The following is a 144,179-nucleotide window of genomic DNA, read 5'->3' on the forward strand; positions in this document are numbered from 1 at the left end:
TTTACCTCATGGCGGCTGTAAAAATGATTTACATCATAATATGTGCAAGTACAGATTCCTATGCTGATATCCTGACTTACTCGACTCCTGAAGCATTCCTGATGCTCGACAAATGCTATTTTCTAGATTACTCAGCACTTACAAAAAACTATATCACTCGACACTTTATGCTACTCGGCACTTGATATCACTCGGCATCTATTCTTCACTCGACATCTAAACTTTACTCGACATCTAAACTTTACTCAGCATCTAAACTTTACTCAGCACCTGATCTTCACTCGGCATCTGAAAGTTGCTCGGCACCTAAAGATCACTCAACACCTGAATACCTTCCTGACTTGGCTTATGTTGTGGCTCGGCTTACATGGTGTAGCATGTGATTAAGTGTGTTGGCACTCAATTGTCAAAAACCATTATGAGGGTAACATTATTTATGTTGTCAAAATTCATTGAATCATTAACCTAAGTGACTGATATAGCCAATTAATCAAAACTAATTAATAACCTTTGGGATTTTCCTACTCACTGTGATGGACACTTAATGGTATGTTCACCTTTTCTTCTATTAGTAGTCTTTCCTCTCACATATAGAAAAACTTTTTTTCTTTTAATAATCAAATATTAACCTATCATTTTGTTTACCAATTGTGTTATTAACTTATCTTCTCTTTACTAATTGGTTATGATTGCTTAATAATTGGTGTAACTTCAAATACTTATGCCAAAAATTCTCACTAGTGTAACCTTTTCTTGAAATGACAACCATATTCTACAAAATCATCATCAATATCATTTACCAACATTCTTCATTCAAGATTTGTAACACCATTGATAAATGTGATAGCCCTCCCCTATAGTAGGGATTTATGTACATTCTCTACCAGTATATCTTTAACCATTCCACTTCTACTAGTAGAAGCCTTACTTACCCCTAGTCTTCTTATAACCTAAAAAGTTTTGTTCATATTGAACTTATTAGCAACAAAATTATTGAGCAACTAAAATTGTTATCCATAATAAAAAGGCTAAATTTGAGAGCACTTTGATCAAAGACAACATGATATTGCTACATAAGAATTATTTGGACACTACCCCACCCAAGAAGAAAAGGAAAAAAATTTCCTCTAAAGCGAGAAAAAACATCTCTAAGTGGAAGTGCTACATTGAGTTCAATAAAGAGAATTCTACTAAGGAAGCAAAATCAAATGAGTATAAAACTAATTCTACAAAGGAAAAAAAGAATCAAAGAATCTTTAGTGAACAAAGATCCTCTAGAATTAAAAGTGAAAATGATAAGGAGAAGATTGGTAAGGAGGAAGTGGTCTCAGAGACAGACCAATTGTATGCCTCTTAAGATGGAGATGATACTCACAACTCAATATTTTAAACAAGGTAGTATCTGATCTTTGTAAGCTATTTGAAAGCTTGATGTAGAACTTAGTAGTTGGCATCACTGCTAATAGAAAAAAACTTAAGAAGCATATGAAAAATAGGGAATGATTGATCTTGATGACTCCAAGAATGAAATAGGGGAGAAGGAGACCTATAGGAATGACCTTAGCCGTCTTACCAAGAATTGGGAGGCTATTTAAAAAACCAAATGATTAGCTATTTTTTTCTGTTCTTTTTGGGTTGTTCCTAGCTTAATATTTTAAATTCTCTTGATATTAACAATACTATTTTATTGTAATTTTGCATTGTTATCATACAAGGGATTTATACTCTAGTTAATACTAATAGGATTTGATTAATAGTAGTAATATTAGTGACAACTTAAAGTGGTTTTATAGTAATGGTTTGCATCGTTGTAATCTTATTTTTGTCATTCTTTATATTTTAATGTATATTGGTTGGTCTTCCAACATTTTGACCTCTTGTCATTGTTAGTTTTTTTTGTGATGAAATGTTGTAATGTGAATCTTAATGTGACATAACAGCCCTTCCCTACCTACTTAATAAAAAATATTCACTAAGCTAAAGAAAACATGTCAAAAAGAAAAAGTATAAGAAATCCTATATCTCCTCCATCCTAGTTTTACTTTACAGATGGTAGTATTTATGCATGTACAAGGGGACTCCTAAAACCTCAAATCAATCTAACTCAAGATTAAAAATTACTTATCAATAATATCTTAACATTATTGTTTGGCTTTTACTATTAGAGCAAGAGGTTAGTTAGCCATTTAATGATGATATAACATTGGAGGAGATCATTAATTTAGAAGAATTTATTTTCACTTGGATTTTTTATATTACAAGTTATAGTTTACAATCTTAAAATAGAAAATTAATAGTAAACCTTAAACATTACACATTAAGTTGAAGAAATTTTATATGGTTGATTGTAATCCTCTTTCAACTCCATTTTTTCATAGAGTTCTGTTGTCTAGAGAAGATGGTGTTGGATTAGTTGATGAGACAGATTAAAAAATGGCCTCAAAAGAATTAAGAATTTATCTACCCTTTACTACCAATAAGAAGGTAATGGAATTATCATTGCAAGTTTTTATGTTGATGATTTATTATATATGGGTAGTTGTTCTAAAATGAAAGATGAATTCAAAGCTTCTATGATGGATAAATTTCAGATGAAAAATCTTGGTCTCATGGAATATTTTCTTAAAGTGGAGGTTTATCAAGGTAAAAATGAAAATTTTATTTATCAAACAAAGTATACAATGGATATGTTGAAGAAATTTGATATGGATGATTTTAAACCTCTTTCAACTCCATTTACTCATGGAGTTTTTTTTTTTTGTAGAGAAGATGGTACATAATTAGTTGATTAGAGATAGATTACATAATGACTTCCAAAGAAGTAAGAGTGAACCTACCCTTTACTACAAACAATTAAGTAATGATATTATCATTGTAAGTTTATATATGTTTATGATTTATTATATATGGGTAGTTTTCAAAAATGAAAGATGAATTCAAAGCTTCTATGATGGATGAATTGAGATAAAAGATCTTGGTCTCATGAAATATTTTTCTTAAAGTGGTAGTTTATCAAGGTAAAGATGAAATTTTTATTTGTCAAAGAAAATATGCAAAGGATATGTTAAAGAAATTTGATATGACTAATTGTAAACCTCTTTCAACTCCATTTGCTCATAGAGTTCTATTGTGTAGAGAAGATGGTGTTGAATTAGTTGATGAGATAGTTTTAAGAATGTCTTCCAAAGAAGTAAGAGTGAACCTACCATTTACTACAAATAGGAATGCAATGATATTATCATTGTAACTTTTCATGTTGATGATCTATTATATATAGGTAGTTGTTTTAAACCAAAAAATGAATACAAAGTTGTTGGAATTACAAATGAGAAATGTATACTTCTGAGGGTGTGACGGGGGGCGGGGGGGGGGGCGCATGGGGGTGAACATGTAAAGTAAATGCATCTATATAAAAATTTAACACTAGATATGATTACCCAACAACCTACCAATAAAAAGGTAAAATTGGGCTGGTGATGACACCCACAATTCTTTACTACTGCAGAAATAAAATTCACCTATTAAGGTTACATGATTTGACCATTCTCATGATCTGCCTTGTGAAGGGCCTACCCTGTTAAAGGCTTACAAAGCATTGTTAGAACCCCCTATTAAAAGATTTTAACACCCTATTAGAAGTATGCCTAGCTAAAAGACTGTTAAATCAACCTTAATACAAAGGATTTCATCCTACTGATATAGTTGTTAGAAAGTACAATAGAATATTTGATCTAATACACTTACAATTTAATATTGCTGATTTTTTATCTCAATTTAGTCCTTCTTAATCCTTTTTGATATGATATGGAATTGATGTATCCTCAATCCTTTGTTCTGCAGATTGATTCTCCAATTCTATCCTTCTTCTAAGCCACCTTGAATGTATACTAATTAATTCACCCCTTTCACTGCTATCATCATCTTTTCGGATGCATTCTCTAATGCTCTCTCTCATATTTGGCTTAGGGTTAGGTATGAATCTATGATTGAGATTCATCCGACTTTCTCGCTCAATTCCTTGAATTTTTCTCATTTTTTGCGTGTTGATTACATAATGAATCAAATAGGTTTGATCTTATCTTCAAAGCTTTGAGATCTATGCATATGTCAGGTAAAAAAAGGTTTACATAGTTGTTTGTGCCATCACAAACAACTAGGTCAATTCTGTGTTACTCGACACTTGTTGATACTGATGCATGGAACATACTATAATTTTGTCTAGCTTGGCACTTGAACTTGCTTGGCATCTATTATTCACTTGGAACATGAAACTTTCTCAGCTCTTTCTATTTTTTTGGCACTTACTATTTACTCGGCACATGAGTGACTTGACACTCATTGCAACTTGACATCTACACATATTATACTTGGCATATGTTACTAGCTTGGCATGGACTTAATAAATTTCTTAAGTGTGTTGACACTCAATTTTCAAAACCAATCTAAGATAAAAAATCTCCCCCTTTGACATGAATGGCAAAAACACTTTACATGATGAATCTAACTTCCTTGAGTATAATATACATTTTGTTCGGAATATATACAAAACTTCAAAATTATTCAAAAGTTTGTAATAGACTATATACCTCAAAATTTTATAACTCCCCCTATGTTAATGTGCCTTTACTATATCCAAAATCTCTCTAAGCAGATTTGTCTCTATTGATACTCAGTGTCTTCATTCTTATAATCTTTATTTGATGTGTTCTGATCTACCCTATTTCTACTTTCCTGCTCTTTGTTCCCCCTTTCTTTTCTCTGTTTATTTTGTAACTCCCCCTTTCACATGTCTCCCCTTGTATAGCTATTTCTCCCACTTTAAATATTTATCCCCTTTTTTTGACACTAATATTAAAGTTTTTATACACTAAGTGTGTATTTCTCCAAGAAGTTCTTGTTAACTTCCATAACAATTTTGAGAGCAGCATCCCAGTTGTCTATTGCAACATATAGTGATTTGATTTGGATGGCTATCTCTATTACAAGGTGAACTAAGCCATCTAGTGTTGAAAGATTAGAATCTTTCTTGAGTACTATCTTAGCATAGGCTAGTTCTCTCTATAGGATTTCCATGTGTGGGGTCAGGGAGGCTTGAATTTGAACTAACTTGGCTCTTATATTAGCCTCTTCTGCTATCAATATAGCTAGTTCCTTTTGTGTGTGAAGCTCAAAATGAAAGTCCTTCTCACTTTTAGCTAGGTTTTGTGGTAACTATATACTATATATTATCAAGTTTCTCTCTAGACTCAAAATCCTTTGGCTTGTTTCTTGTGTGAAGAGTGTGGGGTCACATAATTTGGTGTACAGTGAGAATATATTCTCAAGCACCTTTTTCACATTTTCTATTTTAGTATCTAATTCCTCTTGTGAAAATTCTATTTCAATAGATATTTTCTCATTTTCCTTTCCTTGAAACCTCTTTTCAAACCACTCCATAAGTTGTGCATTTGTTTCCTAGTCTTCATTTGTCACCTATTCAACAATTTGAGACAATTGTTCCAATATTGGCCCGGTTTCATCAGGTGTTTGCAAGATGAATGCATCTAGAAAGATGTCTTTGATTTCATGTGATGCTTCTCTTTTCTTATACTCCTTTCTGAGTATTTATTGGTTTTTCATTCTTTCCAACGCCTCTTGCATTTCAATGATTTGTTCAAGGTTCATGGTTGCATAATCCTACTTTGGTATTATAATTTCTTCATCTAATGTTGGATCTCCATAGTGTAGTACCCTTGCAACCTTTGTAGAGCTCGAGCCTAGTGTTGAAATTTGGAATGGCATTGCATCAGTGCTCGGCTTCTAAAGAACTTTTGTAGGAGTCCTAGTAGTTGGTAAATTAACCAATGTTTGCATGGGTTCTTGCTCCTTTTCCTTTTTGAATCTACTTCTCTTTCTTTGTTCTTCACCTTGAGTTTGTGCAATAGGAATATATGCCTCTATCTATCCTATTTCTTCCTTTGTTGGCTCCTCTATAGTTCTAGTTCATTGTTCAGACATGACAACTTGCACTATGGCATCAACTTTAGCTGATGTATCTTTTGATGTTTTCTCTTGAGGTTGTCCACTGGTAGCTATAGGGATGATAGAAGGTGGTTCTTGTAATGTTGATTGGTCAAGGATCTTCTTTAGATCCTCTATATTTAGTGGATTCGTGTTCTGAATTGAGCTTTCAAGAACATCCTTTACTTTGATTGTCTCTTTAGGTGTGTTGTTGTCATGTGGAGGGCTTCATGATGGCAATTGTGTGTCTTGCACATTTTGATCTGCTTGCTACTCCTTAGCAGTTGCCATCTCATCTTCTTTTTGTGGTGCCTCCTCCACTGTGTTGCCTTCCTTTTCTTTCTCAACTTCTCCTTTATCATCCTCTTCCTCTTCTTCATTATTTCTTCCCTCAAAGGGATCCTCCTCTCCTTCCTTAATAGTAGTTAGCCCATATATTAGCTTCCACATTTGAGTGGACTTCTTTACACCATCTTCAATCTTGTTTTGAAGAATGTTGAATGCCCTGTACTTGGATGCAAACTTGCTTCCATGTTTCTTGTTTGCCTTTTTTATTTTTCTTTTTGATAATTCTGGCATTACTTGTTCCAATGTAGACTCCCTTATTTTCTTCTCCATTTTAAGGAAATAATGTCATTTATTCTCAACGATTGAAGATAAATCCTTAGGCATAGTAGTGCCAAATTCAAGTGGAGTATTCTTGAATTTTTCCATCATGGCATATGTTGATTCTTCAACCTTATTACGATCCTCTCTATTTAACTTATTGAATTCAATAGCTTTCAAACTAGTTAAGTCTGCATTATCCCTAATACTATCACAAATGTTTTCAAGATTAGACTTGGGTGCATGACTTACCACTCTGAACTGGCTATTGTCATCTGACTTAGTCCTTTCTTCATCAAATTCAAGTTGCACAAAATATTTCCTCCTTATTTTCTTTTGCATTGGACTTGGTTTCTTAGTAGCCTTCTTCTTCTCTTTTGGTTGCTCCTTGGCCTTCTAAGTGGTGCCCTTGTAGTTTCTCTAGTGGCTGAAGCAATAGGCTTGGTAGGGCTTGGTCTTTCCTTTGGGCTGAGCTATAGGCTATGCCTTAGCCTTTCTCTTCCTTGGCTCTTGTACTACTGGTGCTTCCTCAGTTTGTTCCTCTTCAACACCTTCTTCTTCATCTTCACCCATACCTTGTGTTAGGGCAAGATGTCCTTGTCCCTGTTCTTGTTCTTGTTCTTGATGTCATCATCTCCTTCAGCACTTTAACAAAAAAATTCTTTCATATTTTCACAAATTTATCTTTCTTCTTTAGAGTTGAGGTAGTTTTCAACTCCATTTCAAATTTTGATTTCACAACATCATATTTTCCAAAGATCTTTTTTGACTTATCAATGTCCTTTGCAAGTAATGTAGTGATGACTGTTGATGCTTCATCTATATTGATTTCATACCCCAATGGACTTAGCCATCTTACTTTGGGTACTACAGCCTAGATAAATATGTAATCAATATCTACTAAGAAATATATGTCATTGTAATACTTCTCCACTAGGGAAACTAGGATTGTCAATCTTTGTTTCATGGCTTTCTTGAAATCCTCAAAATAACTAGTCATTACATATTCAAAATTGTCTCCCATTTTCTCTATGTACTCATTAATTGTTACAGCTATAGACCTATTAGTCTTCCATCCTACCTTACCAAAAGATGGAAACTCCTTTTGAACATAGAAAAATATACATATCAAAACTGAACCAAATTTTCATTGAGAACCTTTGGATCTCCTTATTGCTCCTAAATTCTCCACGATTTGTTGCATTTGTAGCTCTACTAGATCATAAGTGTGGTCTTTCTTCATAATCTTGTACCCTACATGAACTACAATGCATTACACACTATTCAATCAACTTGACTGATAGAATTTGTGAGATATGACCCTCACTACAAATTCAAGAAGTGGATCCTTGATGGTGTCAATAGTCATTCCCATGTATTTTTCTCAATTTCTTCTTTACAATCACTCATTAGGGTTTTGGGTTGTTCTAGGGTTGGAAATCTTGTAACCCTATGTACAATCCTTTTTGACAATTTAATAGGTCCACCTTCCAACCATAAGCATCCATCATGGATTCTACTCAAAACAATTCTTATCCATTCAATCTTAAAGATGGTGGGGAAATCTAGGGCATGAGTTAAGCCCTTCCTTTCAACTATTTTGAATTATTCTTTTAACACTCCTTTCTCACATAGTTTGTCATATGCCTGGTGAATTTCCATGTCTCCTATCCCTCTAACCTTTCAATTACAACACTTTCTTACATCCTGAACCATTATGACCTTGGGTGGAATGATTGACAATGCCCCTATTGAGTCATTCTTATATGTAACTTCAGGAATAGGACTAAAATTAGGTTGCTTAACCACATTACTGACCAACTAAACTTTGAAAGGTTCCTTATCCATAGAATTTCTAGAGCTAGAGGCCATTTTTGCAAGCTAGGGTTTCAATATATATTAAACTACATAACTATGTAACTTAGAACATGAGGAATACCTTTCAAATCAATGAAACAATGCTTGATCTTTGTTGGAATCCATGCAAATGCTTCAATCTCTTCTCACCAATTGCTTCTTATCTTTGCTCACTCTTGCTTTATGTTTTTAATGATGAAAAATGGGAAAAAATTTACCTTATACCCTTTCAAAGTGTAGCATTTAATGCATGGTGCATGTACAACTATAAACTCAACTTTTGTGCAATTTTTGCTTCACTCGATATCCATTGATTTTCCATCACTTGGAAAACACTAGAATTACCTTTACCTAGCTTCAATAGGAATTACCTTCACTTGGTAGATACTATTGACTTAGCTTCAACTGACTTTGGCTGACAACTCGATACACACTGGAATTTACTCGACAATTGAAGAAACTTTTCACACTTAGCAATAAGATGAAAACTTAAAGTTTTGACCATGTTTTTTTTCCTTGTTAACTTGCATGTTTATTCATGCTAGTTTTTTCTTTTCAACACTAACCTTATCTTGGAACTGATGTATGATGAGCCATTTAAAAATTAGTCCCACATACCTCCTTTTGCTAAGTTTGATGAAGTGTGACCACTTAACCCTTCAGCTGAAGTAATCCCTTCATTTGATGTGCTGCATCCATCTTTCTTCTTACATGTCTTGTTCATCTCTCCTCTAATGTGTTCAACATCTACCTTGACTTTTCCTTTGTTGAACTCTAAGTTAGGTGCCTTTGTCCTTGTTGGGTAGTTCTTGTTGATATGACCAATCTTCAAACAACTAAAGCATGTAGTTTGATTCAACCATCTGTTGTAGCTACTTCTGAAATGTGTTCTTATACAATTCTTAGGGATGTGTCCATACTCTTGAAAATAATGATAGCTATGTCTTGTATTGTAGTCCTAATTATAGGAATTTTCATGGCTTCTTCCCTTGTTTGATGACCATGTGGACTAGGATCTGCATTCAAAGGCTTTGTGTCCAAACTTTTGGCAATTGTAGCAGCATCCTTGAAATCTTGGTGCATGCATGGTTCTGGTTCTACATTCACGTGCCTAATGACCTTTTCTGTTAAACTTGTAACAATGTGTCATGTTCTTTGGCTTAGCATTCTAAGTAGCATTCTTTTTCTTGTAAAAATTAGCTATATGTCCTTTCTTTCCACAATGATGACAAGTAGGTTTAGAATTCTTACCTTTATTGTTTCTTTCTTTAGTAGCTTTGGATGATTGTCCTTCTTTAGTGCTTTTGTAGCCCAATCCTAATGTGTCTTTATTGGATCTAGGAGATTTCAGTAATTGTTCAAAGTATTTGATGGCTTCATTTGGCTTGTTGAAGCTTTCAACAAACACCTTCTCTCTTGTCAAGTCATTCTGCAGTTTCTCATTCTGCAACTTCAATACAATTATCTCAATGTCCTTAACATTCAACTCATGATGAGCATTCATCATTTGGATTAGGGTGTCTAATTGCATGTTTGAGATCCTAGATAGCTCTACTAATTTTTCTTCTAATCTATTTGAAAAAATTCTTTTGTCTTCTTCAATCATGGCCTTATCTTCTATAACTTTCTTCTTTTTTTCCATCACCTCACATAACAATATTGCTTGTGATTCTTTCTCCAACTTAAGATTTCTGATTTCCTCAACTTCTGCTTTGTTCTTGCCCATGAGATCTACAATTATTGCATCAAATTCACAATAGTTACCATCTTCAAATAACTTTATGGTTTCAATCTCCTTGTATTTCTGCTATAGCAATCACTTTCCTTCTCTTTAGAAAACTTCTCAAGGCATTTCTAGCTTCATCTAGTTGTTGTAGTAAGAGATGAAACTCAATCTCCTAATTCTCAATAGTCTTTCCCAACTTGTAAATTTCCACCTCAAGATCTTTTCTCAAAGCTATAAGGCTTCTCCTAATGAGAACTTAGCTCTGATACCAATTGTTGGAATTACAAATGGGATATGTATATTTCAGAGGGGGGGTGAATCAAAAGTACTAAACTCTAACTAATAAAACTTTTTATATTTAAAACAATGGATGCATAAACATACTAAAATAACATGTAAAGTAAATGCATCCACATAAAACTATGATGGGGATGACACTCACAATTCTTCACTACTACAACAATAAAGTTCACCTATTAAGGTTACATGATTTGACCATTCTCATGATTTTCCCTAGGAAAGGCCTACCTTGTTAAAGGCTTACTATTGGGTGATGTGACGCGCTCCCCTACCCACAGGTGGTTAATTATGTGGTGTTCCATGTTCACTAAAAGTCATGGCTTTTGGTGCAACGGCAAATGGGCCCTACAATTGGTATCAGAGCTTGGTTTTGGCTTGGTCATGGGTTCACATCTCCCTGGTGCCTTCCCAACCCACGTAAGCACCTGGTATGTGCGTCGAGGGGGAGATTGTTGGGTGATGCGACGCGCTCCCCTACCCACAGGTGGTTAATTATGTGGTGTTCCATGTTCACTAAAAGTCATGGCTTTTGGTGCAACGGCAAATGGGCCCTACACTTACAAGAGATTGTTAGATCCTACCCTGTTAAAGGATTTTAACACCCTGTTAGAAGTGTGCCTGGCTAAAGGACTTTAGAACACTCACTTAAAATGTCACCCTGTTAAAGGATTTCTCAATGACTATTATTCAACCTTAATACAAAGGATTTCATCCAATTGATACAATTGTTAGAAAGTATAGTAGAATGTTTGGTCTGATACACTTACAATTTGATAATTTTGATTTTAGATCTTGATTCATTCCTTCTTAATCCTTTCTAAACTAATATGGAATTGTTGTATCCTCGATCCTCTATTCTACAAACTGATTCTCCAATTCTATCCTTCTAAGTCAGCTTGAATGTATATTGATCAATTCACCCCTGTCACTGCTATCATCACCTTCTCACATGAATTCTCTAGTTCTCTCTCTCATATTCATATTGAATTATGGGGCTTCATCTCCCTTAAAAAGACTTTGGTGGCTTAGGGTTAGGTATGAATCTACGATTGAGATTCATTCAACTTTCCCACTTAATTCCTTCCATTTTTCTCATTGGTTGCATGTTGATCACATAGGAAATCCAATAGATTCAAGCTTATCTCCAAAGCTTCAAGATCTATCCATATGTTAGCTCAAAAATGGTTTACATAGTTATTTGTGCCATCACAAACAAGCAGGTCAATTCTGTGTTACTTAGCACTTATTGATATCAATGCTCAGCACATACTATAATTTTTTCTGGCTTGGCACTTGAACTTACTCAATATCTATTGTTCACTTGGCACTTGAAATTTGCTCAACTCTATCTATTTGCTCGACACTTACTATTTACTCAACACATAAGTGACTTAGCACTCATTGCAACTCAACATCTATATATATTATACTCGGCATATGTTACTAGCTCAACATGAACTTAGTCAATTTCTTAAGTGTGTTGACACTCAATTCTCAAAACTAATTTGAGATCAAAAAATGCTTCTATTATGGATGAATTTGAGATGGAAGATCTTGGTCTCATGAAATATTTTTTTAAGTGGAGGTTTATCAAGCTAAAGATAAAAAATTTACTTATCAAACATAGTATAGATATGACATGTTGAAGAAATTTGATATGGGTAATTGTAAACCTCTTTCAACTCTATTTTTCAATGGAGTCTTTTTGTGTAGAGAATATAATGCAAAATCAGTTGATGAGACAGATTACATAATGGCTTCGAAAGAAGTAAGAGTGAACTTACCCTTTATTACAAACAAGAAGGTAACAATATTATCATTGTATTCTAAAATGAAAAAAATAATTCAAATCTTCTATGATGGATGAATTTGAGATGAAAGATTTTGGTCTCATGAAATATTTTCTTAAAGCAGAGGTTTATCAAGGTAAAGATGAAATTTTATTTGTACAACAAAGTATGAAAATGATATGTTGAAAAAATTTGATATGACTGATTGTTAACCTCTTCCAACTTTATTTGGTTATGGAGTTTTCTTGTGTAGAGAAGATGGTGCTAAATTAGTTGATCAACATATTAAAGAATGGGTTCCAAAAAAGTAAGAGTGAATGTATCCTTTACTACAAACATGAATGGAATGATATTATCATTGTAAATTTTTATGTTGATGACCTATTATATATGGGAAATTATTCTAAAATAAAAGATGATTTGAAAGCTTCTATTATGGATGAATTTGAGATGGAAGATCTTGGTCTCAAATATTTTCTTAAAGTGGTGGTTTATCAAGTTAAAGATGAAAGTTTTATTTATCAAACAAAGTATGCAAATGATATGTTGAAGAAATTTGATATGGCTGATTACGTAGAGAAAATGGTGCTAAATTAGTTGATGGAACAAATTATAGAAATATTGTTGGGAGTGATTTTTATAACTAGAAAAATACCTAATATTTCTTATTCAAATTCTCTTATTTCAAGGTACATGAAAAATTCATAAGAGACTCGTATGAAAGCAGCCAAAAGGATTTCAAGTTATGTGAAATGAATTGCCAATTTTGGTATTCATTACTACTCGTCTAACACATTCAATCTTGTTGGATCTAGTGATTTATATTGGGGAGGTATGTGGATGACCATAAGTCTACATCTGTAAGTTGTTTCTCTTGTTAGGATAAACCACAGACAGAAATAAAAACTACATGCAAATATAACCAATAACAGAAAAATAATAGAACACATAGAAATGAACACAAGGCACCAAGATTTAATGTGGTTCACCTAATTCCTAGGCTACGTCCACCAAACAACAAGTCTGATCTTATTACAATCCAATGATTACAACCTGATTACAATCCGTAATCCCTTACAGCTCAATACCGCCGCAAGAACCGATTTTGTATCACAACATAATGAAAAATACCCAACCCTAAGCCCTTTTTATACAAGTATTAAACCGCTTTAGGGTTATAACATGTCGGCCATATGTCGGCCATAATATGTCGGCTACCATGTCGGCTACTGCCCATATTTATGAAGTTGTTTCTCTTGTTAGGATAAACCACAGATAGAAATAAAAACTACTTGCAAATATAACCAATAACAAAAAAATAATAGAACACATAGAAATGAACACAAGGCACCAAGATTTAATGTGGTTCACCCAATTCTTGGGCTATGTCCACCAAACAACAAGTCTAATCTTATTACAATCCAGTGATTACAACCTGATTACAATCTGTAATCCCTTACAGCTCAATACCGCCACAAGAACCAATTTCGTATCACAACATCATGAAAAATACCCAACCCTAAGCCCTTTTTATACAAGTATTAAACCACTTTAGGGTTATAACATGTCGGCCATATGTCGGCCATAATATGTTAGCTACCATGTTGGCTACTACCCAAAAGTTTTTTTGGGGCGATGCCCCGAACCCCACTATTTATGAAGTATGTACAGTACTTTCCCGATTAGTCACCACATTCTAACAATCTCCTACTTGGGGACTGATCAGGCTCCACACTAAACAACAATCTCCCACTTGGAGACTGATCCTGTAGCAATACAACTACCACAATGGGCTCCCACTAGATCAAACCACCTTGGACTCTGTTGTTCTTTTATTCATGGTTAGTCTAAAAGACCAACTGAAGCTGAAGAGGAGTTCAGCTTCTCCCTTGTTACAACCTTTGTCAACATATCTGTTGGATTGTCATTGGTATGTATCTTCTCCAGCTTTAACTGTCCATCCTCCAAAACTGACCGAATGAAATGGTACCGCAACTGTATGTGTTTGGTCTTAGAATGTAGAGCTGAATTCTTAGCAAGATGAATGGCACTTTGACTATCTGTAAAAAAATAATTATCCTTTTGAGGATGTCCCAATTCTTCCAAGAAGAATTGAAGCCATATCATCTCCTTGGCTGCCTCTGTAGCAGCAACATACTCTACCTTTGTAGTGGATAAAGCATTAATCTTTTGTAACCTAGAAACCCAGCTCACGGTTATCCCACCAACAGTAAAGACATAACCTATAATACTCTGCCTGGTATCAATATCCCCTACCAAATCTGAGTCAACATAGCCCTGTAAATCAGTAGTAGAGCCCCCAAAGTGTAAACACTTATTGGATGTTCCTCTCAAATATCTAAGAATCCACTTGACAGCATTCCAATGCTCAAATCCTGGATGACTCATATACCTGCTAACGACTCCCACTGCATGTGCAATATCTGGCCTAGTGCATACCATAACATACATCAAACTTCCTATAGTTGAAGCATAGGGTACCTTGGAAATCTTATCCTCCTCTTCTTGTGTCTTGGGACACATTTCCTTAGTCAATTTCAAATGACTAGGTAAAGGTGTGCTGACAACTTTAGCATTCTCCATAGAGAAACGTTGCAACACCTTCTCAACATAATCAGCTTGAGATAGCGTCAATGTTCTGTTCTTCCTATCTTTGCAAATATTCATACCAAGGATTTGTTTTTCTGCCCCCAAATCCTTCATAGCAAATGCATGTGCTAATTGGTGTTTAAGCCCCTTAATATGATCCATGTTAGACCCAGCTACAAGCATATCATCAACATATAAACATAAAATAATGTAGCTATCATTATCCAACTTCTTAAAATAAACACAGTAATCTGAATGACACCTATTATATCCATGCTCATGTATAAAACTATCAAATTTTAGATACCATTGCCGAGGTGCTTGCTTCAAGCCATATAAACTTTTCTTCAATTTGCACACTAAGTTCTCCTTACCTTTGACCTCAAAACCCTGTGGCTGAGCCATATATATTTCTTCATCCAAATCACCATGAAGAAAGGTTGTTTTAACATCCATATGCTCTAAATGTAAATCTTCAGTAGCCACAAGACTTAAAACAGTACGAATAGAAGTCATTTTAACAACACGAGAAAATATCTCATCAAAATCAATTCCCTTTTTCTGTGCAAATCCTTTTACAACTAACCTGGCCTTAAATATTTTCTTACCTCCATCCTCTTCTTTCAACCTGTAAACCCATTTATTCTGTAAAGCCTTTTTACCTACAGGCAACTTGCACAAATCCCATGTCTTATTTTTCAGCAAAGAGTCCATTTCATCTTTCATTGTAGACTCCCACTGAATCTTAGTATCCACCTGCACAGCTTCATCATAACTTTCAGGTTCACCAACATCAGTAAGTAAAATAGAATACAAAGAGGGAGAAAACCTTTGTGGAGGTCTAATTTGCCTTGTTGACCATCTAAGATTTACTAGTGTGTGTGGTATTTGTTGTTGCAGTTGTTGCACATCATGAGGAATGGCTGGAACATCAATTTTTGGAGTATCATCCAGCACTACATAATCATCTTCTTTCTTCTCATGTTGCTGCAACAGATCTTTGTACAACACTTTCTCATTGAATATGACATCCTGACTTCTAACAATTTTAAGATTTTCAAAATCCCAAAGCCTATAACCAAATTCATTAATGCCATATCCAACAAAGAAACATTTCTTTCATTTAGCTTCTAGCTTGGTTCTATTTTCAGAGTCTATATGAGCAAAAGCTTCACAACCGAAGGTCTTGAGAAAAGAATAACTCACATTCTTACCAGTCCATGCTTCCTTTGTAATACCATAGCCCAAAGGAGTAGAGGGACCTCTATTAATCAAATATACTGCAGTATTGACAGCCTCCACCCACATGTGTAAGGGCAACCTAGCATGCAACCTCATGCTCCTTGCGCGCTCCATTATAGTCCTGTTCATGCATTCAGCCACTCCATTTTCCTGTGGAGTCCTTGGAACATTTTTTTGTCTACGAATACCATTAGTGGAGCAATAATCTTCAAATTCATGACTGCAATACTCACCACCATTATCAGATCTGAGACATTTTAATTTCTTACCAGTCTCATTTTCAACCAAGCATTTCCATTTCTTAAAAGTTTGAAATACATCATATTTCTGTCTAAGGAAATAAACCCATACTTTTCTAGTTGCATCATCAATAAATGTAACATAATAATGAGAGCCACCAAGGGAAGATACCTGGGCTGCTCCCCATACATCTGTATGCACAAGCTCTAATTTCTCCTTTTTGTTTTCCTTCCCTGTCTTTACAAAACTCACTCTCTATTGTTTTCCATACACACAACTTTCACAGAAATCCATATTCACATATTTCAGACCTGGTAAAACTTTCCTTGAATGAAGTACTTTCATACCTTTCTCACTCATGTGCCCAAGTCTATTGTGCCACAACGTTGTATCAAAATCTACAGCAGCTATTTGTTCTCCCTGTTCAACTGCAGTAATTGTTCCTGAATATTCATTTTTCTTTGAAACAATCAAAGTAGAAGGAACAATATGACCTGTACAAAGATATAAGGTGCCTACTTTCATAGCTTTTGCTACTACAAGGGAACCTTTTGAAACCTTCCAATTTTTATCATTAAAAGTAACTACACAACCCTCATCACTGAGTTGCCCTGCTGAAATTAAATTTCTACTTAGTTTTGGAACATGTCTTACCTCATGTAGTAGCCAATGATTCCCATTCTGCAACTTAATCTTAATTTTTCCCTTTCCAACAATTTGACAAGGTTCATTATCCCCCAAATAAACAAGCCCAAAATCCCCTTGGACATAATCAATTAAATAGCCTCTATGAGGTGTAGCATGAAATGAAGCACCAGAATCTAAAACCCATGAGTCATCAACACTCTCTAAAGATAGAAGCAAAGCATCCTCTTCAGATTTTTTACTTACTACATTTGCCTCCTTGTCTCCATCTAATTTATCTCCTTCATTTTTCTTTCGATTCTAGCAATCTTTCTTTTTGTGCCCTAGTTTCCCATAGTACCAGCAATCATTTGGTCCTCTTGATTGAGACCTCCTCCCCTTTGAATTTCCTCTTGATTTCCCACAATTTCCAGAGTTACTTCCTCTTTCAGTCGTTCTGCCCCTGCTTTGTGCATTTAAAGCACTTCCTGATGTAGATCCATTTGAGGATTTTCTACGAGTTTCCTCACTTAAAATAACACCGATCACATCATCATATTTTAGGGTACTAGATCCAGGAACAGAATTACTCACCACCATTACCAAGCCATTCCAACTTTCAGGCAAAGAACACAAAATCAAGAGAGCCCTAAATTCTTCATCAAAATTGATACCCACAGAAGATAATTGACTAGTAATAGTATTAAACTCATTTGAATGATCTGCAATAGATCCACCTCTTTCCATTTTCATATTAAATAAACACTTCATGAGAAATACCTTGTTTGAAGCGGAGGGCTTTTCATACAATGTCGCTAGGGTTTTCATCAAATCTTCTGTCATCTTTGCTTTTGTAATATTAAATGCCACTGATAGTGCCAAGCATAACTAAATGCTTCTGGGTGGCTTTCTATCCAAAAGATCCCATTCAGCCTCTGACATAGTTCCCTGATTCTTGGCTTTTCCTTCCAACGGCTTTCATAAATCCTTCTGATATAAATAGTCTTCCATTTGCATCTTCCATAACTGGAAGTTCTACCCATTAAACCTATCAACCCTCAACTTACCCTCATCTGCCATCACTCCCACTCAACCATGAGACTCCCACTTAACCGTGAGACTTTCCTGCAGAGGATAATTGAAAGACAACCTCGCTTTGATACCACTTGTTAGGATAACCCATGGACAAAAATAAAAACTACATGCAAATATAACCAATAATAGAAAAATAATAGAACACACAGAAATCAACACAAGGCACCAAGATTTAACGTGGTTCACCCAATTCCTGGGCTACATCCACCAAATAGCAAGTCTGATCTTATTACAATCCAGTGATTACAACCTGATTACAATTCGTAATCCCTTACAGCTCAATACCGCCGCAAGAACCAATTTTGTATCACAACATAATAAAAAATACCCAACCCTAAGCCCTTTTTATACAAGTATTAAACCACTTTAGGGTTATAACATGTTGGCCATATGTCGGCCATAATATGTCGGCTACCATGTCGGCTACTGCCCAAATTTTTTTTATTTATGAAGTATGTACAGTACTTTCCTGATCAATCACCACAATCTAACATCTCTTTTGGTTCTGGTTTTATTATGTGGAGTGCAAAGAAATAAAAATTCTTGCTCTGTCATCCACAAAAGTAGAGTATGTTGAAGTTACTTCTATTGGTACATAAGCTAATGAAGGGTGGTCCCCTTAAAACCATAATCTCATAATAGAAACAAAGAAACAACAACAAATGAAAGAAAAAAATATGGACTTCTTATTTGTGCTACAAATGTGGAATTACAAAATTTAGAAGTCCAAAATGCTAACCAACATGGGTGCCTTCATTACAATAATTTGTAAGACAAACTGCAAACTATCACCCAGAGCTGTTCTAAACAATGTTCATGCCTTTCTTAAATAGGCAATTTTATGTCACCCAAGAAGGTTCTAGACATTGAAACTTAATACCTAGGTCTCAAAGACCCTAATAATACATAATGAGTTGGTCAAATACATCTTTGACAATTATTTTAGATATGTTAGGTAGCCTTAGTTTGGAAGGTCGTAACTCTCAAACCGTTACTCGAATTAGCTATTATAACAACTTTTTAAAAACACCATTTCTTGATCTACAGGCTTGGGACCACACAAGCACCCTTCCATCAAGTTCTTGGACCTCATTTGGGCACTCTAAGGCCTCCCATGGTGAGCCTAAATATTTTTCTCCAATTGTTTCCACTAAAAACCCACAATAACTTCTCTAATACTTAAGTTGGAGCGATGAGATTTTAATGGTAGACTTATATCTCTATAATTAAACTTCCTATAGAAATTGAGAACATTCTAAGCTTATATAAAAAAACTTACTAAAAATAACAAGTTACCATAAATAGTAACCACCCTTTCTACTAGTCTTTATTAAAATAGAAAAGACTGAAAATAAAATATTTTTGGGTGACGCAAGATTACTTTTACACCTAGGATTCTCCTGTATTAGACATTTAGGGTAATTTGAGAAGTTAATTTGTTACATCTCAAGTGTTCAGAGGAAAACCAAGATAGTTAACCTCCTCCCTTGCTAGCCATGGTGAATCCTACATTGGCCTCCCTTTCCATTTGACCAAGTATTCATATGTTCTTTTCCTTATACTTTTTCGAACATGACTATCCAATATCTCATCAATCTCCTTTATAGTTGAACTAGCTACTGGAATACTCCAATGTGCTTCTGCAACTTCATCTCCATCACCTCGTTCAAAATACTATGTCAAATCTAAAGGGTAAAAGTACAAAGTTGTGTCACCTTTTAGGCTGACTTATCAGAACAACTGAATTTGAGTATTTCTACCTAATATTTATTATTTTTAAACATATGATTTAGATAAATTCATTCTAGCTAAGTTATATATGGTCTCACACTTCACCAATTGGAAATATCTATTAAATGCATGTTTTATACTAGTTTGTATCCAATTACTAAAGAAATAAAATTCTTTCAAAAAAGTGGTGTTTCGATAACTCTTACTATTTTTTATGATTTTTTTTAATGACATATAAACATGATTTAATAAATCTCAGAGTCAAGAATATTCTCATGTAGAGTTTATAGTGTTTAATTAGATATAGTATATATTGTAATTAAAAATTTCTACAACTACATATTTTAACAGTAAAAAAGATGCCGATTTCGAGGAAAAAATATTAAATCATATCCAAAAAGTTTTAAAATTATATGATGTTCTAGAGGAGAAGGTCCTCTTCTAGAATGTATTAATTTTCTCCTCGATAGAATAGATTTGTTTTGAAAAATGTGGCGGACGATGAAAACTATTGATTTCAGGTGAGTTGAAATTTCAATCCGTATAAAAGAGAAAATATAGGTCTAAAGTCAATTTTTATTTTTTATTGTTCTAGATATACATGTTATCTATAACATAGCTTGCGATCAAAGGGAAATAAGTTTATTTCCATATAGTTTTTTGGTGGGAACTAGACCCCTAATACTCAACATTTTTCAACACCTAAAAAAAATCTATAAAAATTAGAAAAATATATCGATTCTTATTCCAAATAATTATTAAAAATTTTAATCCTAAAATTCATCCATTTCTACATATTTTATTAGTTTACTTTATTTTCAAATTCAAAATAATAATACCAATTTTATGTCATTGAACTTTTGTTAGCCTTTTCCGTTATACAAGGGTGACATAGGTTTGTGCTTTTACCCTCAAATATTAAATATTGGTGAAATATTTAATTTAGTAGGAAACTCTACTTCATAAGCATCTCCAAAATCATGCCTTTTCATTGTCTTTCGCAGTCCAAACTTCTTCATCTTCAACTTGTTATATGTACCCACTGGAAAATGCTTCTTTCTCAAATGAAGCATGACTTCATGTCCAATGTGAAATTCCTTATACCTCCTTTGTACATCTTCCTTAGCCTTGTATTGTGTATTCATCTTTATAATGTGCTTCCTCACCTCCTCATGGACGTTCATTAAATGTTCAACAATTTTTTTTTGCTTTAGCACTACTTATCTCTCCTTTATCTAATTGCCTCAATTCAGAAGCATTTTTGAGACTACTCCCATATATAATCTGGAATGGTGATTTACCAGTATTGAAAAAATTATTATATAAAAATTCTTCTTGTGGTAAAATCATATCCCGTTCTTTTGGCTTATCTCCAACTAAACATCTCAACAAGTTTCTCAAACTGCGATTCACAACTTCTATCTATCCACTAGTTTGTAGATGATGTGGTGAATTGAACTTCAAATCCATCTTCAATTTCTTCTACAATTTACATTAGAAATACCCAACAAATTTGGTATCTTGATCTAAAACTATACTCGTTAGTAGACCATGTAGTCTAACCACTTCTCTAAAAAAAAACTCTACTACATGAACAACATCACTAGTCTTCTTGCAAGGACTAAAATGTGCCATCTTTGAAAATCTATCAACCACCACAAAAATAGAATCATGCCCACATTGTGTCCTTGATAATCCAAGAACAAAATCCATGTTGACATCCTCCCACAACTTCTTTGGTACAGGTAATGGCTAATACAACCCTATATTATACTTCACTCCTTTTTCCATCTCACATACTTTACAACTCTGTACAAATTTCTACACATCTTGTTGCAATTGTTACTAGTAATAATTCTTAACAACCAAAGAAATGGTTTTATCTCTACCAAAATATCCAACCAATCCTTCACTATGGTTCTCCTTGATGAGATTCTCTATCATTGAACTTCTAGAAATGGACAACTAACTTCCTTTGAATAAAATACTATCCTAGAGCATGAAATCCAACAACTTTTTCATATCAAGTGTAATAGGTTCTATAAAAGCCTTCCATGCTTCACCAAAATTAGGATCATCTAGATACAAACATACTGAGTTCCTTAACCCAACCACCTCTATCTACATTTCTTTTAGTACAAGTTTTCTTCTACTAAGAGCATCTGCAACTTTGTTAGACTTCCCACTTTTGTGTTTCAAAACAAATGTATAACTCTACAAAAAATCAACCCACTTCAAATGTCTTTGGTTCAATTTTCCTTGACTATTTAAATATTGCAAAGCTGGATGATTAGTATAAAAGACAAACTCCTTGGGAAGAAGATAGTGTCTCCACTTCTTTAATGCTTGAACTATAGCATAAAATTCTTGATCATAAACATAATATTTTCTTTTTGCATCATTCAACTTCTCACTAAAATAAGCAATAGGTTTACCTTCTTGGCTCATAACAGCTCCTATTATAGTACCACTAGCATCGTAATCTACTTGAAACATGTCATTAAAATAAGGAAGTGCTAAAATAGGTTGCTCAATAACTTTCTATTTCAACAGATTAAAACTATTATTTTCTCCTATAATCCACTTAAATTATTTCCTATCCCCTCTCATTGTTTTAGTCAGGAGTCCACAAGTAATGCTAAAACCTCTTATGAATTTTCTATAAAAACTAACCAGTCCATGAAAAGATCTTACCTCTGTCACACTCTATCGAGTAGGTCATTCAAGGATAGCCTTCACTTTCTTTAAGTCCATTTTCAAACCTTTTGCTAAGACTACAAATCCTAGGTACACCAACTCCTTCTTTACAAAACTACACTTCTTCAGGTCTATCAACAACTTTTCTTCCCTCAACTTATCAAACACCTTGCGAATATGGATAAAATGCTCCTCTAATGTCTTACTAAAGATCAAAATAACATCCAAGTAAACAATGATAAATCTACCTAGAAACTCCTTTAGTACCTCATTCATGAGCCTCATGAAAGTTCTTGGTGCACTGGTTATCCCAAAAGGCATGACTAACCACTCATACAAATCCTTCTATTTTCTTGAAAGAAATCTTCCATTCATCTCCTTCTCTAATACAAATCTAATGGTACACACTCTTCAGATCTATCTTTGTGAAATACCTAGCTCCACTCAAATAGTCCATAATATCATCCATCCTTGGCAAAGGAAATCTATACTTGATTGTTATCTTGTTGATAGCATGAGAATTTGTGCACATCCTCCATTTTCCATTCTTCTTTGGTGTTAGTATGACTAGTATAACACATGGACTCAAACTCTCTCAAATCAATCCCTTTTGCAGTAACTCATGAACTTGTGTGTTCAACTCTTCAGTTTCTACTGGTGTCATTTTGTGCATTGCCTTGTTTCAAAAATTGGCTCCTGGAACCAAATCCATCAGGTACATTATCTGATATGATATCAAAAAACTCTCCCAACATATCTGCAACTTTTATAGGTACCTCCTCTACCTATTTTTAAAAATCTTTTGGAATTATAGAAAAACAAACATGCTCATGCTTCATACCTTTGAGAAACTCTTTTCCATCAATGAAACATATTCTGGCAATACTACATACCCTTGCTTCTTTATCATTCAATGGTTTCAACTTATGTTTCACTCTATCCTTGGTCAGAGTGTAGGTATTTTCTTGCCCATCGTGTACAACATGCCTATCAAACTACCACGGCCTACCCAAGAACATATGACAAATGTCCATAGGTATGATATCACACAATACCTCATCTTGGTAGCTTCCAATCTTGAACTTCATAGAGCACTACTCATTGACCATGATCTTGTGGTCATCTTACACCCAAGCAATACGGTATTGATGTAAGAGCATCTTGCATCATAAAAAGGGGGTGTGATCGAAATTATATTTTACAAAAACAAAAACAAATAGTAGGAGAGAGAAAGTGACAAAAATTAGAGAAAAAAAGGGGAAAAAGGGACAAAAAGAGGAATTTCTATTTTCAAAGTGCATAGGTGGTGTAAATAGAAAAATAAGAAAATGGTTGTCATTTCATTTATCGAGGTGTGTAGGTGGCATCTTAGAAGTTTGTGGAAAGTTCCTTAAATCATGCATTTAATATTTTTTGTCATCCGCAAATGAAATATAATTTTCTAATTGGCCCACATGGTGATCCTTTGTGGTATTTTGGTGGCAATTTAATATTTATTTTAAGGTAGTTGTATTTACCTTTTATGCCACATTGGTTATGTTTGTAATATCTTGGGTGGTAAGCGCCTATATAAGAAAGGCTTATGATCATTTGTAAACAAGCTCTTCAAGTATAAGCTCTTCAAGTATAAGTTCTTCAAGCATAAGCTCTTCAAGTATAAGCTCTTCAAGTCTAATCTATCAAGGTGTGATTTCTTCTTGTGTAGAAGCTTTGGAGGTGATGGATCTTAATTTGTAAGTCGTAGGTGGGAAGTTCTCCTTTGATAATCCTTTTGGGTTCAAGATCTTTAGTTGTAAGCTCTTCTTGAAGAGTTTGGAGTTCTCTAATTTGAAGAATATCATAATTAATTTCAAGTATTAATGGATGTTTTATGAAGAATTTTATCTTCTCTTTGTCTCCATATTGTTTTTTTTTGGTTGCAAATGTACAAGGGTGGTGTGGCTCTTCATCAAATGATTTCAGAGAGAGAGAGTTCCTGAGTGTGCTAATAGATCACCGACTGTGAGGTAGTTTGCACCATGACCTTGGGTTGGGTGAATTTTGTCAAGAAAGAGTTCTTGAGTCTGTAGACAGATTATCAATTGTAAGGTAGTTTGCATGAGGTTCTTGTGTTGCACGAAGTTTTTCTTATAAAGACTTGATTATGGAGAAGAGAAAGAAGAAGATGACTTTTATGATTGGATGGATTCTAAGGATTCCTAGACTTGAGAAAATTAGAGCAAGAAATCAAGAGGCATTATGAGTTGCATTTTTTGATTTATAGAAGCAAGTGAATGAATTAGAAGCAGAATTGTGGAAAAGAAGAGTGTATAACTAGAAAAGAGATATTAACAATTATTTGGATGTAGAAAATAAAAAAGATCTAGTGGAGTATCACCCATGTGATACCGAAGAAGATCAAGAGAATGAAGATGAAAATATTTGTGAGCCAAAAGTAGATGAAGATGATTTGAAGACTATAGCAGTAGAGGATGCATACAACTCCTTGGTTGGAAGTCAAACAAGTGAAGCAATTACTTGCCTTGTTGAAGACATGGAAGAAAAAAGTGAAGATGAATATGTTAAAGAGGTGAATTCTTACAAACTATGGGATATAAAATATGAATTGAGCTTGAAAGATAATGATGATAGTTTGCATGATGATCTTGTTAGTGATGTGTGGTATGCAAATATTGGCATGGCATTGTTTAATTTAGTACAAGTGTGTTTAATTCAACAAGATTGGAGTAGGATTAGATTTATACTTAGACAAAGTTCATTGAAGAGGAGAATTTTTAGTAGCAGGTACTTATTCTAGCTAGGTGTTAGAAGAAAGAAGGAAACATATCGACAATAAATACTTATTCTAATGAGGTGTTGGAAGAGAAGAAGTAAAAATGTCATTGTCAGTTCCTTCATTTTGTGAATCCATATTTAAAAAAAATTCCTACCATGGGTGTTTGATGTAGGAACATCTTATATCTTTAGCTTCAACTTGGTGACCATTGTTTCTAACACCAGATTGTTAGTGCTTCAACCATCAATGATCAAATCACAACACTTCTCTTCACATTTCAACCTTATGTGAATCAAGCTCCTTCTTTGATCAGGTTCATTCTCACCACTCAATAAGACTGTTCTATTAACTAGGACCTCTCCTTTTTCAGCATCTTCAGAATGTGATGATCTAGCATCTTCATCAACATGTGCAACTTTAATCTAGCCTTCTATTCTTTGATCTGTCCTTCCTTGGCACTAGGTACATTCAAATGTTCTATTCCCTTTTTCTCTACAATGAAAACATTTCCCACAGAAGCATCCTCATCTAGATCCTTGTACTCTACCTCTTCCTCTCTAATCTCTATTGTTCTGATCATGAAAATGATTGAAATTATTTCCCTTTTGGTTCTAACTACAACTTCTAGCCTTATCCTTGTTCTTCTGATCATCATTATGGCCACCATAAGATTGTCTGCTAAAACTTCCACTGTGACCTATGCCTCCTCAATACTATTCATTCAAACTAGACTTAGCCCATCTTGAATTCTCAGCCTTAACCTAGATAAAGATAATGGGCCACTTTCTCCTTATCAGCTTCTGCATGGATGGTTCTAATGAGAATTTGGTAGAACTCTTTGATATACTCTTGAACATATTTTTCCACTTTCTTTAACCCTTACATTTTCTTCAACAAATCAAGCTCATAATCCACAAGAATGAATTGTTGCTCCAGTTTAGCTATCATCCATTCCCATTTGGTGATTTCATTTGTTCTCTTTCTATTTCACTCCAGCTGAACCTTCTGCCACTAGATCTTTGCATGTCCCTTAAGTTTCACCTTCGCAAACTTGAACCTATCAAGATCATCAATATCTTCATATTCAAAGTACTCCTCCAATTCATTGATCCAATCAATCAGCTCCTCTGGGTTAAGATTTCTCAAAAACATGGGAACTTCAAGCTTAGACCTTTTCCCAATCTTGGAGATGGCCCTAAAAATCCTTTCTTCATCTAGGTTTAGAACAACCTCTACTTTGGCATTTTCATCTACTTTGTCCTCATCCTCACTTTCATCTCTTATAGGTAGATTTATTCCTCTATGCATTTTTTCTTCCAATATGTGCATTTATCTTTGGAGGGCTCAAAAAACCTTAGATGTAACACCTACAACTCATCTATCATGCTCTCCTCGTGGAGGCATTTTTGCGCTTCTACTAAAACTCTAGTGCAAACTGCCTCACAATACAAAAATCTATCTACACACTTCGCCCAAACCATGGTCATGGTGTAAACTATCTCACATTTGGTGATTTTTCCACACACTCAAGAACTCTAGCTCTAATACCACTTGATGAAGGGTGCTCCCCTTAAAACCATAAACTCATAACAAAAAAGAGAAACAATAGAAAATGTAAGAAAAAATATAGAATTTTTATTTGCACCACAAATGTAGAATTAAAAAATTCACAAGCACAAAATTCTAACCCACATGGGTGCCTTCATTACAATAATTTGCAAGATAAGCTATGAACTATCACAAAGAGTTGCTCTAGACAATGTTTAGACCTTTCTTAAATAGGAAATTTTATGCCACCAAGAAATTTCTAGAAATTGAAACTTAATACGTAGGGTTGATAGACCTTAACAATACATAAAGAGTTGGCCAAGTACATCTTTGACAATTATTTTAGATATTTCAGGTAGCCCAACTTTGGAAGACCATAACTCTCAAACCGTTGCTCTGATTGGCTATTATAACCACTTTTCAGAAATACCAGCTCCTAATCTATAGGCTTGAAGCAACACAAGTGCCCATTCATCAAGTTTTTGGACCTCATCTAAGTACTCTAATGCCTCCAACTATGAGTCTGAAGATTTTTCTACAAAATTTTCCATTGAAAATCTATAATAACCTCTCTAATACTTGAGTTGGAGTAATGAGATTTTAATGGTAGGCTCATATCTCTAAAATGAACCTTCCTGTAAAAAATGAGAACTTTTCAAGCACATATGAGAAACTTACTAAAAATAATAATTTTTCATAAATAGTAACCACCTTGTCTACTAGTCCTTATTAAAATAGAAAAGAATAATTTTTTTTTGGGTGATGCAAGATTTCTTTTATACCTAGGATTCTCTTGCATCATAAGCTCTTTGGATTATAATGGTTCTTGGAGAAATAAGGGAGAATCAAATTTAGCCTAGAGTAATTTATTTTGACAATGTATGTGCTATTAAGTTAAGAAAAAACCAATGATACACACAAAACTTTTGTGCTACCAATAAAGGCATATTCTAGTTGTCATCACTTATTCCAAGTTGATGTGGACAAAAATATGGTCAATTCTATGATATATCTATTAAAAATCAAACAAATTGGTGTTTCAGTGTCATGTCCCCTTTTCAAATAATTAAAAATAATAATCTTTGCTAAAGCAGGCAGGCTCAAAAAGGTGAAGTTTCGGAAAAAGGGCCTAATCTTTGGAAACCAATGGACTAATAAATAAAAAATATTATTAAAATATGTTTTATTAACCCCTCTTGGTCATGAGTTAGGGTTATGCCCTCTTTTAAAGGGATTTGGAGGCATTTTGGGCTCATTCTAGAATTTGATTTTGCTCATTGATTTGTTGTTCTTCAGAGGCTACCAAACCTGTGGAGAAGGAGACCTAAGGATGGGAGTTTGTAAGTTTCCAAGAAGGCTAATGATGTGAGTTTAAAGCCATTCCATGTGCAAGCTCATGAAGAGTTTGCCCTTGTGATGAATAGTTTCGGGTGTGTTTTTTGTAAGAGTTTGGTGTTTCTAGTTGAGTATTTCATATCAGTTTTGGTTGCTGATATATTTTATATTTTTAGATGTTAAAATATATTTGAATATATTTATTGGGTCATGGTTATACTTATATGATAGATTCTAGTGTTTTTGTGGTGTTTTCGGGCCATTTGGTGTTATTTTCGGGAGCCCGATGAGCATTGTTTTTGTCCTTCGTTTGGGAGCTGTTGTGTATACTCTATATAGATCTGGAAATGTCATTTTGTAGGCTATTATTTTAGTGAAATTTTTGTAAAAATTTTCACTTTCAAATTTATTAATAATATGTGAAGCTGTGAAGTTTTTGGCACTATTTGGGGCACACCCGATTTGGGTTTATTTGAGAAATTGGTGGATCTTTGAAATATTGGTTGTTTTATTTAAAAAATATGATTAGAAACTTTAAATATCATATAAAATCAGAAAGGGGACATTTTAGTGGAATTAGAACTATGATCTTGCCAGCCTAAGGGTTTGTAGAAGTTTGTATGCAATTAAGTGAAAGAGAAAAGAGATATTTGCAGTGAGAAAAGAATACATTTTTTTTGATCAAACCTCCAGTTAAAAGTAAAAGTAAAAAATTCAAGGAAGGAAAAATTATGGCTGACCTAGATGAGATGGCAAAGAAATTCTTTCAAGACATCCAGAATACTCAGAAGCAAACAGTGGATAGTCTGGCAGAAACTAGAGAATCTTTGCGAATATTGGTAGAAAAAATGTAGGGAGTTGCGTTTACTAATGAGAAAGGGAGCACTTCAGAGGAGTCAAGAAATCTGAAACCCACACCCTCTAAATTAGGAAAAACTATTTTCCTACCTACAGATGAGCCACCAGTACCAAATCCATCCCTTAATCTCGTGGAAGAAATTACAAGTAACTTGATTGCATTAAGAGCTACTTACAATGGCTTAGATGATGACTTTCGCAGTTCAGTTCCTTTTAGAGAATATGTGGATATGATGAACACTTTGATTCCCAAGAAAGATTATAGGAGGGAGCATGAAATAAGTAGAAAAAAGCTCAAAAATTAAATAAGCAAGTTAACAGCACCTACTTTTGATGGAACAAATAAAATTTCAGCTAGAGCATGGCTACAAAAATTACAGACCTTCTTCACACTTAACCCCATGAAGGAGAGTGATGTGGTTCAATTTGCACGTCTACACTTGGAAAATGGAGCCTATGATTGGTGGTATCATGGAATGACTACTCAAGGTCTTGATTAGGTAACTACATTTGATGATTTTAGTCAAATAGTGATAGATAGATTTGACCACAAGGATGATGAAGAGTATTTTAAAGAATTGTCAAAGTTGAAGCAAACCAAATCAGTTAATGAGTATATAGAAGAACTTCAAAAAGTGGTTGTTATGGTACCTGATATGAGTGAAAAGAGGATTTTTTTATCTTTTTCTTGATGTTTTGGAAGATTCTGTTAAGGGTTTGGTTAAGGCTTTCTCACCCTCAACCTTATAGGAAGCTATCAAAAGAAGCTTGCAACTTGAAACCTGTGTGCCTATGAAACCAGTCACTAATCAAAAACTCCCAAATCTTTGGCAACATAATGAGAATTTTTAGAAAAAGAATTTTTTAAGACTACCACCAAAAGATGTGATAAATGTGGCAAAAAAGAAGGTAGATAAAAAGACTAGGAGTGAATTACGAAAGAAAAAGTTTTGTTTCACTTGTAGAGAACCATGGGTTCTAGGACATAGATGTTTGGAGAAAGGTCAAGTGCCTTATATTGAAGTTGCTTTAGAATCTAATTCAGATGAGCATGAGGAATTTCATGATAGTAAGGAGGAGGAGGAAGAAGAGAAAGAAAAATAAATCAGCAAGGATGGCACTTTAGCAACATTATCAAGAGTTCCAAGATACCATCCCTTTCAAATTCAAGGGGTACTAGCAGGGCAAAGGTTGACAGTTCTTCTTGATAGTGGGGCAACTCACAATTTTATTGATGAGGGATTTGTCATGAAAAGAGGGCTTAAAGTATTGAGGGATTCAATGTTACTATAGCTGATGGATTCACTATGTCTTGCACACAGGTGGTGAAACAACTCAAAATAACCCTAGGAAATTATGAGTTATGTGATGACTTCTATGTTGTTGGCATTGGGGAGACAGATCTTGTATTGGGTATTCAATGGTTGAACTCTATTGGAGGCTATTATATGAACCATCAAACTATGGAGTTTAAATTTCATTCCAATGGGAAAGAAGTCTTATTGAGAGGCTTATTGAATGGAGCACCTAAGGTGGTCTCTGCAAAGAGGATGGAGAGGACTTTTCAAAGAGGACAAGTAGCATGGGCAGCAGGAGTCATAATCCATCCAACAAACTCTCCAAAGAATGAAGGTAATTTTCATTTTGAAATTCAAAATATTTTTGATAAGCATAGTATAGTTTTCAATGACTTGCCTCCAAGATTACCACCAGATAGAGGTTTTGAACATGTTATAGAGTTAGAATAGGGTGCCAAACTAGTTATAACAACCCCATACTACCATCCAAGAGGTTATAAGGAAGAAATTGAAAAAACTATTAAGAAACTCCTAGACATGGGATTCATAAGGCCTAGCTCTAGTCCATTTGGATCATCTATGGTACTTGTCAAGAAAAAGGATGATACAATGAGAATGTGTATAGACTACAGGGCTCTAAACAAGAAGACCATAAAAAATAGGTATCCCATACCATGCATAGATGAAATCATTGATGAGTTACATGGTGCTGTATACTTCCCAAAAATTGACTTAAGATCAATGTACCATCAAATCCGAATGAGGAGTGAAGATGTGGAAAAGACTACTTTTAGATGTCACTATGGGCATTTTGAATTTTATGTTATGCATTTTGCCTCACTAGTGCACCTAAAAAATTCCAATCTTGTATGAATAAGGTATTTAGCCAGCATCTTCAAAAATTTGTTTTGGTATTTTTTGATGATATCTTGATTTATAGTAAAACATGGGAAGAGCATCTAAAGCACATAGACACTGTTTTGGGAATCTTGGAGTAGCAATCCTTCTATGCTAAGCTATCTAAATGTGAGTTTGGTTTGACAGAGATCTTATATTTGGGACATATTATAAGTTCTAAAGTAGTACAGGTTGATCAACAAAAAAATCTAGGCAATTTTGGATTGGCCTCCACCCACTAATCTTACACAGTTGAGAGGTTTCTTCAGGTTGTGTAGCTACTATAGGAGATTTTCCAAGGGATTTTCTCAGCTCTTTGCCCCCTTGACTAATTTGATAAAGAAAGGAGATTTTTTTTGGACAGAAGAGGCACAAAAAACATTTGATAAGCTTAAGGAGGTAATGAGTTCATGCCCTGTGCTTGCAATTCCAGATTTCTCTTTACCTTTTTATTGTTGAATGTGATGCTTTTGGAGAAGGTATAGGGGATATCCTAACTAAAAGGGGACATCCAATAGCCTTTGAGAGTGAAAAATTAAATCAATCAGAGAAAGGTTACTCCATCTATGATAAGGAAATGTTGGCAATCATGCATGCACTTCATAAGTTTAGACAATATTTGGTATGTGGGAGATTCATTGTAAAGACAGACCATAATAGCCTCAGGTTCTTCTTGAACCAAAGGGATTTGAATGATGGTAAAAAAAAATGGGTAAGCAAATTGCAAGCTTATGATTTTGATATTGAATACATGAAAGGAAATAATAATGTGGTTTTTGATGCTCTCTCAAGAAAGCCTAGTCTGAGTTCCTTAACATCTACCTTTGTTGATTGGAAAGTCTCCATAATTTTAGAGTATGCTAAAGATTACTTTGCCACCAAGATTTTGGATAAGTTAGTGGATGATAACAAGTACAAGGTTTTTGATGAACTGATTTATTACAAGAACAAGATCTTCTTAGTGCAAAGATCAAAAACTAAGGAGAGGATATCGAGGGCCTTTCATGACACACCTTTGGCTGGTCATCAAGGATACTTAAAGACATACAGGAAAATTTGAGAGCAATTTTCATGGAAGGGTATGAAGGAGGATGTCCTTAAACACATTAAGGAATGTATGGTATGCCAACAAAGCAAGAGTGAGCAAAATTTTCCCGCAGGGTTGTTGCAACCACTTCCTATTCCTAAACAAAAATGGAAAAGTATTTCCATGGACCTCATCACTGGGTTGCCCAAGGTTCAAGGTAAGGATTGCATGTATGTGGTGGTAGATAGACTAACTAAGTATGCACATTTCTTTCCTATCACATCTGATTTCAAGGCATCACAAGTGGTTGAATTGTTCTTCAAGGAAATTTTTAGATTACATGGCTTGCCTAAAAACATTGTCAGTAACCGGGACAATAGATTCCTTAACTCTTTTTGGAAGGGGCTATTTCATTTGGTAGGAACTAAACTCACTTCCAATACTAGCTATCACCCTCAAATAGATGGACAAATAGAGATAGTTAATAAATGGATAGAGAGATATTTGAGGAACTATGTTTCAAATCAACAACATGCTTGGGTGAAATGGTTGCACCTAGGGGAGTATTGTTACAATACATCTCATCACATGTCTATTGGTATGCCTCCTTTTCATGCTCTTTATGGTTATGATGCCCTTTCTTTTGTTGATCTAGTACTTTCAGATAGCAGAGTACTTTGTTCAAGTGATTTCATCAAGCAAAGCCAAGACATAATAAGGTCCCTCAAGGATAATCTACAACATGCACAAAACCAAAAAAAGTTGTATGCTGATAGGAAAAGGATTGAAAGATCTTTTAGGGTGGGAGATTTGGTATTTTTTAGGTTGTAGACATATAAGAAAATCACCTTGAAGGGGATTGGGGAAGAGAAGCTCAAGCCAAGGTTCTATGGGCCTTATAAAATCATCAAGAAGGTAGGAGAGGTAGCTTATGAATTGGAGCTCCCACCAAATAGAAAAATACATAATGTTTTCCATGTATCTTGTTTGAGGAAGGTTCTAGGTCAGAAAACCATAGTATCTACAGAATTACCATCTCTTGATGATGAAGGGAAATTAGTTTTGATACCAGAAGAGATTTTGGATACAAGAGAGAAAAGATTGAGAAATAGGAACATCAAAGAGCATTTGGTCAAATGGAAAGGATTACCATTGCAGGATGCAACTTGGGAAGGAGCAAATATTCTTGAGTATTCCAACTTTCATTGCTTGAGGACAAGCAATATCTGAGAGGGGAGGACTTGTCATGTCCCCTTCTCAAATAATTAAAAATAGTAATCTTTGCTAAGGTAGGTAGGCTCAAAAAGGTGAAGTTTCAGAAAAAGGGGCTAATCTTTGGAAACCAATGGACTAATAAATAAAAATTATTATTAAAATATGTTTTATTAACCCCTCTTGGTCGTGAGTTAGGGTTATGCCCTCTTTTAAAGGGATTTGGAGACATTTTGGGCTCATTCTAGAACTTGATTTTGCTCATTGCTTTGTTGTTCTTCAGAGGCTGCCAAGCTTTTGGAGAAGGAGACCAAAGGATGGGAGTTTTTAGGTTTCTAGGAAGGCTAAGGACAATATTTTAAAGCCATTCCATGTGCAAGCTCATGCAGAGTTTGCCCTTGTGCTGAATAGTGCAGATTTGTGAGTTTTCTGGTGTGTTTTTTGTAAGAGTTTGGTGTTTCCAGTTGAGTATTTCATATCAATTTGGGTTGCTGTTGTATTTCATATTTTTAGATGTTAAAATAGATCTGAATATACATATTGGGTCATGGCTATACTTTTGTGATAGATTATTAGTGAGTTTGTGGTGTTTCCGAGCCATTTGGTGTTATTTTCGGGAGCCCAATGAGCATTGTTTTTGTCCTCTATTTGGGAGCTATTGTGTAAACTCTATACAGATTTGCAAATATCATTTTGTAGGCTGTTATGCTGGTGAAATTTCTATAAAAATTCCACCTTCATATTTATTAATAATATTTGAAGCTATGAAGTTTTTGGCACTATTTGGGGCACACCCAATTTGGGTTTATTTGAGAAATTGGTGGATCTTTGAAATATTGGTTGTTTGATTTTAAAAATATAATTAGAGACTTTAAATATCATATAAAATCAGAAAGGGGACATTTCATTTAGAGTAGATAGTGCTATGTTTTATTTTGAGTTATTGTGAAAATCATCGAGAAAGGGTATTGCTTGTGTTAGTGTTAGATTTGCTCCGTAGATGCCATGACCATGTTTGAACATTTCATCCTTGTCTATTTCCTCTTGTTCAAGTTTCCTCTCTACCAAAATTTCATCATGCCTAGCTCAAAGTTTTCAAAAGATATATACAATGCCTCAATGAGTGTAAAAACTTTTTAAAAAATTCCAAACTATAAAGGCTTTTGACTCACTCAAAAAGGTAAGAGCTGAGTGTCAGGCTATATCAATTTGCTTGAAAATTTAGAGTGCCAAGTTGTAGGTAGTGTCAAGTTGCTTGAGATAAATATGGACCAAGTTTCTCGGTCACCAAAAGGTAGCTTGACAATGATGCGCTTGATAGAGGAGACTGAGTTGCTTAGTTAGTACAAGTTGAGTTACTCGATTCAAGTAGAAAATGACTAATGTGGGGAGGAAGAACAATGTTCCAAATAAAAAGAGTTAAGTTCTTTCTCCTCGTCTATGAAAAATCTTACTAATCATGGACAACAAAACATAATAAAGGAGACAAGATCTATAACCATAGTAGATTGGAGATGGGAAATATACTTTCTTGCTTTCTATTAACTTGAAACAAATGATAAAAATTTGGAGAATAAACTATTAACCCTAGATGAATAAAATTATTTAAGAACTTTGAATTTAACTTACAAAAACTAATGGTTGCATACAATAAACCTGGAGCAATCACTACTCATATAGGATAAAAATGTTTCTTTCACAAAATACCTAGAAAGTTATTGACCCTTGGTGCTACTAGATCACGTCAACCTTCCTATCTCTATTGTTATGCTCAACTCAAAAACTATTAGAATATTTGAGTATAATTTATATAAATGAAGGAACATTCCCAACTTTTTTTCTATTGCTGTCAATTCAAAAATCTCCCTCTCATTCAAAATTCAAACTCACCTACCCACATTTATGTTGGAATTATTTAGAATAACTCTGAGGGAGGTGAATCAGTTATCCAAGGTCCATATGTACAAATAAAACTTTTCAATGCTTAGCAGACCCATGTCCATTAAACTTTATCATGCATGCATCCATTAGATCATACAATACTTAAACTTTGTAGGTTACTATCCTAGGTCAAAACAACTTCACAAAAATGTAAACATGAAACAACATAGGAACATTCACACAATTTGACATAAGAATTTTACATGGAAACTCAATTTGGGACAAACCACCAGTAATATTCTACTATTTATCACTCTTATGAGGTGATTCCCTACGAAGGGCGAACCTTATTAAAGGTTACAATACACATTTTTAAATGTGACTTGGTTAAATAATTTCAATCATCCTATTAGGATTGAGCCTTGTAGAGAACTTTAGACCATTCCATTAGAATGTAACCTAGTTAAAGGATTTACAAATGACTGTTAGGTCAACCATAATCTAAAGGATTTACTCTAGACTTATACAATGGTTGGAAAGTAATAAAGGCTTGATCTGATAACAAATTACAACTCACATGTAGATACAGATCTTTGTTTCTATCCTCCATTCTACCTGGCATTCACACACTTTAGCTCTAATTGATTATTCACCCTTCAATAATTTATACTCTTAAGCCTTCTTGCTTTGCATGCCAATAAAAGTCACTTATATTTGCCCATTGAATGAAGAAATACCCTAGACTCCTTGTCTTCCTTAGGTTATCACACATGAAAACCTTTTTTTCTGACTGGATATCTCTATAAATAGAGAGTTCAGATCATTTTCCACTTAACCACAATCATTTTTTTTAGGGTTAGGTAGGACACAATGAATCTACCCACTTTTCCATTTGGTTCCTCTAGAAACTTCTTCTACAATCTTCCTTGAATTCACCTCAAAATGGTTTACCTTGAATTCTGTGCCACCAACTCATGATAGTTATCTTCCACATGCTTCATAGAATTCAAAAAAACAAAATAGTTGGTTCAGATTTGTCAAATCTTTGATTTAACATTGTTTGCTATCACTAAGCATATATACTAATTTTTTTACTATGCCAACACTAGCTCATTCTGCAAACACTAAAATTTACTAATGCTTGACACCAACTAAACTTTACTCAGCATATACTAACAATCATTTGACTTGCACTATTTTTCATCTTTTCTCATCACATCTTGATTTTCTCTCAACTTCCACTAATTTTTGCTTGCCTTGCACTGGCCGCTCAGCAAGTCTTGGCAGACACTTTTCTTACTTAACCTTCTTCTAGTATTAACTTGAGTAATCTTTCATTTCAAACTTTAAGTAGATAGCAACACACTATAGTATAAATGTCTTACTTGGTCTTAGTGCTTCTTTTATAGGTGAAATAACTCAACCTTTCTCTTAGGTTCTATTGTTATCACTTCTTTTGAAATCCTCTGCATCAATCAACTAAATGATAGCTTTCAAACCAAAAAAAACAATTATATCACCACAAGATAGTAGGTTTACCATCTTTGAGAAAATATTAATTGTTCCATTACAGGTTCTTCACTTCAAAACAATCTTATATCAACAATCTCCCTCTTTAGCATTGATGGAAAACCAATACTAGCAACAATACCAAAAAGAAAAATAAATCTTTGAAATTTCTCCCTCTATCAGTGTAGTTTATGTCCTTCCTCTATGTAGGCTAGTGTGAGCTTTGTCATGTTCCTTTATTGTATCTTCTCCCTCTGACTTAGATCTCCCCTTTAGAATATCACTCCCTCTTTTTGACATTCCAATGTATCCATATTCGTCTGCTCTTCTTTATTAGATTATTTCTCCCTCTTACTCTCTGTATATACTTTTCTATAGTCATTTCTCCATCATTCTTATTTTTGGTTACTTTATTTCCCTCTACTAAATCATTTCTCCCTCTTTTACAACAATGTCAAAGACTTGTCTTTTTTGTATGTAGATATAATCAGTTCAAGTTCTCCCTCTATCACATTTCATGTGACTGTAAATCTTCTAATTGAGCTACTTAATTAATTTAGGAATCTCCTAAAGTAAGATCCATTACATCAAGTTGTGAGATACAACATTTAGCCTGGTTGATGTAGGGCACCACTAATTCTTCTTAAGTAGCTTTAGAGAGGGGTATCACCCCTAGTTTACCTCTTAGATACTCATGAGAATCCCCAAGTAAATATTCTGAGAAGATATTAGCTATTTATTCTTTTGTATTCACAAATTTCATCCTCACTTCTTTGTCTTGAACTAATTCTCTCAACTAATGATACTTTATTGCAATGTGCGTAGTCTTTGTGTGCATCATAGGGTTCTTTGATATATTTATAGCACTTTTATTGTCACAATAAAGTATTGTAGGTTTAGTTTTTTCCTCCTTCATACCTTTGAGTACTTGTTTGATCCATACCACATTTTTACAATTTACTATAGTAGCCACATATTCAGCTTCAACAATAGACTGTGATATGCAATTTTGTTTCTTGTTGATCCAAGTGACCAATCTCTTTCCTAAGAAAAATTCTCCACCACTTGTGCTTTTTTTTTCATCAATGTTTCTAGCCCAATCAGTATCTTTTTAGGTTCTCAACTCAAATTTTTCATTTTTATTGAAGTATAGACCATAGTCTTTTTTTCTTTTTAGATATCTCATAATTCTCTTAACAACCATCAAATCATTCTCCTTAGGATTTGCAAAGAATCTTGTAAAAATTTCAATAGATAATGCAATGTCAAGTTTACTATGTGCTACATATTGCAATTTATCATTCATAGACCTATACAATGTTTGATTTACATCAGCAGAATCATAATCTTTAAAAATTTGTGTCTTGTCACCATAGGTGTGCTAACTAGTTTGGAATTTCCAAAGCAAAAGTTTTTAATATTTTCATCACATACTTAGATTGAGTGATGTATATACCATATCTCATCTAATATACTTGTAAACCATCAAAGAACTTGATCTCTCCAAACACAGACATCTCAAATTTTTTCTTCATTTCATTTGTAGTTGCCTTACATAATGTATCTTGACCTCCAAATATGATATCATCAACAAAAAATGAGCTAGTAAAATAATTTTACCTTCTTCTATCTTCAAGTATAGATTTTTGTTATCACTAGTCTTCTCAAAACCAATCTTCACAAGATAATTGTTAAGCCTTCCATGACATGCTCTTGGGGCTTGCTTTAAACCATATAAATCTTTATGTAGTCTACATACCATGTTCTTGTTGTTACCATCAGACAATCTTTTTGGTTGTTCTATATAAACCTCTTTTTCTAATATACCATTCATAATTGCTGACTTCACATCCATATGATAAACTTTCAAACCTTTGTATGCATAGTGAGCAAGTAGAGTACTTACTCTTTCCAATCCTACAACATGGGAAAATGTTTCTCCATATTGTATTCCTTCTTCTTGTGTATACACCTTACAAATTAATCTTTCCTTATTTCTCATGACTTCACAATTTTCATCTAGCTTATTTTTGTACACCCCGTTGGTTCCAATCACATCCTTGTCCTCTAGTCTATGCACTAGATTCCATGTCTTGTTTTTTTCAATATGCTCAATCTCTTCTCTCATGACTTTAATCCAGTCCTCATTTTCTAAGGCATCTTTCACTATCTTAGGCTCGTGCATGCTTAACAAACATGTATCACCTCTCAACATGTTTCTTCTCATTGGTCTAGCATCTTTGTCTCCAGTAATTTGTGTAGTAGGGTGATGTCTTTTGACATACTTTGACAATCTAGATTTTACTCTTATTTATATAATATGTCTATCAACTTTTGAATCAATATGTACATCTCTATCAGGAAATTCAACATATTTTTCATGTACACTTATCTCAGAATTAGAATGTGCCTCAGCTTCTATTTGCAATTCAAATCTTGATTGTAGCTTGGTTCTTGAATGCAACTCTATATTCATTGTATGTGACTTGGTAGTCACTGAAACTTTCTTTTGATTTACAACTTGGTTTACATCATCTTCATCAGCATGCATATGTTCATAAAATTATACAAAATATTTTTACTCTTCAAGTTCCTTCATTGGTTCAATTTCATGTACCTCTGTATATTCATCAAACTCCACATTTGCACTTTTTATAACTTTTTTAGTGTTAGTATTTAAACACTTATAAGGAATAACCAAAGAATATACCTTCTGTACACTTGAAAGTGTCCCACTCTAAACCCTTCTATCCAAATGATTCCATGAGTTCAGAATGCTTGGATGCCAGCTTAGAGCTCCCTATCCATGGAGTGCAAGAGAGTGTATTTCAAGTTCAAGGACTCTTAGATGAGCCTTAGAGATACTCTTCTTGCTAGTAAACCATGCAATGGGAGGTTCCAAAGACAAGATACAAGAATGCAAATGTCCAAAGGAGTTCCTCAAGGATGCAATGCAACTAAAGATTAAGCTAGAATGAATATGAAAAGTGTAGCTATTCTAAGCATGGATGAGAGTGTTACAATTCAACTATTAGATTATATGATTTAAGCTACATGTAAAAATGAAAGCTAAGCTAAGCTAGAATGCCATGGATGAGAGAATGTAGACAAGAAAGAGAAGTTATCCACAAAGCTCCCAAGAAACCTGTTAGAAAACCTATAGCATAACAATATTCAAAAGATGGATGGATTGAGGGGGAAGGCTCTCTCCCTTTTAAAGTTGTACAGATGGTAGAGATGAAGATGAAGATGGTGGATGATCAATGGTGGATTTTGAAAAGAGGAGTGATCCATCTACACACACAAGTCAACCAATAGAATATAAGTGGACTTGTCATATAAGACAAAAGTCACAAAGCCTTTTATTTTAATTGTAAAATAGAAAAAGGATTTTATGTGTGCACTTTAAGTGGGTTAGAATAATGGGGTCTTTTATTTAATTAAAAGGGGACATGTTCTTTTAATCAAATAATGAACTTAGGATAGCATAGTCAAACTATAGGTTATAATCAAATAAATTGATTATTAGCAATTTGGTCTAGGTAAATGATTGAATTAATTTAGCCAAAATGTTGAAAAGGGAGCTAATAGTCTAGATGGCCATTTTTAGGTGATTACATTTCCCCCTCTTTGACTAATGCATGATTGATCTGGGAACACATTATGTCAAAAAAAATAGAAAGCCAAGTAGGCGGTGGTAGATATAGATGTTTGATTCCAAAGAATGAAATGTAGAAATAGATAGCAAGTCCTAAATGCACAACCTGATAGCGGTAGTATTGAACATTACAAAGATTATGTTAGGATCCAAAAAGAATTTTAACAACTAGCAAAGCAAATAGATCGAGAGCAAGTGATAAGGTCAAACAAATGCTCCTAAGAAATAGATAGCTGTAACAATTAGCAATAGAGTATTTCTGCCCCCTCGAGATCAAAATTGAAATGAGGTAAGGGGATGCAAAAATTGGCTAGACATGAGAAAATAAGAATAGGGCAATGTCCAAGATGACAGATAGATGATTAGAACCCAAGAATGACTATAAGAAATTGATAAAATGCCCTAGTTTGACTAGAGTTGACCTTGAAGGATATACCATAAAAATTAATTCAAAATGAGTAGAAAGGTGATTTTAGACATGAAACAGTGAATTGAAGTAGATATGAAGCATAAAAATGATGAAGACATGAAGAAATGAAGATGCCCCAACGATGATTCGAAGATTAGACCTCAAAGGGTCAGCTAACTACTTAGAAGAAGGTAGAATTTTAAAAGACAATGTTGACCATCAAGATGAACTTGAATTTGGATTTCAATCCTGAAAATGAATCTAGGACATCAAAATTATTTAAGAGGTCAACAATTTATATAATGTCATGATAAGATAGAAAAGAGATGAAGAAAAAGATTAAGAAGGTGAAAAGACATGAAAAAGAAGAAAGTAAAAAAAAAAATATGAAAGGAGTTAGCCGATATGTCTGCGAAAAGATGAAGAGAGAGCTCTCCCCATATGTAAGAATGCAAGACTAAACTAGAAAATGAACATAAAATGAAAGCTAATATGCAAAGTGGTTTTCCAGCAAGAAGTGTATAACATTTAGACTCTTAATTTCATCATTGAGAATTTATTAGGGACATCATGAGATCATACAACCATCATAGTATAACCATGAGGATATGAATATGATTGATATCAGATAGGTATGTGGAAATATAATCTAAGCATCAGAGACATATAAGTCAAGATAACTACACAATTAGATTCCCTAAGTTTAATTTAGCAAGATTACACCTGTATCAAGGCATAAGCGCCAGGATAAACCCTAAGTGTAGTCTTGCAAAACAGTCAAGGATGATACATTTGTAAGTCAAAATGTTGAATAGGACAAGCATAAATGCTTACAACAATATAGACAAACAAAGTATACCCATGAGAACAAATCAAGAAACTATGTCCCATGCTCCTAGTCTTCTAGTCAATGACATCCTCGAAAGACTATTAGGGAGGGAACACATGGAAAAGAAATCATCATAGACAACACACAAAGTAGATAAAGGTCAACATAACTCAGTCGTTTAAGTGTTAAAGTGTGTGTGTGTAAGTCAATTGGCCATTTCTTCAAGACTTGATTCTGATAGTGAGAAATATCATGACATCAGAGACTATAGGTAAACTATTTGAAAAGTGTTGAGAAACACTTGATGTCAAAGTGGGTGGGGGTAGTGTTGAGAAACACTGTTTTGTGAGTTGTCAAAGAAACCCTAATGCACAAGAATACCTCAATAGGCTAAGTAGCTATGCCCTTGAGACGAGGACAAGAAACAATTCCAAGCTAGGAAATGTGTAGTGAAATGGATGATTGAGATTGATAGACATAGGTGTGAGGGTTTCAAGTAGCACCTATTTCCAAGTTTTCACTACTCGACAGATTTTTTCAGGACCTTTTTCAATTTTTTTTGTATTTTTCAATTTTTCAATTTTTTTGGTGATACATCAAAGCACCTATTGCTAGGTTTTCACTAAGATGATCATTTTTTCAGGGCATTTTTTGATTTTTAGGATTTTTTCAGGATCATAGATATATACAAGATAGCTGAGCGACAAGCCTCTAAGTATAGAACTTCTTTAAGTGTAGGATGTTGATAGGCTCTGCAAGTTCTTCCCCCTCTGAAGTAGACAACTAATAAGAATCAGACCAAAATGTTGTTGTGATAATGTAAGGACCCAACTAGTTAGGTTCAAATTTCCCTTTCTGCTCTTGATGTTGCTGATTTTTTGGATTCTCTTTGAGCACGAGTTCACCAATCTTGAACTCACGGGGGTGAACCTTATTGTTATATTGTGTAGACATGCATTTTTGATAAGCCCTCATGTAATCAAAAGCAGCCTTATGACGTTCATCAAGAGTCTCTAATTCATGTACTCGCATAGCTCTATGGTCTTCATCGGTTATTAACCCATGTAAGGAGATGCGCAAGGAAGGTATCTCGACTTCTAACGAGAGAATAGCCTTAGAGCCATAGACTAGAGAAAAGGGTGTAGCCCTTGTAGGAGTATGAATAGAGGTTCTATAGGCCCAAAGTGCCAAATTTATTTGCAAGTGCCAATCTTTCCCAGACTTGTGAACTATGCGGTGTAGGATTTTTAGCAGTGTTTTATTAAAGGCCTCAACTTGGCCATTCCCTTGGGGATAGTAAATAGAGGACCAGTGTTGCTTAATTCAAAACCTTTTGCATAACCATTTTAAGTCTTTATTCTTAAACTGCCCTCCATTATTCGTAACAATAGAGGATGGGATACCATATTGGAAAATGATGTGATTCAGTATAAACAGGGCAACATGTTTTCCTGTAGCAGCAGATAATGGTACAACTTTAACCCATTTAATGAAATACTCTATTGCTATGATGATGAATTTATGACCGCTGGATGAGCTTGGATGAATCTGACATCTTTGACAGGACTTTGCATAGCGCACAGCATCAGCTTGCATGGTGGGCCAGTAATAACTCATCCTAAGCAATTTTTGGGCAAGTGCAAGGCCATTAGAATGTGCCCCACAAATGCCATTGTGGACTTTAGCAAGTGCCTTTTCGGACTCTTCTAGCTCTAAAAACCTAAGAAACATTCTGTCTAGACCCTTCCTATACAAGTCACCAGAGACCAAAATGTAGTGTGAGGCATTTCGAAGGAGTTGGCATTTTTTGTTGCGTGTGAGGGTTTCAGTAATAACCTGATCACGTAGGTAGGATAAAATAGCCACATAGCAGGAGGAATCATGATCCACAATAGTGTAGATCACCTGGTTATATGAGGAATCATAGGTTGGATGACGCAATTCTTCCACCAGGAACTCAAATCGTGATTCATGTTCTTGTAATTGGAGGATAGATGCTAAGGTGGCCATAGCATCAACAGCCTTGTTTTCTATTCTAGGAATCTGTTGGAATGTTACAAAGGTAAAATAATTCCTTAGAGTGTCTATCAACTTTTTATAAGGGATCAACTTGTCATCCTTTGTTTGATATTCATTATTCACTTGGTTCACAACTAGTTGAGAATCCATATAGATGTGTAGCTCAGTTATTCGCCATCCAAGGGCCATTTTGATCCCATTTGTTAATGCTTCATACTCTGCAATATTGTTTGTACATGAGAACAATAATTTATAGGACTTTGGGATCGTATAACCATGAGGGGAAACAAACAACACCCCTTGTCCTGCTCCATTCTATGTATGGGATCCATCAAAAAAAATCTTCCATGTTCTGTCAGTAATGGTCATGATTGAGGAATCTAGAAATTCAATTTGCATAGGTGCTACATCTTCAAGTTGGAAGTCAGCCAACTGGTCAGCTATGTCCTTTGATTGCCTTATGTTCAACATACTGAATATCAAATTCGGAAAGAATCATCGTCCATTTAGTAAGGTGACTAGTAAGTGTAGCTTTACTTAATAAATATTTCAAAGGGTCTATCTTGGCAATCAAGTGAACTGTATGGGCCAACATATAATGCCGAAGTTTTTGGGAGGCAAAACTACAGCAAGGCATGCCTTCTCTATACTTGTATAATTTAGTTCATAAGCCACCAAAGTTCGACTGATATAGTATATGGCTCTTTCTTTACCCGTCTCATCACTTTGGGCTAAGAGTGCTCCTAGAGAAGAATTCATACCTAAAATGTATAGAATCAAAGGTTTTCCCAAAATGGGTGGCATCAAAACTAGTGGTTTTTCAAAGTAGCTTTTGATTTGATCTAAGCTTTGTTGACAGTCACTATTCCAAATATGGGTAGATCCTTTATGCAGATTTTTATTGAAAGGTTGAGCCTTATCAGCTAATTAAGAGATAAATCTTCTTATGGATTGTAGCCGTCCTTGTAGACCTATAAGTTGACTGATAGTCATTGGTGGAGGCATATCCATGATAGCATGGACCTTTTCACGGTCAGCCTCAATGCCTTTTACTGAAATGATATAACCTAGCAATTTTCCAGAAGTGACACCAAAGGCACATTTTTTTGGATTCAACCTAAGTTGGAATTGTTCCATATGGTCCAATATCAAACTAAGGTCTTTGAGATGTGTGTCTCATTTCTTTGATTTTGCCAATGTGTCATCAACATAGTCTTCCATGTTTTTATGCATCATATCATGAAAGATGGTTGTAATTGCTCTTTGATATGTAGCACTAGCATTTTTGAGCCCAAAAGGCATGACATTCCAGCAAAAGGTACCCCATGCACATGTAAAAGCTATCTTTTCTTGGTCTACTGGAGCTATCTTTATTTGGTTGTACCCAAAAAATCCATCCATGAGCGAGTACATCTCATAACCCGTAGTCATGTCCACTATCATATCGATGTTTGGTAGTGGAAAGTCATCCTTGGGGCATGCTTTATTGAGATCTCTAAAATTAGTACAAACTCACATGGATTTGTCATGCTTGGAGATAGGTACAATGTTGGAAATCCACTTGGCATAATCAATGGCCCTAATGAAGTTTGCATTCAATAGTTTTTCTAACTCTGTCTTGACCAATAGGGCCACATGTGGATGCATTTTTCTCAAATTCTATTTGACAAGCTTGACATCTAGTGAGATTGATAAGTGATGCATGATGAGATTTTTATCAAGCCCTGGCATATCAGAGTATGTCCATGCAAAGTTGACCTTCTTGTCTTGAAAGAATTGAGCAAACTATGTCTTTTCTTCATATGACAAAGATTGAGCTACATGGATAATCTGAGGACATTCTTCTATTCCTAAGTTGATAGGCTGTGTAGGTTCAATGAGAACCAAAGATATATCCTAGAAATAGCTTGGTAGACTACCAAGTAGCTCATCCGCAGGTGACTCAGAGAGGTTTTCACCATTAGATACGCCTTTATTTTTACCTTTTTGAGGATCAGACACTGCCACAATGTGGTTTTCGCCATTTGATAACTTATTTTTCCTTTTAATTTTTTAATTGAGGTACTTGATATCTAATTCTATCATGTTGACTGTGGGTTCATAGTGGAAGAAATGACAGGTTCAATTGTGTTTAGATAACAAGCGATCTCATAGTTGTTTTAGAAAGATCGTATTTCAGGTCTTTGATTTTGGATAGACCAATCTATGAGATCTGGGTGAATTAGTGAGAGTGATGGAGAAGTTTCAATGTGATTGACATGTAAGGAGTCATCTCTGGTGACCTGTGAAGTTGAGCCTATAGAAAATGTCGCAAAGGAGTCCAGCTCAGGAATAGTCCTGGAGGAACTAGCGTGATCCATTGAGACATGTTGTGAGTCAAACTCATCCAACCCTATACTAGACCATTCGACTACATCGGGTTGGGTTGCATAGGCATGAATGATATCCACCCATAGCTCACAAGATGCATCAGAGAGGCTTTCCAACTCATACTCATGAGAATCTGTACTTTGATCCCTAGCTATGAGATGAGCAATATTTTGCCTAATTCGTCCTCTATTTATGTCCTCAGAAGTAGACCCTTCTTGTTCCTATTGTTGGAAGGTAGAAGCTTCTTCATTATTAGCAGTCACTATTTCTCCTCCACAAAGGAGGGAAGTGAGCGGAAAAAAGTCTTCGTCTTGTGCAGTAGTAGAAATTACGGGAGAGTCATCATCCTCTAATTCACTAGACATGAGCAATCTTCGATCACAGGTTGGTATATTATTATTTAGCCCAAAGCCTACACCAGTGGTGTCTTGAGCATCACGACCTTGAGTGTGACTTAAAGGTTCAACTAGAGAGTTCTTACAACTAGTTAAGGACCCGTGGCTCTGGTAGCCCATTTTTGTCAAAAATTTATAGCCTTTTCCATATTTTTTGGGAGAAATAGGAGTAGTCATTGTAACCTCCTCATCTTTTTCTTCACTATAGATCTAGTCCCTAATGGCTTGTTCTTCCTTCTCTACTTCTAGTGGTATGGAAGATTGTACAAAAGTGCCAAAAAGTGTGATAGCAAAAGTAGAAGACTTCTTTGCAATAGTTGGTTTCCCATAGGACCAAGGGGAAATTGGTAAGGCAACAATAGAGTCCAAAGTGTACTCGCCCATATCAAGGCTCATCATTTTTAGTTTTTGTTCACATTCTGTGAAAGATGGTGCTAGCTCATGAAAAGAGCGATTGTGCGGGACTAGCATTTCAGCAATAGATAATGTGTTGATAGACATGGAGTTATCGCCAGGGACAACTACTTTAGTACCATTAAAAGGGAACTTAATGCACTGATGGTATGTAGAGGGTACTGCTTGCATATTGTGAATCCATGGCAGTCCCAACAACAAGTTGTATGCAAGTGGTATGTCTAAGACTTGGAAAATTACATTCTTCTCAACTAGACCAACTCTGATTGGAAGTACAATTAGACCTCTAGAAGGCCTTTCGATCTCATCATAGGCCTTTATAGTGATCTTGCGCTTAGGATCGATGGAAAATTTAGACATGCCCAACTATTGGATTACATTGAACAAAATGATATTTAACCCTACACCATTGTCTACTAGGACTCGGCGGATGCGGGTATGAAAGATTTGAACTTTGACATGAAGAGCAAGGTTATGGGGATGACTAAGAGCTCGGTCATCTTCTTCAGAAAAGGTGAGATAGTGAGGCGAGGAGATGTAGTTCACCATAGCTTGGAATTGTTTCGCATCAATATCGATGGGAACATTGGTAAAACGTAAAGCTTTCTCAAGGATATCCCTGTGCAAGGGAGATAACTCTAGCAATTTGAAAATGGAGATTTGTGCTTGTGTGCATTGCAGTTGGCTAACAAGATCATAGTTGGAGATCTTGGAAGTAATTGGTTTCTTAGATGATGAAGCATTTTTAGGATCATTAGCAACTTTTAGGACAACCTTAGATTGCCCCCTAGTGATAGCGTTAAGTGGTTCACCTTGAGAAGATGAAGACTCAGCCACTCAGAGTACCACCTTGGGTCTAGTATCAGTATGATCTTGAGGAGTGGATCATGTCCTTAAGACCACTCTTGGTCATTCATGTTCAGCATCATAATTTGGCCAGTTGTCATTGTTGGAGCTTGCCATACATATGTATTCAACAGGCTCAAGCATGCCTATAACATTATTAGTGTTAGCGTAAGCATAATTGATTTTGGCATCATGATTCTTTTTGGCAACTACCCTTGAGGTCTCACCCTTTTTGTATTCAGGTAATGGTTTTTGGAAAGCCTTATGATCAACATTTTTAACAAGGCCATCTGTAACAACTTTGCCAGCTTCGATGAGGTCTTTAATTACATCTTTGATTTTGAAGAAATTATTTGTGTTATGTTCTTTACTTTGGTGATAGCTACAAGTATGATCTTCTCTCAACCATGGAGGTCTAACGGGTGGATCATAAGGATGTGAGTTGTCTGGTAAGGTAACCAATTTGTTTGCAATTAAGGTTTTTAAAACCACTTCATAAGGTTCGACCATAGGTGTGTAAACATGTCACTTCCTCACAAATTTAGAGCCTTTGTCAAAGGGTTGTGGCTTTGAACCTTCTTGTTTTTTTGTTGCATAGATGGTATTGGAAAGGTTAAATGCAGGCTCCTTAGTCTTAGGAGTGTCCACTACTCCGTCATTGACAACATACTTGTTTTTGTTCCAAGGTTTACCTTTGTCTTTACCATTTCCATTGTTAACTCTATCCTTGTTTATGGCAATGTCACCTCTTTTGATAGCAACATCCTCAATGCAATATGCACTTTCCACCATGGTGTTGAAGGATGTGAATAATTGTTTTCTTAGATCAAAGTATAATTCAGGTACAAGCGTATTGACAAAAATGTCAAATTTTTCAACCTCAGGCACTTGCCAAGGATATCGAGAGTATAAAGATCTCCATCATTGAAGGTATATTGCAAAAAAATTTCCTAGTTTTTGTTTGATGTTGTATAAGTCTAGCATAGTCACAGGATGTTGAATGTTGTATGAATATTGCTCGATGAAACATTGTGCAAGTTCATCAAATTTTTTAAGAGGAGGACTTAATTTTGTGAACCATTCCATAGCTTGTCCTCTTAGACTTCTAGGAAACAAATGCATAAAAAAGGTGTCTTCATGCATAAAGTCCATGCTAATAGCATAGAAATGTCTCACATGGTCGTGAGGGTCACCATTTCCATCGTATTTGTCATACTTGGGAACCTCTATATCCTTAGGAAATGGTAGCATGTATAGACTCCTATCAAATGGAAGAGCGCAAATTGATTCAAAAAATGATGTCTTAGGTGGCTCTTTTGAAGTTTACAGTTGTGCAAATTGTTTCCTTAGTTCTTGTATTTCTTCCCTTAAGATTTCAGCCTCAGTTGGCTCTCGTTTTGGAATAATATGCTCAACATTAAAACTTTGAGGGAGTTTCCATCCCCTAGCTGCCATGTATCGAAAGTATTGGTCTCCATTTTCCTCTAAAGCTCTGAGCATTAGTTTTTGGACGAAGCCATCTTGTTGAAATTTGATCACGTCTTCACTAGTTACTTCTTCATCACTATCATGATGAGATGGTTTAGGTGAAGGACATGCACCAGTGGCAGCTCTAGGAGTCCTTGGAGGCATGTGATTACCATCATTGTTCTCAAAAGGATTTCGAGGACAAGTTCCTTTATATCCTTCATAGTGTGCCTGATTGTTAGTTTCAACTTGTTGATTTTCTCTCTCCATAGCATATATAGCCTCCAAAGTCTTTTGGGTTTCACATGCTTTTTCTTCTAAGCGACATTTAATTTCATCAGGGTGCACCATAGTGACTATACCACTCATATCCTTGGGTGTCTCAAAGGGTGTACCAAATGGATTTTCAAAACTATAAAGTGGGTTGTGCAGAACGTTGGTCATTTGTGTTTGAGCAAATTCGAGATTCTTATCACAAGGTTGCTTGTGAGGACGTTTCGGTGGTGTTCCCAATTGCTTGAAAATGAAAGGCGTGTGGCTACCATTACCAACTTGATATCTAGTTGTGACCAACATGGAAAGAGTTTTCTTTGTTTAGTAGGACAAGAAAAGCAAGCCAAATTTGAAGCTTTTACGATCAGGACTAGTCACTTTTCAAAATGTGATAGATGGCTTGTCAAACAGTGCTCAAGATCTTACAGCACGGATGACTCGAGCCAAGTGAACAAGCGAGAAGCTCAATAGCAGATAGCTAGAATAAAAAATAGCTGAATTTTGACAAGTGATTCATCAAGATGTTTCAAGACTTACATTCAACAGACTAAACCCATCTTTTCAACCTAGGACAAATTCTTCACACACTAATACATAGCCAAGATCAAGGGCAATCAACGTGACACTCCTTAGACCAAAAAAATCTAATTGTAAACTCTATTTTTGACCCAAAATGACTCTAGGCGATACTTTCCCAAAAGGAGGGTGACATAAGTTCAGCAAATAGTGTTGCACAACAGAATTTCAACAAGGGTGTGACACTTTTTGTCTAAGTGACAGATATTTGAACTGAGTGTGACAAAATCTTATATGCAGTGTGACAAAATTTACTACTAACATGCGACAAAATTTTGGGTAAAAAAAATGTCGTGCAATATTTCTTGTGAAATCATGCGACAGAGTGCTAGTTTTGTGCAAAAAACGTCAATTTTTGGTTTGAAGTTCATTTCAATTCATCAATTAGATAGTTGTTCCAATCAAACAGTGTTTTATTTCAGTTTGTATCAGTAAACAACAAGGTTTGCAAAAAGTAAGTGTTGTAACATGTCTCAAAACAATTGATCAAGGGTAAAAAAAACCTTTTCAATACGCATTTGGAATATCAAAATGGCCTTCCTAACAACTTTTTATCGGAATGTTTATGTTGCAAGAATGTTAACACTGGTCAAAACATCGAAAACAATAGCCAAGCAATCTACCTTAGAGTCACGATTCATTACTCAACAACTTGGCCCATGCTTGATGCTCCTTTGCCTCACACCAAGTGCTTTCCCACAAGAGATATTGGCTTTGTCATGGAAGTGCCATAAGCACAACCAAGGGAACACATACGGTGAGTGTAAATCTTCGGGTGATCCGGGTAGTCCACTAGGATCAATCCTTGCACCAAGAAGTTGAGCGACGAAAAAGGCTAGTTACTAACTTAGGGTTTTTAGATCGGGCTTTCGTTCATAGTGTTCCTCTTACTCCCAATTATGGGACACCTTACCTTGCGATGAGTAACCAATCTTGCAATCACAAGAGTACCTTAAGCATTCTTTCCTAGTGATCTCCCTATTGTCAAAATCCCATAAGCGATCACACTAGCCGAAGACAAAAACTACATCTACCAAAGTTTTGTGTCCTTGGTAGCCTTGATTTTATAGTGGGTTGGAAGAGCCAGGTAATTGGCTTGTCCCCACTTGGGTCATTCCTCTCAAGTTGTTCGAGAGCAGGCCCTCTAAAGGATTCTAACTACACAAAGTGGATCAACTTTTGAAAGTCAAGATTTTTGGTTCACCACAAGGGTGAATAGTATACTTTCCTATTCCAATCATTTTCTCTCAAACACATCAGGAAGATTCAATTACCCCTTGTTTTTGAAACCAAATGGCAAGTCAAGATTTCAAATTCACCACAAGGGTGAAGAGCATACTCTCCTATTACCAAAAGACTCCAATCACAAGTTTTATGTGCCTATAAAAATGAACATTTATTCAATTCCACACATGGAAACAAAAATTAAGAAAGTTTGGATTTTTATGCTTTGGGCAGCCTTGCAAACAATCGTTAGTAGCCCTTGTGCATTTGAAGCTTTGACATGCATTCTTTTTATGCAATGTTTCAATTTTTTTCATAAGAATGACAACCTGCAATCACAACTTGTTAGCACCACAAGTTAGTGTAAAATAACATAAAATACTACAATAAAAAGTGGTTAGTTGACTCAAAAATTCAATTTATCTTCCAACCAAGTGCATGCAAAGAAAGTGCAAGTTAATCACAAATGCTCTCATTTTTACTCTTTGATTTTGATGTAGTCAACAAGATTGGACTTGTTTGCTATTATTTCAGATCCAAGAAGAGAAATTCAAAGAATAGACCCCTACTAAAAACTAGAGAGATTTTTAAAAATGTAAGAAATTAAAAAAAATCTCCTCATTTGTGCCCTAGAGACCCATTTTGTCAAAATAGGCCAAATTTATCAAATCGAGTTTTTGATCCTTAATGTGATCTCAACGATCAAAACACAAAGAAATTACCCCCCTTATAATTAAAAAATATTTCTGAAAATGTAAGTTTTATTAAAAAAATGCTGATTTGCGACCAAAAATGACTTTTATGAAAAACAAAGAAAATATCATAACTCACTCAAATCACATCACAATGCTCTAAAAATCGGTCTACAACATGTTGGACTCATACTAAACTTGCAAAAAAACTTTCAAAACCAAACTCCAAGTGGTTTAAAAGATATGATCAAATATTTAAACCAACTAGATTTTTGGCCTTCAAACCAATCTACTTATGGGTTGGCCTTAAAACCAAAGTGATAATTCTACAAAAGCACTTGATTAGATCCAATATGCTGCTACAAAAAACCAGAGATAAGAAATGAAAGAAAATGGAGCTAAAAACTTGATTCAAGCCCCATGGTAGGCACTAAAAATGTACACTTGAAAGTGTCCCATTCTAAACCCTTCTATACAAACGATTCCATGAGTTTAGAATGCTTGGATGCGAGCTTAGAGCTCCCTATCCACGGAGTGCAAGAGAGTGTATTTCAAGTTCAAGGGCTCTTACATGAGCCTTAGAGATACTCTTCTTGCTAGTAAACCATGCAATGGGAGGTTCCAAAGACAAGATGCAAGAATGCAGATGTCCCAAGGAGTTCCTCAAGGATGCAATGCAACTAAAGATTAAGCTAGAATGAAAATGAAAAGTGCAGCTATTCTAAGCATGGATGAGAGTGTTACAATCTAGCTATTAGATTATATGATTTAAGCTACATGTAAAAATGAAAGCTAAGCTAAGCTAGAATGCCATGGATGAGAAAATGTATACAAGAAAAAGAAGTTCTCCACAAAGCTCCCAAGAAACCTGTTAGAAAACCTACAGCATAACAATATTTAAAAGATGGATGGATTGAGGGGGAAATCTCTCTCCCTTTTAAAATTGTACAGATGGTAGATGATCAATGGTAGATTTTGTAAAGAGGAGTGATCCATGTGCACACACAAGTCAACCAATAGAATATAAGTTGACTTGTCATATAAGACAAAAGTCACAAAGCCTTTTCTTTTAATTACAAAATAGAAAAAGGACTTTATGTGTACACTTTAAGTGGGTTAGAAGAATGGGGTCTTTTATTTAATTAAAAGGGGACATGTTCTTTTAATCAAATAATGAACTTAAAGAAAATAGACAAGATAGAGATATTTCAGTCTGCTAGGGTTTTCTTGCTTCATGCAAACTTTTAATTTTTTTTGCGTATGACCTTTCGCTTGCACTCCCCTTCTGTCGGTACTTGTCATACCGCATTTATTGCAGGAGCTTTAGGTTAGGATATAATGGCTCCAGCCAGTGGTGAACTAGTTGTTTCTGGTGTTCAAGCTGCTACTTCAAACTGCCATGGCACCACCACCGAACAAATGCCCGCGCAAGTTTGTCCCGAAGGTTTTCCATGAGGTAATCCTAATATTGTCCTTTGTTTGCAAGAATTTGATGCTACATGTGACTAGTTAGAACAACATACCTTGATAGGGTATTTTGTTCGTAGGACTCCCCCTGAAGCTATGCTCAAAGAATGGGTCAACAAAAGCTAGACTCCTCATGGAGTCCGCCTTGATGCTGTGCAAAATCTTACTAAAGGTTTTTTTTTAATTTTGCTTTACTAACCTATCACAAGCAGACGTGGTTTTTAACAATGGCCCTTGGTTTGTGCATTCCTCTCTGCTTGTTTTTCAGAAATGGTCTCGAGACTTCTCTGTTTCAGATGATAAAAAGCTTAAAGTTCCTGTTTGGGTCAAATTCCCAGGTCTACCCTTGCCCTGATGGCTTTTTGTTGAGTCTATTTCCCAAGCCCTTAGAAAAGTTGTTACCAAGGAGCCAGAGAAATTTTTTAATGCTCGCCCTTAGCGACATGTTTGCATTGAAGTTGATCTTTCTAAAGATCTCAAGGATTCTGTGAAAATCTAGATTGGCACTCAAACCTTTGCACAGAAGGTGCTTTACTTGAACCTACCTAACACCTATTATAGGTGCCAGTCTACGGAACACAAGATCAGGGATTGCCCTTTGGCCACGCCTAGGGTCAAACCCCAGCCTAAAGCGATGCCTATCAAGCAGGTTGAAGGGAAAAAAAAAGAATGGGTTACTGTTGGGTGTAAAGGAAAGCCTACCTTGAATCCTTTGACCCCCAAGCCTATCAATTTCGCAAGTTTCAAACCCTACTAGTTCGCAGGAGATTAAGGTAGCTTCCAAGACCTCATCCTTGGTTGGGGCTTGTTCTCCTCTTGCAGTCTCTTCCATAGTACCACTAGCAACAAGGCATTCTCACAGTCCTCCTAGATGTGTAGAGATATCAGGGATCCAACGACAGGCTATAAGTCTAGAGGATTTCCCATCTCACTTTCACTTGGTTTCTACCTTTTTGCAGAATAGTTACTCCTCTCTCGAGGATGAGGATGATATGGAAGAGTTTTCATGAACTTCATCTCCTTGAATGTTCGAGGCCTTACAGACCTCCCCAAAAAATTCTATGTCTGGGATACCCATCATAGACTTGGGAATTTAGATTTTCTTTGCCTTCAAGAAGTTAAGATTTCTGGTTTCATGCTTTTTGCTGCATGCCATGTCATTTGGTAGGATAACATCATGTTTTCTTCTCAGCATGAAGCTGGCCGAGGTGGTGTAGCTACTCTCCTATCACCTCATCTTCATTCTGCTATTATTTTGCACGGTTCTGACCCCACACACCATATTATTTGGCTTTTTCTTTCAATTAACAATCATTCTTTTGGAGTCATTAATGTTTATGCCTCCAATGATGCTATGGAAAGGGCACAAATGTGGGTTTGTCTTGTTGACAACCTGTCGCCAGGTACTTGGGTCCTGTGTGGGGACTTCAATATGGTTGAAGTGGCCTCTGACAAAGATGGCATTCTACCTTTTTGTTGGACAGTTGGGGAAAGAGAAGCCTAGTTTTACATGCGTCATAAATTGTGCCTCTTTGATCCCAATACTAGTCGCTATCATGATAATGGGTCTTGGCACACTTGGTCCAATTTTTGAGCTGGTCCTGATTGCATATTGAAATGTCTTGATCGTGCTATGATCTCGATGTAATCTTTTTTTTTTACTTTTTTGAAGATCATGATCTACCTATCATTCCCCTGACAGATGTGATGTTGTCAGACCACTATCCCATTTATTTTGGCATTTCCTGGCAAACAGCTATCCCCAAAGTGGTTAAGTCTCAATTCTTCCTCAACACATCTATGCTATTACATGCCTCCACCATCTCCCACATACGTGTTTGGAATTTAGAACCATGTCCACATTCCCATCAAGGTTGGATTCAATGGTGGAATGATGCCATTACCAGAACGACTCATTTTTTGTGCATCTACGGATGTCAGTTGGAAATTTTCAGAAAATGATCTTATGAAGCCAACACCCTTGCCCTCAAAAAAGCCTCTGAAGCACTCACCTTCAACCCCTTTGATGTGCATCTTCAACTTCAGCTTGTCAAGCTTTGCCATGAAAATAAAATTGCTGATAACTATGCTGCCCGAGGAGCTCAAATCAAAGCCTGTCTCCATTGGTTGGAGGTTGGTGACAAAGCCTCGAAGGAGTTCTTCAAGGCTCTCTGAACCTGTCATACCAATGTTGGCATTAAAAAGATAAAATAGGGAACTGATGTTCTTTCCAGTCTACCAGACATCCTGCAAGCTTTTGTTCTTCACTATGAGAACATTTTTGCTTCACAGGTCCATTCGGTTGCTTAGGAGGAGGCTCTATGAAAGTGTATTACTGTTACTCCAAACTGCCTCACAGTTGAGAAATGCACTTTCTATGAGCAACTTCTTTCCCTTCGAGACCTTAAAGAGGCAGTTTACTCCATGGTGGATGACAAATCCCTTGGGTGTGATGGATTCCCCTATGAATTTTATAAACATCTTTGGGAGCCAATTGGTCCTAATCTACACAAAGTCTATCTTGAAGCATACCATTCTAAAAGCTTAGGAGCGATCATAAATAAAGGCAATATTAAATTCATACCTAAAGCTGGTGATCCTGAGGACATCTGTAACTGGAGGCCCATCACCCTCCTAAATGTGTCTTATAAGATCATTGCTAAGGCACTCTCTCTCAAAATCTGCCATATGCTTCCTCTAATTGTGCGACCTGAACAAACTGGCTTCATCAAATCTAGGTATATTCTTGACAACATCATTGCTATCTGGGAAGGTATGGAATGGGCCCGTAAGTCCAAGCAGTAGGCTATCTTTTTAAAGATAGATTTTGCTAAAGCCTATGATCACATTGAATGGCCTTTCATTTTGGTTATGCTTCAGGCTCTGGGTTTTGGTCCCAATTTCCTTCAATTCATGGAGATGCTCTTTGGTGATGCTAATGCTTGCATCACCATCAATAATTCGCAATCTGAAGCTTTTGGACTTTTTCATTCCATCAGACAAGGTTGTCCGTTAGCTCTAACACTTTATGTCCTTGCTGCTGAAGGTTTTGGTTATTTACTTGCTCACTCTATGTCTTCAGGGCTGGTTCGTGGCATTTCCTTACCTGATTCTTCCTCCTAGTTATTCAATGGTCATTTTGCTGATGATTCTTTTCTTACTCTTCTTGAAGATGAAGAAAACATTAAAAATGCTTTAAATTGTCTTGATACTTTTTGTCAAGCCTCTGGCTCTGCCATTCAATGGCATAAAATGCTCTGCTACCGATAGTCTTTTTTGCCAGCTCCACCTTGGCTCAGCCAATTCCAATGGAAATGGGTTACTCATGGAGAAAGTTTTTGCTTTCTTGGCATTCCCTTTGCTTTCCAAGCTTCCCCTGTGGAACTTTGGAATGTTGTGCTTACAAAGATTAGCAAAAAGCTTGATTATTGGATCACTAAGCCGCTTTCTCTTGCTAGTAAATTCCAGATTTGTTCTAAGATTTTGGCTGCCACCCATGTGTATTATTCTTCTTGTTGGGCTCCCTCTAAAGATTCCTATCTCAAATTAGAATGTTTCCTCAAAGATTTTCTTTGGGCCTCTGGTTCTGACCATCATGGTTTTTACAGAGTTGCTTTGGATTTCTATTGTCTCCCAAGGGAATCTGGGGGTCTCAGCCTGCTTTCCACTTGAAAGCAGGGCCTTACCCTCTGTGCTAAATGGATTATCAGAGCTATTTTTGGAGATCAAGCCTAGAAAATTCTAGTCAGGCATTACATCTCTTCAGGCTTCCCTACTAACAGACTAGCGTGGAAGGGGATTGGTTTTCAGACCCTTCTCACTATGCATGAACCAGTGGTCATACAGGGCTCTTTTGTTATAAAGAGCATCTAGAAAGCCTAGGAAGCTATTAAACCTTGGCTTCGTTGGGCTGGTGATGAGTTTCGCAATGGGCTATCCTTAAATCAACAGAATATTTGGTGGTCTCCCCTATTTTCCTTCTAGGGTATTCCTCTTGCCAAGACTCAAGGTGCTAGTGCTCTTCGTTTCATTAAACATGGCATTCGCACTACCAAGGACATTTTTTCAAGAGTCACCATGAATTTTAGGTCTTGGGAGGATATGCAAGTTCAATACCGCCTTGTTCGTGTCGATCGCCAGACTTATGACCTTCTATTGTCTTCCATCCCTGTGCACTTACTTCATAAAGTGGGGATTCATTCTGTTCAACCTTGGTGGTATGATTGGAAGTGGTTTCTTGCCACTCCATTTACCAATTATAAGCCCAATATGGGATACAGATGGCTTTCACCCCACCTTCTGATGGTGGACACGCTTAATCAACGGTGGCATTTGCATTCTTCACTTTCTCAATGGAGAAAACGGTTCAACACCATTTGGAGTGCCATTACAGAACCTAAGATTGCTCACTTTTCTTGGTGCCTTGCCTTCTAAGGTCTTCTCCTGGGGCCTCAGCTCAAGCACATTGGGGTTCCTAGTCCCAAATGCTCCTTTTGTGGCCAACCTAAGTCCTTTTTACATATTTGTTGGTTTTGCAAATGTGCTCAAAATTATTGGCACTGGATTCATATTTTTTCAAGCCTTTCAGGCTCGAACCTTTTTCATGGCACATGATCTTGTTGGGTGATTCTCCCAGATTTCCTCGGAAGTTTTCCTAGATTTGGCATACTTTCAAGATGGAAATTTTGTTTTCTCTATGGAAAGATAGGAATGCGGTTTTATTCACTCACAATTTTTTGGATGTTAACATTGCAATGTAGACTAAGGCATGCATTTGTAACAATGTCATTATGTAGATATAGGTGCAAGCTAATAAAGTTGCCCTGGAGGTTTCCCACTTATAGGAATTGTTAAACCACCGAGACAATGCTCCTTGTACCATTGTTAGAGTGCCTCTGGATGCCTCGGCTGATGCCTCCTCATCTCACGGTTGCCATTCCAGATGTCAGTCCTCTGGCCACCATTCACACACGCCACGCTCCCAAGGTCCCCGCCACTTCTCTCCTAGTGGTGGTCATAACGGTTGTAGGCACCACTCTGCTTCCCCACCACGTGGTGGTTCTGGCTGGTCCCTAGCTCCCCCCCCAGGCGGGCTTCTGGCCAATCTCTGGCTCCTCCCCCTGGACGGGTGCACTCTGGCAAGTTTTCTTGACTGGCCTTGGCAATTTCTCCTCCACGACCAGACAAGAGGGATGCAGAGACTGCAACTACCCCAGATCCTGCAGATGCTGCTAACGGCTGGACTGTTCCTAGTCCGCCTCACAATCCCACTGATGCGTGGGGATTTCCTGATAAAGATGATCCTCCTCCCTCTGCTGGTACTACCTTGGTAGCATGAGGTTGTTTAAAATGTTTTTTTTTTTTTTTTATGAATAGTTTATAGTTTTTGGCTGCGGCCATGTTGTTTATTCCGGCTTCGACTGATTGAACTCTTTCGCGGGGTGATCCTTTATCCCCCGGCCCTTTTTTGTGAATTGTAATCTTAGTAAATTTTTTTTAATTGAAAAAGACTATTCATCAAAAAAAATAATAATAATAATGAACTTAGGATAGCATAGACAAACTATAGGTTATAATCAAATAAATTGATTATTAGCAATTTGGTCTAGGTAAATGATTGAATTAATTTAGCCAAAATGTTGAAAAGGGGGCTAATAGTCTAGATGACCATTTTTAGGTGATTACACCTTCTTCACTTTTAGCATCTAATTTTCCATTCTTGAAATACTTAAGAATGCAGCACTTGCTTCCAAATACCTTAAAATTTTTGTTTACATCAGGTGAGTATTCATACCATAATTCAAAAGGTGTTGAATGAGTACCTTTCTTGACTTGCACACAATTTAAGGTATAGGCAACTATACTTACAACCACTTTCTAGTATTTCAAAGTAACATTCTTCTCCATCACAAGTTTCCTAGCATAGTCCATTACATATTTGATCCTACTTTCAGCGATTCCATTTTATGGAGGGATTCTTGGTGCAGAATTTTGTCTTTTGATTCCTCTGTCATTACAGAACATTTCAAACTCATTTTTATTAAATTATCCACCTCTTTCAGATCTTATAAATTTCAAGTTTTTTTCATGTCTCCTTTTCAACTCTAGCTAAGTACCACTTAAACATTTGGAAAGCATTAGATTTTTGTTTCAAAAATATAACTGTCATCATCCTACAATAATTATGAACAAATGGGTAGAAGCAAGAAGTTGTGTCTCAATTTTGTGAAAGTCCTCAAATTGAGATTGTGCTCTTTTAGAATAGAGTACCTATTTTTAACAAATAGGTACCTATTTTAGGCTTGGGCACCCATTTTTTAAAAATCGGGTACCTATTGTTTATTTTATTTTAAAATCGGTGCCCATTTTTGAAAACATAAAAAAATGTATTTTTGACAAATGGGTAGCCATTTCTAAAAAGTAAAAAATGGGTATCTAATTTTTACTTTTAAAAAATGGGTACCCATTTCTAAAAATTCAAAAAAAATTGTGGGGAGGGGTTGGGATTTTAAATGCCAATTTGACTTTTTCAAAACAAGTACCCATTTTTTGAATTTCAAATAATGGGTGCCTGTTTCTTACAACATGGGCTTTGATTTTTTTCTTTTACCTTAGATTTTGGTTCAGGATAGGCTTGGTGAGACCAAGCCTATGCCTTGACCTATCAAGATTTGGCTAAGGCATTGAACTGACAAATTCATGCCTTCCCAAAACTTTAGAGAGTCTTCCCAATCAATTATTTTATTTAAAAAAAACCCATTCGAGCTCTCACTGTCTTGATTTCAAAAATATAAATTTTATAGTCCTATGATTTTATTTACTATTTTTACAGTATTTTTTAATGAAAGGTGGTACCTAAATGTAAAATAGTGAAGTTCACTAAAACTTTAATAATTTTTTTATTTTATAATTTTTCCTAACTTAATTTATATATCATCAATTGACATACAATTATTTTAAGGGTAAAAATAATAATTTTAGAAAAAAGTGAAATTTTGATCAAATTATAGTGTCTATACATGAGAGGTTTTAAAAATTACATTTATAGCCAATTAATAATTAATAATAATAAATTATAAAATAAAAAATTAAGAAAAAATATTATCATCAATCCTAGGTGTATTAGGCAACTCCCTTTAAAAGGATTTATGAAAATTCATTTATTTGTGTCAAATTATGTTGTTTGTACATGACTGTGGTATGGTCTTGAAACATGTATTTTGAAAAAAGTGGATTTTAAAGATCCATACCAAAAAAAACTCTATCATATGGGTACACAAATAAATTACATATTCAAAAATTAGATTCCGAACAATAATTTTTTTATATTCAATCTCTAAATGCCTCAAATTTTGATGTCAATTGACAAAAAAATTTTAAAATAGGAAAAATACTTCCACTTTTTGCCCAAAAGTGAGATCCAACTTCTTGCACTTACCTAAATAGGATAATGTACTTGTCACCTTTGTATCTTTGCACATCAATTGGTTCACAAAAATAAGGTTGGAATAATCTCCATAATTTCTTTAGAGTTGTGAGTCTTACTTTTCAAACTAGATTTTGTCATTTTGCCTAACTGACATTGTTTGCATATCATATTGTCAGGTTTCTTTAGTTAAGGAAAACTTCTGACTCTTTTCATGTTATGTATACTTACTAAGTTATCAAAGTTTACATGACATAACCTCTTGTTCCGTAACCATACATTATCAAATTCTACAACATGATAAGTAGCATCATTCATATCATGATAAAATATATTACCTCTAGTCTGATCACCTTTTCCAAATAGTTTTCCATCAGTGTCATAGATCTTTGCTACTTTGTTCTCAAACTCAACTTTGCAACAGGAACTATTTAGTTGTGACACACTCAACAAGTTATAGTTAATTCCTTCTACATAATAAGCATTATCACACATGATCTTTTCTGTGATTTTGATTGATCATTTTCCTTTTATCAAATAGGGTGCATCATTACCAACTATTTCTATGATAATAATCAAGGGTAATAAACTTACTCTTATCTTCAGTAATGTGATATGAACACCCACAAATAATGATCCATCTATCACTCTTTTTTACATAAGATACTAGTGCAGTTGCCTCATCCTCATCAAAATCATCATTCATTGCAACATACACCACTTCAACATCATGGTTGTCACACCCATCTTTGGTTTCCTCTTCAGAAAAGTGGTAAGATTTCCTACCTTTATGTTTGTAATCTTTGCTGCCCTCATCTCTTTTACTTCTATATTTGTCTCCACTTTTATTGTTCTTCTTCTTTGGACATCTAGCAACAATATGACCAACCTCATTGCAATTAAAACACATGATAGGAACCTTATCTTTGAATTTTCCTTTCCCTCTATGAAATCTCCTTGCTAGGAATGCTTCAAGCTATTCTACATCCTCATCATCTATATCACTATCACTAGAAACATATTTCACCTTTTTATTCTTCTCTTTAGGTTCTTTTAATGAGAGTTGAGTTCAAAAGCAATGAGTCTACCTAACAATCCTTCAAGGGTTAGATAATTACTAGGTGTGCACCATAGTTCTTGTATGATAGAAACCCTAATAGCATAAATGCGCAGTAGGGTTCTCAATAATTTGCTGATCATAGGCCCATCTTCAATCTTATTAGTTACTCCTCTAATAGCATTAACTACTTCTTATACTCTGGCACAATATTGAATTATATTCTCAATTTCTTACATTCTCATATCATCAAACTTACCTTTTAGACATTCAAATTTTGCTTTCAACACATTTTTGTCTCCTCCATTGATCTTTTATACAAAATCCCACATTTTCTTAGTAGTATCACATTCGTTGATATTATAAAACTCAGTGTAACTTAAGGAAAATACAATCTCCAATATTGCTTGATTGTGTTCTTTCTTCTTCTTTAGATCCTTGACAGTTAGGGTAGAGTCAACATGCTTAGTAGTGATGGTAGATAGTGCATGGTCTACAAGACCTCCTAGGTGTACCTTCATTAAAATTTTCCATGCAAGGAAGTTCTCTTTGTTAAGCTTGGGTACCTCTCTTTTGAACTCTTGGTCTATTTCTTCTAGTTCCTTCAAACTAGTCCTCTTAAGCACTATGGCTCTGATACCAATTGTTGGAACTATTTAAAATAACTAAGTGGGGGGTGAATTAGTTATCTGAGGTCTAGATGTACAAATAAAACTTTTCAATTCTTAGTAGGCCCATATCCATAAAACCTTATCATGCATGCATCCATTAGATCATGCAATATTTAAACTTTGTAGGTTACTGTCCTAAATCAAAACACCTTTATAGAAATGTAAACATGAAACAACATAAGAACATTCACATAATTTAACACAAAAATTTTACATGGAAACCCAATATGGGAAAAACATCCAGTAATATGCTACTAATTCTCACTCTTCTAAAGTGATGCCCTATGAAAGGCCAACCATGTTATAAGTTACAATACATACTATTAAATGTGACCTGATTAAAAGATTCCAATCACCTATTAAAAGTGAGCCTTATTAGAGGACTTCAGAGCATTCCATTAGAATGTCACCCAATTAAATAATTTATAAATGACTATTAGGTCAACCTTAATCCAAAGGATTTACCCTAGATTGATACAATGATTAGAAAGTAAAAATAAGGCTTGATTTGATAAAAAGTTACAACTCACTTGTAGATTGTAGATCTTTATTTCAATCTTTTATTCTACTTGGCATTCATAGACTTCAACTCTGGTAGCTTGTTCACCCTTCAAGCATTCATATTCTTAAGCCTTCTTTCTTTTCATGCCAATAGCAGTCACTTTTTTTAGCCACTAAATGAAGCAATATACTATACTCCTTATCTTCCTTAGGTTCTCGCACATGACAACCTTTTCTTCTAATCAAATATCTCTATAAATAGAGAATTCATATATTTTTTCACGTAACCATAACTATCTATTTTAGGGTTAGGTAGGATACAATGAATTTACCCACTTTTCTATTCGGTTCCTCTACAAACTTCTTCTATAATCTTTCTTGACTTTTCCTCAAAATGGTTTACCTTGAATTTTGTGCCATGAGCTCATCATAGTACTTCATAGAATTCAAGAAAACAAAATAGCTGGCTTAGATTCATCAAATCTTTGATTTAAAACTATTTTTTTTCACTTAACATCTATACTATTCTATTACTCAGCCAACACTAGTTCACTCAAGAAACACGAAAGTTTATTGATGCTCGATGCCAACTAAACTTTACTTGGCATATGTCAACAATCACTTAGGTTACACTATTTTTTTATCTTTTCTCGACACCTCTTGATTTTTATTCAGCTTCCACTAATTTTTGCTTAGCTTGTACTGACTACTTGGCAAGGCTTGGTAGATAGTTTTCTTACTTTACCTTCTTCTAGTATTAACTTGAGTAATCTTTCATTTCAAACTTTAAGTAGATAAGAAATACACTATAGTATCAATGTCTTACTTGGTCTTATTGCATCTTTTATATACCAAATAACTCAACCTTTGTCTTAGGTTCTATTGTTATCACTTCTTTTTAAATCCTCTTCATCAATCAACTAAATGATATCTTTCAAATGAAAAAAAAAAAATTCTCACCACCATGTAGCAGGTTTGACATCATTGAAAAAATGATGAATGTCCCATTATAGGTTCTTCACTTCAAAAAAAATATTATATTAACAATTTATGTTTTTGACTATTGCACCTATAGATTGTTAGAGTTAGTAGGTGGATGTAGAGCTCCAGGGACAAAAATATAATATTCCAACACTCCCCCTTTGTCTCGAGCCAATAAAACTAGGATCACTACTGATCTAAATCATCTAGGCCAAGACTCCCTCTTAGACATACAAAGCATGGTATGCCTAATGGATTACTGAGAATGTCTGCTAGTTTCTTCTCAGACTTACAATATTCTATTTTGATTTCTCCATTTTCCACTAGCTCTCTAATGAAATGATATCTGATCTCCATATGCCTTCTTCTCCTATGGAGATTTGGATTCTTTGTCAATGCAATTGAGGATATCTTGTCAAAAAATATTGTGGCTCCATCCTCTTGCTTTTCATTCAAATCTGTCAAAATTCTTCTTAGCCAAAAAGGTTTGACATGTTGCTACATTTTTTGCTATGTATTCATCCATTTTCATAGATTGAGAAACAATTGGTTGCTTCTTGGGTGCCCATGAAATTTCATCTAAGACCATATGAAGCATATAATTGGAAGTGCTCTTCTTATCATCTAGACTTTTAATTCAATCATTATCAGTGTAACTAATTAGCCTAAATTCATTATCAATAGTATACAAAATGTCAAATCCCTTGGTACCATTCACATACCTTAGGATCCTTTTTCTTGTTTGTCAATGGGAATCCTTTGGTGCTTCCATGAATCTAGAAATCAAACTTAATACATGCATTGTTTTAGGCCAAGTTGTTATCAAATACATCACATTTCCAACCATACATTTATACAATATTGGATTCACATTACTTCTGCAATCTTCCTTCCTCAACTTTAGACCTATTATTGTTGGTGTTGGGGTTGCCTTACTATTTTGCATTTTGAATCTCTCTTAGATCTGATTTGCATATTTTTATTGAAAGATAAAGATCCCATCATGCATTTGTTTTACATCTATATGCCTAGAAAGTACTTCAAGAGACCTAAGTATATCCAAATTCACTCTTCATGACCTCTATGAACTCATCAATTAGGAAATTATCATTTCTAGTGGAAATTAAATCATCTACATACAAGACAACAACCAAAACCTTACCATTTTCTACCTTGATGTAAAGAGTGGGATCACCATCACTTTTGCTAAAGCTATTGCTCATCAAGTATGAGTCAATCCCACTATACCATGCCTATGGAGCTTTCTTGAGCCCATGAAGAGCTCTCTACAACTTATGCACTTTGTGTTCCTCACTTGCAACTTCATAACAAGGTGGTTGCTCCACATACATCTCTTCTTTCAACACTCCATTCAAGAAGGTGAACGTCACATCCATTTGATATACCATCCATTTGTGTTAGGTTGCAATTGCTATGACAACACACACTATTTCTATTCTTACAATTGGAGTATATGTCTCATCATAATGTTTGCCATACTATTGTTTGCATCCCTTGAATACCAATTGTGCTATATGCTTAACTATTTTTCCTTCAACATTGCACTTGGTTTTGTAAACCCATTGTACTCCAATAACTTGTTTCTTGGGAGGCAAATCAGTTAACTCCTATTTTTCATTTCTTTCTATAGCATCTATTTTCTCATCTATGACATTAAACCATTTCTTTTCTTTCATTTCTTCTTCACAATAGATGGCATCACTACGAGAAAACAATGTAGCATTAACACTCTTATCATAATCTTCATCATACCTTTCATCTTGGTATATCTCCCTCAAACTCTTAGTCTTTCTTGAAAATAGTAAGGTGATAGTGGGATCAAAATTTTTAGTACTACTGCTGCTACTTTTTTTGCATACCAATTTGAGGATGTCTAGAATTGCTAGGAGCTTATTCTCTGCATGTTTGATGCTACTTGCCTTTTTGTAGGGCCCATTTTCCATTGCACCAAAAGCCATGACTGTTAGTGAACATGGAACACCACATAATTAACCACCTGTGGGCAGGGGAGCGCATCACATCACCCAACAATCTCCCCCTCAACGCGCATACTAGGTGCTTACACGGGTTGGGAAGGCACCGGGGAGATTTGAACCCATGACCAGGCCAAAACCAGGCTCTGATACCAATTGTAGGGCCCATTTGCCATTGCGCCAAAAGCCATGACTGTTAGTGAACATGGAACACCACATAATTAACCACCTGTGGGCAGGGGAGTGCGTCGCATCACCCAACACTTTTTACCTCTATCTGCAACTATCTATACTTACTGCTCCTTCATCTTTCTATTCACCAACTTCATTTTCTTCAAAAATAGTCTAAACATTACTTGAAGTGCTTGAATATTCATCCACCAAGTCATCCTATGACTAATTTTCAAGAAACTCCACATCTTTTGAAATGACGATCTTCTTGGTGATTGGATCATACAATCTATAGGCCTTTGATTATAGACTATAACTTCTGAAGATGAACTTCACACTTTTATCATCCAACTTTTTTCTTTGCTCCTTTGGTACATGTGTATATGCTACATAGTCAAACACTTTCAAGTGCTCAAATGTCCATCTATGTCTTGTCTGTGCCTCAAATGGAATCTTGTCACAAATTGCCTTTTTAGAACACTTGTTTATCAAGTATACCATTGTTGCTACAACTTCTCCCCAATATTCAGTTTGGATTCCTTTTGCTTTCATCACGCTCCTTTCCATCTCAATAATGGTCCTATTCTTTCTCTCAACCATTCCATTTTGTTGTGGAGTATAATTGGCTATAAGCACCCTCTTGATATCATTTTTCCTGCAAAATTTTTATAAAAGGATTGGAGGTGTACTCCCCCCCATCTGACCTTGGGACCTTTGCATAATGTCCACATTCTTTTTTAGTCTGGGATTTAAATTCAAAAACTTATCAAATACCTTAGATTTTCTTTAAAAAAAATACACCCATGTCCCACGAATGAAATCATGTATGAAAGTCATAAAATAAGTACTCCCCCCAATAGAAGTGGTTTCTTTAGGGTCAACTAAATCAAAATGCACTAGCTCTAATGGTGTTTTTTCCCTCCTAGAATTGCCAAAATTAAAGATAAGCCTACGCAAAATACAAGACTTACACTTTTCACATGAATCTACAATATTTGGCAAACCATCTACAATTATTTTCTTGAACAATAAATTTAAACCAGCAGAGCTAAGATGTCCATACCTTAAATGTCATAGCTTGGATGGGTCCTAAATCATGCTCTTTAGGGTTGATCACTAATGTATTTTTGTACATGCATGTTTGGGAGGTGTGGTAGCAATTTGAGAAGAGAAACAAGTCTATGTCCTTAACCATAATAGATCCTTTTCCCATAATAAGAATGGTTCCATTGTTTCCCCTTCTAATTTTCAATTTGAAATTCTTATCAATAAATGAAAAAAGACTTTGTTTATCACTCATGTGGTTGCTACAACCATTGTCCAAGTACCATACCTCAGAGCTACCTTCTTTACCAATGTTGTACATGATGAAGGTTGTGGGATTTTTTACTTCACCCACATTCACATCAACCACATTTGTATTCTTCCTTGACTACTCACCATGATTCTTCTATCACATTCTACATTATTTTTGTTAGAGTTGTAGCTGTTATTACCTCCTCTAGAGTTATTTTGAGAGTTTTTTGCTCCCTCTTGATTGCGTACCCATCCTGAGATTTCTCCTTCAACATTCCTTTGTCTGGAGTTTACATCTAGAGCTTCTACCAGAATCATTTCTTCCTCTCCTCTTGCCTCTTGAATTTGACTGGGCTTTCAAAGATTTATCTTGGGAAGTAGTTTTTGATTTGTTTAATCAAATGCTTGTGGTATCTTTTCAACTATTCTCTACTCCTCATAATCTTCTCCATTTGATTTTAACTAGTTTATCAAACCATGGGTCCTTTAGCTAAAATCTAAAAAAGACTCATTATCCTTAATTTGAAGGTTATCAAACTCACTTCTAATCATTTGTAGTTTCACTACATGGACTTTGTCAATCCCTTTGAAATTTTTCTCAAGGATATGAACCATGCTTCCATTGAATAGTTATCTTCTATTATCTTAGGAAAATTTGTTTCTATCATGGCTACCTACATCAATCTTAAAGCTTTTACATCCCTTCCTCTTGACTCCTTTAGTTGAGTCTTTTGATGGTTGGTGAAGGAAAAATAATACATTGGATTAGTTACATCATTAAATAAATTTACCACAAACTCCCATAAGTCATGTGCAACCATAATGGTTTTCATTTTCTTTGCTCGAGTGTCATAATTTGCCCATTAAAGGACAGTGGTTGCTGCTACATTTTTCCTACATCTCCAGCCATGTCTCTTACACAATAATGTCAAACACCAAAAATAATATTCCCAAACTCATGAGGAAGTGGGGCCTTATAGCTCTTATACCATGTAAAAACTTCACAAAATTTCAAAACTACAGAGGTTGCTGAGTCATTCGGTAGGGTAAGAGCTGAATGTTAGGCTATGCTAAGTTGGTCAACAATGTAGAGTGCCAAGTTGCAAATAGTGTCGAGTTTCTCGGTAACAATATGGACTGAGTTGTTTGGTCGCCAAAAGGAAGCTCAAAAAAAATGGGCTTGATAGAGGAGACTAAGTTGCTTAGTTAGTACAAGCCGAGTTTATTGGTTCAAGTAGAAGCCGAGTAATGTGGGGAAGAAGAAGAGCGTTAAAAAAAACACATTAAGTGGTTTATCCTCCTCTATCCTAAATCTTACTAATCATGCCCAATGAAATATAATAAAGGAGACAAGATCTACAACCACAATAGATTGGAGATGGAAAATATACTTTCTTTCTTTATATTAACTTGAAACAACTAATACAAATCTGGACAATAAACTAGTAATCCTAGATGAAAAAAACTATCTAAGAACTTTGCATCAAAATTAAAACATCTAATGGATGCATACAATAAACTTGGAATAATCACTGCTCATACATGAAAAAAATGTTTCTTTCACAAAATACAAGTTGTTGTTGGATCTAATCAACCTTCCAACTTCTGCTATTTTGCTAAACTCAAAAATTGATTGTCTAAATGTCTGAGTTTGACTTATATAAATGAAGGAAAATTCTCATCTTTTTGTCTCTTGCTATCAATTCAAAAATTTCCTTCTCATTCAAAATTTGAACTCACATACCCACATTTATGTTTCTGACTGTTGCACTTGCAAACCATTAAATTTGGTAGGTGCATACTAGGCTCTAAGGATAAACATTTAATATTCCAACAGGTAAAGAAAAATTGACCGATTCAAGGCATTCTCTTTTACATGGTAGTTTGGCAACAAAAACTAAGGCTTTATCTATAACTTTGAGGGAGTTTCAGTTCACAGTCTTTTTTTCATGAGTGTATTTGGATCTCTATAATTGGGGCATCTTAGACACCACAATTTGGTTCCTTTTTTGGGGGCAGATTAGGCTTTTACTTTACAAAAACTATATTAAATGCCATAAATTTTTTCATAACTATACTTCTTATATTAACTTATTAAAACATATTACAAAACATCCACATATAATAAACATTTGTACTCCCTTTATAAACTCCCCTTATATTTAATCTTTAAACTAACTTACAATACATTACTCATAATGTAAAGTTTTGTTATGACCTTTATGGGGCTAATGGAAATTCCTTTGTAAAAAACAACAATAATATGAAAATAGGATTTATTTCATTAAATTTGAACAAAATTCATTACACTAGCATCATGTGTATGCTTCCTCAAATTTTAGATTAAATTGCATTAAGATTGTCAACGGTTCAAGCTTCTTCTCAGACACTCCTTTGTTATGATAGGGCCACATAAATATGGATTACCTTTGAAACCTTATTAATTTAACATGTACAATAAAATCAAATATTTTCCAACTCATACAAAAGGTGAAGAAAATCATTCAACATAAATACCAATGAGTAGAACTTCGATTACCTCAGATATTCGAATGAAGATAGTGATCCATCTATTTGAAGGTGATCTTGCAGTTTGGTGAATTGAAGATATTTGATGAAATGAGATGAGGAAACCCCATTATTTTAATTAGTGATAATAGTTTGAATGAGATGAAGAAACCTCATTATTTGAATTATATTTTATGTTTCTACGAACTTTAATTTCATTTATGTTTAGTTATATGAAAATAATAATTATGTACACTATGTTTTACAAACATTGAAATCTTGCATGTTTACTTAAATGAACAAGAGCTCTGATAGAGTTGGAGTCCCTAGCTTTTGTGTTAAAATAGAGCAATATTTATAAGCATCATAAAAAAAACATAGTTTAAAGAGTTATGTTTTTCTTTTAATGGATGTCAAAAGTTATTGTAGAACTACACATGAAGAAAGAAGTCATCACAAAGCATATATTGAATTTCATGATCATATAGATGAGCTTTATTAGCAGGTTTGTCCATATGCATCAATTACCATTTCTTCCAGTGTTGACATCTTGTTGCTTTATGTAAAACCTAGTTATTTAAGAAATCTAGAAAGTGATAGAAAACAAACAATAATAAATATCTATTCATAATAATGCAAGGAAAGATTGAGAATTAGTAGATAAATATTAATGAAAGTAGATTGGCCTTAATCTATACAATTAAATCCAAAAATTACATAATATAATGATGAAACATAGCAATAGTACTTGAAAAAATATATTGGAGAAATCCCTATTTGAAAGATAGGGGTAATAAAACAATTTCTACTCATGGTCTTTCAGTGGGTAGTCCTTGATCTGACTCATTATCTCTTACCCAGAAAACAATATATGGCATGTTCTGGATGTGCAAAATAGTAACTTCTCATTCAAGATATCATCAAATTAGTATAAACACTATCATTTGTTCCTCCAATAGTAGTAAACATATCTTCTAAAGGTTCTTTAAAGAAATTTTTTTGTATTTAAGCTTTTCATTCAATTTTCTATAATTTATTGTGGAAATCCTTGGCTTTCTTTTTTTCAAAATTTCTATTTATTTTTGTATAAGAGATAAGGCTCTAAATTTTTTTGAATATCATAAAACTAATTTTTTAGGAATAAAAATGTTGATTGCTCATCTGATGGAATGTTTTTTTATGAGAGGCAATATTTTGCATCATTTAGAACCTCTCTTGTTTGTATAGGAATCACAATCTCATTGAATCCCAATTAACAAGAAAGAAAGGGATTTCACCATTTGTAATGGTTCTAAAAAGGGAATATGTAACTACTCTGATTGTGTAGTCCAATCATTGTGACTCTTCCTCTTCTCAGCCCTTTCATCTTCCATTGAACGTGACTAACAATAATATGTATAATAGTTGATAGTTTATGTTCATTGTAATGTGTATTTTATCTAGTAAGAGAAATTCCCCTACTTAGAGAGTGGATGTAATCTAGGCTAGTTGGATGAACCATTATAAATATTGTTCCCACTCTTGCATACTTTCAATTCAGTTTTAGTTTTTTGTTTTATTTTAATTTTGTATCTTTTATTTTAGTGCAACAATTGGTATCAAAGCTGGTTAAGCTCATTTAATTTTCTAGAAATTGATAAATATTTATAGATGCCATGGATGAGGTAGATAAGTGGAAAATCAAAAAGTTTTTTGGGCAAAAATTTGGGCTATGGAAAGTGTAGATAGAGTCTTTTCTCATCAAGCAATATTTATAACTTGCATTGCTTGGTAAGACAAAGGGAAAAGTATCATTGATAGATGAAGAATGTGAAAAACTAGATTTGAAAGCAAGGGTAATGATTTTTGTGGCTCTCTCAATTAACGTATTGTTTAACATTTTAGCTGAATAACAAATAGAGAGCTAGTTGAGAAATTATTTTCATTGTATGAGATACCTTTAGCTTTGAGTAAAGTTTTTACAATGAAGAATCTTTATAATCTAAAAATGAAAGAAAGGGGAGTAATTTTGAATCATCTAAATGAGTTTAATACATTAGCTAGTCAACTCATTTTAGTTGGTATACCATTAGATGATGATATAAAATCTAGATTTTATTATTATATCGACTTTTGAATAGTTGAGAAGGCATAGTAATGGTTGTGAGCACTTCAATAGCAGCCAAGAACAAGCTGAAATTTGATGAAGTCACAACTATATTACTTAGTGAAGACATGTGAGAGGATCACCATGAATTCTCTTTCGGTGATGCTCTAATAGTTGTGAGTGCAAGCAATAGAGGAAGAAGTCATAAAAGAGGTAGAAATAACAATAATAGTAATGGAAGAGGAAGATCAAATCATCACTCAATGTCTAGAGGAAGAAATGACACCTACTAGTTTTCTGGTAAACCAAGCTGTACACCAAGAAGCAATGTTGGAGTTACAAAAAGGCTCAAAATAAAGTAATTCAGGATGGCATAAATGTTACAACTAATGGAGCTTTGGTACTTACTGTTGATGACATGGATTCAAGTTCATGGGTTCTCGATTCTAGTGCATCTTTTCATGCTACTCCATGTCAGAGTGCATTCACAAATTACCATGAACATATGTTTGGTAAATTTTTTCTTGGGGATAACAAAGAATGCTATATTTTCAGAAAAGGAGATATTTTATTGTTTCTAAAAAATGATAGTCAATGAATTTTAAAAGATGTTAGGCATGTTCCTACATTTAAGCATAATCCAATTTTAGTTATTTAGTTGTATACACAAGGTTGTAATGTTAACTTTGATCTTGATTCATGGATAGAGTCCAAAGGTCAATTAATTTTGGCTAAAGGACATAAATTTAGAAGTTTATATACTTTAGAGTGAAATAGTGAAGTGTGAGCAGCCATGGTGGCTGTAGAATGTAATGCTGAACTTTGGCATAAGAGCTTTGGTCACATGAGCAAAATGGGTCTTGAAGTCATGCTTTGCAGAGACTAGCTTTTGGGTCTTAAATATCTAGATTTGGAGTTGTGTGAGCATTGCCTTCATGGAAAGAAAAAATGCACCAGCTTCATAAAGATAGGTCATGGCAAGAAATCTTCTCTATTAGAGCTTGTGCATTCTGATGTTTTTGGTACTACAGAGGTAACTTCTATCAGTGGTGCTAATTATTTTGTCATATTTCTTGATGATTGAACTTGAAAAGTTTGGGTTTACATGTTCAACAATAAATCTAAAGTATTTTCAAAGTTTAAAATTTTTAAGGTTGTGGTGGAAAATTAGATTAGGAAAAAGATTAAATGTCTACTAATGGAAAATGGTGGTGAGTTTTGCTCTTTGGAATTTGATAATTTTGTGTAGATCATGGTATTCAGAGGATTTAAAAAATCCCTTATACACCTCAAGAAAGTGGTGCAGCAAAGAGGTTGAATTAGACTATCTTAGAAAGGGCTCGGTGTATGTTATCTAATGCCAATTTGGGGAAAGAATTTTGGGTAAAGGCATGCAATACAACAATTTATTTCATTAATCAAGCCCCTTCATCATGTCTTGATTTTGATATTTTGAAAGAGAGATGAACTGGTAAAAGAATTCCATTTTCTCATTTACTAGTGTTTGGTTGTGATGTGTATATTCATGTTGCTAAAGAGTGGTGAACAAAATTGGATTTTAAATCCAAAAGATGTGTATTTTTTTGGGTATGGTGAAGATAAATTTGGTTTCTAATTGTGGGATATATTTTCTCACAAGGTGGTTTGAGGTTGGGATGTTATTTTTAATGAGAAGTCATTCTCACATTTGCAAAAATTGGTCACTACTTCAGGTACATGTTCTGATTGTGATTTATTTAATAATGGCTCAAGTTCCATTGTTCAAAGCTCTACATATCACTCCAAATCTATTACTTTTGATTCAAATCTAACAATTTTGCCAGTGCAACAAATCATATGCCGCATTGTTGGAAGTTCTTCATTTCCTAACACACCATTATTTGCTAACTTCACTGAGGGTCAACTCCCTTTGCTTCCCACACATCCTTACTCCTATGCCACACTATCCAATTTGGCTCCTGGGACCCCAATACACCAGCAATACCTTGTGACTATCGTTGGTAGGGCCCATGTACAATCCATAGAGCCTGAAGCTTTTTCTACTCCCTCTACACTAGGTGTGCAATTCCTAATTGATGGCCCTACACAACCCATCATCTTTGCATTCCCCAACCTAGAAATTATCATCTTGCTTTCTATTTTAGAATGCACTATCCAACCAAGCTTGTGCACTCCACAAGGCATCAATTCCACAAAGCCCCATTTTGCTGTTGGAAAACCACACATTGCAATTGAACATACTTTTTATGATGCCATAGCTAAAATGGATTTTGATGGTCCAATTCAAACACAAATCATTAGATTTGCAACAAAGGACGGATAGTGTCCAACTTGATCCTCACAATATATATCGAGCAAATATACAAGCTATTGGTATTGATTTTTTAGGTAGACAAAGAGAGGATATAAATAAAATTCCACAACCAAGGAAATCTACTCGAAAAAAAAAAAACCTCATAAGTTTGATGACTATGAGTTATTATTTTCTTTATGTTCTAATCAGAGAGAGCCATAAACTTTTAAGAAAGCCTACACTGATGTAAATTTGGTGCATTGGTTGCATGCTATGAAAGGTGAAATGGAGTCTTTAAATAAAAACTAGACATGGGATTTGGTTCCTCTTCTGCCAAATCTTAAAGATTTGAAAAATAAAGATGAACACTGAAAGAGGTACAGGGCCAGATTGGTAGTGAATGATTTTCTCAACAAAAGGGAGTGGATTTTAATGAGATTTTCTCTCTAGTAGTTAGAATGCAAACCATTCATTTGGTTTTGGGCATGGTAGTAGCTTGGGATCTTGAGCTTGAGCAACTTGATGTAAAAACAACATTTCTACATGGGGATATTGAAGAGAATTGTATATAGAGCAACTATAGGGATTTTTTAGACAAGGCTAGGAACATTTATATTGCAAATTAAAGAGGAGTCTATATGGGATGAAGCAAGGTTTGTGCCAATGCTATTTAAATTTGATAACCTCATGAAACAAGAAGAATTCACTCACTGCAAATCAGACCCGTGTGTTTACTACAAATAGCTTCCTACTAGTGAGTTTGTGATTTTACTACTGTATGTTGATGATATGTTGACTATTAGAAATAGTATGAGAGTTATTTAGGAGTTGAAAATACATCTAGCTCTTTGTTTTGCCATAAAATATTTAGGGGCAGTAAAGAGTATTCTTGGGATGGATATAATTCATGATAGACATAAAAGAGAAATTAGATTATCTCAAGAAAAATATATTTTAAAAGTTTTAGAAAAGCTTAATATGTCAAATGCCAAATCGGTTGGCACTTCATTGGTTGATCATTTTTTATTGTGTCCAAAGATGTGTCCTTCTACTCCAGAAGAAAAATCTACGATGGATGGTATTCCTCATTCTTCAATAGTTGGGAGTTTAATGTATGCAACAGTTAGCACACATCTCAATCTTGCTCATGTAGTGGGATTCATAAGTGGTTTTATGAGTAATCCAGGTAAAACTCATTGGAAACTAGTAAATTTGGACCTAATTTTTGACCAATGTTGGTAAAAATTTTGACCAAATTGTAGGTTGGTCGATATTTTGACACATACATTCATCAAAATATCGACCAACCTACAATTTGGTCAAAATTTTGACGAGAAAAATAGCGATGAACTTGGGTCAAAATTTTGACCAACATTGGTCTAAAATTGGGTCCAAATTTACTAGTGTGCATGCTAGCTAGCTAGTTCAATGGATTTTTTAGTATTTGAGAGGCACTTCCTCTCACGTTTTATGTTTTAATAATAAGACCCCTTATATTTGTAGATATGTTGATTCTGATATGGTTGGAGATTTAGATAAAAGGAGGTCTACAACAAGCTATGCTTTAAATTTTACTAGGGCAGCAATTTTTTGGGCTTCTTGTAAGCAACAAGTTGTTGCTCTTTCCTCTACTAAGGTTGAATATATTGCACTTAGTAAGGGGGGAAAAGAGCTAATATGGTTAGAATGATTTTTTGGAGAGTTGGGATTTAAACAATCCAACTTTACTCTCTTTTCTAATAGCAAGAGTGTAATTCATTTGGCTAAAAATTTAAATTTTCATAGTCACATGAAGCATATAGAAAGTAGAATTCACTTTATATGTCATGCTCTTCAAAAGGGAAGGCTACAGTTAGAGAAGATTGATACAAGGGTTAATCCAGCTAATGGTTTTAGAAATGTTGTACCTTGAGAGATGTTCGAACTCTGTTCTAGCTTCTCTTGGCATTTTCATGACATAGCCGTAAGAATTCTAGGTAGGGGATATCTCTATGCAGCACTGATTAGACTTCAAGTGGGAGATTGTAATGGTTTTGACAAGGGAATATGTAACCACTATGATTGTATAGTCCAATCATTATGACTCTTCCTCTTCTCATCCTTTTCATCTTCCATTGAATGTGACTAAAAAGAATATGTATTTAACAATTGATTGTTGTTATTCATTGAAATGTGTATTTTATCTAATAAGAGAAATTCCAATACTTGAAGAGTGGATTTAATCCAGACTAGCTAGATGAACCACTATAAATTCTATGTCCACTCTTGCATAATTTCAATTTGGTTTTAGTTTTCAATTTTATTTTAATTTTTTATCTTTTATTTTAGCTCAACATTGTTTGCATATGTTATATTTGGATAGACTTCTATGTATGATCTATATATCAATCACAATAACATAGTTTAACATAATTAAAAATAAATAAATTCAGAGGAAAGCTTTAAAAAACTTATTTTTGGAATTGATCGAATATGTTTTTAATATATGCATTTTCAATCTGAAAGATTAGGAAATGTGTAACATTTATGGTTGTCACATTTTGATGATGGATTAGAGAATATGAAAGAATGTGAAATGTTGATGTTAAAAAAACATACAAAATCGAATTTAGAAATAAAGAAATACTTTTCCAATCAAATGTAGAAATCATTTAATTTTTTAGAAACTCTTAACCAGGCTATTGTAACTCTGAATTTCTAAATTGGTAATAAAATTTTGATTACATAATTGAATCAATGAATTGGATTCATAACTTCATGCCAATTTAAAATTCAAACTGTAAAATGTAAATTTCTTCTTATTTTCTCCACAAATTCATGGAGACAACCAAAATATGAGTAATAAATGCTTATATGAACTATAACATGCAATTTGTGGGTTTGTTAATCAAGCACTTGACATTTCTACACTTCTTAAATACTAATGTTTGTTGGTAGGTACCATAATGGCTCTAAGACTTTTCTCGTCATGTGAAACAAAAGATCATTTAGTCATGGGAAAATGAATGGAAAGGTCAAGCACATTAATGGTGAGATTTTAAAACCAACACACTTTATCTTTTGAAATTATAGCTCGAATCAATTCAAGCATGTCAATCAGTGTACGAGAATTAACCTTAAATTTTGATGTCATCTATTCACCCCATAAATGAATTTGTAATATAGAAGAAGCAAACTATAGGACTTTGCAATTTGTTAAAAAAGAATACAGTTAAAGATGCCTCTAGTAAAACACTACTAACTGGATTGGCCATTGATGCAATCCAAAGAAAAGTATCCCATTAAAGGGATTACAAGGTCACAAAGCTCAAATCATGCTCACATACATAGGATATTATACATAAGTGCACCAGATATAGAAACATATATTTCATTAATGCAAAATAATAATTATAGATTAGAAAGAATGTTGCCTTTGTCTACAAAGAGAAACTTTTCTAACACAAAGTCCCATCTACAATCACTCTACTCTAATTGTTAGGTGTTATCTCCTTTCAATGATAAGGCTTAGTTGTTGCTACCCTTCCTTTTTTATGGACTATTATCTATAGACTATTAGAAGATTAAATGAAACCCTAACTCGGAGCTTTTAACTTATATCTAGAGTAGCCAAAAGCTATTACATTAAGCTTCAATAGGCTATGTCCTCAAATATGCTAGAGTTATGAATGTATTTTTAGATTCTAGTCTAAAAACTAATTTGATATTTCAGTTGTTCATAGTTAAATTTCTTTTGGATAGTTTCCATAGGTGAAAAACATTTGGGATTAAACCTAGCTTCAACTTTGTGTCATTAAATGGGTCATCCAATTTTTTAAATTTCAAGGTTGTGTTAGTTTTCTTATTTCTCACCTTAGAATGGGCCCAACTTGTAAGTCTTAAAAATAGATTTACCAAGAAAAAAACACTCTTGCGGATGCTAGAGAAAGAATCCATTTTAGGTATGATTTGTTGTAAAGAGCCAAATACAAAAAATTATGGATTTTATGCATACATGGAATTCGAAGGAAAATAGATTTCACTTGGCCCTAAAGTCTGGAGAAACATAAAAAGGAGCATACTATTATTTCAAGGTTGAAGAGAACAAAATTTATAATTACTGAATAAATTTCAAATTAAAAAAAATCAAACCTCATACCTGGTATAGTGTTAACTTGTAAACTGGGAAACTGAAAACAAAGCCTATAGCAAACAAGTATAAATCAAGTCAACCATACATGAGGTTGATTTTAAGGCTTCCAATCAACTCATGCTAAGAAAATAGAGAGAGCCACTTACTAGCATTTTTGAGAATGTGGGAACTAGCTCAACATTAATGCCCAGGAAAGTATGGCTTCAAATGTTGGTATATTATCTTATTAAAATCATTTAAACGATTAGAAAAACTGAAACAACTAATAAAAAATAAGTATTGAATAATAGAAAGTTCAATTTAAATAATAAATTGTATTAATTACTATAGTTGAAGCTATGGATTCACAATTTTGAAAAATTAAATAATACACATAAGCAAGGTAGAAACATAAGTCTCCTGCCTATAAGTCAAGCACGAATAATAGAATTATATCCATTAGATTCTAAAATAAGTTAAATATTAAATATTTAAAATACTTTCATGCACATATATAAAATTTGAGATCATTATGTGTGTGAGAATGAAACATGCAAGTTATATATTAACTAAAATTATCTATGTAATATATGGAAGAATACACTAACTTATATATGTATATATTTATGTTGTACTATACTGAAAGAATTCAATTCACTTACTCATCAATGGCTTCAAATGCATAAAATGGTGACAAGACAATTGAAATAATCTTGACCTTCTAGTTACCTCTTGTTATTCTCTTACATAGTTGAAAGCAGTATGGTATGACATTTGTCCATTTTGACAATTGACGATCGTCGATTATGTCAGTATGGAGTGATTGCTGCCATCATGCTCACCATTTTGTGTTGTAGATGTCCCAGAATTCTTTACATTATTTAAGAGTTATAATTTTAGTTCATTTGCAATTCATTTTTTTTATGGCATGGTTGGTTTTGGTATTTTTATGTACTTTAACTTTTATGTGCATCAACCATCACTCTCAATTAGTTTATCTAATTACATTTATATTTATTTCTTAGATTTTAAATTTTAATTTATGTTTAAAATTTACTAAATCATTTATATTTTTTTTATCAAAGTGTGCACAATAATTAAAGTTTATTCAAATTACTCTATTTTAATTATATCTAATTACATTTGTATTTATTTCTTGAGTTCAAATTTTAATTTATGTTTCAAATTTAAGTGTGTCTATGTGTGTGTCTTTTTATCAAATTCTACACAATAATTAAACTATTTTTGAAATTTTAAATCACCATTTTTTTTAATACGCTAATATAATTGTATCTTTAATAATATTTTAAAATGAACTTTTCAATTTGATATGTTTACCAAGATTAAAATTTTATTATTTATTATTTTCCATCTCAGTAATGGTCCTATTCTTTCTCTCAACCACTTCATTTTACTGCGGATTATAACTAGTTGTAAGCTCCTTCTTGATGCCATTTTTCTTGCAAAAATTTACAAAAGGGTTGGAGGTGTACTCCCCCCCTCTATCTAGCCTTGGGACCTTCACATAATGTCCACAATTTTTTTTAGTTTGGGATTTAAATTCAAAAAGCTTATCAAATGCCTGAGATTTTCTTTTCAAAAAAATACACCCATCTTCTATGAATGAAACCATTTATGAATGTCATAAAATAAGTACTCCCCCCAATAGAAGTTGTTTGTAGATGGCCAAATAAATCATAATGCACCAGCTCTAACGATGAGCTTGCCCTCCTAGAATTACCATAATTAAAGGGAAGCCTATGTTTCTTACCCAAAATACAAGCCTCACACTTCTCACATGAATCTACAATGTTTGGCAAGCCATCTACGATTCTTTTCCTGAACAAAAAATTTAAACCATCAAAGCCAAGATGTCCATACCTTAAATGCCACAACTTGAAGGGGTTTTCAATCACACTCTTTAGGGATGATTGGTGATGTACTATTGTACATGCATGTTTGAGAGGTGCAGTAACAATTTGAGAAGAGTAACACATCTCTATCCTTAAGGGGAACATCTAGTGCCTTCTCATTTAGATTGCCTCTAGAACATTATTACTCACATCTTTCACATGAATGACACAATTGTCATTTTACATCAACACCTGGTAGCCATTTTGAATGATTTGTCCAACATTCATCAAGTTTTGCTTCATACCTAAAGAAAAATATACTTTTTGTATCTCTTCTCTCACCTTGCTTGGTGCGGATCATAATAGATCCTTTTCCCACAATAGAAATGGTTCCATTGGTTCCCATTCTAATTTCTAATTTGAAATTCTTATTAATAAATGAAAAATACTTTTACTACCACTCATGTGGTTGCTACAACCATTGTCCAAATACCATATGTTGGGGCTGCCTTCTTCACAAATGTTGCACATAATGAAGGTTGTGAGATTCTCTACTTCACCCACATTCACATTAGCAACATTTGAATTCTTCCTTTATTTATCACCTTGCTTCTTCCAGCATTCATTAGCATAGTGCCCAAATTTATGACAATAACAGCATTCTACATTACTTTTGTTACAATTGTAGCTCTTCTTACCTCCTCTAGAGTTACTTTTGAGAGTTGCTTCCTCCCTCTTGATTGCCTACTCACCCTGAGATTTCTCCTCTAGCATTCATTTTTCTGGAGTTGCCATGACTTTTTTCTCTAGAGCCATTTCTTCCCCTCCTCTTTCCTCTTGAATTTGACTAAGCTTTGAAAGATTTCTCTTGGGAAGTAGTTGTTGATTTTTTAATCCGATATTCATGGGTTTGAAGAGTACCCATCAACTCATCCATTGTAAAAGTAGTCAAGTTCTTTGCTTCTTCAATGTTTATCACAAGATTATCATACTTTGGAGGAAGACTCCTCAATATCTTTCCAAATATTTTCCACTCCTCATAATCTTCTCCATATGGTTTCAACTAGTTTATCAAACTAGAGGTCCTTGAGCTAAATATGAAATAGACTCATTGTCCTTCATTTAAAGGTTATCAAACTCCCTTCTAATAATTTGCAGTTTCACTACATGGACATTATCTATCCCTTTGAAATTTATCTCAAGGATATGGGCCATGCTTCCTTTGAATAGTTAGTTGCTACTATCTTAGGAAAAATTGATTCTTTCATGGTTGCCTCAATCAAGCTTAATGTTTTTGCATCCCTTCTTCTTGACTCCTTCAACTGAGTTTTTTGATGGTTGATAAGAGTAACATGCTACATTGGATTGGTTTCATTATTAAATCCATTTACCACAAAATCCCATAAGTCATTTGCAGCTATAATGGTTCTCATCTTCTTTACCCAACTATCATAAATTTGTCAATTAAAGGATGGTAGTTGCTACCATGTTTTTCCTACATCTCCAGCCATGTCTCCTACACAACAATGTCAAACACCCAAAAAACTATGCCCAAAATCATGAGGAAGTGGGGTCTTATAGCTCTAATACCATGTAAAAAATTCACAAAAATTCCAAATTGCAGAGGCTGTCGAGTCACTCAACAAGGTAAGTGTCAAATGTTAGGCTATGCTAAGTTGGTCAGCAATGTAGAGCATTGAGCTAGAGGCAGTGTCGAGTTGCTCGGCACAAATATGGATCAAGTTTCTCAGTCACCAAAATTTAGCTTGACAACAATGGGCTCGACAGAGGAGACTGATTTGCTCAGTTAGTTGAAGCCAATTTACTTGGTTTAGTAGAAGCTAAGCAATGTGGGGAGGAAGAAGAGCATTCCATATAAAAATGTTATGTGGTTTGTCCTCCTCTATACCAAATCTTACTAATCATGCACAACCAAATGGAACAAAGGAGACAAGATCTATAACAACAATATATTGGAGATGACAAATATACTTTCTTTCTTTCTATTAACTTGAAACAATTGATTCAAATCTAGAGAATAAACTATTAATCCTAGATGAACAAAACTATCTAAGAACTTTGATTCAAACATAGAAAAACTAATGGTTGCATACAATAAACTTGGAGAAATCACTACTCATACATGAAAAAAATTGTTTTTTTTCACAAAATACCCAGAAAGTCATCTACCCTTGTTGTTGTTGCAGGATTTTATTGACCTTCATGCCTCTACTATTCTTCTGAACTCAAAAGCTAACTATCTAAATGTCTAAGCCTAACTTATATAAATGAAGGAATATTCCTCCCTTTTTGTCTATTACTGTCAATTCAAAAATCTCTCTCTCATTCAAAATTTGAACTCACCTACGCAAATTTATGTTTCTAACTATTGCACCTGTAGACTATCAAAGTTGATAGATGGATGAAGGGATCCAAGGACAAACATTTAATATTCCAATAGGTAAAGCAAAATTGACTAATTCAAGTCATTCTCTTTTACATTGTGGTTTGGGAACAACATCCAAGGCTTTATATATAACTTTGAGGGAGTTTCAATGTATAGTCTTTCTATGATGAGTGTATGAAGTATTTGAATATCTACAAATGAGGCATCTCAGGCACCGCAATTTAGTTTATTTTTTAGGGGCATCTTAGGTTTTTACTTTGCAAAAACAATATTAAATGTTATAAAAAAATTCACAACTATACTTCTTACATTAACTTATTAAAATGTATTACAAAACATCCACAAATAATAAACATTTTTACTCCCCTTGTATTTAATGTTTAAACAAACTTATAATACATTACACATAATGAAAATTTCTCTTATGACCTTTATGGGGCTAATGGAAATTCCTCTACACAAAACAAAAAATATATAAAAATAGGATTTATCATTAAATTTGAACAAAAGTCATTATAGTAGCATCATGTGTATGCTTCCTCAAATTTTAGATTGAACTTCATTGAGATTGTCAATGGTTCAAGCTTCTCCTCAGACACTCCTATCTCACAACAAGGCCACAAAAGTCTAGATTGCCTTCAAAACCTTATTAATTTAACATCTACAATAAAATCAAAGGTTATTTAGCACATATGGAAGGCCAGGTGATTCAGTCAACATAAATACTAATGATTAGAACTTCGATTACCTCATATATCCAAATTAAGATAGTGATCCATCTATTGGAAGGTGGCCTTCCAGTTTGTTGAATTGAATATACCTAATAAAATGAGATGAAGAATCCCTATTATTTTAATTAGTGATAATAGTATGAATGAGATGAAGAAACCTCATTATTTGAATTATATTTTATGTTTTTACAATCTTTAAATTCATGCATGTTTACTTATATGAAAAAATAATTATGTCCTATGTTTTACAAATAATTAAATCTTGTATGTTTACTTAAATGAAAAAGAGCTCTGGTTAAGGTGGGGTCCCTATCTTTTGTGTTAAAATAGAAGAATGTTTGTAGTTATCATAAAAAATGATAGTTTGAAGAGTTATGTTTTTCTTTTAATAGATGTCAGAAGTTATTGTAGAATTGCACATGAAGAACAAAGTAATCACAGAGCATATATTCAATTTCATGATCCTATAGATGAGCTTTACTAGTAGGTTTGTCCATATGCATAAATTTCCATTTCTTCAAGTGTTGACACCTTCCTACTTCATGTAAAGGCTAGTTATATAAGACATCTAGAAAGTGATAGAAAATAAATCATAATAAAGATCTATTCATACTCATGCAAGGAAAGATTGAGAATCAGTAGATAAATATTGATCAAAGCCAATTGACTTTATCTATACAATTAAATCCCAAAATGACATAATATAATGATGCAATAGAGCAATAGTAGTTGAAAAAATATATTGAAGAAATTCATATTTGAAAGATAGGGGTAATAAAAATAATTTTTGGTTGTAGTCTTTGAGTGGGCAGTCCTTGATCCAACTCATTATCTCTTACCCACAAAACAATATCCAAAGTGTTCTAGAAGTGCACTGTACTAGTACTCATTTTACATCTCATCAAATCAGTATAAACAACATCATTCATTTCTCCAATATTAGTAAACATATCTTCTAAAGGTTCTTTGAAGAAATGTTTTTGTATTTAAGCATTTCATTCAGTTTTCTAGAATTTATTATGGAAATCCTTGGCTTTCTTTTTTTTCAAATTGTCTATTTATTTTTTGTATAACAATTAAGGCTTTATTTTCCTATTATTATAAAACTATTTTTTTTATTGTTAATGTGTTAGGACTGAATGAGTAATATTATTCTAATTATTTTTCAAGATAAGAATTAATATAAGACTATGAGACGATCACAGAAAACTAAATAACAATATGTTATATGTGCTAATTTATATATGCTTGAAGACTATCTAAAATATGTATTCTGTAAATAATATAATTAGCAAGGATGATGAATTTATACGTGGGAAATTTTTCTATAGGTCATGATCAATAGCCATGACTCATACTTGAATCACATCTATTGGGTGTGACTCATTAGACAAATCACAAACATATTAACCTTTTCAACACTGATAATTATTTCAATATATCAATGGGAGTTATAAGATTAGTAAGACAATTTATAACTACACACACACACACACACACACACACATATATATATGTATGTATATACATATATATGTATATGTATGTATGTATATATATATATATATGTATGTATGTATACATACATACATACATACATACATACATACATACATACATACATACATACATATATATATATATATATATATATAGGGTATGTGCAAGATCATGGTGTACCAAACTATGGCCTTAAGTGGCAGTGAAAAATTAGCAAATCAGGGTTATGTCAACTTGACACATAATTTTAAAGTGATTAAGGACTTCATATCAAAAAGTTGTAAGAAAATAATCTATAGAAAATTGAATGTATTTTCTAAACTACTAGGCCTTATCAGGGGAAAAAAATAATTGATTGGTCCAAAGTTTGGATTTTAATGCAGTACTACAAAAATTTCAGGGTGAAAATAAAATGTAGGTGTATGTCTGACCACCTTAATCAAAATAAAATGATAATATTTTTTTAATATAATTATAGATATGAAAAGTAGACTCATGCCCGGATGTGACGCATATTTTTTGGTATTTTTATTCTAAATAAATAATTAAATATGAATTTTCTTTTCTAACAAAAAGTTTTTGGAAAAAAAAAGTCTCGTGTCTAACCACCTTAACTAATAAAAAATTTAACCAAATTTAATTTAATTTTTTTTTTCTTATACTAGGCGAAGCATAGAATGTGACACAACTTTTAGATTTTAAAAATGTTATACCATTTGAAAGTTATAGCTATTTTCCAATCAGTATGTCAATCAACACTTTATAATAGTCTTCATTGATAATTAACTAATAAATACTTATCAAAATCAGAATTTGATAGAAATTATATTGACGAAATCTTGAGAGCGATATTAAAACACCCTTTTTGTTTCATTCAATTTCAATAAAAATAACAGTATTAGACGGCTACCCGAAGTCTGAGTATCACTAAAACCCTCCTCAAACACGTCTTTTGGGTTGACTGGGTAGGCTTGGTAAATACCAAGCCTAACCGGATATCCAATATGGCTTGGTGACCCACCAAGCCAAGTTTGGAGGGAAATTTGAAATATTCATACATTTTAGATGAAAAATGAGTTTGTGAGTTATACATTATAACTTATCAATTCTTTGATTTATATTACAATGTAAAAATAAATTATAATATATTATATATAATAACTTAATGTAAAGACATAACATATAATCTATTAATATATAATAATATATTATGTTATTCTTATTATAATCTATAAATATAATATATATATTAATATATAATATATATATATATATATATATATTAATATATATATATATTAGTACTATAATCTATTAATATTATATATATATATATGTTATTAATATATAATAATATATTATCTTATTAGTATTATAATCTATAAATATTATATATATATATTATCTTATTATTATAATAATCTATTAATCTATTAATATATATTAATATATATATTAAAAATTATAATACTAAGATAATATATTAATATTATATATATATATATATTAATATATAATAATATATTATCTTATTATTATTATGAGCTATGTTATTAATATATAATAATATATTATCCTATTAGTATTATAATATATATATATAGATTATAATACTAATAAGATAATACTATAATATTATTATTATTATATATATATATATAGTATTATCTTATTAGTATTATAATATATATATATTATTATAATCTTATGGGTCGAAGGAGGTCATAGGCCAACCTATGACCCCCTTCAACCCATTACATAACGACATATGTCCCTAAGGGTCCTACAACCCCTAGGGACATATTAGAATCATTTGTATGAGTCAAAGGGGGTCATAGGTTGACCTATGACCCCCTTCGACAGATTAAATGATGAAATATCTCCCTATGGGTCCTAAGACCCCTAGGGACATATTACAATCATTCTTATGGGTCAAAAGGGGTCATAGGTTGACTTATGACCCCCTTCTACCCATTAAATGGTAACATGTCCCTAGGGGTCCTAGATCCCTAGGGACATATTAGAATCATTCTTATGGGTTAAAAGGGGGTCATAGGTTGACCTATGACGCCCTTCGACCCACTACATGACAACATATGTCTATAGAGGTCCTAGGACCCTTAGGGACATATTAAAATACTTCATATGAGTCAAAGGGGGTCATAGGTTGACCTATGACATTTTTTGACCCATTAAATGATGACATATGTTCTCAGGCGACATATTAGAATCGTTCTTAGGGGTCAAAGGGGGTCATGGGTTGACCTATGAACCCTTTCGACCCATTAAATGATGAGATATGTCCCTAGTGGTCCTAAGACCCCTCAAGACATATTAGAATCATTCTTATAGGTCAACAGGGGTCATAGGTTGACCTATGACCCCCTTCAACATATTACATGATGACATATGTCCTCAGGGGTCCTAGGACCCCTCAAGACATATTAGAATCATTCATATGGTTCAAAGGGGGTCATAAGTCAACCTATGACCCCCTTTGACCCATTACATGATGACATATATTTCTAAGGTTCGTAAGACCCGTAGGGACATATTAGAATTGTTCATATGGGTCAAAAGGGGTCATAGGGTGACCTATGACCCCCTTCGACACATTAAATGATGACATATGTTCCCAAGGGTCCTAGGACCCCTAGGGACATATTAGAATCATTCTTATGGGTCAAAAGGGGTCATAGGTTGACTTATGACCCCCTTTGACCCATTACATGATGACATATGTCCCTAGGGGTCCTAGGACCCCTAAAGACATATTATAATTGCTTTTATGGGTCAAAGGGGTCCATAGGTCAACCTATGACTCTGTTTGACCCATTACATGATGGCATATGTCCCTAGGGGTCCTAGGACTCCTAGGGACATATTAGAATCATCCTTATGGGTCAAAGGGGGTCATAGGTTGACTTATGACCCCCTTCGACCCATTAAATGAGGACATATGTCCTTAGGGGTAGGGACATATTCGAATCATTCTTATGGGTCAAAGGGGGTCATAGGTTGACTTATGACCCACTTTGACCCATTAAATGACGACATATGTACCTAGAGGTCCTAGCCCTAGGGCATATTAAAATCATTCTTATAGCTCAAAAGGGGTCATAGGTTGACCTATGACCCCCTTCGAGCCATTACATGATGACATATGTCCATAGAGGTCCTAGGACCCCTTGGGACATATTAGAATGCTTCATATGGGTCAAAGGGGGTCATAAGTTGACATATGACCTCTTTAGACCCATTAAATGACTATGGGTAAAAGCACAAACCTGTGTCACCTTTTATAAAGGAGAAGTGGTATCAGAATTTAAAGTCTTCAACTTTAACGAAATAAAAGTGGCATTTGTGCTTAGAATTTGAAGATGATGTAAACTAATGAAATGTGTAAAATTGGATGAAATTTATGTCTACAATTTTTTTTAAAAAAATTGAGTGAAAATTTTATTTATTTTTGGATTTTTAAAGTGTATTTTTTAATTTTTTAAAAATACTAAAAATATAGAGTTTTTTTCCCGTCAAACAAATATATGCAAATCTTCATATTTTGGTTTGATTTTGGAATATGTTAGAGCTAACATGTATACCTGGTGCACCAAAAAAGAAAAATTGAAATTCGGCTAATATTTTTGAAGTTATAAAAAATTTTTTAACATGATTTACTATTTTTTTCTTATTTTTGAATAGACATCTTCCTGAATCTTAAGATACCTACTTGTAATATTTTTAAATTATAACATATTATTCATAATCAAAACTTTAAAAAAATTATACAATCATAATCGTGACTCCGAGAACTACTAAAGTATATTTTTAGTTTTAAAAAATACTTCAATTTAGTAGGTCAAATTGGCCTTCAAAGTGAGATGTTTACAGAAGTTCTAATTTTTGCTTGTTTGGCTGCCACATAGACAGTTACGGCCGGAACAGTTTCGGCCGTAACCATTTTGACCGGAACAGTTACGGCCGAAACCCAAAGTCGGCTTGAGAAACCGCTAGTGGTTAGTGTGACTTTTTGATATAAAAAAATATTGTTTTCTCTTTTTTAAATAATTAAATATACAGGGACAGTGAAAATTGAAAGAAGATTTGCAAAAAACAATTAATTTTGAAGCAATTTCCAACAACTATTTTGCGGATTTAATCAATATTGCAAAGGATCAAATAATTTGAAGGTGCTTTTTTTCTCTTCTAATTATTTTTATTTTTATGTATTATATATTGAACCATTAGCTGATATTTAGTGAAATCTAATTTTTTAATTTTTTTTTCTATAGGTTGAATTATTCAATGGGTAGTAAAAGGAAAAGATCAAGGAAATATGATAGAAAAAGAGATGACAAAATGAAAGGCCATACAAAACATGCTCAATACCAACCTACTGAAATTCCTGAACATGATGAGATTCATGAAGAAAATGAAAGTAATGAAGAGGAAGAAATTGGCAGTTCTATTGATAGAGACAAATTAGAAAGCATAAAAAATTTGATGGATTTGGATGAAGAACTACTTTTTAACCAAATTCTATCTAAAGATATGATAAATGATAACAATATCAAAAAGCATTGTTAGAACATGTGGGATGAATATTTCAAGGATAAAAGTATATTTGGACAAGCACAATTATTTGTCAAGTTATTTAGGAGAAGAGATATGAGACCTATCTTAGAGTTGTTGCGTGTTGATAATAGGAAAAGCCATGCTCATAATATTAATAAAACAATAGTTGAAAATTTGCAAAATGCTTATAACAAAATTGACAACACAACTCGAGGAGGTGATTTGAGTAATGCACGTAGAGCATTGATGACTACTATATCTAGTAGAAAATTGACACATAGAAAATAGGTACATGCAATTTCTGATGTACTACATATATCTAGAAGAACTGTCCAGAGATGCATCAAGAGGAGAAATATGCTAGATGATAACATTGAGAATAACTAGGTGACTATTTGTAGAGTTCCTCGAAAAGACAAGATTTCTGAAGAAGTAAAAAGACAAGTTATTGAATTTTGGACCACACATTCTCATGTTTCTTTCAATAGGCGTGATACTATACAAATTAAAGATCAAGAAACAGGGGCCAAAATTGAACATCCAAAACATTTCATAGATATAACTCAAAGTGAACTTTTTGAAGCATTCAAACAAGAATTTTCAAATGTAAAAATATGTCAAAGAATGTTTGAGAGTTTACGTCCTTCCTTTGTATGCATAAATAAGATGTGAGAAACTTGTTGTTGTAGAAATCATGTTGAATTTTTTCTACACTTGCAATCATTTAAAAATTTATGGCAATACTTGATCCTAATTTGGTCATCCCTAGCAGTACAACACAATTTGTGAGGTCCATATTATGTGATAAATTAGAAGATTCAGATGAATTCAAAGTGCAATGCATCAAAAATCAGTGTGAAGTTTGTGCAGATTTACACAAATTTTCTCAAATTATGCAAGTTGAGAATATTAATGAATCCACACCAGTTTCATGGATGAGATATGAATATGAGACATACCAAAATAATAGAGGGGATGAATCCAAAAAAATTGTATTGAAAGAGAGTGAATTGCATTATGATGAGTTCATGGCGAAGTTTCGTCCATTGATATATCCACATATCCAACATTGTCATGGTGCACGATGGCAAGCTAAATAGTTTCGTGATTCCAAAAATTGTTTTCCACCTGGTTGTATACTTTCAATTGTAGATTTTTATGAGAATTATACATTTGCACCTCATACAAAGCTCCAAAGCCAATATTATCATTCTGAACAAGTTGCAATATTTTTGCAAGTGACCTATAGACATGCACAATTTGATGTGGATCAGATAGAAAGATTAGATGAAAATGAACGCATCATCATCAAAGAGGTTCATTTCTATATTAGCGATGATAAAGTTCATGACAGGAGTTATGTGGCTCATTGTTTTGCATTGTTCTCTGAAGATCTCAGAAATCGTGGAATAAATGTTTCAGAGCACTGGATTTGGTTTGATGGATGTGCAGGTTAGTATACACGAAATAATTACACATTTATTTAACTTTATTTTAACTTGTATTTATTTGGACATGTCTATTTCTATTTAATATATGTACTTGGATAATTGTAGATACTTATCATGTTTCACGTTCACAGGACAATTCAAATCTGCAAAAGCATTTAATTGGTTAGCAATGCAACATGCTAGAACCAATGTTAAGTTTTTATGGAATTTCTTTGAAAGTGGACACGGAAAAGGGGAGCATGATGGAGCAGGAGCATGTATAAACGTGCACTTTGACAACATGAACTTGCAGGTAAATATATGCATTTTTTAAATGTACACGTTTAATACTCTAATAGTATATATTTTAAATTTTATATATACATGCATATTTTATGTACATACAGGGAATAGGATAGAGAGCGCAAATCAAATTGTTGAATGGTTCAAAGTTCATTTTGCTACTCGAGATACTGAATACAATAAGCGTTACTTTTGGGAGGTGAAAAGTGAACTAAATTATATTTATTTTTAATGTCTTTTTCAAATCAAGTTGAGTTTTTAATTAAATATTTATTTTGAAATATGACATTTAGTTTTTGTATTTGTAACAGATATAGTTTGATCTAATCCTTACAATTGTCAAACGATTCCAAGAATTAGAAGTTTACATCAAGTGATGACTACAGGAAACCATAAGCCTCCAGTACTTAAAGTAAGAGAGAAAAAATGTTTTTGTGATGTTGCATTAAGGAAAATGTAGTGAGTGCATGTGAAAATATTGAGAATGGATATGTTTCACATTGGGATTTGAAGGAGATAGTTAGAAAGCCTCCTTTTGAAGATGTTGACATTGACATTGACATTCATGATCCTGTATATTCAGCTGATTATGAGCGCATTTCTGATTTAGTTGTGGTAGGTTTGTGTGCATATATACATATATATATAAATTAATATACATGTATATTTTTTTAAAAATTAATTTATATTTCTCTTTTTATATACATGCAAGAGATATCTTTGCAGTTCAAGCCTTACCAGATAATGCAGACAATGTGGACTATTATCTTTTAAGATGCACAAAAGAAAAACACAAGTTGCTAGAAGGAACTATAGATGCTGATGAACAATCATATCCAATTGGATCAGTTGTTATTGAAGGAACATATTATCAACAAACAAGGGTAATTGGTAGTGGTATTGAATTTATTGAATACAAGCCTAGATAAAAGGTTTTGCACTATAGCAACCATGTTATAGCAACCAAATTACAATTTGAAGCAGTACAAAGAAAAGGACGTCGTGGAAATAAAAAGTGGAAATTGCCTATTGAAGAACATGAAAAACTTCTAGAGATAATAAAAAGTAGAGAGGATCCTAACAATACATTGCTTGTAGAGCTCTAGTTTACCTATGTACTTATTGTGGAGCTCTAGTTGAGTTATGCCTGTATAGCTCTTATACTTTCATATTTAATATTGATAGGATATTTGTTTTATATAAATTTTTGTACATTGGATCATTTATCTTGCATATGCAAAATTAGACATGTATTGTTATTTTTATTTAAATTCGACATGGATATCTCATTAAAGATCGGGTCTCTTAGGACCTCCCCTTAAGACAACCTTTTTAGTATTTGTATGTGTACATATAATCTTTATATGTTCTTATATGATACATTCTTTATGTTTGTATATAATCATTATGTTAAGATTACATGTATATGTTATATGAACTATGTTACATATAATTACATGTACATTATATTTTATTAATTAAATGCTGTTAATTATAGTTAATTAAGAATGTATGTCATTAAATATAGTTAATTAAGTTATTAAATAGAGTTAATTATTAAGACATTAAATATAATTAGATTAAATATAGTTAATTTAAAGGTTAAATATAGTTAATTAAGGCATGTCATTAAATAGAGTTAATTATTAAGACATTAAATATAATTAGATTAAATATAGTTAGTTATAGTTAATTAGGTTAAATATAGTTAATTATAGTTAATTAAGACATGTCATTAAATAGAGTAACTAATTAAGTCATTAAATAGAGTTAATTAGTAAGATATTAAATATAATTAGATTAAATATAGTTAATAGGATTAAATATAGTTAGTTATAGTTAATTAGGTTAAATATAGTTAATTATAGTTAATTAAGGCATGTCATTAAATAGAGTTAATTAAGTCATTAAATAGACTTAATTATTAAGACATTAAATATAGTTAATACATGATCTACATTAAATATAATTAGACTAAATATAGTTAATAATACAGTTAATTAAGACATGTCATTAAATATATGTTATATTGTTATGTACATTGACCATTAAAATTATATAGTTAATTACACTTAGATTAAGGCAAATTAAGATGAATAACTATACATATACATGTAAACTTGAATATTGAAAATATGAATAACATATAGAAACATGTGCATAACACATACATAAGTTACATAAAAGATGAAGACATCAAAAGATCAATAAAATAGACGTCTACATTAAAAGATCAATAACATACATGTGCATATATCTGAAGAATATAATGTACCCATATTAAATGTATAAAAATAGATCATGTAGATCAAATGTCTGGAAATAACATATATAAAACATTAAAATCTCCATATAAGCATGTATCTCGAAATAGCATATAAAACATCATTTAGTGTCCATGATATAAACACGTATCTAGAAATAACATATAAAACATCAAAGTATCCATATAAACCATGTATCTGAAAATAACATATAAGACATCAAAGTGTCTGGATATAAAATGTATGCATATGGAAATAACATATAAAACATCAAACTATCCATATAAATATGTATCTAGACATAATATGTGTGTAGTAAAATAAAAGGCCACATATGATCTAATCAGCTACATCTCCCTTCCTGATCCTGGGCCTTGTCCCCAAAAGGGTCTATCAGCTGCATCTGAACCCTGTGTCAAATGATAACAAGTGAGCCATTTAATTATGTGTACAGAAAAATTATATCAAGATATACATGTATATAAATCAAATATATATATATATATAAATTGTAACATACGTGGGACTCACGACGTGTAGGATCTATCGGCACTCTCTGCAGATTAGCAAAACATAACATACTATCAGTCAAACCCTATAACACATACACAAACACACACATATACATTAATTTAAACATATAGACATATTATTTACTATAATAAAAATAAATCTAAACATATAGAGATATTTACGATAGCATTATGTAATGCTCTGTCGATCTGACTGATATCTGAATCATGTAATGAAAAAATAGTATCAGCATCCAAGTCAATAGTGCGGACCTGATCTGAAAGCATGGAAGTAAATAGACCAGGCTGTATGGTGCCACTGAGATCCTGAGTAGGGGGGGGTGTTGTAGGGTACTGAGTAGCTGGGGCTGGTGTTGTAGCTTAGGCCTGTGTAGCAGTAGGAGTAGTAGAAGGTGCAGGAATGTCCTCCTGCCTCTGTGAATCCTCTAGGACTAATGTACATGACAAAATATGTCTAATCTGAGAGCTCATGTCACGAAGTGGAATCCCTGAGAGTGTAGATAATGCTCGATATACATCTAAAAGACCAGATGCTAAATATGACGCCAAACGATGTAATGCATCCACCTCTAAGACTGCAGAATTGTCTATAGGATAAGGTATGTCTGCAACTCCATAATCATCACCAACAGGTGTTCTAGATGATGCAGCTGTGGGAGCGATACCTCGAGACCGTAGCATATATTGACTACATTGATCAGAAGAAATCTCATGTAACTGTGTGGCGACGGTGGCGATGCTCAAAAAAATCTGTGTCCTAATTGTGTCATCAGGAACACTCTCACCTGCAGTAGCCATCTGTGGACCTCTCAGCATAACCAAAAGGTTTGGACCCACCATTTCCCGTTTGTTAATGGGCGCAGGAGTGTCCATGGGTCTAAATCTATCAGAAAGAAATATAGGGGGAACTCATCCTTCTATGGCCATCTATGATGAGTAGCCAACCAACAAGGATACATCAATGGTGCAACGAGTGGATCAGTACACTTCGTCGTAGAGTAGCCTCTGACTCTACGATGAGGTGCATAAGATGGAAATATGGTTTTCACTATGCCGATGGAAACCTCAGCATCAATCTGTGTGTACTTCACAGTGCCAGTGACACTGTGAGATAAAGAAGAATAAAATGTCTCAATGCTCATATCATCAAAAGGGTTGTATGATTCAACTGTCTAAATCATACGAAATAACTCCTCTCGCATCGCTATAACCTTCTCCCTATTAGGGAGGGTGGTAGAAGAGGAAAGCGAGCTATCCAAAACCTACATAGCATGAGATAATCTCACCCCTGTATCTCTAAATAACTGTTGTCTATCATGGGTGAAGGTCGCTCTACGTGCTGTACCAGACTCAGCACTCTAACCCCCACCACGAACATTGGCATCCCCTGAGGATGCATGAGCATGATCCCCAGAACCAGATGCCATAGTGTATATATGAAAATTAATATGAGAATATGAATGTGAAGCTACAATCTGAGTGATAAATATCTAGAGATCTGCACATGCATATATATACAAATATAAACATACAAGTCTATTTAAATTAAAATAATTAAAAGTTAAATTTAATTTGAAACACATGTACATATAAATACACAACATTAAATGTATGGTGCTAAATGAACAATCATGTAACATACATATGTATTTTAAAACAAATTATCTTAGAGACCATATCTAATGTACATTGTAACGTGCTCATGCAAATGTGAAAAATAAATATTCGTACATGTACATGTATATGCAATAAAAATAAAATGAAATTTCTTGATTAAATGATAACTAAGTGCACACATGTACATATATGCAATAAAAAAATATAATTCTTGACTAAAATCTAAATTTTGATGTAAATGCTTTGATGATTATGGCCCAGAGTGTAGATGAGAGTTAGGACATAGGGATAGAAAAATTTGTTACTAGATAAGTAAATTAGTTTAGTTAGCAAATGTTAATTTACAATTTAGAACTCATGACTTAATTTACTAGTTTGAATTACAGTTAAGAATGTTAATAAAGTAAATGGGATATAGTTTTATTAAGGTTGATAGTAAGGTCAGTCTATTATGTCATAGTTTAAACATATGAATACCTATTACAACCTATAACAAACGTAATGACCTAGTAGGAGTCCCTAGGTCCCCTTAACATATATATGGATAAAAATACCTAGAAATGTATCATGAGGTCCTATTACGACTCCTATGTCCCCTTAAGACACACATGTATGGATAACATATTGAAAAACGCAGTTGACATAAGTGATCAAGTAATGTGTTGTTTGGTAATGTAAGACTCATTATTACCTGACAATACCTATTATGTGCTAGTAAACATATGAATACCTATTACAACCTATAACAGACGTAATGACCTAGTAGGAGTCCCTAGGTCCCCTTAACATATATATGGATAAAAATACTTAAAAATGTATCATGAGGTCGTTATGTGTCATTTGGTAATGTAAGAATCATCATTACCTAATAAGACCTATTATATCCGAATAATACATATTAAGATTTATTAGAACCTATAAAAAATAGTATGACCTATTACGACTCCTATGTCCCCTTAAGACACACATGTATGGATAAGGTATTGAAAAACGCAGTTGACATAAGTGATCAAGTAATGTGTTGTTTGGTAATGTAAGACTTATTATTACCTGACAATACCTATTATGTGCTAGTAAACATATGAATGTACCTATTACAACCTATAACAGACATAATGACCTAGAAGGAGTCCCTAGGTCCCCTTAACATATATATGGATAAAAATACCTAAAAATGTATCATGAGGTCATTATGTGTCATATGGTAATGTAAGAATCATCATTACCTAATAAGACCTATTATATCCTAATAATACATATTCAGATTTATTATCTAACCTATAAAAAATAGTATGACCTATTACGACTCCTATGTCCCCTTAAGACACACATGTATGGATAACGTATTGAAAAATGCAGTTGACATAAGTGATCAAGTAATGTGTTGTTTGGTAATGTAAGACTCATTATTACCTGACAATACCTATTATGTGCTAGTAAACATATGAATACCTATTACAACCTATAACAGACGTAATGACCCAGTAGGAGTCCCTAGGTCCCCTTAACATATATATGGATAAAAATACCTAGAAATGTATCATGAGGTCATTATGTGTCATTTGGTAATGTAAGAATCATCATTACCTAATAAGACCTATTATATCCTAATAATACATATTAAGATTTATTAGAACCTATGAAAAATAGTATGACCTATTACGACTCCTATGTCCCCTTAAGACACATGTATGGATAAGGTATTGAAAAATGCAGTTGACATAAGTGATCAAGTAATGTGTTGTTTGGTAGTGTAAGACTTATTATTACCTGACAATACCTATTATGTGCTAGTAAACATATGAATGTACCTATTACAACCTATAACAGACGTAATGACCTAGTAGGAGCCCCTAGGTCCCGTTAACATATATATGGATAAAAATACCTAAAAATGTATCATGAGGTCATTATGTGTCATATGGTAATGTAGGAATCATCATTACCTAATAAGACCTATTATATCCTAATAATACATATTAAGATTTATTATCTAACCTATAGAAAATAGTATGACCTATTACGACTCCTATGTCCCCTTAAGACACACATGTATGGATAACGTATTGAAAAACGTAGTTGACATAAGTGATCAAGTAATGTGTTGTTTGGTAATGTAAGACTCATTATTACCTAAAAATACCTATTATGTGCTAGTAAACATATGAATACCTATTACAACCTATAACAGACGTAATGACCTAGTAGGAGTCCCTAGGTCCCCTTAACATATATATGGATAAAAATACCTAAAAATGTATCATGAGGTCATTATGTGTCATATGGTAATGTAAGAATCATCATTACCTAATAAGACCTATTATATCCTAATAATAAATATTAAGATTTATTAGAACCTATAAAAAATAGTATGATCTATTACGACTCCTATGTCCCCTTAAGACACACATGTATGGATAACGTATTGAAAAATGCAGTTAACGTAAGTGATCAAGTAATGTGTTGTTTGGTAATGCAAGACTCATTATTACATGACAATAACTATTATGTTCTAGTAAACATATGAATACCTATTACAACCTATAACAGATGTAATGACCTAGTAGGAGTCCCTAGGTCCCCTTAACATATATATGGATAAAAATACCTAAAAATGTATCATGAGGTCGTTATGTGTCATTTGGTAATGTAAGAATAATCATTACCTAATAAGACCTATTATATCCTAATAATACATATTAAGATTTATTAGAACCTATAAAAAATAGTATGACCTATTATGACTCCTATGTCCCCTTAAGACACACATGTATGGATAAGGTATTGAAAAATGCAGTTGACATAAGTGATCAAGTAATGTGTTGTTTGGTAATGTAAGACTTATTATTACCTGAAAATACCTATTATGTGCTATTAAACATATGAATGTACCTATTACAACCTATAATAGACGTAATGACCTAGTAGGAGTCCCTAGGTCCCCTTAACATATATATGGATAAAAATACCTAAAAATGTATCATGAGGTCGTTATGTGTCATATGGTAATGTAAGAATCATCATTACCTAATAAGACCTATTATATCCTAATAATACATATTAAGATTTATTATCTAACCTATAAAAAATAGTATGACCTATTACAACTCCTATGTCCCCTTAAGACATACATGTATGGATAACGTATTGAAAAATAATTAATTTAAATACCATTCTTAAATAATCTAAAATAATTAAAATAATTTAAAAATATTAAAAAATAAATAATTTAAAGCATTCCACTCACAAAATACATAAAAAACAACTATTTTAAGTACGATTAACATCTACTAATCAAAAAATACGTTTAAAAACTATTAAAAAATAGGGAGGGAAAAACCGCTAACCAGTTACGGCCAAAACCCTTAACCCGCTCTCCAAACATTCAGGAACCGCAACAATAACAATGATAGCCACTAGAGGTTTGCGCCGAGTTTTATTCCGTGTCGGTGTTTCGGCCGTAACCCTTCGGCCAAACTGGTATCAGCCGAAACGGTACATGCCACATAAGTGCGCGAAACCGCCACGTGTGTACGACCGGATCTGTTATGGCTAGAACCGTTACGGTCGAAAGTGTTCTGGCTGAAACGGTACAAGATATCACAAAAGGTGACACAAGTTTGTGCTTTTACCCCTACATATGTCCCTAGGGGTTGTAGGACCCCTAGAGTCATATTAGAATCGTTCATATTGGTCAAAGGGGGTCATAGGTTGACTTATAACCACCTTCGGTGCATTAAATGATGACATATGTCTCTAGGCATCCTAGGACCCCTAGGGACATATTACAATCGTTCTTATGGGTCAAAGGGGGTCATAGGGTGACCTATGACCTCTTTCGACCCATCAAATGATGACATATGTCCCTAAGGGTCCTAGGACTCTTCGAGACATATTAGAATCATTCTTATGAGTCAAAGGGGGTCATAGGTTGACCTATGGCCACATTCGACTCATTAAATGATGACATATTAGAGTTGTTCTTATAAGTCATAGGTTGACCTATGATCCCCTTTGACACATTACCTAACAACATATGTCTTTAGGGGTCCTAGGACCCTTAGAGGCATATTAGAATTGTTCTTATGGGCTAAAGGGGGTCATAGGTCAAGCTATGACCCCTTTCAACCTATTACATGGCAACATATGTCCCTAGGGGTCCTAGGACCCCTAGGGACATATTAGAATCATTCATATGGGTCAAACCATATCATAGGTTAACATATAACTCCTTTCAACCCATTAAATGACGACATATGTCCTTAGGGGTCCTAGGAACCCTATGGACATATTTGAATTATTCTTATGGATCAAAGGGGGTCATAGGTTGACCTATGACCCCGTTCGACCAATTAAATGATGGCATATGTCCCTAAGGGTCCTAGGACCCATTGGGACATATTAGAATCATTCATATGGTTTAAAGGGGGTCATAGGTTGACCTATGACCCCTTTTGACCCATTACATGATGACATATGTCTCTAGGAGACTTAGAACCCATAGTGACATATTAGAATCGTTCATATGGGTCAAAAGCGGTCATAGATCAACCTATGACCCCCTTCGACCTATTACATGATGATATATGTCCCTAGGGGTCCTAGGACCCCTAGGAAAATATTAGAATCGTTATTATGGTCAAAGGGGGTCATAGGTTGATGTGTGACCCCCTTCGACCCATTAAATGATGAGATATGTCCCTAGGGGTCCTATGACCCCTAAGAACATATTAGAATTGTTTTTATGGGTCAAAGGGGCTCATATATTGACTTATGACCACCTTCGACCATTACATGATGACATATGTCCCTAGGGGTCTTGGGACCCTAAGGACATATTAGAATGCTTCTTGTGGGTCAAAGGGGGTCATAGGTTGACCTATGACCCCCTTTGACCCATTACATGATGACATATTATAATCATTCTTATGGTCAAAGGGGTCATGGGGTGATCTATGACTCCCTTCGACAATTAAATGATAAAATATGTCCTGAAGGGTCCTAGGACCCCTGGGGACATATTAGAATTGTTTTTATGAGTCAAAGGGTTACATGATGACATATGTCCCTAGAGCTCCTAGGACCGCTAGAGATATTAGAATTGTTCTTATGGGTCAAAGGTGGTCATACCTGTCAACCTATGACCCCATTCAACACATTAAATGATGACATATGTCTCTAGGGGTCCTAGCACACCTAGAGACATATTAGAATCATTCTTATGGGTCAAAAGGTGTAATAGGTTAACTTATGACCCCCTTTGACCCATTAAATAAAGACATATATACCTAGGGGTCCTAGGACCCCTAGGGACATATTAGAATCATTCTTATGTGTCAATCAGTGTCACAGTTTGACCTATGACCCCGTTCAACCCATTACATGATGACATATGTCCATAGAGGCTATAGGACCCCTAGGGACATATTAGAATGCTTCATATGGGTCAAAGGGGGTCATAGGTTTACCTATGACCCCCTTTGATCCATTAAATGATGACATATGTCGCCAAGGTTCCTAAGACACCTAAGGACATATTAGAATCATTCTTATGGGTCAAAGGGGGTCATAGGTTGACCTATGACCTCCTTCGACCCATTACATGATGACATATGACCCTAGGGGCCCTCTGACACCTAGGAACATATTAGAATTGTTCATATGGGTCAAAGGGGGTCATAGATTGACTTATGACCTCCTTCAACCCATTAAATGACTACATATGTCCCTAGGGGTCCTAAGACCCCTAGGGACATATTAGAATCGTTCTTATAGGTCAAAAGGGGCCATAGGGTGACCTATGACCCCCTTAGACCCATTAAATGATGATACGTCCCTAGGGGTCCTAGGACTCCTAAAGACCTATTAGAATTGTTCATATTAGTCAAAGGGGGTCATAAGTTGACTTATGACCCCCTTTGATCTATTAAATGATGACATATGTCCCTAAGAGTCATAGGACTCCTAGGGACATATTAGAATCATTCTTATGGGTTAAAGTGGGTCATAGGGTGACCTATGACCCCCTTTGACCCATCAAATGATGACATATGACCCTAGGGGTCCTAGGACCCCTAGGGACATATTAGAATCATTCTTAATTGTCAAAGGGGGTCATAGGTCTGTTCGACCCATTAAATGATGACATATGTCTCGAAGGGTCCTAGGACCACTAGAGACATATTAGAATGATTCTTATGGGTCAAAGGGGGTCATGCGTTGACCTATGACCCCCTTTGACCCATTACATGATGGCATATGTCCCTACGGGTCCTAGGACCCCTAGAGACATAGTTGAATCGTTCTTATGGATCAAAGGGTGTCATAGGTCAACCTATAACCCCCCGTCAACCCATTACATGACAACATATGTCCTTAGGGGTCTTAGGACCCTGAGGGACATATTTTCTCATTTAATGGGTTGAAGGGGGTCATAGGTCAACCTATGACCCCCTTTGACCCATAAGAACAATTCGAATATGTCATCATTTAATGGATCGAAGTGGTTCATAGGTCAACCTATGACCCCCTTTGACCCATAAGAATGATTATAATATGTCCCTAGGGGTCCTAAGACCCCTAGGGACATATGTCATCATGTAATGGGTCAAAAGGGGTCATAGGTCAACCTATGACCCCCTTTGACCCATAAGAACAATTCTATTATGTCTGTAGGGGTCCTAGGACCCCGAGGGACATATGTTATCATTTATTGGGTTGAAGTGGGTCATAGCTTGACCTATGACCCCCTTTGACCTATTTGAACTATACTAATATGTCCTTAGGGATCTTAGAACCCCTAGGGACATATGTTGTCATGTAATGGGTCGAAGGGGGTCATAGGTCAACCTATGACCCCCTTTGACCCATTTGAACAATTCTAATATGTCCCTAGGGGTTCTAGGACCCTTAGGGACATATGTCGTCATGTAATGGGTTGAAAGGGGTCATAGGTCAAGCTATGACCCCCTTTGACCCATATTAAGCATTCTAATATGTCCCTAGGGGTCCTAGGACCCTTAGGGACATATATATTAATATATATATATTATATTTATAGATTATAATACTAATAAGATAATATATTATTATATATTGATAACATAGCTCATAATAATAATAATAATATATATTAATAACATACATCTATGCATGCATGCTTGCATGCATACATACATACATACATATATATATATAATATAGTATGTTATTATATTTAATAAAAATATAGGAAAAATAATAATAATATAAATTTTATTTATAGATTATAATAAGAATAACATAATATATTATTATATATTAATAGATTATATGTTATATCTTGATCTTACATATATATATATATATATATTATAATACATCTTTACATAGTAACTCCCAGACTCGGAGTTCCCTCCAAAAGTCCCTATGTCACATATCAGATATCTGATTTAAAATCAGATATCCTATATTACTGGCATCAATTTCTAACATATTCCCTATCTTTGCAGACTTGACAACATCACTTTTTGAGTTTCTTTTCACAAGTTTTACAAAAGGTCATGTTTTGGGGCCCAACCATTCGAAAAAGTTTAAAAATATAACATTAGGTGTTTGATAGTGTCATCTGAATGGGGAGCAGCAATCTTCAAAAGGCTAAATGCAAAAGTAAGATATCCAATGAAGAGATTGCGGCATATAGGGAAAGGGACAAAAATGGAACACCGAAGAAAAAGACAAGGTATGCTAAATATCAGTCAAGTTGACGATGAATTAGTCGAAGGTGAAATTATAGAGTCAGATAATGAATATGTACAATTGGAAAATGATAATGTACCTATTGAAAATGATAATGCTGAAATTGAAAATTTAGAGAATGAAAATTTTGAAGATGAAATGCTACCAATTCATAATCCAAATCGCATAATTGACCATGTCAAACATGACAATGCATAGGAATCTAATGCACAAGAACCTTACATATCTCCTAATTATAATTGACATGAAGGTTCTAAAACACCAAAATGGATAATTGAAATTGATGAAATGATTATTACTAGTTTGGAAGGGGAAAAATCAGAAAGAACCATTCGGTTATGGGCTTCAAGACTATATCAGATGTTTTTCAGCAATAAGATAGTGGTAGAGCAATGTCAGCTTTTCATGCACTTATTAAAAATGCAAAAGATGATACCTATGATATCCAAATTGAAGATTCATGTCAATAAATGGTTGGAAAGAAATACCATTATTGTAAAGAATCTTTTTAGTGCTCTCAATAGCATTGGGAACAATAGCAGGGCGAAGGATAATAGAGCTGCTCGAAGGGTTATTACAATCTCTTTGGTAAGTCATCATTTGAGAAATGGTAGATATATGAGAAAAACTTGTATTAATTTGAATCTAAATCATACTACTTTGAGAAGAGCACTTAGTCGACGAGATAAAATTGATGATCCGCTTCAAAAGGAAACATGGGTATTTGGTGGGAGACTTCCATGTTTTGATAAGAAGCTACCTGATGATGTGAAAAAAGAAATTACACAATTTTGGCATTCTAACTCACGAGTATCACCCAATGCCAAAGACATGTTAAAGTTGAGAATTGGCATCAGAGACCACACGCCACATCCTAAACACTATTTGGAGGTAAGTCAAACTATGTGTTCAAACAATTTAGAGAGAGTCATCCAAGTCTTCATATATCACAAAGCGCTTTTGAATCTTCGAAGCCATTTTATTGTGTGCCACTCAAAATTTGAAATACATGTTGCAAATATCATGTTGATTTTTTTATGCACTATGAACTATTACACTTCATCCATTCTACTTTGCATAGTAAAGAAATGTTGGAGGATTGTGGTGCTAGTGGGCTTACAAAATCATCAAGAGACTTGCTAGATCAACTTTTACGTCATAGTGTTGATGGTTGTTTCTTTTATAGAAATCCTTGCTTAAATGAGAAGTGTTTAGAATGTTGTGGCTTATCCAAGTTTGACACATGTTTCCATGAGGGGTGTGAACAAGATCTTGGAAAGACAATAGTGAAAAAAAAGCTATATGAAATGGTGAAATAAACATTTAAGAGTGGAGGTGAGAGCTCTAGACGTGAATTGGTTGGAAAAGATATTAGTGTGCCTAGTTTTATTTTAGATTTGAAGGAAAATCTTTTTTACAAGTATGCAAGACATAGTCATAGGTCTCAGTGGTTGGATGAACAATTTAGAATGTGGAAGGAGACTTTTTCCATTGGCGCTATTATATTGGTTGTTGATTTTGCTAAGAACTACACATTGCAACCTCAAAATGAGATAAATTCTCAATATTACAAATCTATTCATATTGCTATTTTTGTTCACAGAACATATAGACATGCCCCTGCTAGTGCGGAAGATAATCGAAAGATTATTAGAGAGTATCATTTTTATATGAGTGATGATAGATCTCACTCTCACAAGTTTGTGCAACATTGTTTTGAGAATTATTTTGATTTCTTACATGAGCATGCAATTGCTATGGATAGACATATCATTTGGTCAGATAACTGTACAGGTCAATTCAAGGATGCTCGCATATTTTATTGGTTGTGTAGGATGCACATAGAGAGAGGGGTGCCTCATATTTGGATTTTTTTTTAGTCTGACCATGGAAAAGGGGAGCATGATGGAGTGGGAGAATGTGTGAAGAGAGCTCCAGTCAAGGAGCAACTGGAGATTTCAGCAGCAGAGCTTCTTAATGCTCATAGCATTGTTGATTGATGTAGTTTAGCATTATCATAGGAGGGGATTCTTGATTCAGTGGTATGTAGGTTCTTTTGGTTGGTTGAGAAAGGGTCTGTAGCTAACAGATCAGATTGTGCTACAGTGAGAGACTTATCAGAAATGCATTCATTTTGGAGCTCTAATTCTAGTACATGGACCATTTGGACACAACTGCTAGCTTGCTTTTGTCCTAGTTATTTTCAGTGTGATTGGGATCACTATGAGTCAAATGAGTGGGTTGACACATGGGCTCCACATTATCTTACTCCATTTTCTATCATACCCTCTATCAGAAATGATGACATGGAAAGTTCACTTGAGCATAACCATCTATTAGATCTACTTCAGCTAGGACATCTCTTTGCATTGGTTGCACCATGTAAGGGAATAATGAGAAATTTGATTATTGGTTAGCACATTGTGTAAGAGGTAAACAAAAACTTGCACAAGTGATCACAGATGATGATGGATTCACATATCCTACTGGTTCAATGGTTATCGTTGGAACATGGCCGCGGACATACATGCTTAGAAGGAACAAAATTCCTGCATTCAAAGACTATCAAAAGCACAAAATAATTCTCATATATTCACATATTATTATAGCAACAAATGTAAAATTGTTGAAGCATCAAGGAAGACCAAAAGTAAAATAAATTTTTACTATTGCTAATGTTGATCATGAAGCCCTATTGGAGACCCTAAAATAGAGAGAGGACCCTATTGGAACACTTGACTAGGTATATTTACTTCTTATGTTATTTTTTTCATAACGATTGAATGAACTGATGATTATCTTGTTTAATACAATAAGTTACTAATTTTTTTATGATATTGGAATGTAGGTACATCATGAAGAGTTGGGGGGGTGGGGGTGGGGGTTGTATTGGGGAGAATTCCTAAGATTTATGATGTATAATGGTGTAAAATGTGAACTTTTTTTGTATATGGTTTTTGTAATAATGGAAAACATAGGTTAAATTAGTTGCATATTCTAATTTGTATTTTGGTAGGTTCTTTGTAAGGAATTATAAGCGAAAGATATTGAACAAGTTCTTGCAAATCATATTTGCATGTGATACAAGGCTATAAGGACAATTTTAAGAGCATTTATAACTATATGAAAGATAATTGCTTGTGGATATCTTATTACAGGTTTGGTGTTTTCCTTATTTGACATAAAGCTGACATTATGATTATTAAAACTATTTTTATCAAACTAATCAAATAAGAAAAATCTAGAAAGTATGGATGAACAATTAGAATACTTGATTTCTTCCATTTTGCAACCAATCGTGGAATTTGAAAGCATAAAGAGTCATAATATTGTATATTGTTTTGAAAGACTTTCATATTGAAAACTTGTAAAGGACCATGAGATTTGAACTTTAGTAATGTCTCGGTTTGCATAGGGTGAGTCATTAGATAGGTCCTAATAAGGTCTCATAATAATCTCAAGTCATTTCATAAGTTGAAACATTCAATAAGTCACTTAAAATTTAGCTTATTGCTTTAGAAAATTCAAATCTTGAATGTAACGGCTACATGAGCATTTTATAGGGAAACTCCACAGTTTAAATTTTATGAAATATAGGGAACACTAGTGCAAAACACATAATCATTTTTCTTTTCTTGATGTAATAAGGTCTAGGGATAGATCTAGTGATCTCCCTGTGACCATCCACATTTGTAATGGACACAAGACCCCATGGTGCAACTATAAGCCTTGGCCATCAATTGGTCCAATAAAGTGGATTTTTGGTAAATTTCATATTTTTTAGGTAAGTCTAGATGTTTGGAACATTATTAGGGTCCCTAGGAGTTTGTAGAGTCCATTTGCAATCAAATTTGCAATAAAAAGTGTCTTAGCGCAAAAATTGCAAAAAGTTGCTTAGCAAATTTTGCAATTTTCTTGACAACTTTTCAAAATCTAATTCCTAACGGCTAGAACTATTTGAATCGTCAGTGCCATTAGCTCTAGGTGGGTGGGTGAACCCTATTGACACCCTTTTTCCATCCACAAAGACCATCTATCATCCGCGGCCACCCCATACAGAGGAGTCCCCAAGGTTCTCTAAGTGTGTTTTGAGGTCGATTTTCTGAGGGTCATAACTCGGAGCTCGGTAGGGATATCGATAAACTATTGAATGCTGCATAATGGTGATGTTGAGACCTAAAATAACCTATCTTATTTTTGAGAGATCACATTCCATTTGGATTCAGCATAGCAATCTCGCTTGATGCCAAAACTTGCAGTGTGCCTCAATTAATAGGTGCACGATAGCGTAACTTTGAAACCATTGATCTTGGCATCGAATCGTCAGTGCCATTAGCTCTGGGTGGGAAGGTGAACCCTAGTCACACCCTTCTTTCAGCCATGGGGGCCATCTATCATCTGTTTCCATCTCGTACTGAGGAGTCTCCAAGGTGCTCTAAGTGCCTTTCGAGGTTGATATTTTGAGGGTCATAGCTTAGAGCTCATGATGGCTATCAATGAACTGTCAAATGCTACAAGATGGTGATGTTGAGGCCTAAAATAAACTATCTCATTTTTGAGAGATCATATTCCATTTGCATTCGGCACAGTGATCTCACTCGATGCCAAAACTTGTAGTGTGCCTCAGTTCATAGGTGCACCACACTGTAACTTTGAAACTGTTGATCTTGGCATCGAATCATTAACACCATTAGCTCCAAGTGGGCAGGTGAAACCTAGTCACACCCTTGTTCTAGCCATGGAGACCATCCATTGTCTGCGGCCACCCTATATCGAGGTGTCTCTAAGGTGCTCTAAGTGTCTTTCAAGGTCGATCTTTTGACGATCATAACTTGGACCTCGTGAGGGCTATCAATGAACTGTCAAATGCTACAGGATAGTAATGCTGAGGCCTAAAATAACCTATCTCAATTTTGAAAGATCACATTCCATTTAGATTCAGCATAGCGATCTTGCTCGATGCCAAAACTCGCAGTGTGACTCAGTTCATAGGTGCACCAGAACGTAACTTTAAAATCGCTGATTTTGGCATCAAATCATCAGTGTCATTAGCAATGGATGGGTATGTGAACTCTAGAGACAATCAATCATTTGTGGCCACCCTGTACTGAGGAGTCTCCAAGGTACTCTTAGTGCATTTTGAGGTTGATCTTTCGACGGTCATAACTTAGACCTTGTGAGGGCTATCCATGAACTATAAAATGATACAAGATTGTGATACTAAGACCTAAAATAAGCTATCTCATTTTTGAGAGATCACATTCCATTTGCATTCAGCACAATGATCTCGCTCAATGCCAAAACTCACAGTGTGCCTCAATTCATAGGTGCACCACAACATAACTTTGAAATTGTTGATCTTGGCATTGAATCTTTAGTGCCATTATCTCTAGGTGGACGGGTGAACTTTAGTGACACCCTTGTTCTGGCCAGAGAGACCATCCATCATCTGCGACCACTGCATACCGAGGAGTCTCCAACATGCTCCAAGTGCATTTTGAGGTTGATATTTTGAGAGTCATAACTCAGAGCTCGTGAGGGCTATCAATGAACCATTGAATGCTACAGGATGGTGATATTGAGGCCTAAAATAACCTATCTCATTTTTGAGAGATCACATTCCATTTTCATTCAACAAAACAATCTCGCTCGATGCCAAAACTCGCAATGTGCTTGAGTTCATAGGTGCACCACAGTGTAACTCTGAAACTGCTGATCTCGGCATCAAATTGTAAGTTCCATTAGTTCTAGGTGGGTGGGTGAACCTTACTGACACCCTTGTTCTAGCCACGGAGACCATCCATCGTCCGCGGCCACCCCATACCAAGGAGTCTCCAAATTGCTCTAAGTGCATTTTGAGGTTGATATTTTGAGGTTCATAACTCACAGCTCGTGAGGGCTATCAATGAACCATTGAATGCTATAGGACGGTGATGTTGAGGCCTAAAATAACTTAGAGCTCATTAGGGCTATCAATGAACTACCCAATCAAGTCTCTTAAGTTGAGATATTTTGAAGTTATGTTGAAATTGAAAAGTTGTAGTATGAGGATAGTAACAAAGTGAAGTGCTAGTTATCAAAGATTATGAATCTATGAATGGCTTGGTGGTTGGGAATAGAGCCCATGGTTGAGAGTGGAATCCTTAACTATGTTGAGATTAGATTTGAAGCCAAGAGTTAGTTTCAAGGTTGAAGGTGGAGTTTAAAATTAGATTTGGAGTTATCTGAACCTTGTATAGGAGATTAACAAGTGTGTTTATGTCATGATAGCACTTCAAATTATACATTGCATCCAAATTTGATAATAAAGGTTGTTAAAATGTTATTAAAAAATTATTGCATTTGAATCGAATATAACAAACATAATCAAAATGAATGATATTCCATAAACATGAATAATACACATGATCCATGATAAATTGAACAATACTAGATACTAAATTAATATGTATATCATTGTGTACATAAATGAAAAAAATATATATCAAAATACATGTATTCATAGACAAAATTTTACACAAATATATATCAAAGATCATGTATCCATAGACAAAGTACTCAAATATATATCAAAATACATAGATCCATATACAAAATGTGGCTAATCATGCCATCAGAATGTGTATAGTATCAATGTTTCTATATACAATGTGGCATATGCCATCTCAAAATGTCTCATGATACATCCTATGACATCTATACTATCCTAGGGTGCTGGTGGATGATCAAAATGAAACCTCTTCACTACACTAGGTGGATTAGATGCCTCCTACATAAATAAAAAAAGAAAACCCAAAGTTAGAATACTAAATTTATATGATTTGACGTATCTAACATTGAATTACTCAAATGCATAATGATCTTTGTTGTAATGGAGATTAATACTATCAAAATTTCATAATAAATACCTCTCTCGTCGACCTCATACAATGGTCAAGAGTCCTCTCGTATGCCATCGGCAATGCTGGTACCTCTCTGATTGTGGGCTATATATGTTCAAATGCCTTTGTCAAATGAATCTGCAATTTAAACTATAACATTATAATTCATAGCATGCTAAATTTATAATATATTTAATCATGAATTCAAATTACAACTTACTATTGGAGGCTCCTTCTCAGGAGTGAGTGGTTGCATCATCAAATCTACATAACTCTCCCATTAGACCTCATGTGCATTAGGAGTCTCTTATGAGATACAAAATAGTAGTTTTTAATATCATGAAAATCAGTTTTGAATTTATTTATAAAGATAAGGATAATAAAGAATAAATGATACTTATACATACAATGGGGCTCTCGGTGCAAATGGAAATCCCTGATGGTCTACAATGCGAAATCTATACAAGCTCATCACCAATAGCGATGCCCTATATCCAATAAAGAATGTAATTAAATGGGATTACCAAATTTTTTTTACAAGAATGCATCAATATTTAATCAAATAAAAAGTGTCTAATTACCTTTCCTTTGTCAACGCGTGCTGGCTCACCCCCCGCACTTTGTCCCCCCGGGACACGTGCTACCTGCAAGATAAAAGAAAGATTAGCAACCATATATGCTACAATATCAAATAGAAAAAAATGTGAACACAACATAATGTACCGTAGATGTCTCAAGGCAAAATGAAATGGCCAAGAGCGCTACATCATCAATCTGTCTGAGCTCCTTCTTAGTCATCAACTAAATGTGAATGAAGATCACATACATATAAAAGTCAATATGGCTTAAAAATTAGAGTTACTCTATTATAAAAATTAACTTTAAATCACATATGTCATAAAAAAATATATATATACATGTATTGACACCGAAGAAGTCCATGCCCTTGCATTCCCCTCCTCTCTCGCATTAGGGTCTGTAGCATCTATGTGTGTGTCTAGTGTATCCTCATCTAATACAAAATGATACTTAGGAAGATCACCTATGGGACCTAGGAAAATATTCTTATATGTAATGCAAGTGTGAGGCACACAAACATGTCATGAGCTAGCCGATGATGAAATTGCACCAGCATCATCAACATGAAGAGGTAGGACTGACCTAGCTTGAGATATCATTAGGCTACTCAACCTATGAATAGCTTTAATGGTCTGAGAGCTAGCCTTTATCATAATATCTAGATGCTGCACTCGAGGAGGAGGGGAGATATCAGTGGGGGGAAAAAAGTGCCAAATTTCTTCTGCTGGGAAGAGGATCTATCCTGAGGAGCTCCTAGTCCTAAGCCCATGTTGGGCTTCATGCTCCAATAGTTCACTTTAAGTTTCAACACAAATTCAGCATATAATTTTCTAAGAAATAAAATGGTATGTCTAAATTTCCATGTGGAGGGATATCAAAGACCATCCACCAACGATCCCAAAAGGTTGCATGTATAGCATCATTTGTGCACAATTTAATCGATAGTTTGGATTTTTTTGGGTCAACTGGTAAACCCATTTTCGGGTTTGCAAAAAGGCTGGCCAAATCATCTTTGCTTATGTTAAGGGCCACAACCTCATCCTAATCCAAACCATCATCAAACATCTCGTGCATTTGATCACGCCAATGAAGAGTGGCATTTTGCTGGTTTGTAAGGGTTTCAATGTTATCCACTATGGTGTTTAACGTGGATAACATAGGAGCCAATGTGGGTACATTATTAAATGTTCTATGCAAACCTCTCAACTTGGTGAGATTTTTATTTATCAAATCCTCAATTCGAGGAGGGTTTTGAGGGGGTAGAGGATCGTTTGGTGGACGATTTTGTGGGGGTACTGGATCGTTTGGTGGGGGGTTACAAGAAATATTATTCCCTGCCTCAGTATTATCATTTTGATCAACCATTCCTATTGAATTGAAAAACACAATATATATTAAAAAAAACCTTAATATTAACCTTTTTATTCAAAAAAACCCTAGATTCAACTAAAACAAAAAAAATCATGCTAAAATCTATTGAATTTAGATTAAAAATGAGTTAATTTTTTTTTTTTTAAATACCTTAATATCTGATATCTGATCTATTATCTAATATCTGATCGTGCACTAATACTAGCACCCAAAATATGAGAAATAAGGGCCCGCAGGTCTGGTCTTTTTTTACATAATGTGATAGATATCAAATATCAGATCTACCACATATCTTATATTTTATATGTAAGATATTACATTATATTTTATTTTATATTATATTATATTATTATAATATAATATTATTATTATATTATATTATTATAATTTATAATATATTATACTTTTTTATTATATATTATATTATAATTTATTACTTTTTTATTATTATATTTTATATTATATTATATTATATTTTATATATATTATATTACATTAATATATATTATAATATAAAATATTATATTATATTATATATATATAATATTACATTACTATATATTATAATATTAAATATTATATTATATTATTATAATATAATACATTATAATATAATACAATATAATGTAATATTATTATTATAGTATAATATTATACGATTATAATATAATATTTTTATATTATTATAATATAATAATAATAATAATGTTATATGATTATCAAATATCTGATAAGGCTTAACCTTTCCTTCCAGGTTGGGTACCTGGATAGGTGGAAAAAAGTTAGAGCACATTTTGAAGTGCTTTTAGACGTGTTCAAACTCTATTTTTTTCACATCACCACTTTTTGGCACACCATGATCCTGCACATACCCTATATATATATATCATAACCATATAGAATAACATAAATATACATATGGGTTATTCAACTAACCTATACATTAACATGAGAGTTGGCCTATCAGAATATCAATCACATGATATTCACCAAGCTCTCTAGAGTAATGGCCTATCAGAATATCAGGGCAAGATATTCACCGAGTACTGAAAATATATGTATACAAGCAACTTGTAGATAATCATATCTGTAAGAATTTGGCTTAGGCCAGAATTCACCCAAGAACGAAAGAACTCAACACAAGCACACAGTAGACTAAAATAGATAGAGTATGATCAAAATGATGATATTCATTCAATATGCCAACTTGAGAGTACACTAGGAGTGCCTGTATATAAAGGCCTCAAGAGAGGTTCTAGAATGCATAGAATTCAGCATCATGATAAGTCATACAACCAGGCACATGACCACTAGATATGGGTTATCCTCCATTAAGCACAAAACTAAGTACAATGATGTGAGGATAAGCCTACAATGGTGTAGCATGCAAATTAGTGGTGTAGACAACATGTGCTAAATGATGAGTGTGAATAACTATGTTGTCAACATGACAACTTAGTGAATGATGCAAACTCTTGTGTTGTAGACACCATGTGCATAATTAGAGTTGCGTAACTCATGAGAATACACAAAATCCTAAGTGTCTCACCTAAATAAAATAATAAAATAATGAAAAATAATTAAATAATGCATTAACCTAAGCAAACTTAAGTAAGTTTAATAAGTAAATACTTATTTACACCAACACCCCCCCTTAAGTGCAACTTAGAGGAATGCCCTTAAGCTTACGAAATCTAGGATGATATGCAAAATGGGTCCTAGCTACTAGGCCATGTTAGGTACCCATGTACATAATGATATGCAATCTCTCATAAAGCAAAGAAAGAGGGAAAACCTCATGGGAAAAACCTTCCCCCAAAAAGAGAGATGAATAAGGATGCATGGATCGATGGAGTAATCAATACCCCTCCATTACGACATACATTCAGTATATACATAAGAGAATGATGAGAAGGGGAAGAGAGATAAGATAGGCTCCCCCCCAAAAAAGAATGTTGAATAGTGACTACTCCGATGAAGAAGCTAATCCAAGACTATAGAATGGTGTTCCTCCCTTTAGGAAGAAACAATGCCAAAGGTAAAAATGAGATGCTTCGACTGTGTGTGAAAAGAATCTCATAGATAAGTAATGTCTTTGAAACTTGCTCAACCGACTGAAGAACCTATCCCAAAGAACTATCCATTTCTGTAACTAATGAAGAACCCTACTACAACTGTCGATCATAAGTATCCACAATCACTTCAACCTGTGAGGATTGATCATGTAGAGAATGAACATGAGAATCAAATGAAGCCCTCATAACAATTGAAGAAGGTACTTCTACATCAAGAAGAAGAGGTAGATCATTAATGCTGTCCCCCAAATCTATCACTAAACCTGTATCTAGAAGATTGGATGTACCTTGTTGTTCTGGACCCATCATTGTGGCTATGTATGCATGTGGACTGAACTGATGTAGTGACCTCTCATTGTAACTATCGATAGAACCCCACATGTTTGAATCTATTGAAGCACTATCGCTAGTGCCACTATTAGTTTCGACACTGTATGATGTGTGAAGAGGAGTAGAGGACAAGCTAGGAGAGCTTTCCTCAAAGTATTCATCCTTCTCTACAAATATCTGATGTGTCTTAGGATCTAGAAGTTTGTATGCCTTCACATTATCTTCATAACCAATGAAGGTACAAGGCCAAGATGACTGTGCATTGCAACCCCTGGAAGATCTGTTTGCCCATGTAGGACAACCAAAGACTCTAAAGTGTGTCATAATAGGTTTTCTACCACACCATGCTTCAAAAGGAGTTTTTCCATCTAAGGCTGGATGAGGAGAATGATTTAGAATGTGAGTGGCACTAGAGATTGCTTTGACTTCTAATGATGCTTCCATTGTCCATTCAGAGTACTTTGATGGCTTTCCTAGATTTTTGTTCTACATGAGTCTTGAAGTCTAGAAATCTATCCATCACTTCATTCTTACTATTAAGAAAGTAGACCCAAGTGAACCTTGAAAAGTCATCAACAAAAGTCAATATGTAGCAACCCTGGCTAAATGCAAAAGGATTTGCTAATACCATGTGAACCATCTATAGAGCACCTAGTGCTCTTGAGGACTCCCCTCTCTGTAACTTCCCCTCTAGATGCATATCCAATAAATCTGTTGAACATTCACCCTTAGAAAAGTTTATTTGAGAGAGACCTTTGACCATTCTATTTGTGCAAAGTTGTTGAAGATAGTAGAAGTCAAGATGACCATATTGCTCATGCCATAGTTGCATGTTTGAATTTGATTAAGATAACAAGGCCTTTGAAGGAGACTTGGGCACAAAATGAGAGAAAAAATATAATCTCTTGTTATGATTCACTTTCCCCACTACAACTAAGGAATCAAATTTAAGATTGTGCACCTTTATTGAGTTTGGAAGGAACTTGACTCTATGTCCATCTTCGTGGTTAGTGATTTGGTAGATTTATAGGAGATTAAAACTTAGGTTTGGAACATAGAGAACATCTTGAAACTCTCCATTTTTTATTTCCATGTTTCCTTTTCCTTCAACTTCCATTTTTCTATCATCTCCCATGAAGATGTGCGGTACCTTGGACTACTTCATTGAAGAAAAATCCTCCTTTGAAGAACCCATGTAATAAGAGGCACCTAAGTCAAACATCCATTCCTTTGAAGAGTTTGAATTTGCCATGAGTGCTTGTCCTTTGCCCTTTGAATCTAAAGATGACCCTTTATCCTTATAAGCATTAGGCAATGGAACATTATGTTTCTTCATGATGTTGGTCAACTCATAAATCTTCTTGAGATAATACTCATGCTCTTCATGACCCAATTTCTTGCAATAAGTGCACTTCTTCTTCTCCTTATTGTTGTCCTCCATCTTGTTGGAATTCGAGGACTTGCCTTGTTGATTGGATTGTGGTATTGTCTTTTTTGCATCTTTAGATTTGATCTTCCATTTCTTATTACCATTTCCTTTATTTGAAGATTGTCTAGCTCAATTTTGAGAACCCTCATTGGCCATCAATGCTTTAGACTGAGGTGATTTGAGAATCCCCATTGATTTCAACTTTTTTCTTCATCATCCAATAGTTTACCATATTTGTCAAAAGTGACTTTCTTGTAGGCAGACCCTAAGGTAGTCTTTAAGGTGTTAAAAGAATATACAAATGTGGAAAAATTTAATGGCAACTTGTTACGAATGAGATAGATCAATCTGTTATCTTTGATAGAACTCCCACAATTAGTAAGCTTTGTCCTTGGTTCATTCACCTTGATGATGAAATCCTGTATGGAGTAATATGACTTAGGATCTAAGGATACAAGGTCATCTTCAATTTTGAAAACATCTTCTTCAGACACTTTACTATATAGGCTTTCAAGGGTATCCCAAGCTTCTTTGGATGTAGTACACTTCTTGATTTGATACATGATCTTATCATCTACCCCTAAACATATATCACCTAGGGCTTTCCTATCTATTGTTACCCAAGCTGAAATATCACTTGCTATAACTTTATCACCTAGCTAGTTTAGGAAGAGTACCATCTACATATTGTGAAACTCCATTATGCATTAAGTGATACCACATTTTGATTGACCACATAGCATAGTTATGAGAAGTTAATTTAGGAAACTTAAAGTTGCCCATAATGCAGAAAATGAAAGGAAAGTGCAGAAAAGAGAGAACACAACACCAAAAACACCCCTCCTTTTCACTAAATCAAGAAACCCCCACAAAATAGATACTTTGGGCACTTTATCAGTAGTGTGATTACAATGGTCCACTTGCCAATTTTTTCCTTCATGGACTTCTAATTTTGCTTGTTACAACCTCTTAATAGATTACAAATCTAGATCTTTACAGTGTGCTACAATTCTAAAGCATTACAATGCAAAGAAAGGCCCTATTGCTGAAAGTGACACTTTTGTTCACATAACCCTACAATCTCACATCAGATCTAGAAAGTAGATGATCAATAATGCACTTTAAAAAAAAATGAAACCTATTTTCGACTCTAGATGTGCCCATACAGAGCATTTGAAGTTGTAAAATGTAGGATTATGCAGGTGCAAGCCAAAAAATGCAATTTTTGAACAATCCATGCACAAAAACTAAAAAAGAGCTAACCATTAAAATTTTTAGGAAATTCTACCCAATTTCAAAAAAATTGCACATGATTTGGAGTTTGAATGTTCGAGTTATGGCCTCCTGAAGTTGGACTACAAAAACCAAAATCAATCTAGAGAGGGGTTGCTCCAACAAAAGATAAGGTTAAATTTGATGCTCATACAACCATCGCAATAGTTAAATATTGCCCTGGAATGATGGTTAGATGATCGTCAATTTTAAGCCAGTGGATTGATGATGGCAGTGTCTTCCAAGGCTAGGATGGCATCAACATGACATCATCATCATGTCATCATGGTATAGACTATACAGATGGCTAACAACGAAAAGTATGGCTTGCTGATGTCTTGCCAAGAAAGCTACTGACTTTGTGATGTGTGGCATTGATTGGATGTCTAATGTGTATGCCACATGTCACAAGGAGGCATGTATAGTCACTGTGTGAATGAACAAGGATCGCTACATGGACATATGAAATTGGTCCGTGTGTGCACCTTTTGATTGCATGTGGCACAAGAAAAATTGGGATGCATGTCACGTAGTTGGCATCTGAAGTAGCCACGTGGTAGGAGGATACTCACTGCATGTGCTAAGCTACTATCACCGACAGAGAAAGTAATGATGCTAGAGTTTTAATGGTATATTTCATTGTGATTCATCAAAGATGTCACTGACAAAATATGTGCCCGAATACATGCTAAGCAGGTGTCAAAAATGCTTTATGCATGTTGGATTTCATTGCTTTTGCTAGAGTTCTCTTATTAGTCCCACATTCATGGAAATAAGAGAGGGGCTGGGTTTGAAATATTAATGATATCTAATGCCTAGTTGTTTATTTATAAGATAAAGCCTTTACATGAAATAGTCACACAAAATGAATTATCCTACAAGTTATTGTAAGGACGTCACTTTACAACAACTTCTGCCAATACAAGTGAAATCATTTTGAAGTCGTCACTCCTTAATGATTAACAAAGGTTTTATAAATTTGTAATATATATAATGTACAATAATCAATTTCTCTAAGACATTTCCTCATATTTTACAATCATGCCAAGTCCCTTATGAAAATTGTCCACCTTTGTCTTAGCAAGTGGCTTGGTAAGGATGTCTAAAATTTGATCCTTTGTACTAATATATTCCAACTTGATTACATCATTCTCAACCATGTCTTGAACATAATGGTATGGTATCTTGATGTGTTTTGATTTGTTATGAAACACTGGATTAAGAGATAACTTGATGCAGTTCTGGTTATCACAATAAATGGTAGTAGGTGGAAGTGGATTTCCAAATAATCCAAATAGAAGCTTTCTTAACCATACAAATTCTCTTGCTCCCATAGATGTAGCTATCTACTCGGCTTCTATAGAACTCTGTGCTACTGAAGACTCGACTCAACCAAAATATCATCACTAAACCCAAGATAAAACAATATCCTAAAGTGATCTTATGATTCTTTGAATTTCTTGCCCAGTTAGAATTTGTATATCCTCTTAAATTTAGTTTAGTTTTAGTGTATATGAGACCATATCTAATTGTACCACTAAGATACCTGAGAATTTTTTTTGTTGCTAATAGATGAGTTTGTTTAAGTTCACATATGAACTGACTGAGAATATTTATAGCATAATAGATGTCAGGTCATGTGTTTACCATATACATTAAAGAACCAATTATCTATCAATATAGAGTAGGATCATCATTTTCAAAATCTTTTGTTGCTTCTTTTACATTCTTGAGGTTTGTTTCCATAGGAGTCTTCATTGCCTTGCTATCCAACATGCCAAATCTTTTGAGTCGATCTAGAGTATACTTCCCTTGATTTAAAAAGATTTCATTTGAATGTTGCCATATTTCTAATCCCAAGAAATAGTGCAATATTCCTAAGTCCTTCATTTTGAATTTGGATGTAAGACCTTGTTTACATTTGTTAATAAGATGATCTTCTCCTATAATCAAAAGGTCATCAACATAGAAAACCATAATCAACATATCCCTCTATATTACCTTGTAATATAGATTAGGATTTGCAATGTTTTTAGAGAAGCCAAGTTTAGTTAGTTGAAGATCTATGTGTTCATACCAAGATCAGGGATCTTGTTTTAATCCGTATAAAGCCTTTTTAAATTTGCATACATGATTTTGTTCATTGTGTACTTCAAATCCTTCAAGTTGTTCAAGATAAACTTCCTCTTCTATAACACCATTTAAAAATGTAGTCTTTACATTCACTTGATGAGTTTTCCATCCCTTGGATGTAGCAATGGCTAAAATAGTTCTAATAGAGGTATATCTACCTACTAGAGAAGAAGTTTTCTCATAGTCTACTCCTTCTTTTTGTGAAAATCCTCTTGCTACAAACCTTTCTTTGTACTTATCAATACTTCCATCTATAGCATGTTTAATTTTAAATAACCATTTAGAGGAAACAACTAATTCACTTTTGGGTCTAGGAACAATATCCCAAACATCATTTATAAGTATGGAATTATATTCTTCTATCATGGCATCTTTCCAATTTTGATGTTTTATTGCTTCTTTTACATTAGATGGTTTAGATTTGGAGATTTCACTCATTAATGCAATGTAACTAGAGTATATGTTAGGACATTTTCTTTCCCTAATGAAATCAAAGGGAATAGAATTATTCTCTTCAATTATCTTTCTGGCCCATAGTGGTCTTTTCTTTTCTTCAAAAATGTCAGTAATGTCCATAGGTTCAATTGAGTTATCTTCCTCCATTAGAAACTCCCTCTCATTGTTAGAGTTTTGTTCTTCTAGAGTTTCTTCTGAATTTGACTCATTTTCATCTTTAGATCTTTTAAAAGCTAAACCTTCATCAAAAATTACATCTCTACTTAGTTCAATATTTCTTTTTCCAAGAATATAGATATGATAAGCTTTGGAAGTTTCACTGTATCCTACAAAGATTTCCTTCTTTCCTGAGGGCTCTAGTTTTGTTCTCTTCTCCTTAGGGATGTACACATAGATAGGGCAATCAAAAATTCTTAGATATTCAAGATCATGTTTCTTTCCAGAAGATACCTCTTTAGGGGTCTTCTATTCAAGATTAAGTTATAGACATCTATTTTGAAGGAAAGCAACAATATTTGACACTTCTCCCAAAAGAAAAGTTTCAAGATTTTGATCATGAAGCATTGCTTTAGTATCTTCAACTATAGTTCTATTCTTTCTCTCAATTATTATGTTCTATTGAGGATTATAGAAAATAGAACACTTCCTCTTGATCTCAATAATTTTCTAGTAATTTATAAAGATCTCATAAATGTATTCTTTACCATTGTTTGTTCTAAAAACTTTTATTTTCTTTCCAGATTGATTTTCTACAAGGGCTTTAAATTCTTTTAATTTTTTTATGATTTCTTCAGACTATTTGCTTCTAAGAAAATAGATCCAAGTCTTCCTAAATAAATCATCCACAAATATGATATAGTATAGAAAACCTCCTAGTGAAGGAACTGACATAGGACCATACAAATATGAGTGAATAAGTTCTAGAATTTCTTTGTATTTTCTTTGACTCTTTTGAAATGAAGTTTTAATATTCTTCCCCAAAGCACAACCTTTATAGGTTCCTACATGGTATAGATGAAGTTTAGGTAGACCCATTACCATTTTACCTAGAGAAGGTAATCCTCGAAAATGAAGATGACCTAATCTCCTATGCCAGATTTCATTTTCTTTGAAAGAATCATGAAGTAGAGATGAATGATTTTGAGAGTTAATTTTTGATAAAGACATCGATGTCTAGAGCCAATCTTGTATGCATTTTTTATGTTAGAATTCTTAGGCCAAGCTAAGACCTTTCCTTCCATAAATATAATTTTGAATCCTCTATCTTCAAGAGTAGAGACAAAAAGCAAGTTTCTTTTTATACCAAGTACATAGAGTACGTTAGTAAGTTCAATTGTTTTCCCTAATTTTAGATGAATAGTACAGGTTCCTATTCCCATTATGGGATAGCTTGTATCATTTCTAGTGGTTACTTCATCAACATAGTCTTCCTTGATAGAGTCCAATTGTTCTTTAGAACCTGTAATATGTCAAGAGGCTTCGCTATCAATTACCCAAGTACTTGATCTACTTGATGCTTCATTGGAGAGAGTTGAATATAAAGCATTATGTTCAAAATTTCCATTTGAGTTTTGAGTGGTTGCAAATGAAGCTTGTCACTTAATTCTATCAGGACATCTAGATGCCAGATGTCCAATTTTATCATAAACATTGGATTTTAGAGAAATTAGGTTTCTTTCTCTTTCCTTTGAACTTTCTTTTCTTCTTATTTACTTGAGTAGAGAGAACTTGTAAAACTCCTTTAGAGGAGGAGACATTTTGGCCCCGGGCTACTTGCATACACTCGTCTTGTATACAATCAACTTTAAGTCTTTCAAACTTGGAAAGTTTAGAATGAGAGCATACCCCCTGTCTGGCGATATCCTATGATGGTGGAAGACCTTTTAAAGCCATTATTGTTAACTCCTTTCCATCACAAATGTGTCCTAGTGAAGATAGTTGATTTTAAAGTTTAGTTATTCTCATAGAGTATGAGAAATTTTTGTCTTCCTTATCAATCTTAATATTTGACATTCTATCCTTTAATGTGATAATTTGAACAACATTATTTGTCTCAAATATATTTCCAAGAGCATTGTACATCTCATGAGCAGTGTCTAATTTTGAGATTGCAGGAAGTAGATGGGTTTTAACACCATTCACAATAAGCTTCATGGCTTTATTGTTCTCATTATTCCATTTTTCCAGTTCATCATTTCCTTTGGGTGGTGGGTCAGAATTTTCAATGAACTTATTTAGGTCATGTTCTTTTAGTATGAATTTTAGTCTAGTTTCCAACCTACAAAATCTGAATCACCTTCTAATCTATCTTCTAGCCTCATTCCATTCATCATTTTAGAATAACATATGACTAGAATATGATATTTGATCCCTCGTTCAAACCTACTCTAATACCATGTTAGTGTATCAGATTGAATGAGTAAAATCATTCTGATTATTTTTCAAGATAAGAATTAATATAAGACAATGAGATGATCACAAAAAAATGAATAACAATATGTTATATGCGCTGATTTATATATGCTTGAAGACTGTATAAAATATGTGTTCTGTACATAATATAATCAGCAAGGATGGTGAATTTATACATGGGTTGTTTGTCTATGGGTCACAAATGAGCCATGACTCATTAAACAAACTAGAAACATATTAACCTTTTCAATGGTGATAATTATTTCAACATATCGAAGAGAGTAATAAGATTAGTAAGAAAATTTATAACTCAATTAGTTCATTCATATATATATGAGTATATTTAAATATCTTAACCATATAAAATAACATAAATATCAATATAAGAATTATTCAACTAATCTATACAATAAAAATAATAAATATGTTGACTTCTCATCCGATGGAATTTTTTTTTTAATGAGAGGGGCAATCTTTTGCATCATTTAGACCCTCTCTTCTTTGTATAGGAATCATAATCTCATTGAATCCAGAATAACAACAAAGAAAGGACTTTCACCATTTGCATATGTTACATTTGAAAAACACAGAGTAAAATTACACAATAGAATACTCAGGAAATGAGCGCTGAAATCCCAGCCTCAACCATTCTATTTATAGCTGAATGAGTAATAAATTTACAGATCATTCTAGAGATAAATTTGGTTGTGTATTTAATGGTGGTAGTTGAGAAAAATAGCGGCACATTTTTTCCATGTGTTTCTAGAGATTTCACTGGTCTGCGCCGACCATACTGTTTGGTTGTTGTAATTAATTTATGTTGACATCTCCCCTAAATTAATTACAATAGCAATACTAAATATCTACTATCTAAATATCCCCCCATAATCTACATATGATGGGTCCTGGCCTAAAGCCTTGTTAGGTACCCATTTACAATCAGTTATCTCCTAAATTCAATGGTTGGAATTCATAAGAATTCCCCCTAAATGACAACCATGAGACAATTATGTCACTTCTCTTAAGCCCAAAAGATGTCAAAGAGATACAAACTTGGCTTCACTTAAAGCCTTGGTGAATAAGTCATAAATCTGGTCCTCTGTCTTGCAATATTGAAGATGAATCACCTGTTGTTGGAGAAGATGCCTGATATAATGATGATAGACTTCAATATGTTTGGTGTGAGCATGGAACACTAGATTCATTGACAATGATATGGCACTTTGATTGTCACAATGAAGTAGAGAAGGCCCTGCATGATGTTGCCTAAGGATTGATAAGATAGCTCGTAGCCAAATGATATCTTTTGCTGCTTTGTTTGCTGCAGTATATTCAGCTTTTGTAGTGGATAGAGCTATGTTAGACTGCTTTTTACTGCACCAAGGAATAGTACTTGCACCAAGATAGACAACATATCCTATAGTGGACTTACGATCATCCATGCATCCTGCCCAATCTAAATCTGAATAGCCAATAAGGGAAATATCTCCATGAAATGAATAATAGATGCCCATCGTTAAAGTCCCTTTCACATATCTTAGTATTCTTTTAGTAGCTATCCAATGTGGGACTTTAGGTGAGCTCAAAAATCTAGAAACCACACTAACTTCCATGTCCTTGCTTAATTTCAACCCCGAAGCAATTGGAGTAGATACACTTTTACAATCTATCATTTGAAACCTCTTCAATATGTCTAGGGCATACTTAGTTTGAGAAAGATAAAATCCATCATCCTTTTTCCATACTTGTATACCAAGAAAATAGTGTAGAAAACCAAGATCTTTCATCTCAAATGTATTTTGCAATCTTAACTTTATGTTACTAATTTTATCCATGATATGTCCTGTGATAATAAGATCATCAACATAAAGCACAATGATTATGATATCACCACTAGCAAATTCCTTCACATACAAATTTGGATCATGTGGCCTATTATGGAAGCCTTGAATTTGAAAATATTCATCAATTCTAGCATACCAAGCCCTTGGAGCCTGTTTGAGACCATATAAAGACTTCCTTAATTTGCAAACCAAATGTTCTTTCCCTTGTATTTCAAATCCTTGTGGCTGAGTCATATAAATCTCTTCATCAATTTCACCATTCAAAAATGCATTTTTAACATCCATTTGGTGTAGAGGCCACTTAAAATGAGCTGCTAATGCTATAATTACTCTGACAGTACTAATCTTTGCTACTGGGGCAAAAGTTTTTGTGTAATCAATCCCTTCTTTTTGTGAATACCCTTTGGCTACTAGTCTTGCCTTATGTTTTTCAATACTCCCATCTGACTTGAACTTGGTCTTATATATCCACTTATTGTTAACCACATTCTTACCTTTTGGCAACTCTACCAATTCCCAAGTGTTGTTCTTTATCAATGAATCATACTCATTTTTCATAGCTTCTTCCCATTCATGTTTTCCATTGGCCTCTTCATATGTTTGAGGATCATTAGTCTTCATTATGGTGGTCATCAAAGCATAATTAATTTGATGAGTCCTTTGATAAATTTCTTGAATACTCTTGGTCTTTGGAGAAGGACTAGATTCTTCATCCATGTCAGTTCTAATTCTCTTGATCTTATTTCCACTTTCATTTTCCAGAAGAGCTTTAAATATTTCAAATTTGTTAAACACTTCATCCTTTTGTTTCAAGAAATAAACCCAAATTTTCCTTGAAAAATCATCAATAAATGTCAAGATATACCTAGCTCCTCCCTTTGATGTTGGATTCATAAGACCACACAAATCACTATGGATAAGTTCTAGACTTCTCTTTGCTCTCCATGTAGACCTCTCAAAAGTGTCTCTATGTTGTTTACCAACCATGCATCCTTCGCACACATTTGTATTTAATTTTATCCAAGGTAATCCATCAACCATATTCATCTTTGAAAGCATAGCCAAACTTTGATAATTTAAATGACCACACCTTTGATGCCATAACTCACTTAAGGATGATCTTTTAGTGATATAAGCCTTCTTAGAAACACTAGCTTGAAATTTATATAATCCATCATTCTCAGCTCCTCTAGCAACTATTTTGTATCCATCATTAATATTCTTGATTAAACACTTATCTGAATAAAATTCCACCTTATATCCATGTTGAGTTATTTGACTCACTGATAGAAGATTTTTGGCCAACCTAGGTACAAAATTCAGATTAGTTATTTCCAAATTTTTACCATCATTACCTTTCATTGAAATTGTACCTATTCCTTCTATGTCATGTGAACTATCATCACCAAGAAATATTTTTGCACCTTTTATTGCTTCTAAAGAGCTAAATATATTTTTGTTGTGAGTTAGATGTTGGCTAGCTCCCGAATCAATATACCATGCATTACTTGAATCACCTTGAGCAGCCAAAGAAGCTATCATTATATGATGATCACCCTCTTCTTGAACAAAATTTGATTTCCTTCTTTGATTAAATCTCTTTTGCCATTTCTTAAAACATTGATCACTTTTATGCCCTTCTTTTCCACACTTGAAACATTTCATAGTATTTGCTCCTTTGAGATTATTATTATAATTTCTCCCTTCATTTTGTGGCCTTTGATAATTTTTCCTATTTTGATTATCTCTTTGTTGAGACCATTGTCTTTGATTATTTCTATATTGATTCCCTTGATTAGGTCTTTGATTTTAATATGTTCTTTCTTGATTATAATACTTGTATTTCCCTCTAGTTACAAATGCTTGACTCTTGCTAGACTCACTTGTAAACTTTTGAAGCCTTTCTTCTTCATTTAACAAAGCACCATAGACTTCTTGCAATTTTATATTTTCAAATTTGTCAGTTAATTCTAAAGTGCGAATGAAATTATTATACTCCTCTGGAAGACTTTCAATTAAAAATTCTACGATTTCATCATCTTCGTACTCAACCTTCATCATTGCAAGCTGATTTCTTAAGTTTTTCAATCTAGCAATATGATCATTCATGCTATCTCCTTCTTTCATTTTCAATTGAGCTAATTGCCTCTTAATATCCATTGCTTTTAACTTACTTGTTCTTTCATACATTGTTTGTAAAGTTTCCCATATTGTCTTGGTTGTTTTTAAACCTTGAACATGAGGCCTAATCCCTGGACTAATTTGCCACAAAAGTGTAACACGTGCATTCATATCCTTTTTACTCCATTTATTAAGTTTATCTTGATACTCAAGTTCTTCTTCTATGACTAGTTCCCACAAATCTTTCATTTGTAAAATTAACTCCATCTCACATTTCCAATTAGCATAATTTGAACCATCCAATTTTTCACTAACCACAAGATTAGACATTTCACCAGCCATAGTTAATTTTCAATAAATTACCAACACACATGCACACAATCACATAAGCATCAAGCATCTGGCAAAGACCACACCTTGATATTGGCCTTCTTAAGAACCTATCAAACAAGGACTTATAATAACTTTATCAAACTTTTCTTTTCTAAACAAAGTTACCACTTTCTATTTTTATTAACCACTTCACAATATATCTTCAATAACACTCCTTAATCTCATAAAAAATCTCCACACACCTTGAGACACACAAATTTATATCTTCCAAAGATAATGATCAAATATTTGAACTATAAAAGCAATATAAGTTCAAAATATTCACCATAAAAGAACTTTGCAAAGTCACCATAAATTATGTCGATATAAAAGCAGGCCATCGACACATGTTGACTTGCCCCTTAAAATTTCATACTTCAAAGATTTATTGATTGATATTCAGCCTTCGTATGCAAAGCCTTTCATAAATGAAAGTAAGAATACTTTAGTTGCACCACTACATTATTATATTCCTTCCCAAAATTCAGACTGAAGAAAACTTACCTTTTAATATCTTTGTATCTCACATCTTTCTAATAGCAAACTCTCTGGGGCAGTCTTCTCACAACAGCAGTCTCTAGCAGATCATTCATTGCCACTGGCTCCTTACTAATGGCTCTCATACCATGAAAAACACAGAATAAAATTACACAGCAGAATACTCAGGAAATGAGCGCTGAAATCCCAGCCTCAACCATTCTATTTATAGCTGAATGAGTAATAAATTTACAGAACATTCTAGAGATAAATTTGGTTGTGTATTTAATGGTGGTAGTTGAGGAAAACGGCTGCACATTTTTTCCATGTGTTTCTAGAGATTTCACTGGTCTATGCCGACCATACTGTTTGGTTGTTGTAATTAATTTATGTTGACAACATTTGGCTAGACTTCTGAGTACGATCTATATATCAATCTCAATATCATAGTTTAACATAATTAAAACAAATAAGTTCAGAGGAAAGCTTCAAAAAAATTATTTGTGTAATAGATCGAGTATGTTTCTAATATCAGCATTTTGAATCTGAAGGATGAGGAAGTGTGTAAGATTTATAGTTGTCTCATTTTGATGATAGATCAGAGAATATGAAAGAATTTGAAATGTTGATGTTAAAAAAAAATACAAAATCAAGCTCATAAATGAAGACATGTTTACTTTTCAAATGAAATGTAGAAAGCATTTAATTTTTCAACCTTTTAACCAGGCTATTGTGACTCTGAATTTCTAAATTAGTAATAAAATTTTGATTGCAAAATTGAATTGATGAATTGGATTCATAACTTCATGCCAATTTAAAATTCAAACTATAAAATATTAATTTCTTCTTATTTTCTCCACAAATTCATGGAGACAACCAAGATATGGCTAATAAATGCTTTAAATGAACTATAACATGCAATCTGTGGGTTTGTTAATCAAGCACTCGATATTTTATCACTTCTTAAATACTAATGTTTGTTGGCAGGAACCACAATGGCTAACTTAAGACTTTGCTCCTCAGGTGAAACAAAAGCTCAGTCGGTTGAGGAAAACTGAAGGGAAAGTTCATGCACAAAAATGGTGAGATTTTAAAGCCAACGCACTTTAGCTTTTGAAATTACGACTCCAATCAATTCAAGCACATCAATCAGTGTTAACCTTAAATTTGATGTCATCTATTCCCTCCACAAATGAATTCGTAATACAGAAGAAGCAAACTCTATAAGGACTCTGCAATTTGTTAAAAAGAATACAGTTAAAGCTGCCTCTAGTAAAACGCTACTGACTGGATTTGCCATCGATGCAATCCAAAGCAAGGTATCTCGAATCCTGCTCACATAAGCGCACCAGGTATAGAAACATGTATTTCAGTAATGCCAAAGAATTTACCTTTGTTTACAAAGAGCACCTTTGTTAACACAAAGTCCAATCTACAATCACTCTACTCTCATTGTCAGGTATTATCTCCTTTCAATGATAAGGCTTAGCTGTTACCCTTACTTCTTCTACAGACTAAGAGAAGATTAAATGAAGCCCTTCCTTTTCTGTAGACTGTTAGAAAATTAATGAAACCCTAACTCGGGACTGTTAGAAAACTAAATGAAGCCCTTCCAGAATAGCCAAAAGCTATTCCATTAAGCTTCAATAGGCTATGTCCTAAACTATGCCAGAGTTATGAATGGATTTTTAGATTTGGGTCTGAAAACTAATTCAATATTTCAGTTGTTCATATTTAAATTGCTTTTGGATAATTTCCATAGGCGGAAAACATTTGGGAATGAACCTAACCCAAAATCTGTGTTATTAAGCGGGTCATGCAATTTTTCAAATTTCAAGGCCGTGTTAGTTTTGTTGTTTCTCACCTCTGAATGGGCTCAACTTGTAAGTCTGAAAAACAGATTTGCAGATGTTAGAGAAAGAACCCATTTCAGATACCATTCGCTGTAAAGAGCCAAATACGAACATTTATGAGGCAAACGGATTTCACTTGACCCTAAAAGTCTTGAGAACCATAATAAAGGAGCAGACTGTTATTTCAAAATTGAAGAGAACAAAGTTTATAATTACTAAATAAATTTCAAATTTAAAAAAAATCAATCCTTATACCTAGTATAGTATTAACTTGTAAAATGGGAAACTAAAAACAAAGCTTGCAGCAGACAAGTATAGAGACAAACGGATTTCACTTGGCCCTAAAAGTCTTGAGAACCATAATAAAGGAGCAGACTGTTATTTCAAGGTTGAAGAGAACAAAGTTTATAATTACTAAATAAATTTCAAATTTTAAAAATACAATCCTCATATCTAGTATAGTATTAACTTGTAAAATGGGAAATTGAAAATAAACCTTGCAGCAGACAAGTATAGATACCATACATGAGGTAGTTTTTAAGGCTTCCAATCAACTCATGCCAAGAAAATAGGGTGAGCCACTTACTGGCATTTCAGAGAATGTGAGAACTGGCTCAACATTAATGCCTAGGCAAGTATGGCTTCAAATATTGGTATATTTTCTTATTAAAATCACTAGCAATACTAAAATAACCAATAAAAAATAAGTATCAAATAATAGAAAGTTCAATTTGAATAATTAACTGTAGTAATTACTATAATTGAAGCTATAGATTCACAATTTCGAAAAACTGAATAATAGACATAAGAGAGGTGGAAACATATGTCTAAAAATACACTAACTTACATATATATATATACATATATAGAGTTTCTTTCAGACATCTTTTAGAAAGTTGTGTTTCTGATAACTATGCTCACACCTGCATTTGAAGACAAGCATCTCACTGCCGCCATTAAAGCAGCCAGCTTATCATGTGAAAGCTTGGCCTTCCAAAAAGGTTTTCTTCTTCTAGAAGCCACCCACAACTTCAGCCATGGCAACATCATATGGAGTGATAGAACGGGAGTGTTTTACAAGGTTGAGCGTGAATAAGCTGAGGACATGCGGGCAGAGTGAAAAATAGTTCAAGTGGGAGATGCAGACATTGGGGCATCTCAGGCTTTTACTTTGCAAAAACTATATTAAATGTTATAGTTTTGTTCATAACTATACTTCCTACATTAACTTATTAAAACATATTGCATGCGGGCAGAGTGAAAAATAGTTCAAGTGGGAGATGCAGACATTGGGGCATCTCAGGCTTTTACTTTGCAAAAACTATATTAAATGTTATAGTTTTGTTCATAACTATACTTCGTACATTAACTTATTAAAACATATTACAAAACATCCACATATAATAAACTTTTTAACTCCCATTATATTTAATGTTTAAACTAACTTACAATACATTACGCATAATGTAAAGGTCTCTTATGCCCTCTGTGGGGCTAATGCCAATTACTCTGTACCAACCAAGGTCAATATAAAAACGGGATTTATTTCATTGATTTTAATAGAAGTGTCATTACATTAGCATCAGACGTATGCTTCCTCGCATCTCAATCAGATTGAACTGCACTGAAATTGTCAAGGGTTCAAGCTTCTCTTTGGACACTCCCTTTGCACAACAGGGCCACACAAATCTGGATTGCCTTCGAAACTGTGTTAACATGCACAAATGAAAAATCGAAGGTTATTGAGCACATACAAAAGCCCGTGGCTATACAGCCATGAAAATGCACTTCCTTTACATTGCCTTTTCTAACTTTAAAAAAATTGACCAAGTCCTTTCCTTCGTATGGAAGTGCATTTTCGTGGCTGTATAGACGTTGCCCATACAAAAGGCCAGGCGATTCAGTCAACATAAATACCAACGATCAGAACTTCGATTACCTCGGATATCCAGTTTGTTGAATTGAAGATGTCTGAAGAAAGGAGAGGAAAGAACCCCATTATTTGAATTAGTGATAATAATAGTTTGAATTAATCTTCCTGCAAATCAGTGATAAGAATAGTTTGATGAAGTGAGACTTACAGAAGGCGGAGAGATTTGATTTGACTGAGCAATGCGGGTATATGCCCACTAAATTCGTTGTGTGATAGGTCAAGCGCGCGCAGTCTTTTTAGGTTCCCCAGAGTTTTTGGTAAATACATAAAAAATGAATTGCGAGACAAATCCCTGAGAAGAATAAACAGGCAATAAGTTAAACCAGTACATTAATTAAGTGGATCCATATACATTGTATACTTTTAAATTTCTTCTTTGTAAAGATCCATTTAATAATTATAGATTCAACTCTAGGTTATTAAATGGTAGGCAAGGATAAAATTTAATTACTTTTTAAACAAATGCAAACTTGGAAACTTTTTAGATTGGCTAGTTTGCATTTCTCATTACTAATGTGGTGTACCTCATCATTAATTAAATGAATCTATGTATACTTACAAATATTTATTTTATTTATTTGTAAGAAAATATTTAATATTTTTAATTTTTAAAATGTATATTCAATTTCATTTAGCCTATTAGTTTAAGTTTCGTACAACTTCAGTTTCACTTAAGTTTCTTTGCAATTTTCTATTAAACTAAAATTTGATATTTTAATTTCTGTATTTTGATAGGCTGGGCCCACTTTTGCCAATGGTATTTTTATTTTTCCCATTGAAATATTAATAAAAATCATTAACATGAAATGTGTAAAGTTATGTATATACTATTTTTCAAATAGATGATAGCTCTTATAGAATATAAGAACATCCAAACTTGTGACCAAGCTCTGATACCAGTTGTTAGCTGTCATGTTTGCTATTACACTAAATGACTGACCTATTAACATCTTAATACAAGCACATGACTTATTGAACACATGAGGCTAAGCATGTTACGAATCCTAAAGGGAAATGTTAAGCACATCCAAAACTTCTTTATGCATAACTTTTGCATAAAATCAGATACAAGAGAAATGCAAAAATATATACTATCTATTTTTTTCACCAAGTTTACCCTTGTAGATGATTTGGTCCCATTAAGAAAATTTCCAAAGAAAAATGCATAAAAGATTCGCCATCTAGTGGCCTCGCACTTCTATGAACTCTTCTCTATATTTGTTGCTAAGCACTGACATTATCAAGGAAAATAATTTTACCTCTAGAAATTTTATTCTCCTCTTAATGCAGCGATAGACACAAATACCAACAACCAATCTTCCATTCTATTATGTGATCTTTTACTAGACATTATTTATTCTCCTTTAGGAAGCAACGTAACAAACACAACAATGCATTCCACCAATCATTTTGGCTTTTCAAACATCCAAAGATTTTTTTTGATGTTGCTCAATCATATTATAACCTACATCAAGATTATAACCGAGAGGAAGAAATAAAAAATTCACACCAAAAATACATATCACAACCCAAGAATTAGAGTATTCTTTGATACTATAATGCTCTGCCAAGGGATCAAAAAGAATTAACCTAAAGTTTTACTAAGTTTGCCAAACATTTTTAAAAAAAAAAGAATAACATATGCATCAATCATAAAGTGGTGGAAGCAATAACATCCATTCATACATAAGCAAACATAATAGATTGCATTCCTTAAATATCCCAAGACATTGAGTCACATTTATATTTAAATAATACTAAGTCTAATAAATAACACATCCACATGAAAGTACAACTACAAGTTCATTCCACTTAAATAATATACATTTGATCCGAATGCCACTTGGCAATAAAATTTGGAATGCTCAATCATCTACTATACATGTCACAGGGTATAAAAGGCTAAAAGAATATACATTTATAAAAATATATTACATCATCCCTTTTGGATCCATGAAACAAAGTACAATACATTAAGTGAAAACATCCATCATAAAGATATAACCATCCGTCATAATACTCAAAGATAGAATGAAAGGAAATGCAGACAAGGAACTCCAGCCATGGCATTAATGAATGGATCTCAAAGGTAAGAGTAAAAAGCACTGTCATCGATTGCGTGGTAACTCAAAAGGGTACACTCCAACTGTGCTAAGGAGATAGTCTCAAGTCCCAAATAGGATATCTATCCCAAAATCAAAAGTAATATCTATGTCAAGGATACCCTAAAAGTAATCTAATTCAAAGGTTTCAAGATAAATCGACATCTAGACCCAGAGGTAAACAGAGACATGTAGGGAATCTACTATTCAGGTGGGCAAGTGTCATCACACAAATCAACTCTAGAGTTACCCTAGTAGTCTAACTTGACCTTAACCCCCTATTGACTCTGTGTGACACTAGTATCCTTTCGTACTGACAATGCATACTAATGATGCATGGTCGCAACCAAGAATTATCTCTACTCCCATCCTAGCACTCAGGGCATGGCTGAGAATATACAAAAGATCTTATTAGGTTCATTTTACTCTCATTTAGTGTAGTGTTTTCACTTATTAAACAACTTACAATGCGTTACATTGGGAGCCACTTTGGGCCCCGACCTCCATTGCAAGCCACTTCTCGACATTATATATAGATAACCTACCCTAAGGTCATAAAAAATATAAATAAATAAATCAAAATTTTTGCCTAAGTCCTATACAAATGATTGGAAAGCATCAAAAGATAATTCACAAAAACCCATCAGTTCTTTACAATCAACTGGAAAGCATCCCAACAATAATTGATAGATGACTTACAATGGTTAAGTCAAATATGTCATACCATTCACCTCAGATTCAGACAAGAACAATGGAAAACCATAACAAAAAATTAATCAAATCTCATCATAGAGCATACTAGACATGTTACCATGGTTGAGTTTTAAATGATTAAAATCAAGTCATTATAATATCACAAACAAAGAAATCCCATGCCTTTGGTAAAACAACCTAAATGGTCAAAACTCTAGTCCACCCAAAACCCAACATAGAAATAATCATACAATAGATAGTGTAGTTTTGTAGTTCTATTAGATTTTGAAAACACATAGTTTGATTTAATAGTAATGTTTGAGTTTCCAATCCATTGTACATTTTTGGTTGGATAACGTTTACTATATTTCTTGATAAGCTTATCACATTTTTTAAACATTTAAGTATGAACGCATCTTTACCATAAACTCACAAAACCAAGATCTTCATAAAGTTTATTGATTTAAAATAATAGTTAACAAATAATTAACTAGTAACTAATTAACATTTTCAAAAGATAAAAATCAATCTCCTAAATAAATGATTTTCTTCTATCCTCCTATTGACAAATTATTTAATTAATAACTAAATTAATTAACTTAAAATTCTTATTAACATATTACATATTTTATTTTTATTTTTATTTTTTTAAAATATTTTTAAAATATTAAAAACCTAATTATAAAAATATATTATTATTAAAATAAATTTAAATTAAATTAAATTTTAAATATCTTAAAATTTTTAATAACATAAAATTAAAATTTTATAAAACTTTTTCACAAAAAAATTCAATATAAAATCCATATTTTAAAAGGCTGCTAGCATGTAAAAGCCGTGTAGCCTTAATGGCTGCCAACAACAATACCAAGTATTACTACTACTATCATAGTCTATATTGTAGTCAGCTCAACACTAATAAGTGCCACCGAGAGGTAAGAAGAAGGGGGGAGGTGGGGTAAAACGTACCTCTCCTCCTTTGTTATTAAATATTTTTTTTCTTTTTTTATATAAAAATCACTTTATATTAAATGAAACAAATCCCCTCCCCAAATCATATATATATGTATGTATTTATGTATGTATGTATATTTTTACAAGATTTCTATCAAACACTCTGATAGGAAAATTATGACAATCAAATTTTCAATAAAAATTTTCAATTTCTTTCAAAACCCCTTCTCGATTTAATTTTCAAATTTTAAATCTACTGTACAAGGATTCTAATGATATTTTAATCTTCCCATATATAGATGAAATCTACCTGCATACCAGTAATTTCAGAATGAAATATGAAAGGTTCATCACAATGAAATTTAGATAAGCAATTCATATTCACAAAGAATATAGGACTATTAAATAACATAATTATCTGGGTGATCAAGACACAAGAATCTACTTGGTTTCGATACTAAATTCACAAACACCCAAAAGATTTTTAGAGAAATCTTTCTCTAAAAACCTTCTCTCTAAAATTCCTTCTCCAAAAGTCTTAGTCATTTTTTTGTGAAAATGAACCCTCTATTGCTGATAAGGAGTTCTCTCCTAAATTTGGGGCACTAATAGTGCGATCGCCAGAGGGAACTCCTTGATCACAACCCTTTAACTCTTTATTATCTTTTCTTTTATGTTTTCATGCAAGCTTTCTGCAATATAAAATATCTTTATTGAATTTATTTGTTTTCTCTTTGTAATTAATTTATTATATTTAATCTCATGCATAAACTTTATGCAATTTAATTAAAATAAACTTTATTAAATAATTGCTTACTCTTTCTTATTAATTTTTGAAACATTTTTAATATTTAATATTTATTAACTCAAATAATAATATTTAGCATTTATTTAAAAATTATCTCCTAAATATATTATTATTAAATTAATTAAATATTATTATGCTCTCAAAATAAATTATAATTTTGTCTTTAAATTTAATTCTTTTTATTTAATTAGTTACCAATTAATTAAATATGATTAAATATTTGAAAATATCATAACAATTTTCCTTTAAATTAAATCATTAATTTAATCTTTAATTTGACTTAAATTAATAGAAAAATCACCAAAGACCTATAAGACAAAATACAAAAACCCATCATAAAATACTACATACAAGATTAAAATCAAGGGTTATAATCACGAATTTATGTCATACGATAGATTCAGAAGGGTAATCATCACAGGTACTTGTCCTAATTTTCTAGGATAGATGGTTTAAAGGTTAGGATTTGGACTCAAGAATTTATCTCCCTCCTCTTACCATTGAGATACTGCAATAGGGTACACTCATCCTAGAAATTCGGGGAAATCAATACCTGATACCTGCAATTTGCACAAAATTCATGCATGTTCAAACATGTATATACTAAGCTAAACAAGAAATGGAAGAAAGTGGTGCATCATGTAGATCCCAACTAGTAGGTGACTATGACTCCCTTCCTTAACCACATTAGAAATGTCATACATAAAGAAACACAGACACACACACCATACACATTTTTTATGGGGTAAGTATCCATAAGAAAACACGTATAGATAATCTACCTAACTAATCATCATCAAATAACTAAAATCACTATAATAATCATCATCAAGGTATAATCATGAATACATGAAGTAACTTGTACCAAGCAGTTTCGTCATAAAATCAAATCAATATGAAAACAATATCTGATAATCTGAAAGATAATGCTGCTAATCATCAAATATAAATTGGCCTAAAAGAGTTCCGCAATAATAAGAAGATGTAAACTAGGGGTAGGCACTATAGATACCACAATGAAAAATAGACTATACACCACTAAGGTCCCATTTGGTTGCTGGCATAAGAGATGGGAATTATAATTGAAAATGAAAATGAGAATGTGAATTGAGAATGGGAAATGGAAATTGCAATTCCCCTCTTGTTTGGTTCTTTAGCTTATTCATTTTGTCATCTCATAGCTTTACATCTCTAAATGGATCATAATCTTAAACAATAGCATTAATAAAATCCATAATTTTTCTATACACCCTCCACTTCTCCTTCTTCATCTCTTTCTCTTGTACAAAGAATTCATTTCTAATGATATCCTTAGTGTAATAGAATTTATACATATGGGTTTTTGCCTTAGTTCTTATTTGAACATTTCGTAGGAACCCTCAAGGTCTGAGATTCTTCCATGAGATTTTTCCATATTATACTTATCTAAAAGAAATCCTAGAAGCTTCCACCCCCTTTTGGTGATGACAAATTAATGTGTTATGGTGAAACTAGGAAAAATTGTTCCCCTTGAACTATTTGTTAGCTACTCCTATTGTAGTCCTCCAACCTACCATAGAAATTCTACAACACATACCTTAAGAGGGACTTGGAAAGGTAGCACATGGTAGTTTCCTTGAAAACAATGAACTCTGAAAAGTGTAGATACTAGGTATGGGATGACATCTTCCCAATTGTAGCTCACCTTCAAACTAGTAGCATATTCCTTAGGTCTGACTAATTCCAAGAGGACCTTGGGAATCCAAGGATTATCTAGAGATAACAATGTTCTCATTTTTAAAGTGAAATATCTATCAAACCTTACAAAAATAGCATCTATTACCTCCCAAGACATATTAACACTCCACAATTATACTGGTGGCTTCTCCCCTTCATGTTCCTTTCCTATCTTCATCTCCTTCTCAAACATAGGAACTCCCTTAAAAATGCATATGCACATAAGCAAGGAGTACCATCTAAAGGGCTTGTGAACTCTTCCCTTACTCATTCAAATCAATCCATTGTGAATTTCGTAACTTTTTTTCTAAAGTGAGAAACCTCACATATTCATTATGTGAATAAGAGAGTGTCATATATATTGTGAGATCTAATGGTCTGAAAATTAGGTGAGCATTTCATCTCCTTCTATTCCATTAAGCATGTCTTCAAGTAAAAGGAACACACCACATGGCTATAAGTCAATGCATTGAAAGAAAACTTTGTTGGGCCCACACTTTTTATCATATTTCAAGAGAAAATCCCACAACTGAAACTTTGTTAAAGAAATTTAATTAAGAGGAGATGCCATCTTGGAGAAAAAATAAAGGGCTTCAAAGAGGTTTAAATTTTACGTAGGGTTTCCTGCTGAAAAATTTAGAAGACATTACAAGGGCTAACTAAAAACACCAATTTTATCTTAGGATAATGATGAAATCTCAAACAAAACTTAGCCCTAAAAATGTGGCTAATAGATAGGATAACAACATTTGAATTGATTAACTTTGAAAATAGGAAACCTACTAATGAAATTATATTTCGAGCTATAGCTACTATTGGATCATCTAGGAAAGCAAGCACGATTGTTTATGATTATGATGAACTCAAAAGACTTGCACCCGAGGTGAAATAATTGAAGGAACTTGAAGCATTAATTTTGAAGAGATTTTCAAACATTAGGAACATACAAAGGGAAGATAAATATTTGGTCTCATGTGTGAACTATAATAGTGATTGGATTACTAATATCAACCATACAAACCATATGATTGGGGACAATGATAAATTCATAACTATGGAGCCCTATGATGAAGGTCCAGTTAAATTTGAAAATATTTCTCCCTGCACAATTAGAGGTAAAGATATAATTGGTTTAGCTGATGATATTACCTATGAAATATTTGTAAAGCTGATGGATTAAAGTATATGTTTCCAAGAGTATCTCCATTGAGTAATAAAGGATTCAAATTTGAATCTAGTAATAAAAAATACAAAATATATAGAAAGACTAGTAAATTGATTATTACTAATGAATAAACAAAAAAAAAACATTTTTCAAGCTAAATACTATAATTCGTCATTGTTTGATTGAAAAAGTAGAAGAAATATGGTTATGGAATAGGAACCACTGTTACGTGAAATTTTATAATCTGGTAAAAGTTAGTAAAAAGAGAAGTGTTAAACCACTTTCTAGCCAACTCACTTTGTCAAGAGTGACTTATACCTTGTGATGGTGAGCTCTTTACTTATCACCTTAGGCATCTTTTCTCACCCGCTAGTTTTGATGACTCGCTGGCTGCCTCAGACATGTTTGATTCGCTTGCCTCTACCATATGGGTTTCTGCTCTCCTTTCTATTCCCCACCATTTGCCTCTCTCTCTCACAGCTAACCATTGAAATGCATGTCCTATGAATAAATGGTTTGATGTTGACTGAAAGGCTTTCCATCACTATGTTCATGTTGCCTTTGAGGCTCAGTCTCCTGCCTTTACCCATCTACAAGTTTCTTATCTATGTTTTCTTCATCATAAGGAACATTCCTTTGCCTCTTTTTAGTGCAGATGCCTTTGCTCCAAGCTTATCCAAAATCCCTAGATCTTCTAGCATACTCTTTTCCCTCGTTGCTCCCCCCATCCTCCACTCTTGACTATCATTCTCTGACCTCCCATATCACAATGCTTTATGACATTCCTGGGCAGCCTCCTCTCTACTCCACTCCACCTCCCCACTGCCATTTGTTCACCTATTCTAGCATTATGGAGGCCATCAGATCTTTGAGATGTAACAGAGCAGCTGATGAAGAGGATTTTCAGGTAGAACTTTTCAAACTTGGTGCTTTAGTTCTTAGATCTTACCTTCCTACACTCTTGAATAGAGTGGTTTGCACTGGGTTTCTTGATTCCTTGTCTAGACATGTTGTTTACCCTATTCACAAGTCTGGGCCTATTTCTGATCTAGGAAATTAAAGAACTATTATGATTGGTCATTCTTTTGCCAAACTTTATGCCACTGCTCTGAACTCCATGTTATCCAGTGAGCTTGATAGACGGGGATGTAAGACGAGATGTCAGGCTGGCTTTCAGGCAAACTACCACACTATGGATCATGTTTTTACACTTTCGGCTATCATTGAGGAGGCTAGACACCACTCTCAGAAGGTCTATTGTTATTTTGTGGACTTTCATAAGGCTTTTGATTATGTTCCTAGGTTGGCTTTATTTCAGTGGCTTCAGGAGATTGGGATCTCAGATATGTTACAAACTTCTATTTTGAGACTTTATGAGAAGGTTACTGGTAGGCTTAGAACTTCAAAGGGCTTTTCTGATCTATTTCAGTGCACCATTGGCATGAAGAAGGGTTGTCCTCTTTCCCCTACACTGTTTGGCTTATATATTGATGATTTGGAGGATTTCCTTATGAAATCCTCTCAACCAGGAGATGGGTGTTATTTACATCAGGTTTTGATCTCTATTATCCTCTTTGTTGATGATGTCATTCTCTTGGCCTCTTCTCTCGATAGCTTATAGAGACTCCTTGATACTCTTGCTTTTTTCTATACTTAGTGACAACTTGTGGTTAATGTATCTAAGACACGAGTTATGGTCTTTAACTTTTTAAAGACCTCTCATATCCATTTCTTCTTCTAGGGGAAGGAGGTTGAGATTACTCCCTCTTACATGTATCTTGGTGTGAAGTTCTCAAAACCACATTTCAGTTTGATACTTGCTATTCAGTCCAGAGTCAATGGTATGGGCTCCCTAGCTTTGCTGGAGAGACAATGCTTCAGGAATCATTTTTAGGATATTTCATCCAAGTTGTCCCTTTTTGACTCCTTGGTTTGTCTAACAATCCTCTATGGCTATGTGGTTTGGGGACCTTCTCTTATTTTTTTTGATTGGGCTTCTACTGAGCGAGTCCAAACACTGTTGTTGTGTCGTATCATTGGGTGTCACAGATTCACCCCTTAGAGCATTATTTTAGCAGAGGTTTGGTGCTCATCCTCTCAAACTTGCCATTATTTTTTACTTGATTTGGTTTCTTCATCAGCTTCGTGGTTTTATGGAGACAGGTGCTGATCGACATAGATACTCTTTTTTGGCATCTTGTTCTTCGGTGGAGATTATGAGATCTGACACTTCTGCTAGATCAAGATGCTGGTACACTTAGGCCACCTCTTTTTTGGGTTCGATCGAGATTGAGATTGATCATCTTCCTCCCTATCAATTTTTGTTGGATTCCCCAACTCATCTTCTTCCCTCTCATCAAGAATTGAATGAGCATGTCAGACAGGATATCTATAGGCAGTATATTACCACTACTTGGTGTCATCCCCTGGGTGGTTTGCAACCTAAGATGGCCTTCTATGTAGAGCATTTTCTTGTTATTTAGGATGGTATTGTTGTTCACCCTGCCTATCTTTACTGACATTGGAATCATGCATTACGATGCTCTTTGGGCTCTTTTAGGGTTCGTTCTCATCGTCTTAGGGCTCAGACTCATCACCATATAGATCAGACTGATCACCATATGGATCAAGCTGATCGATTATGCCAATTATGCACTTTGATGGAGGTTGAGACCGAGACTCACTTCATATTTTGTTGTCCTCATTACTATGAGATCAGAGGGAGATTCTTTTTCCTTTTAAGAGATTGTTCTTCTCTCTCGATGTTCTTTAGTTATATTGATCATCAATGTTTAGCACTTTATCTTCAGGAGGCCACCCATCTTCGAGAGAATACACTGCAGTCCTTTCATCAGAGATAGACTTCTGATCAGCTCATTACCACCTTTTTCTCTCCCTTGTCTCCTCCACGAGGTTTGAAAAGGCCTTCCACTACTTCACATTCCAAATCTATCAAACATTGTACCAATCTCTACAGGCAGCATCAGTCCTATAGGGGTTCTTCACGACATCCGAAGACAATGGATTGTCCACAGATGTACCTCTCTATTATGGATTTCTTTGTGAAAATGAAGGACCCTTAGTCCTTACCTTGTCTTTCTTACTTCTTGTTTCTCTGTTCCTTTTAAGTCACCGTTTGGTGCCTTTGCTTGGCTGGCTCTTCTATTTGTATGCTCAATCCCATAAACCATTTTGGTTTTTCGTGGACATTAATAATTTTATCTTATCTTATCTTATCTTGTTATAAGTATCTCAAATTCTATTATAGGAAACCTTAAATTAGAGGATTTTAATCATACTTATGAAGTGTTCACATTGTTAAGTGATATACAATGAAGTCTTACTATAAACTACTTTATAAAGGGATTTTAAATCTTGTTGAAAGTATTATGAATACAACAAGAGAAAATAGACCTATAGTATGTACTCCTCAATCCTAATCAAAACCTTGATATTCAATCATTAACTTGAATTAAATCATGCAACCTCTCTGCAAATAGCTCTATTATAGCAACTCAACCACATCAACAATTTTTTCACAACTGCTACTGCAACAATCCTCTTACACTTCTTCTCATAGAAATTGTCTTCTCTCCTTATAATATATCTTTACCTTTGAGATGAGAACTTAATTAGGGTATCTATTTCCCTCCAATTAAATTTTCAATCTTAACTAATTTGTATAAAATGGAAGTCCTTACCAAGTTGGCCAAATTAAAATGAAAGTTGACATTTCCAATGTGAAATATTTTTTTGATTTATATTTCCCAAAATATTTCTTGAATCCATACATAGATCTATACCCATATGATTTGAGTGAATGGAAGTATGTAATAGATAAAAAATTTAGAAAAATAAAACTTCAACTATATTGAGTGAATGGAAGAAGGAGATTTATTAACATCCACAAAACCAATGATCTAAAAGACCAAGAAAAAGAAAGTTATTCTTCCATATTAAATATTTTCTATGTTCTAGGTAAAAAATTTATTATTATTATTATTATTATTATGTAATAATGCCTCTTTATTAAGATGTCTTTAAATTATCTTCAAACATCCTTATACCAATTCATATTTGTTTGAAAGCTGGTCCTCCTTAACAATTAGAACAATTAGAAATTTCAGCCAAATTAGATCTAAGTGTTTTCTATATTTTTATTTTTATTTAAATTTTTCTAAACTCACAAAAAATATTTTAATTTGGGTCTTATATGAAGGGTGCTAAAAATATCAAACAAAAATGCACATGTATAGAAATTATTTAATTTGGGTTTGATATTTTAATGAGGGTCAAGCCTAGAAATAGAGCTCGGTAGGGCCACCAAAAAATATTTCATGTATACATATCTTGACAGCATCATAGGCCTATAGGTAACATAACATATCTATATGTAGCTTTGCAATGCTAAAAAAATTTATACACATTTTCTTACTTTTCCACTTTTCCTCTTCTTCTCGGGAGGTAAGGACTAAAGCTCTATAGAGCTCTCGTGTACCTTGTTAGAACCTTCCAAATTAGTTCACTTTTACTAGGGAATACAACTCTCAATATAGAAAGAGTTTTTTTAATGCTAAAACATATATTCTTCAATTAGATGGGTATCTACATCCACTAAAATCCTTGATTTGTCTCTAAGATTGGTTATGTACATTCATAGGCATAAGAACATTGGAATTCAGTTACAAAAAGCATGATTTCTCACATTAGCGAGACTCTTTGTACTTATCATATATATGCTCTTATGTCTCAAAGTTTTTGCTTCAAATTATTAAGCTCAATAACACACGTTTTTCTATAATTTTACAAAGAGGGTCCCAACACACAATGAGATAATAATAATTCAAACATTGACCTTGTGAAAATTGAGGAAGAAAAGAAGGGGAACAATTATTGAAAATCAATAGCATCATATAAATGACAAGAAAATAGAATTTGTTCAATGGCTTGCATTTGATCAGAAGACTTCTTTATATAATGTCAGATAAGTGTTGATTCATTAATGATAGGATATTAATCAACTTATATTTGACATCATGTAACATGAGAGTTGGCCTATTAGAATATTAATCACATGATATTCACCAAGCTCTCTAGAGTAATGGACTATCAAAAACATCAATTGAATGATGATCACCAAGTACTCAGTGTGGTATTGGCATATCAAAATATCAGGGCAAGATATTCACCAAGTACTAAAAATATATCTATACAAGAAACTAGTAGAGAATCATATTAATGATATCTAATGCCTAGTTGTTTATTTATAAGATAAAGCCTTTACATGAAACAATCACACAAAATGAATCATGCTACAAGTTATTGTGAGGACGTCACTTTACAACAACTTCTCCCAATTCAAGTGAAATCATTTTGAAGTTTTCACTCCTTAATGATTAACAAAGGTTTTATAAATTTGTAATATATATAATGTACAATAATCAATTTATCTGAGATATTTCCTCAGATTTTACAATCATACCAAGCCCTTTACAAAAATGATCCACCTTTGTCTTAGCAACTGGCTTGGTAAGAGTGTCTAAAATTTAATCCTTTGTACTAATATATTGCAACTTGATTATATCCTTCTCAGCCATGTCTTGAACATAATGATATGGTATCTTGATGTGTTTTGATCTATTATGGAACACTGGATTAAG

This window comes from Cupressus sempervirens, chromosome 11 (genome assembly GCF_028749045.1).
Source record: "Cupressus sempervirens isolate cs-2001-9-10 chromosome 11, ASM2874904v1, whole genome shotgun sequence".
Classification (NCBI taxonomy): Eukaryota; Viridiplantae; Streptophyta; class Pinopsida; order Cupressales; family Cupressaceae; genus Cupressus; species Cupressus sempervirens.